The sequence below is a fragment of the Oncorhynchus gorbuscha genome, linkage group LG02 (genome assembly GCF_021184085.1).
Source record: "Oncorhynchus gorbuscha isolate QuinsamMale2020 ecotype Even-year linkage group LG02, OgorEven_v1.0, whole genome shotgun sequence".
Classification (NCBI taxonomy): Eukaryota; Metazoa; Chordata; class Actinopteri; order Salmoniformes; family Salmonidae; genus Oncorhynchus; species Oncorhynchus gorbuscha.
In genome coordinates, this window is record NC_060174.1 from 77,220,524 (window position 1) to 77,330,574 (window position 110,051).

A 110,051-nucleotide genomic window follows, 5' to 3' on the forward strand; every position below is an offset into this window, starting at 1 on the left:
TTGTAGAATAATAGTGAAGACATCAAAGCTTTGAAATAACACATATGGAATCATGTCGTAGCCATGAAGGTGTTAAACAAATCTAAATAAGTCGCCACCTTGATGACAGCTTTGCACACTTTTAGCAGTCTCTCACCCAGCTTCAGATGGAATGCTTTTGAAGGAGTTGAAGGAGTTTTCACATATGCTGCCGCACCATCACACCTCCTCCATGCTTCACGGTGGGAACCACACATGTGGATATCATCTGTTCACCTACTCTGCGTCTCACAAAGACACAGTGGTTGGAACCAAAATTCTCAAATTTGGACTCACCAGACCAAAGGACAGATCTCCACCCGTCCATTGCTCGTGTTTCTTGGCCCAAGCAAGTCTTTTCTTCTTATTGATGTTGTTTAGTAGTGGTTTATTTGCAGCAATTTGATCGTGAAGGCCTGATTCATGCAGTCTCCTCTGAACAGTTGATGTGTGATGCATTTATTTGGGCTGCAATCTGAGGTGCATTTAACTCTAATGAACTTATCCTCCGCAGCAGAGGTAACTCTGGGTAACTCATGAAAGCCAGTTTCGTCATAGCGCTTGATAGTTTTGCATCTTCACTTGAAGAAACTTTCAAGGTTCTTGAAATGTTCTGGATTGACTTACCTTCATGTCTTAAAGTAATGATGAACTGTCATATTTGAACTGTCATATTTGCTTATTTGAGCTCTTCTTGCCATAATATGCACTTGGTCTTTTACCAAATAGGGCTATCTTCTGTATACCACTCCTACCTTGTTACAACACAACTGATTGGTGCAAATGCATTAATTTGTGGAATTGTTTTTCTTACTTCACTTTTAACAAGGTACACTTGTTAATTGAAATCCATTCCAGGTGACTACCTCATGAATTTGGTTGAGAGAATGCCAAGAGTGTGCAAAGCTGTCATCAAGGCAAAGGGTGGCTACGTTGAAGAATCTCAAATATAAAATATATTTAGATTTGTTTGCCACTTTCTGGGATACTACATGATACCATATGTGTTATTTCATAGTTTTGATGTTTTCAAATCAAATCAAATCAAATGTATTTATATAGCCCTTCGTACATCAGCTGATATCTCAAAGTGCTGTACAGAAACCCAGCCTAAAACCCCAAACAGCAAGCAATGCAGGTGTAGAAGCACGGTGGCTAGGAAAAACTCCCTAGAAAGGCCAAAACCTAGGAAGAAACCTAGAGAGGAACCAGGCTATGTGGGGTGGCCAGTCCTCTCCTGGCTGTGCCGGGTGGAGATTATAACAGAACATGGCCAAGATGTTCAAATGTTCATAAATGACCAGCATGGTCAAATAATAATAATCACAGGCAGAACAGTTGAAACTGGAGCAGCAGCACGGCCAGGTGGACTGGGGACAGCAAGGAGTCATCATGTTAGGTAGTCGTGATGCATGGTCCTAGGGCTCAGGTCCTTGGAGAGAGAGAAAGAACGAGAGAAAGAGAGAATTAGAGAGAGCATACTTAAATTCACACAGGACACCGGATAGGACAGGCAAAGTACTCCAGATATAACAAACTGACGCTAGCCCCCCGACACATAAACTACTGCAGCATAAATACTGGAGGCTGAGACAGGAGGGGTCAGGAGACACTGTGGCCCCATCCGATGACACCCCCCGGACAGGGCCAAACAGGAAGGATATAACCCCACCCACTTTGCCAAAGCACAGCCCCCACACCACTAGAGGGATATCTTCAACCACCAACTTACCATCCTGAGACAAGGCCGAGTATAGCCCACAAAGATCTCGCCACGGCACAACCCAAGGGGGGGGGGGGGGGGGGCTCATCCAGACGGGAAGATCACATCAGTGACTCAACCCACTCAAGTGACGCACCCCTCCTAGGGACGGTATGAGAGAGCCCTAGTAAGCTAGTGACTCAGTCCCTGTAATAGGGTTAGAGGCAGAGAATCCCAGTGGAAAGAGGGGAACCGGCCAGACAGAGACAGCAAGGGTGGTTCGTTGCTCCAGAGCCTTTCCGTTCACCTTCACACTCCTGGGCCAGACTACACTCAATCATATGACCCACTGAAGAGATGAGTCTTCAGTAAAGGCTAAAAGGTTGAGACCGAGTTTGCGTCTCACATGGGTAGGCAGACCATTCCATAAAAATTGAGCTCTATAGGAGAAAGCCCTGCCTCCAGCTGTTTGCTTCGAAATTATAGGGACAATTAGGAGGCCTGCGTCTTGTGACCGTAGCGTACGTGTAGGTATGTACGGCAGGACCAAATCAGAGAGATAGGTAGGAGCAAGCCCATGTAATGCTTTGTAGGTTCGCAGTAAAACTTTGAAATCAGCCCTAGCCTGAAACAGGAAACTAGTGTAGGAAGGCTAGCACTGGAGTAATATGATAAAAAAATAGTTTCTAGTCAGGATTTTAGCAGCCGTATTTAGCACTAACTGAAGTTTATTTAGTGCTTTATCCGGGTAGCCGGAAAGTAGAGCATTGCAGTAGTCCAAACTAGAAGTGACAAAAGCTTGGATAAATTTTTCTGCATAATTTTTGGACAGAAAGTTTCTGATTTTTGCAATGTTATGAAGATGGAAAAAAGCTGTCTTTGAAACAGTCTTGATATGTTCTTCAAAAGAGAGATCAGGGAGTAACGCCGAGGTCCTTCACAGTTTTATTTGAGACAATTATTATACAATATAGAAAATAGTAAAAAAAAAAATAATAATAATATTTAAATGAGTAGATGTGTCCAAACTTTTGACTGGTAGTGTAAGTATAGCTCTATAGAGGCTACCTGAAGTAATGTAATTAAGATATTGCATTATTAGCCTTTCACAACAGGACCAGAGCAGACATTGTGCTTTTGAAAACTGTTCTGAATCTTCTTTTCCCCTTCAATTTATGACGGTAGTCTCCTATCTGAGGAATTCTATGTACATCCATGTACGTCTTATATCTCCTTTGCCATTTCAAAGCTGTATTTGTATCCTGTTTTCCTGGCTATTCCTGTTTGCAGGAGTTATAGCTATCATGGATAAAGGTCAGGGTTAGAAAAAGAAACGTCCACTGTGTCAATGGGGCCTGGCCGGGGGAAGGTAGGGGGGTGGGGCTGCAAGCCAGTCATTTATTCTGAGATAAAGTCTTGTGGTGTCAATCCCCAATTACTGGAAATCTGTCTGGAAATTTGACCATTATCCGGGCCTGTGCAAATACTAAGTATCAATAGTGAAGGTTATTGGTAGGGATGGGTGGAGATGTAACATAGATCTCTGTACATTTCACTTTTATGAGTTCTGTCCATCTATTCAGCATGTTCTGTCCTGTAATTTCCTCAAACATGTCTTGTATGTGTGGATCGTTTTGATTCATTTAAAATGTCTCTTTAGTGCAGGGGGGCACTTTTGGCATTTCTTATTTTCCCCCAAAAAGGTTTCTTGAAAAAACCATTATCAACAGAAATACATTTCTAATTTTGTCAGGAACCATGCACTGGTATTTGCTGTGACTATTTATTCAACAATACATGGATTTAACTCAGTTCTCCCAAAACACCTTCTGCAAATGTCATTACCATCATATCATAGAACATAACATTTTTGTTTAAGACTGAATAAAAAATACTGTTTTTATTGTATTATTGGGTTTATCGGTTTATAGGATGTGATAAGACCACATTAAGAAATAATACAATAAAGCTAAAGTACCATCAACAATGCAATTTCTTGTTTAAATTGTTATACATTTATACATTTTACAGTAGTTATGTTGGGAACATGTAAGTGCTTTACACTTGAAGCAGACAGAAGTGTGCTTCCGGCACACTTCCGGCGCCGACAGAGATGGCCGCTTCGCTTCGCGTTCCTAGGAACTTTTATTTTTTTACGTGTTATTTCTTACATTAGTACCCCAGGTCATCTTAGGTTTCATTACATACAGTCGAGAAGAACTACTGAACATAAGAGCAGTGTCAACTCACCATCAGTACGACCAAGAATATGACTTTCGCGAAGCGGATCCTGTGTTCTGCCTTTCACCCAGGACAACGGAATGGATCCCAGCTGGCGACCCAAAAAAACGACTTTGTAAAAGGGGGAAACGGAGCGGTCTTCTGGTCAGACTCCGGAGACGGGCAGATCGTGCACCACTCCCTAGCATTCTTCTCGCCAATGTCCAGTCTCTTGACAACAAGGTTGATGAAATCCGAGCAAGAGTAGCATTCCAGAGGGACATCAGAGACTGTAACGTTCTTTGCTTCACGGAAACATGGCTCACTGGAGAGACGCTATCGGAATCGGTGCAGCCAGCTGGTTTCTCCACGCATCGTGCCGACAGAAACAAACATCTTTCTGGTAAGAAGAGGGGCGGGGGCGTATGCTTCATGGTTAACGTGACGTGGTGTGATCATAACAACATACAGGTACTCAAGTCCTTCTGTTCACCTGATTTAGAATTCCTCACAATCAAATGTTGACCGCATTATCTACCAAGAGAATTCTCTTTGATTATAATCACAACCATATATATTCCCCCCCAAGCAGACACATCGATGGCTCTAAACAAACTTTATTTGACTCTTTGCAAACTGGAATCCATTTATCCGGAGGCTGCATTCATTGTAGCTGAGGATTTTAACGAGGCTAATCTGAAAACAAGACTCCCTAAATTTTATCAGCATATCGATTGCGCAACCAGGGCTGGAAAAACCTTGGATCATTGCTATTCTAACTTCCGCGACGCATATAAGGCCCTGCCCCGCCCTCCTTTCGGAAAAGCTGACCACGACTCCATTTTGTTGATCCCTGCCTACAGACAGAAGCTAAAACAAGAAGCTCCCGCGCTGAGGTCTGTTCAATGCTGGTCCGACCAATCTGATTCCACACTCCAAGACTGCTTCCATCACGTGGACTGGGATATGTTTCCACCAGTTAAAGTGGCTAGTGATACATGTATTACATAAAGATGCAGTAGATGATATAGAGTACAGTATATACATATACATATGAGATGAATAATGTAGGGTATGTAAACATTATATTAGGTAGCATTGTTTAAAGTGGCTAGTGATATATTTTACATCATTTCCCATCAATTCCCATTATTAAAGTGGCTGGAGTTGAGTCAGTGTGTTGGCAGCAGCAACTCAATGTTAGTGGTGGCTGTTTAACAGTCTGATGGCCTTGAGATAGAAGCTGTTTTTCAGTCTCTCGGTCCCAGCTTTGATGCACCTGTACTGACCTCGCCTTCTGGATGATAGCGGGGTGAACAGGCAGTGGTTCGGGTGGTTGATGTCCTTGATGATCTTTATGGCCTTCCTGTAACATCGGGTGGTGTAGGTGTCCTGGAGGGCAGGTAGTTTGCCCCCGGTGATGCGTTGTGCAGACCTCACTACCCTCTGGAGAGCCTTACGGTTGAGGGCGGAGCAGTTGCCGTACCAGGCGGTGATACAGCCCGCCAGGATGCTCTCGATTGTGCATCTGTAGAAGTTTGTGAGTGCTTTTGGTGACAAGCCGAATTTCTTCAGCCTCCTGAGGTTGAAGAGGTGCTGCTGCGCCTTCTTCACGACGCTGTCAGTGTGAGTGGACCAATTCAGTTTGTCTGTGATGTGTATGCCGAGGAACTTAAAACTTGCTACCCTCTCCACTACTGTTCCATCGATGTGGATAGGGGGGTGTTCCCTCTGCTGTTTCCTGAAGTCCACAATCATCTCCTTAGTTTTGTTGACGTTGAGTGTGAGGTTATTTTCCTGACACCACACTCCGAGGGCCCTCACCTCCTCCCTGTAGGCCGTCTCGTCGTTGTTGGTAATCAAGCCTACCACTGTTGTGTCATCCGCAAACTTGATGATTGAGTTGGAGGCGTGCGTGGCCACGCAGTCGTGGGTGAACAGGGAGTACAGGAGAGGGCTCAGAACGCACCCTTGTGGGGCCCCCGTGTTGAGGATCAGCGGGGAGGAGATGTTGTTGCCTACCCTCACCACCTGGGGGCGGCCCGTCAGGAAGTCCAGTACCCAGTTGCACAGGGTGGGGTCGAGACCCAGGGTCTCGAGCTTGATGACGAGCTTGGAGGGTACTATGGTGTTGAATGCCGAGCTGTAGTCGATGAACAGCATTCTCACATAGGTATTCCTCTTGTCCGGGTGGGTTAGGGCAGTGTGCAGTGTGGCTTTACTTATAAGCTTTACTTGGTTAATATGGTCAGCTAACATTTGATATATTCCAACCAAAACATAATGAGATGTATTATTTAAAATAGAGGACAATCTAGATTAGTTATAGCCATTGCGGTAATGATACAGAATATTATCTTATCTTGATATATTCAAAGTGACTTTTCTTGAAGGTGGAGATATAATATCATACAATGTCATATCCTTTCTTTTCAGTGTCACTTTCCAGTTCTTGTGTGACTTGATGTGTGAAATGTTGAAAAAAATATAATTTGTACAATTTTTCAGAGAAATTTTAATGGCACAATAATGTGAGACAACTGTATTTTGTGTAAAGAAAAGTAATAAATGGCTTATGCACATCAAATAGTTCTATAGTTTTTAAAAATGCACTCTTTTTCTAACATGTGCGTTTAATATTTGTAAGTTATCAACACAAAAAATTATAAGTGTTATACATAGCAGAATATCAAGTCTGGGTGTGAAACAAGGCAAAAAAAACTGCAAAACAGTGAAATCCAGACATTAAATGCTTTAGGAAATAAACAACAACAAAAAAATTAAAGCTGAAAAAAACGTTTCATGTTATTTTGGTGTCTACTTAATATATGTAAAAGAACAAATATAAATAAAACATGTTCTTAAAAATCCACCCATGGTACACAAAAAATGGTATTGTATTTATTCTATATTTATGGGATTTCATACGGTATATATAGATTTTTTTTTATCTTCCGTATATAACATTCTATAGTAATCCTCTCTCTACAGTAGGTGTTGTAATATTCTAGAGAGCTTAACCATGTGACTTGTTTACCCCGGTTAACCACTGACGCTTTAACAAATCCTCTCATACTGTATAGAACATTATGTTTGTCAATCTTGTTGTGTTTTCCTCTGCTCTTATTCAATCACTGGTACTATTGATTAAACAGTAGGAGCTACAGCGGTATGGTAGGTTAGATTAGTAGGGGCGGACAATGCTGTCCAGGTGGTAGTAGAGGTGAATCACAGGACAATGGTAGCTGCCTGGCCGGTGTTGTTCTACCCTTGAACAAGGAGATCCCAGCAGTTGGTTAGCAGCACAGGGTAAGACCAACACACAACACACTGTCCTGAGAGGTGACTTACAGTATGTTAAAGCAAATTCCAAACACCTCGTCAGTGGTGATTTAGCAGGACATGTTTTCCCATAAACAGAAATATGTCAGTTTGAAATCTCATCCCCATGGAATTGACATTCACACACACACACACACACACACACACACACACACACACACACACACACACACACACACACACACACACACACACACACACACACACACACACACACACACACACACACACACACACACACACACACACACACACACACACACACACACACACACACACACACACACACACACACACACACACACACACACACACACACACACACACACACACACAGTGAGTATTGGACTGGCAATGCACCTCTGCAATTAGACATTGCATAACTGACACCAGGAACTTGCTGACACTCTTGTAATTTTCAGCGAATGCAGCAACATTTGAGGCATCCTATACATCAAGGGTCTTGTGCTGCTCACCTGGCAAGGCACCACTCCTTTAGCTGCTTCCTTCTTTAGCGTCAGACATTTCAAAACTCAAAGATTCGGGGAAGCGTTTAATGTGACTGTAATGTCTGCTCTGTATCTCTAGTGTTCACTGGGCTTTGAACACGCTGGGGTATCAGACACATCAGTGCCATCCCTGTGTTGTCATGAGGAACGCAAGCAGGCAGCAATGCAGCTTTAAATTATACTAGCAGACTAGCGTGTGCAAGGAGCCTGACATGAAAGGAAGACAGAGGTATCAAAATAGCTGTTGAATAAATGTTACTCCAATGTTATTTTCTGTAGTGCCACATGTAGACACCGGCTGTTTTGCATAGAGAGAAAATGGGGGGAATGGCAGAAAAATAGGTATTGTAGGTGGAGAAATTGAGAGAAGAGGAATGCAGATGGACAGATACTAAGGGAGACAAAGGCTGTAGAGAAGGGACAGACAATAGAGAAGGGAAAGAGAAGGAGGGAGAGGCAGTACAAGGCTTGGATAAAGAAGCAGTGAGAGATAGGCAGGGAGAGGGGGAAGAGAAGGAGGGAGAGGCAGTACAAGGCTTGGATAAAGAAGCAGTGAGAGATAGGCAGGGAGAGGGGGATGAGAAGGAAGGAGAGGCAGTACAAGGCTTGGATAAAGAAGCAGTGAGAGATAGGCAGGGAGAAGGGGAAGAGAAGGAGGGAGAGGCAGTACAAGGCTTCGATAAAGAAGCAGTGAGAGATAGGCAGGGAGAGGGGGAAGATAAGGAGGGAGAGGCAGTACAAGGCTTGGATAAAGAAGCAGTGAGAGATAGGCAGGGAGAGGGGGATGAGAAGGAGGGAGAGGCAGTACAAGGCTTCGATAAAGAAGCAGTGAGAGATAGGCAGGGAGAGGGGGATGAGAAGGAGGGAGAGGCAGTACAAGGCTTCGATAAAGAAGCAGTGAGAGATAGGCAGGGAGAGGGGGAAGAGAAGGAAGGAGAGGCAGTACAAGGCTTGGATAAAGAAGCAGTGAGAGATAGGCAGGGAGAGGGGGGTGAGAAGGAAGGAGAGGCAGTACAAGGCTTGGATAAAGAAGCAGTGAGAGATAGGCAGGGAGAGGAGGATGAGAAGGAAGGAGAGGCAGTACAAGACTTGGATAAAGAAGCAGTGAGAGATAGGCAGGGAGAGGGGGAAGAGAAGGAGGGAGAGGCAGTACAAGACTTGGATAAAGAAGCAGTGAGAGATAGGCAGGGAGAGGGGGATGAGAAGGAGGGAGAGGCAGTACAAGACTTGGATAAAGAAGCAGTGAGAGATAGGCAGGGAGAGGGGGATGAGAAGTACTTTAACTGTCTGAAGGACGAAGCTAGTGACCCGCGGATCATTGAGGATTGCCTTTCAGTTTCACAGCAAGGTCAGGCTGCTTATTTTACCTCGGTGTTTTCACTAATCTGCTTTTTGTCTGACACACACAAACACACACACACACACACTGTATACAAACACACGCACACTCGCTGAAAAGAAGCCTGTCTCCTACTGTTTTAAAATAATAACAGCCTTGGTAATATGTATTGTATCTATAAACATTAGAATTGCACACAGAGTCTGTGCACCTACATGAGAATTACAGTGCAGTTCATGGCACCTGCCATGAATTTCAATTGATTACCACACATAATACATTCCTCTGTCTGAATTAGAATGGGTTTGATAGCATTTTCAGTGTTTCTTTTCACATTATTACATGATTGTTACACATTTGACCTGAATTGTTAAATCATTTGTTAAAATCTTAGTATCATAATAGAATGATTAAAAAAAGTGTGCCACATCCAGTATAATATAATATAATATTGACAGTCAGTCCTTTATTAGATGGATGATAGTGGATCCTGGCTAGCAGCTCATTAGGAGACATTTCTGTCAACACGTTTAGTAATGATGATCAAGGGGGGTGCTGCTAAGCACTGGCATTCCCTCAGGGCCTGAAGATGGTGCTGCTGAAGGAGACTGTCTGTGGAGGAGACACAAGCTAGAGGTATGGCATTTAGGCTTTCTCTCTCTCTCTCTCTCTCTCTCTCTCTCTCTCTCTCTCTCTCTCTCTCTCTCTCTCTCTCTCTCTCTCTCTCTCTCTCTCTCTCTCTCTATCTTTCTTCTCTCACTCACTATGTCTCTCTGTCTGTTTTGTCTGTCTCTCCCTGTCTCAGTTTCTGTTTCTCTCTCTGAATCGCACAGCCTCGAATGAAAACCCTACAGAGAGAGATTAGCATGTCCGTCCTACAGTCATTACAGTACGAGCACGTATTATTATTTTACAATGAGGCCAAATCAGTCCCGGAGCACAGTTAGTTATCTGGACCCAGTGGGTGTATACACTGCACTGTGATGTGTTGTTTAAGTTCCATTGGGGGGGGGGGACTGCACTGCATGTTGTTAAAGTGCCCCAGTGTGTGTGTGTGTCCAATGCTGATCTGATAATGACTGAGCAGGGTCAATAGTTAACGGCCCCGTGGGAACTGCTGCTGGTGGATGATTGGAGGGTGTGTGGAGGAGAGATGGGTGGAGAAGTGGATGGATTGGAGGGTGGGTGGAGAAGTAGATGGATTGGAGGGTGGGTGGAGGAGAGATGGGTGGAGAAGTGGATGGATTGGAGGGTGGGTGGAGGAGAGATGGGTGGAGAAGTGGATGGATTGGAGGGTGGGTGGAGAAGTGGATGGATTGGAGGGTGGGTGGAGGAGACATGGGTGGAGAAGTGGATGGATTGGAGGGTGGGTGGAGGAGACATGGGTGGAGAAGTGGATGGATTGGAGGGTGGGTGGAGGAGAGATGGGTGGAGAAGTGGATGGATTGGAGGGTGGGTGCAGGAGAGATGAGGCCCCAGCTAGTCCGCCAGGGCTGGTGAAGTTTAGTCACTGGGTGCTCACTCTACTGTGTCTGTGGGAGGGAGGGAGGTGCCTCTTTCCCTAAAATTTGACTAAAACCCCTCTCCTTCACCACTTCCTCTCATTAAACATCCCTCGACGCTTATAACCCTTCACGCTGACATTTAGAAAAGTTAAATAACATAGTGTTGTTGAAAATATGTTGAAGTAAAAAAATGATGTTGGCAAATCTAATAGTTCAATAAAACATTATTTGAAAACAGCTACAAGGATGTTTTCAAAGTTTTCTTTCACTCATTGTTGCTAACCTACAGTAGGCGTCATCCAATTGACTTTAATATAGATTTGGCAATGTATCAGTTAATAGTATATCTATAGCTCATTATACTTGCAAATGGTCTCTGGTGAGTGAGTAGGTTGAAGGCCATAAAGCACAAGGTGAAAGAGTAATTGAATCACCCAAACATAAGTAATTAAACCTCACACACACACAACTCCCATTACACATGCAAGGTGATATGATAGCATTTGTAGCTGGGTTATCTGTGTTGGAGGGTTAGGTAGACGCTGGTGCTACACGACCAGGTTCATGTGGGATATAATATGTACAATACATACCGCTCTCACAGTGGCCAACCTACACACACATGCAACACGTTAACACACACACATAGCACCCAAGAGGAGAGAGGGCCATGTGACCTTTGATAAACAAGGCCAGGGAAAAAGGGAGGGAAAAAACACAGTAGGAAACATGCCATGGTGTTAGTTATATTGTTGCTGTGGTGTCAGTATCAGACCTAATACAGCGAATAATATGGCTGCAATTCAAGCCTAACAAATAGGTGGAAAAGAAGTATAGGTGTTGAGATCACGAGACAAGGGCTGGCTGCCACAAAGGAGCGAGAGAGAGTGGGAGGGAAAAAGAGAGAGGAAAGAGGTAGAGAGAGGGAAAGAGAGATTGCTAGAGAAAGAGACAGTGAAGGGGCACTGAAAAAACATTACCTGTTGTGTTGGCAGGAGTTCCAGTCAAATCCCTTGGCAGTTCAGAGATTTTTTCTGTGAGGTCCCGCCTTTTCGATCTGATATTCAAATGCATAGGAACCCGGAGCAGAGCTCCTCTCCATACCACCTGCTGAACCACCAGGGATTAGTCAAAGAGCACCAAGTAGGTCAACAAGATGCAAGGCCACTGCACTACCTACATGGAGGGCACTTTTCGGCATTTGCTGTATGATCGATGAGAATCTCCATATTGCAAATGAACGGTCCCTTACTGGACGTCCGCGAATGTTTGTAAAATTCGCCGATGGCGGCGGGCCGTGCACCGGGGCAAGAGCTTCCCAGAAGTCATCGAACGAAGTCTCTCGGACATTCGGTTTCCATTTCATAAAATGTTCAAATGTGGGTCATTTTTCCGCTGTCCCTGTAAATTCTACCAGATGGCGAATGGGATCTTATTGCAAATGTACAAAACATCACCAATCACGACATGGCCATTTCTCCTAAACGGAAAAGACTTCGAAGACGAAACTTGGTGAGCATAGGTTTGGGCTAATGGGCTGTTTGCCCAGAAACAAGATGGCTTCGAGGCCTCAACGCTTTTTGAGTTAAGGCCATTTTTCTGGGATTAAAGGTCAAAAACAAAAATAGAGCACTAATTTGACCGCTTCATGTCAAAGTACAGGAACCTACGGTGTCAGGAAAAATGAACCAGCCATTTATCTATCGTAATTTAATAGAAATCGTACAATGTACAATTAGTGATGGTCAAATAAAAAAAATTTTCTCCAAAAAAGTTACAGGTCCAGTTTCGGCGTATTTAGATGAATCCGTTAAGGCGGGTTTCGGAGCTCTGCGATATTTCTGTGATCTTCTGCGATTTTCTGAAATCACAAACACTCATTCAACCCTCTGTAAATCAGTCAGTTCTTAACGTAAAGACTTAAAATTCAAGATTCTGTAAGAGCCTACCCCGAGGAGGATATGTGTTCACTTCCAGCTTCCTGTGTCAACCAAAAGTGCCTTAAATTGGGGTCATATGAGCTTTTTTGAAGGGCTAAAAGGTCACATCTTTCCAAAGCTTCATATGTGTGATTTGGCAATCCTCATGAACTATAAATCAGTCATTTCTCCCATCATATTTCCAGGAAAAACTCTCTCACACACACACACACACACACACACACACACACACACACACACACACACACACACACACACACACACACACACACACACACACACACACACACACACACACACACACACACACACACACACACACACACACACACACACACAGCAAGGATGGAGTGACACAGTGTGGGGCTTCGAGACACACAGAGTGTCTCTTTGTTCGAACTATCAAAGAATCGTCAGTCCTAGAGCTCTGAAACTTTAGAACCCTCTTCTAGAGCTCAAGTTGATAGTGCACGGTGTTATGTGGCTCTAGAAGGTTCTCAGACTGAGGAACAGCCTCGTACCTTTGCAATAACTTCTATTCATTTTGACCATCACAAAAAGGATGACATTTAGAAAAGTCCCAGAGTCGCAAGACTATGTGGATTGAAACCTCCTTGGCCCATAGAGAAGGACCCCAACGTTTCTGTCCGATAGCTCATTCAAGGACCCCTTAGCAATGCCCGGAAAATGTGGATTTTCAGCACCAATTAAGATCGCTGCTCGGGCTCAAAATAACCCATCGAGCTAAAACTTGGGTTTCGGGGTCGCCTCAGCTAGGCCTACACATAATGTCAGAACTGGACCCACAGCTAGAACGTAACTACGTGTTTTATGTTTTTATTATGGTTTAACCAGAAGGGGACTAGGGTTCCAATTTTGGAAGACCCCCCCCCCACGTTCAGCTGGAAGGTGGCGCATGGAACGCAAAAATATTCCTATAAATATTTAACCTCCACACATTAACAAGTCCAATGGCTCAAATGAAAGATAAACACCTTGTTTATCTACCCAGCAAGTCAGATTTCTAAAATGTTTTACGGCGAAAACATAGCACATATTTATGTCAAACCAACACCGAAGACACGGCTAATTTGCATAGCCAAGTTGAAAAAAATATGCAATCAACAAACGCAGGATTAAAAGAAAAATAATGCACTAACCTTTTGAAATCTTCATCAGATGACAGTAATATAACATGTTACACAGTACATTTATGTTTTTTCAATAATATGCTATATATATCCATAAATCTCTGTTTACAATGATGCATCGTTCAAAAAATGCTACTCAAATATCCTGAGAAATGACGATAGCTCCGGCAGATAATGTCAGCTAACAAGGAATACACATCATAAACTTTGACTAAATATGCATGTTCTACATATATATAGTTAGATACACTTCTTCTGAATGCAATCGCTGTGTTACATTTATGTTTAACGTTACAGGTTTCGTTCACTAGGCTATACTATGAGTCGGCGCTCAAAAAGTAGCATTATGGCTCCTCTATCTTGGAGTCCACATAAACCCAAATTTACCACATAAATATTCCCTTACCTTTGCTGTTCTTCCATCAGAAGACCTGGAAGGAATTATACTTACCAAAAACAGCGTTTAGTTTTGCAGTCTGTGTCTTTCGGTTCTCAAACACGACACATTTCGATTGAAATGTAGCCAAAAGTCAAGTGGATGCGCACCAAAACGTCGAACTTACATATTATATGTCGATTAAACTTGTCAAACTAACTTCATAATCAAGCTTTAAAATGTTATAAAGGTGTACAGCAATCGTGAGGGCGAACAGAAACGCATGCATTGTATAATCGATCTTGGAAAAAAGACAGGACCTGAGCAGAGCGCGCATAAAAGTGACCTGTTTTTTCGCGTGACCGAAAGGTTTCGGCCCGCCAAAACTCTCGTGAGCGCGTGCTTCTCACAATGAGAAGCCCCATTGAAAGCTGAGATCGCGCTGAAGACAGAGAGACTGTTCCCAGACCTGTAACTGCTTGGGAAAGGGTGGGGGCGATGACGTCAAAGTTGGGCCAAGTTTTCTGATGACAAGAGAGAGTTTGGGAGAATGACTGCGCTGAGAGTTCTGCTTTACATACAGACATAATTTAAACGGTTTTAGAAGCTTTAGAGTGTTTTCTATTCAATAATAATAATTTTTTATTTGCATATATTAGCAACTTTTGACAAAAAAAATTATGTTTACTATGGGCACGCAATTACTCCAGCGGGGGCAGTAGACAGCCCTATCCCCAAGAGGTTAAACTGAAGGTGCTGTGAATTATGGGCCTGCTCTGAAATATTCGATAGTTGCCTTCTAAACGAGTTGGAAAAAGTGGGTTTAGTGTCAGATGATATCAGTTTGGTGTCAGAATGATATCTAATTGACTGATGGACAGTGACTTGCTGGCTGACTTTTGTCCATTTGCAATATGTTTAAACAGTGATAGACCACCACCAAATTGACATTCTGAAATCAACACCAACGAGCGATGGAGAGGAACCAGAATCACTGCCCGGCCATCCTGAGTTCATCGGGACTGTCAATTTTGCATTTCTGCAGTATTTTTGAGCATGTCAAATTCGTGATGATAAATGCCCATTGAAACATATTGCAAATGGACAGTACATTTGCAATAAGATTCAACAGTTGAAAAACATCACCAAATGGACATGATGAAATCAACACATCGAGCGATGGAGATTTTTGACTTGGACTTTTGACTTCCTATGAAATCATATTGGAAATGGACAAAACATATGCCTTATGGACAAGTAAAACAAATATGACAATACCATATGACAAAAGTATGTTCATACAGTTCTTATACACGGTCCAGAAAGCAGTTTTTAAGGGGGTGATAAGTTTTATATTTTTTTTCACATTTTCAAAATTTGACCCTTGGGTCTTGACTTGATGTGCATTTGCAATATGAAAATTTACTGTGGAGTGCCCTCACCATCTATTTGATTTTTGCTGTGTGACACTTGGCATTTGCCATATGTCATTTTCCATAAGCTTTGAATGAAATGCCATTCATTTGAGTGGTATTGGATATCATGTATATGTTTCGTACGGTGCCAATAAGTTCCCATTCATTTTTGACGATTTCAGGGGGGTATTCCCTTACAGGGGGAGAGACAGGCAGGGCAACTCACCCACAAACAAAACTTGTCTAGGCCTGCTTGAGTCACTCCTCACTTCTTTCACACACACGTATGCACATGCATTCATGCACACACACACATGCATGCATAAGCATTTAGACAAATAGTGAACTGTTTTTCAAAGTTTGACAGTGATCCAGAAATGTGCATGTGCATCAGGCAAGAATTTCAAATAACATTTCTTCACAGGCAAGTCTTTATTTCAGGGACAACCATAAAATGGTTTCATGCCAGATGGCCTTGTTTTATTCAAACCAGAGCGCTTTGTGTTGCCTTTCCATGCCAATACCACAGGGCAAGTAGAAGTGTACAAAAATAAATGACACACCAACCCAATTGTGACCCAGACATCATAATATCGCTCACTGAGCAGCGGGTGGAGAAATACAACACACAAAAACACCCATCACACAGAGAATGGAGTCTTGAGCCTTGACATACCATCCCACTGGGTACAGACGTCAATTGAGCTTCTATTCTACTTTGGTTCAACGTAATTTAATTTAAGTGATGTGGAAACAACGTTGATTCAACCAGTGTCTGCTCAGTGGGATTCATTTAGAAAATAGCGAGACATTTCATATTTTGAAGTATAAAGCTATGGTGATTAACTCCATATCAATGTGTTGAAAAGATACTTGAAAACAGATATAATTGTTTTAAAATCACACAGACTCGTATGCTCCAAAGGTATTTTGATGTATTTGACATGTTGTCGTAGCAAACTTGGATTTCAAGACGTGTGTTATTACATTCCAGAAACAACTGATAGGGATTATTGTGCAAAGTCAAGGCTTTGTTTTGCTTCCTACCATCTTAGATAATCAAATCAAGTTTATTTGTCACGTGCGCCGAATACAACCTTACAGTGAAATGCTTACTTACTAACCAACAGTGCAATTTTTAAGTGAAAAATAGGTATTAGGTGATCAATAGATAAGGAAATAAAAAACAACAGTAAAAAGACAGTGAATAATAACAGTAGCCAGGCTGTATACAGTAGCGAGGCTATAACAGTAGCAAGGCTATAACAGTAGCGAGGCTATATACATAGGTTATACAGTCGTGCTAGTTGAGGTAGTACGTACATGTAGGTATGGTTAAAGTGACTATGCATATATGATAAACAGAGAGTAGCAGTAGCGTTAAAGAGGGGTTGGCGGGACACAATGCGGGACACAATGCAAATAGTCCGGGTAGCCAATGTTCCTGTAGTCCACAATCATCTCCTTAGTCTAGCATACAGTGCATTCGGAAAGTATTCAGACCCCTTCACTTTTTTCACATTTTGTTACGTTACAGCCATATTCTAAAATTGATTACATTGTTTCTTTTACCGCATCAATCTCCACACAAAACCACATAATTACAAAGCAAAACAGGTTAAGAAAAATATTCTAATGTATTAAAAATAAAAAACTGAAACATAGTATTTGCATAAGTATTCAGACCCTGTACTCGGTACAATGTTGAAGCACCTTCGGCAGCGATTACAGCCTTTAGTCTTCTTGGGTATGACGCTACAAGCTTGGCACACCTGTTTTTGGGGAGTTTCTCCTGTTGATCTCTGCAGATCCTGTCAAGCTCTGTCAGGTTGGATGGGGAGCGTCGCTTCACAGTTATTCCCAGGTCTCTCCAGAGATGTTCGATCAGGTTTAAGACCAGGCTCTGGCTGTGCCACACAAGGACATTCAGCGACTTGTCCCGAAGCCACTCCTGCCCTGTGTGTTTGATTTCGTTTTCCACTTGGAAGGCAAACCCTGTTGGAAGGTTACACAAGTGTAAAATAGCTGTACAGCAACTAGGATTACCTTGTCCAAACTGGAAAATACAGCATGTTTGCATGAGTGCCCATAGTCCATTAGTTCCACAAAGAATTAATAAACAATGAGTTACGATAACTTGGCCATATACTAGGGTACCAGTACAGAGTCCATGTGCAGGGGTACAAAGGAATTGAGGTAGATATGGCCATATACATTGAGTGTACAAAACATTAGGACATAGACATGTCATAGACTGACCAGGTGAGTCTAGATGAAAGCTGCAGTGTCTTCGGAAAGTATTCAGACCCCTTGACTTTTTCCACATTTTGTTATGTTACAGCCTTATTCGAAAATGTATGAAATAAAACAATATCCTCAGCAATATGCACACCTTACCTCATAACGAAAAACTGAAAACAGGTTTTTAGAAATGTTTGCAAATGTATTAAAAATAAAAACAGAAATACCTTATTTACATAAGTATTCAGACCCTTTGCTATGAGACTCGAAATTGAGCTAAGATGCATCCTGTTTCCATTGATCATCCTTGAGATGTTTCTACAACTTGATTGGAGTCCACCTGTGGTAAATTCAATTGATTGGACATAATTTAGAAAGGCACACATCTGTCTATATAAGGTCTCACAGTTGACAGAGCAAAAACCAAGCCATGAGGTCGAAATAATTGTTCGTAGAGCTCTTATACAGGATTGTGTCAAGGCACAGATCTGGGGAAGGGTTCCAAAACATTTCTGCAGCATTGAAGATCCCCAAGAACACAGTGGCCTCCATCATTCTTAAATGGAAGAGGTTTGGAACCTCCAAGACTCTTCCTAGAGCTGGCCCGCTTGGCCAAACTGAGTAATCGGGGGAGAAGGACCTTGGTCAGGGAGGTGACCAAGAACCCGATGGTCATTCTGACAGAGCTCTAGAGTTCCTCTGTTGAGATGGGAGAACCTTACAAAGGGCAACCATCTCTGCAGCACTTCACCAATCAGGCCTTTATGGTAGAGTGGCCAGAAGGAAGACACTCCTCAGTAGAAGGCACATGACAGGCCGCTTGGAGTTTGCCAAAAGGCACCTAAATACTCTCAGACCATGATAAACAAGATTCTCTGGTCTGATGAAACAAAAATTGACCTGAATGCCTTTGGCCTCTTTGGCGTGAATGCCAAGCGTCACATCTGGAGGAAACCTGGCACCAACCCTACGGTGAAGCATGGTGGTGGGAGCATAATGCTGTGGAGTTGTTTTTCAGCGGCAGGGACTGGGAAACTAGTCAGGATCAAGGCATAGATGAACGGGACTGTGACAGAGAAGTCCGTCACTGGCCGCGGGCAGCGTTTGGTACACGAACACACACACATTCATAGCGCCTCCCTGCTCCGTTATCAGCAACCTTAACTTGTGTGTCGACCCACATTGTTAACTTCCCTATCTTGGTGCATACATTTCACACTTTATTCTTACCTCCCGTCAGTAACAGTTCATGGTATAAAGAATATACAGACAAGACTTCCTGTTTAATTTCAGCAACGTTTATTGTACTTATCAATGTTATGGATGAGCGCGTTGTTTGTTTGTTTCTGTTCTTCTCTCTCCATCTCTGTAGCTTCTGGGTATGCTGGGATAAGGACCAGAGCTACGGTAATCGGGCTGGCTTTGTAGTGCCTGTCCTGAATGGCTCATTCGTGTGAATTCAAATCAAATCAAATGTATTTATATAGCCCTTACATCAGCTGACATCTCAAAGTGCTGTACAGAAACCCAGCCTAAAACGCCAAACAGCAAGCAATGCAGGTGTAGAAGCACTGTGGCTAGGAAAAAATATCCCTAGAAAGGCCAAAACCTAGGAAGAAACCTAGAGAGGAACCAGGCTATGAGGGGTGGCCAGTCCTCTTCTGGCTGTAATAATCACAGTAGTTGTCAAGGGTGCAACAAGTCAGCACCTCAGGAGTAAATGTCAGTTAGTTTTTCATAGCCAATCATTAAGAGTATCTCTACTGCTCCTGCGGTCTCTAGAGAGTTGAAAACAGCAGGTCTGGGACAGGTAGCACGTCCGGTGAACAGGTCAGGGTTAGGGTTAGAACAGAACAGTTGAAACTGGATCAGCAGTATGGCCAGGTGGACTGGGGACAGCAAGGAGTCATCATGCCAGGTATGAGGCATGGTCCTGGGGCTCAGGTCCTCCAAGAGAGAGAAAGAGAGAATTAGAGATCGCATACTTAAATTCACACAGGACACCGGATAAGACTGGAGAAGTACTCCAGATATAACAGACTGACCCTAGCCCCCCGACACATGAACTACTGCAGCATAAATACTGGAGGCTGAGACAGGAGGGGTTAGGAGACACTGTGGCCCCATCTGAAGATACCCCCGGACAGGGCCAAACAGACAGGATATAACCCCACCCAAAGCACAGCCCCCACACCACTAGAGGGATATCTTCAACCACCAACTTACCAACCTGAGACAAGGCCGACTGTAGCTCACAAAGATCTCCGCCACGGCACAACCGGGGGGGTATCACGTCAGTGACTCAACCCACTCAAGTGACGCACCCCTCCTAGGGATGGCATGGAAGAGCACCAGTAAGCCAGTGACTCAGCCCCTGTAATAGGGTTTGAGGCAGAGAATCCCAGTGGAGAGAGGGGAACCAGCCAGGCAGAGACAGCAAGGGCGGTTCGTTGCTCCAGAGGCTTTCCGTTCACCTTCACACTCCTGGGCCAGACTACACTCAATCATATGACCCACTGAAGAGATGAGTCTTCAGTAAAGACTTAAAGGTTGAGACCGAGTCTTCGTCTCTCACATGGGTAGGCAGACCATTCCATAAAAATGGAGCTCTATAGGAGAAAGCCCTGCCTCCAGCTGTTTGCTTAGAAAGTTTAGGGACAATTAGGATTGGGCATATTGGAAGACTCCATGTCAGTTGGAATGGGATTTTGTAAATATTATATTGGTATATTGTATCATGAGAAACGTATTGTAATGTATATATTTCATTATGTTTAGCTGAGTGGAAAATGTAGGCTTTGATGAAGGTAATTGGTAAATTAATTAGTGCTGGGTATCTTCTGATGGGAGGGGCTTCCACTACAAAAGGAGCCTCTCTTTCAGTTCAAGGGGGGGACCATTTTGGATTGATCTGTTGATGGGGCAGCATTGTTTTAAAGCTGTCCCCATAATGTATACTTTGGATGACAGTACTGTTGTTTTTCTTCCGGATTTACTATGTAAATAAACACCCCTGCACAGAAGTACTTTTGTGCCTCCGCCCTCTTTTTATTTGATAGAGGTTAGGTATTTCAGTTAAGCCTTCTGGTCTACTCTATGTGACAGGGACAAAGTACAGAGAGATCCTTGATGAAAACCTGCTTCAGAGTGCTCAATACCTCAGACTGGGGCAAAGGTTCACCTTCCAACAGGACAACGACCCTAAGCACACAGCCAAGACTGTAACGGGTGTCGTCGGATGAAGGATGAGACCAAGGCGCAGCGTACTTTGAGTTCCACATAATTTATTAACGAAGTGAAACTTTAGAAAAGACAAAACAATAAAGAATACAACGACCGAACAGCTTCGTTGTGCAAACTAGCTGTACACAAACAAAGACAATATCCCACACAGAAGGAGGGAAAGGGCTGCCGAAGTATGATCCCCAATCAGAGACAACGATAGACAGCCGCCTCTGATTGGGTACCACACTCGGCCAGAAACAAATAAAGAACATAGAATGCCCACCAAAATCACACCCTGACCAAAACAAAATAGAGACATAAAAAGGCTCTATAAGGTCAGGGCATGACAAAGACAATGCAGGAGTGGCTTCGGAACAAGTCTCTGAATGTCCGTGAGTGGCCCAGCCACCTGATCTAACAGCTCTGGAGAGACCTGGAAATAGCTGTACAGCAACCCTCCCTATCCAACCGGAGAGAGCTTGAGAGGATCTGCAGTGAAGAGAAGAGGATTTTTAACATTTGAGACATGGATTGTGTTTGTGTGCCATTCCGAAGGTGAATGGGCAAGACAAAAGTTTTAAGTGCCTTTGAACGGGGTATGGTAGTAGGTGCCAGGTGCACTGGTTTGTGTGTGTCAAGAACGGCAACGCTGCTGGGTTTATACGCTCAGCAGTTTCGCATGTGTGTCAAGAACTGTGGGAAGCATTGTGGTCAACATGGGTCAGTATCCCTGTGGAATGCTTTCATCACCTTGTAGTCCATGCCTCAACGAATTGAAAGCAAAAACGGGTGCAATCCATATTAGGAAGGTGTTCCTAATGTTTTGTACACTCAGTGTAGGTAGGGGTAACGTGACTAGGCAACAGGATAGATAATAAATAGTAGCAGCAGCTGATGTGATGAGTCTAAAGAGTTAGCGTAAAAAGGGTCAATGCAAATAGTCTGGATAGCTATTTGGTTAACTTTTTAACCGTCTTATGGTTTGGGGCTAGAAGCTGCTCAGGGTCTTGTTGGTTCCAGACTTGTTGCATCGGTACCGCTTACCGTGCGGTAGCAGAGAGAACAGTCTATCACTTGGGTGGCTGAAGTCTTTGACCATTTTTAGGGCCTTCCTGTGACATCACCTGGAATAGATTATATGGAGGACAGAGAGTGCAGCCCCAGTGATGTACTGTGCCATACTCAATACCATCTCTAGTGCCTTGTGGTCGGATGCCAAGCAGTTGCCATATCAAGCGGTGATGTAGCCAGTCAAGATGCTCTCAATGGTGCAGCTGTATAACTTTTTGAGGATCTAAGGGCCCATGCTGAATCTTTTCAGCTTCCTGAGGGGGAAGAGGCATTGTAATGCCTTGTTGGTGTGTGTGGACCATGTTAATTCCTTAATGATGTGGACGCTGAGGAACATGAAGCTTTCGACCTGCTCCACTACAGCGACGCGATGTGGATGGGAGCGTGATCGGCCCTCCATTTCCTGTAGTCCACAATCAACTCCTTTGTGTTGCTGATGTTGAAAGATAGGTTGTTGTCCTGGCACCACACTGCCAGGTCACTGACCTCCTCCCTATAAACTTTCTCATCGTCATCAGTGATCACGCCTTACACCGTTAGGTCGTCAGCAAACTTTATGATGGTGCTGGAGACGTGCACGTCCATGCAGTTGTAGTTGAACAGGGAGTACTGGTGGGGACTAAGAACGTACCCCTGAGGGGCCCCCCTGTTGAGGGTCAGCGTGGCGGATGTGTTGTTGCCTACCCTCACCAACTGGGGGCTGCCCATCAGGAAGTCCAGGATCCAGTTTCAGAGGGAGGAGTTCTGTCCCAGGGTCCTGAGCTTAGTGATGAGCTTGGAGGGAACTATGGTGTTGAATGCTGAGCTGTAGTCAATGAACAGCATTCTAACATAGGTGTTCCTCTTGTCCAGGTAGGAGTGGGCAGTGTGGAGTGCAATAGAGATTGCGCCATATGTGGATCTGTTGGGGCGGTATACGAATTGGAGTGGGTCCAGGATGTTTGGGATGATGGTGTTGATGTTTGCCATGACCACCCTTTCAAAGCATTTCATGGCTACAGATGTGAGTGCTACTGGGCGATAGGACTGGGCAATATGGCCTAAAAATCATATCTAGATTTTTTCAAAATGATGGGCGATTCCCCAATATATACTCTATCTTTATATGTTTATGTTGTCACGGATCCCCCCGGTACTGCTGCTCATCCTGTTCACCAGTTCCGGAGGTTTACGTCACCGGCTTTCTAGGCTTCACTGAACGGGATTCATTATCATCAACCCCGGACGGTCTTGTCTGATTACACACACCTGGTTCCCATTTCCTCTGATTAGTATGTTATATATAACACTATACTATATATATATATATACTATATATAGACGCCGCAGCCCGTCTAGTGTTCAACCTTCCCAAGTTCTCTCACGTCACCCCGCTCCTCCGCTCTCTCCACTGGCTTCCAGTTGAAGCTCGCATCCGCTACAAGACCATGGTGCTTGCCTACGGAGCTGTGAGGGGAACGGCACCTCAGTACCTCCAGGCTCTGATCAGGCCCTACACCCAAATAAGGGCACTGCGTTCATCCACCTCTGGCCTGCTCGCCTCCCTACCACTGAGGAAGTACAGTTCCTGCTCAGCCCAGTCAAAACTGTTCGCTGCTCTGGCTCCCCAATGGTGGAACAAACTCCCTCACGACGCCAGGACAGCGGAGTCAATCACCACCTTCCGGAGACACCTGAAACCCCACCTCTTTAAGGAATACCTAGGATAGGATAAAGTAATCCTTCTCACCCCCTCCCCCCTTAAAATATTTAGATGCACTATTGTAAAGTGGCTGTTCCACTGGATGTCATAAGGTGAATGCACCAATTTGTAAGTCGCTCTGGATAAGAGCGTCTGCTAAATGACTTAAATGTAAATGTAAAATATATGTGCCCTCTGTTCCCTCTGTCTTTGTCGGTTATTGTTCCCATGTCCGTTGGTGGCGTGAGTACCTATGCGTTGGTGCAGCTGTTATGCTGCGTGCTTTATATATTGTGTATTATGGGTATTGTCCCTTGTCGTTCAACGAGGTTTCCCCTCGCACTTTTGTTTGGGTACAGCCCAGTGTTCTTGTATACGTTTGTTTTGGGTGTATTAAAAACCCATATTGTGTATTTCTGCGCCTGTCTCCAAATCCTTTATACCAGCGTGACATATGTTTTCTTTAAATAAAAAGTCAAATTAAAGGTCAAATACACTGAATTTCAAACATCAGAAATAATCGAATGAATTCAGGGCTTGAAATTATACCTAGGCTAAATATAAGCCTTCCACAACCATAAGACCCACTAATAATGTAGTTATTTTATCAAAATAGTTTAACCTGCTTATTTTGCAATAATCACTGATCTGGCTTTCAAGTCTGTCGATTAAAATGTGTTTTTCGTGACAAATTTAACTAGAGCCATGCATAATGCACATTCAATAATAATGACTCACTTCTTGTAGCAGCGTTATAGAAAATGAACACCAGTCACATAAACAATTTCTCAAGCACAAGCCCATGTGCTAGTGAGTAGCCAGCTTATCTTTACATTTCAAGTATCCAACTTGGATATTTTTATTAGCTAACAAGGTAGCACAGTTTAATTGTTATTAACACACCCTTCTGTCTGTCGCTAACTGTTGGAACACTATGCTAGCCTGTCCACTTTGTTCAGATGTTGAAATCAAGTGGCCTACCTTATTTCTCAAAATGAGAACAAATTTCCAATTCCTTATATTATTGTGTTTTATGCATATTTCACATTTATAAAACACAGACTAGACAGCTGGTATATCAGTCTTTGGCTAAAATGCTGTGAGCGGTACGTGGTCCCACACACGACAAACTGAGAATTAATTTTCCAGAATCAATGTTCATTGATACTCCTGTTTTAGTAGTGTCTGCTCTGCTCACAATTTGAGTAGTTGAGACAAAAAAACGGTATCGTTAGAAAGGTTCTCCTCTATTACAGTAAAATAACGTCTCAATGTGTTTCGGTGTCCGTATGACCAATTATGTTGGACCAAACCTCAAATGCAAATAGCGGGTTGAAACCGCTTGTCAGAGCTCTCATCTTTGTAGTTGTGAGTGGCAGGGAGAGGGGATTGGTGTGTGTGAGTAAATGGCAAGGTACATACAGCACAGAAGGAGTGAATCAGACGAGACCAAAAAGACAACATGAGAACAAGTGGACAAAAACAGTCATAAAAACTAAAAATAAATATTGTGCTAAAACATACAGTACATTACAATAAATCAAATTAATTTGATATATCGTTACTTTGGTGTTCTTGGGCACAGGAACTATGGTTGTCTGATTGAAATATGTAGGTATTGCAGACTGGGTCAGGGAGAGGTTGAAAATATCAGTGAAGGCACTTCACAGCGCATACTCTGAGTACGCGTCCTGGTAATCTGTTTGGCCCCAGGGCCTTGTGAATGTTAACCTGTTTAAAGGTCTTACTCACATCGGCTATGAAGAGAAAAGTCACACCGTCGTCCAGAACAGCTGGTGCTCTCATGCATGGTTCAGTATTGAGTTTGAGTTTATTTTATTTTTACAGGGACAGTGCACATTAATCAACGTTTCAGTAAAAGTACCAGTTTTACCCAGCCGGCAAATGTTAAACTGCAGTCCCTGGGCAGGTTATTAAAAACAATTACAATATAGACAATCATTGAGCAGTGAGCACACGCAGAGCAACATAGGGCAAGACATAGCATACAGACAGAGCAACATAGGACAAGCAAGACATAGCATAGAGACAGAGAAACATAGAACAAAAAGCAGCAAGACAAAATTCACAAAAGCAACAAAGTGTTTCCACACCTCACAAGCTACAGACAACAGACAACATGGAAAGCGGCAATACACAGCTAGGGATTATGATCACAAATCTGATTGACCTTTAGCCATGTATTCATACATTTTGTGAAAGTATGATAGGTGGTGCAGTTATGTGTGTCTGATGGCAGTGTATTCCAGACATGGGAAGCTCTCACAGAGAAAGCGGATTTACTAAAGGTGCTTTTCCTTAAGGAAACTATACAGTCACATCTCATGGCAGACCTTGTGGATCTGCTGCCATATGTTTGGGTTTTCTGTTTAACAAAAATACAGAGTTGAGGGGGAGCCAGGCCATTTAGGATCTTGAATACAAGACATGCGTCGATGTGTTTCCCTTTGTAATTGCTTGCCTCGAAGCGAGCCTAGAAGGCATTTGGCTCGTTTGGTAGGCTCGAGTCGGAGGGCAACTCGCGGCTGGGTTTCCCTTTGTAATCTGTGATAGTTTGCAAGCCCTGCCACATCTAACGAGCGTAAGAGCCGACGTAGTAGGATTTGATCTTAGTCCTGTATTGACGCTTTGCCTGTTTGATGGCTCTTTGGAGGTCGTAGCGGGATTTCTTATAAACGTCTGGATTAGTGTCCCGCTCCTTGAAAGCAGCAGCTCTGGCCTTTAGCTCAGTGTGGGTGTTGTCTGTAATCCATGGCTTCTGGTTGGGAATTGTATGTAAAGTATGGTCACTGTGGGACAACGTCGTTGATACACTTATTCATGAACAGTGACTGATGTGGTAAACTTCTCAATTTTATCGGATGAATCCCGGAACATATTCCAGTCTGTGCTAGTGAAACAGTCCTGTAGCGTAACATTTGCTTCATCAGACGCCGGTCAGTGTATCTATGAAAACATTTTTCTTCAATGAGTGAGAAGTCAAAAATTCAGAACATATAAATTCTAGATGAATGTGAAGCATCTCTGCTAGTCAGTGTTATATCATCTTTGTGTGTTTACTCTGAACAGAGGTTAGCCTTTCTCCTTCCTGTTCTTTGTTTGTTGCACCAATAAAGTCAGTTTAACTTTTTAATGAGTAATCCTCTCCTTGTTGGATCTAGAACTGTAAAAATAGGGTGACAAAAAAATTCAAATGGTTTGAAATTGATACAGTCAGTCACTCAGTAAGATTGAATTCCAGCCAAATTTAAATAGGTTCTGTTAAAAAAAAAAAAAAACAGTACCTCAATATATTATATTTCCATACCCAGGCTTTTGCTATCTCCGGTACAAAGGTCAAAGTACAGCTCTATCCATTCTATTTCTATACATGAGACCCTAACAACCATTATTTACTCATTTGAGTCCAAAGGTTACAGTATAGTGTGACTTCCAACAGTCCTGCTCCTATCCCAGTTCGCACCTGCCTGCCCTTCCAACCTCCCTCCACTCCAAACCTTAGGAGACGTTCTGGATGAAATTGGGGAGTAGAGGTTAAAGGTCATGGGTTAATGTCTGCTGACACTCTGGCTCTCTCCCTCAGAGACAATCAGGCGTCTGGATCTAAACTCTCTTCTATTTGCACTACTGGGTCCAGGAGAACAGCCGTGGAGCACCATAGAACTTTGCACTGGGATTCATATCATTCTATGTCTCATTTTGTCTTTTCATTGAAATGTTCAGCTGGAATGAAATTGCATAAAACATATTTGAGGGACTGGGGGGTTGATTGGATTATTTAATTCCTGGATGAAAGAAAATAAAATTCTGATAATAATCTGCCCCAGTAACTACTCACTGAACCATTGCTCATGTATAAGGTGAATCACAGTTGAATGGCTATTTTCAAGTATTTTATGGATGAGAAATTCCACAGTTTAGACTTGGAAAATAACCAGGCTAGTTCATTTTCTTTAGCAATATTTCTTTTTGACATTGGTAGGTTGGCTACTTTCTTCAAGTTTGAATTAATTGATGAGCAGGCAGTTTGTTAATTAGAGAAAGACTGATACAATTCTACATGAGGATACCAATTATCTTTATGTGATTTTCACATTTCAATTTGTTTAAATTAAATTTTGTATTAATCTTTTATTGTTCAGCATCACACCGACTATTCAGCATTCTTGTATTGCTTTCTTTGGTACCACGGTTATTTTGGTAATGTCTCATGATACAACATCCAAACCTACTACTTTTGGTTATTCTGCATGGCAGAGTAAGTCATCTTGGGTGTTAACAACATTTTAACTAGTGTGTCCAGTAAAACATCAGAGTGCATTTACAAAAGTCCCTTAAACGCCTTGTTAACCAGCCCTCTTAAATGCGCCATGCGTTCTCCTCTTTTCTGTCTTTTGTTGTTCGTCAAAATCGCCACACTTCTACTAACTTCGCAGTTATCCTCATGGCTGCCCTGACAGACTTTACCCTTACCACTTCCACTGTAGAATGTAACACACAAAGCATCGTGTCTGTTACCAGAGGCTTTGTTTTGTGTGTGTGTGATCCTTTTCAGGATTACTGTGTTACATGCAGACTTCTTCATACAGCCACAAAAACAGCCACAGGCTGTCCTTCCCTTAGGGTCAAAGGTGGAAGTTCTGTGAACCACATTTCTGTGAAAAGCTTGGGGGCAGAGGTCAGGGGAGTTCTGGTGGGGGAAGGAATAAAGGGAGGATATTGTATCTCCATTCATGTGGCATTTGAAGTCAAAGTTCAAAGATGAAAGGTCATTTAAGTTCAGAGGTTACGAGGGTAGATAACGTAAATTGCTGAGGCCGTTTGCTCCCCCGAACCTAAAGGCTGACATCTCAGTGGTCAAGAAGAACATTCTAGATGTATGGTGCACATTTCGTTAGACAAAATAAATAGCACAAAAGGATATCAAAGTTAAGCCTGTTTTCATGTGTAGTATCTAGTCAGACAGTGACAATAGAAAGCCATCAATTTAGACAATACAAGGTTGATATGAGTGCCAATTTGGATTGAACTTTCGTCTCTGAGTCCTACATTAACCTCCGTTACACTGTAAAATGCTAATTAAAGGTAAGACATGCCGTGAACAATGACCTTGTAAAGTGTTATACAATTTATCTCAGTGACAAGTTGAGTGTCAGTTCTGTTTATTAAACTGACATTGAATTGAATGACTGTTTAACCATTATGGCGAGGTTACATTCAGTTATAAGGCACATTATCCATTGGTTAACCTAAATGCTGTGTGTGTGTGTGTGTGTGTGTGTGTGTGTGTGTGTGTGTGTGTGTGTGTGTGTGTGTGTGTGTGTGTGTGTGTGTGTGTGTGTGTGTGTGTGTGTGTGTGTGTGTGTGTGTGTGTGTGTGTGTGTGTGTGTGTGTGTGTGTGTGTGTGTGTGTGTGTGTGTGTGTGTGTGTGTGTGTGTGTGTGTGTGTGTGTGTGTGTGTGTGTGTGTGTGTGTGTGTGTGTGTGTGTGTGTGTGTGTGTGTGTGTGTGTGTGTGTGTGTGTGTGTGTGTGCACCTGTGTGTGTGCACCTGTGTGCGTGCGCACCTGTGTGCGTGCGCACCTGTGTGCGTGTATGTATGTGTCCTGTTGAAAATCTGTCTAACCAATAACATGGAATTAAACCAATAGTGAAAATCAGTGTGGTGGGAGAACTGCATTGTCCCCCTACACACCCACACTCACACCCTCCAGGCCCCCAGTCTAAAAATAAAAAGAGTTTCTCTGGAAGAAGGGCTGTGCAGAAGAGAAGTAGGTTATGTTGTGTTTTTATTCATGACAGAAAACAGAGATGTTCCCCAGGTCCTCTGAGACATTTTGTTCAAGGCCAAATAAGATAGAAGACTGTCTGTGGGCCATCATATTAGATACCACAGAGATTATGTCACAGAAAAAAGAGCTACGCCTAAGTAATCGTGGAAATTTACAACATACTGTACTAAACTCCCCAGACTATCAGTATAATGTAATACAACCATTAATATAAAAACCTGATTGTGCTATTTTTTTGTTGTTGCTGATTGTTACATTTTCATTCTATGTCACTTTATCTCATCCTTGCTGTCTTTCAGAGGTTGCAAAGAGTTTGTAAGTAGGCCCAATTTATAGACAGTTAATTATTTGATAATTATGTATACGACATTAATAAACACATTATTTAAGTGTCTATAAACCATAGGCTATAAAACTGATTGTATACTACTTTTAAACACAATAAACCGCAAACGTTTTCACGAAGTCTAACGATACATTTGGAGAGGGGCAGGGATAGGTTGATAATGCCACTGCTCCTTTAAACGGCTCCTTTAAGGGGGGTGTCAGTGGCAGAGAGGAGGAGTGTCGACTCTGCTGAGTGCTCGAGCGCAAGGGGATTCCGAGAATAAGCAATTCCGTCAGATTCGACTACAGGTCGCAGAGCCTGATCACTTCGATCAAAACCCGAGGCATTTTGGAATAAATCATCATTTTTTCATAATTAACCCGCGTTCGAGAAATCTGACCTTTTCACCGAGACTATCCGAAGGATTTCCTCCTTTCGAATGATAATGCACCTTTTCGCTTGAGTGGGGTCCACTGTCAACTAGAGGGGTAGACAAACCCAAGCAGGTACGTGCCGAGCTAAATGTACAGAATAGGCTGTGAAATTAACGACTCTGTAAAAATCCGTGAGGACACAAACGGGGTGTGTGTCGTGGATTTAACATGTTTACAGCATGTTTTTGAGGATTGAATGATGTTTGTGTCTCGAGCCTTAGTCTCTGGGCTCATAGCGGTGTGAAAACGCTGCGTAAAGAAGTCGTAATAAACCAGCCAGTGCTGTGGTAATGTCGTTTCCATTTTGTTAAATGGCATCGGGGTTACATTATAGCCAGTTTGAGATTATTTCCTTGTCGACCTTATAAAAACGCATTACCGCACGTAGACATGTAATAGCTATTTGCCATAGAAAGCGCCAATGTTATGTCGCCTAAATCTAATGACTCAATACGAATCATGTATCTTGTTCGTGCTAGCTACTTTGTAATTCCGTATTTTTCTCACATTGTTACATTGTCCATTCATTGTTGTGACACTGTGGATTTGTTGTTATAGTGTTTGTTGTTACAATTGTTGCACTGTCCTCGCTGTAGTCTAGCCTACGTGTAAAAATTATAGCCTACAAAATGATAGGCCACAAATACATATGTTCAGTTTAACCTGCATTAAAATGCTGCATAGGACTAGTACTAAGTAAAAGGCGCATAGCCACTGCCTACTAAGACAGATAATGAATATTATTTCTATGAGCATTAGTAAATAGGCCCTGTATTGATATTATGACTGTCAACATCAATTTGGCTCTTTCGTAGGCTGCTCCATTGTAGACAAATGAGTCATAATTTCAGAGTTTTGTTTGGTGTAGTTTAACATTATAAATGCATTATAATGCTTCATAGTTAAAACTGGATGCTGATGATTTTCAATTAATCTGTTGTGCTTCCTTGTTCCTTGTCAAAGGTGACAAAATGTCTGGCATTGCATGCCTCAAATGTTCATTCATCATTGGCACAGTGTCTGGGATAATGTAGGCCTACGTAGCTAAGTTTATTCACTTAATTATTTGAGTTTTCAATATTCAGTTCATTAAAACAGATTGTAAATTAGCCTTGTGGATTTCTACACAGAACGTACTGGTGACATTGTATTACAACTGCATTATTATTGTTATTGTTATTATTATTATTGAGTTATCTACATCTTATATATTCTTTAGTTTGCTATGGTTTAATTCAATATCTCAGCAGTAGGCTAGTGACAATTGACAGGCAGAATGGATTTGAACTATTCCACTGTTTGGAGTAGTCATCACCAGATGTCCTCTAGCTGCATTTGACCATTAACCTAATGTAGCAGGCATGAAAGAAATGCCTTAAACTAGATCCCCCACATACTTGTCTTGATTAGAAAAAAAATGTCAGGGAACATTCTCTTCTGCACTCTTCAGCCAATCCAGTAAATGTGGAGGAGGAGTTAATATGGAGTGCCGCCTTGTTAACTCCCAAATGCGGAAGTCCTGTCACAGGCTCTCTTTCCATTTCCCCTGAAAACCGGAACATTCCATTTTTGGGGACTCTGCAGAGGCTATTTGACCATGGGATCGGTGGAGAGGCAAAAAGTCAGGGGTTGAAGGTTGGCCAGCGGAGTCACAGGGGAGAGAGAGAGCATGACCTCACTGTTATTTCAGGTGTGCTTAGCCACCCTGGCAAAACTTCCCTCCCAACAGCAAACCTGTTTACTTTTCATCATTTGGAATCATCAACACGTTCAATTGTGTACTAGGTCTACTTTTACAGCAGACTTGGGTGGATTAGTCAAATATAGGCCTGAGTGTTGTTGAAGTTAACTTGGCTGACTTTTGAAAAGTTTAAATACTCAGCCTGTCTGGGGGTCTGGCTTTTAGCCCTCCCTTTGTGGATTGTTTCAGCTACTTAATTATTTGACCTGATCTTGTACAGGATGTTCAACGGTAGCTGCGTAGAGTCCTCTGTACTGGAGCCATAGATAACTAAAACCTCCACATTTAACATGTTCTTGCTCTTGAATAGGCTAATCCGGTGCACATGCCAGCCATATTCCTCCGACACTGAGCTAGTGTACCGTACTCTACACAATTTGTTTTGCTGTAACCGTGGGTTGTTGTCTATGATGATGATTGATGTGCAGTATCCCACCACAGAATCATAGGATATTTAAATTAGAACTATGCAAATTATGTTACGTCTGCTGAATGCTCACAAGACTGGACTCTGGACCCTGGTCTAGTAGATCAAGGTTCTGTCTTCCCCGAAAATGGATGTTACAGTGTTGTTCCAGTTTTTGCAATTAATGCACTATCTTTGCTGTAGTGTATGTATTAAAATTAGGGCTAACCCAATTTTGTCGACTGGTTGATTGTTTGGTCGATAGGCTGTTGGTTGACCGAGATTTCTTAAGTCGAGCAGTCGCAAATTTGTTTTTTCATGGTGCACGAGACACCTGTTTGATTCATCCCTGTCTCAGTGGACTAATCCATTGCAGAGGCCACAGGGATGGCACATTCCATCACTCTAAGACGTGATACTGAAATTGTATATGGTTATAATATGTAAAAATAATGGTGCAACACAAATAAATCTCGTATTTTATAACAAATGCGTGGAAAATTGGCGCCTATCCCTATGTTGCTATGTGCATAATAGGAAAGTTAACCAGCATATTGGGGTTGAGAACAATGCGGTGGCTGCAGCAGCAACCGAGAAGAGGAAACAGCCCTTGCCTTATTGTCTAAGAAAATTGAGGAGAGAGAAAATCCCAACTTAATTAGGTCTATAATTAATAGCCTAACTCTTAAATGTGCCTGGCTTTATAAATCATCCATAAAAATCTACAGAAATAAGACATGTCTTGCTTATGTTGCCCGTTTGAGTGATTGTTTAATAGCCTACTGATTCCGTGAGCACCAAGCATCATGCAACGGCAAAATGTCAGATAAAGCTATTTCCCAGATTCGCCTGTTTATAATCTTTGCTATGCTGAAATAAAGGTTTTACAATTGTATTTCATTAAAACAGACTGGTATTGCTTATAATTTATTTAGTGTTGTTTTCACTGTTCCAATCAGGCAGAAAAATAATATTGTAATCTAACAGCATCTGTTTGTCACACATAATATGCACGTAGCTCATGCTCTTATACCCTCCTTTTTCTTGATCTGCTTCTTATTGTCATTATAAAAATGATTATTATGATCGTCATCAATAAGTGTAATTTTCATTGCTTAGCCCTTTATTTCAATACTGCTATAGGCTAATGTATCAATCATTCATATATGTCATCACACAGCATTATGAGTCATGATTTCAATTCAATCAATCATTTTAGATTTAAAATTAAATTACAAAGGGAGCTTTGGATAATTATCCTAAACAATAAATCAATCGCAATTCAAAAGCATGCAACAGTTTTTAGTCTTATGTAATAAAGGCTTTATACAGTACCAGTCAAAGGTTTGGACACACCGACTCATTCAAGGGTTTTTCTTTTTACTATTTTCTACATTGTAGAATAAAAGTGAAGACATCAACATGAAATAACACATATAGAATCATGTAGTAACCAAAAACGTGTTAAACAAATAAAAATATATTTTAGATTTTGATTCTTCAAAGTAGCTTCACACATGCTTGTCATTCTCTCAACCAGCTTCACCTGGAATGCTTTCCCAACAGTCTTGAAATAGTTACCACATATGCTGAGCCCTTGTTGACTGCTTTTCCTTCACTCTGTGGTCCAACTTATCCCAAACCATCTCAGTTGGGTTGAGGTCGGGTGATTGTGGAGGCCAGGTCTACTGATGCAGCACTCCATCACTCTCCTTATGGTCAAATAGCCCGTATACAGCCTGGAGGTGTGTTGGGTCATGGTCCTGTTGAAAAACAAATGGCATTCCCACAAAGTGCCAACCAGATGGGAGGGCATAACGCTGTAGAATGCTATGGTAGCCATGCTGTTAAAGTGTGCCTTGAATTCTAAATAAATAACAGACAGTGTCACCAGCAAAGCACCTTCACACCATCACACCTCCTCCTCCATGTTTCACGGTGGGAACCACACATGTGGAGATCAGCTGTTCACCTACTCTGTGTCTCACAAAGACATGACAAGTCTCTTCTTATTATTGGTGTCCTCTAGTAGTGGTTTAATTGCAGCAATTAGAATATGAAGGCCTGATTCATGCAGTCTCCTATGAACAGTTAATGTTGAGATGTGTCTGTTACTTGAACTCTGTGAATAATTTATTTGGGTTGCAATTTCTGACATTTTCCGGATGGACTGACCTTCATGTCTTAAAGTAATGATGGCCTGTCGTTTCTCTTTGCTTATTTGAGCTGTTCTTGCCATAATATGGACTTGGTATTTTACCAAATAGGGCTGTATAACAACCCTACCTTGTCACAACACAACTTATTGGCTCAAATACATTAAGAAGGAAAGAAATTCCACAACTTATATTTAAATAAGGCACACCTGTTAAATGAAATCATTCCAGGTGACTACCTCATGAAGCTGGTTGAGAGAATGCCAAGAGTGTGTAAAGCTGTCATCAAGGCAAAGGTTGGCTACTTTTAAGAATCTCAAATATAAAATATATTTTGATTAGTTTAACACTTTTTTGGTTATTACATGATTTCATATGTGTTATTTAAAAGTTTTGATGTCTTCACTACTATTCTACAATGTAGAAAATAGTAAATATTAAGAAATACCCTTGAATGAGTAGGTGTGTCCAAACTTTTGACTGGTACTCTGTATATCTTTTGTTTTTCGTTAGGACAGACTCTCTGGTACACTTATTTATTTAGTGTTGTTTACACTGTTCCAAATGGTCAGAAAAATATATAATATTGTAATCTAACAGCAACTGTTTGGCACACATAATTCTCACGCAAAGCTTGCTCCTATACTCTCCATTTTCTTGAGCTCCAGTAGTTTCTACAACTAAGTCAAATGTCTTCCACAGATCTGACTTCCCCTTTCCCTCCTGAGCAGCCAGTGTATATAAAGTGTAATATTGGGATGCAAACTCAAAATGTAATACATTTCATCTCTATATCTGATGTGATACAGGTGTATTCTTTGTGTATTCTTTTTTTAAAGCCCATAACCATGTGTGTGAGGTTATAGGGACATTTTGTGGGTGGAAGAGAAGGTGGAGGAGGAGGCTTGGTTTGAAGCGCTGGGCATCTTGTTATGACATGCATTATCTGAATTAGGCCATCAGAATTATACCTACGTACGAAGGAACAACCTCTATGGAGGAACCTTCGATGCCTTTGAACTTCTGAGAGTTGGCTTAACGTTGGCCCAGAGCTAGCTAACTGGCTAACAAGCTTGTGTATGAAGAGTGACACCAGATTTAAAAACACGTCTTACTTTTTTGTAGTTAATAAATCCAATGTGAAACATGATAACTATAGTATCCTTAAATAGCATTGAAAAAGTTAATCCATTCTTCTCTCCCAAGTGGCACAGCGGTCTAAGGCACTGCATCTCAGTGCTAGAGGTGTCACTACAGACCCTGGTGTGATCCCGGGCTGTATCACAACCGCCCATGATCAGGAGTTCCATAGGGCGGCACACAATTGGCCCAGCGCCGTCCGGGTTAGGGGAGGGTTTGGCCAGGGTAGGCTGACATTGCAAATAAGAATTTGTTCTTAACTGACTTGCCTATTTGAATAAAGGTTTTAAAAATGTAAAATCTCTCTTCCTAATTTCTGGATCACGCTTGTAACGTCAATAGGCTAGAGTAGCCTATGCTTCGGAGGGGGAGGGGCAGGTAGCCTACACACGCACAGGCAAAGATTTTAATCTGGCAGGCAGCAGACACTGGAATACGTTTCTGAGTGACAGAGTGAGGGCTTTGCATAGGCGCTTTGTTGCGTTTTTGTGTGGGACTGGAAGTCTGGAATGTAAAATAACATTATTAACCGGTCCCCATGCTTTTAAAATGATGGCTCTGTTCCGGAATAGTATAGATCACGTTCACTTCTGGTTCTGATTCTGTTCCTCTAAAAATGTTGTTATTTTCCGGGTTTTGGTTCTGTTCCCAGAACCGGTTCCAATCGCTGCTAACAATAGGCCTAGATGTTGAATTAGTGATGTAGAAATACAATGTCATGTCGGTCATGCTTTCAACTCATCACACCAACTCTCCTAGGCTATCTACTCCAATCCGGGAGCGGTGTGGAAGGGAGGGATGGAACCAAAGTCAATGGGACTCATTTTGATGATATGGCAGGAGCAGCTAAATGATTTTTTTTATTGCTGTGGCTCCTGGAGGCAGGCAGGGTGGAATGACGAAATGGAGGGATGAAAGTTGGAGGGAGGCTGGATCAGGCAGGCAGCCCTCTGAGATACTGACTGGCGCTGGCTGTCTGGCTCATCTGTTGGATAACTCTTCCTCTCCGACCTCACCTCCCCATCCCCCCTCCCACCTTACTCCCCTCCCCACCTCAACCGTCCTGCACCTTGGCCTTGGAGCACTGACAGGGCCGCTCAATTATCCACACACATTGATTCTTACCATTTGCAATTGCTGTAAATGGTTTATACTTTGCTGAAATTACTCCCAAAGTGATCCACGGAGACAGGGGAGAGATGCAGGTCAGATAAATTAAGCATGTCACCCACATGAAAACATGGCACCCAATTTCAGAAACAACAGCTGTGGAACCTAACTGTGACGATCAAAAGCAGGGGCAACAAGAGAGAAGAACACAGTTACCTTGTACTGTTACATACACAGGCCAAACATAATGTGCGTGGCCATAGGTCTGTCTTTCCTTACTACTGATGATATTTGGATATAAAGGCCATGTTTTGTTGTAGTCTGAAGAAGCCCAAACCTACAGGGTGATGTGAGTAGACCTGACTGTCTCCTTGGGTTGGTTGGGGTGGTCACAGCAGAGGAGCAGAGCAGAGTTGACTTTCCCTCCCTGCTCCTGATGTTGAGATGGTGGCCTCAGGCTGTGGAGGTGCTGCAGATGGCTTCTCCTACTGTGTGTGTGGCTATTGCAGCACTGCCAGTTGGGCAGGCTAATGCCACTGGCATGGTAGTGTGTGGGTGCACTGTAGATGAAAGAGGAAAATACACTCACGAATACAGTAGAATACATTGTTTCTAACTGAAGTAGTTATAGGCTACGATACATCAAAACATGACTCACATTGCTTTACAAAGTAGATACAACAAATAGGCTACTGGTGTGTGTACAATCAGTTTGAAATCACAATAAGAGGATGAAAATAGGAGACCAATAAATGGCCTTCAGAAAGGAAAGATAATGTTATTGTAAGCAAAGCCACACTGTTCAACAACTTACAGTATGACCTACAATATAACACCATTTGATAACTACAGAGTCTTCTAGTTAGCTACTTAGTCTTGTGTAGTTACTAGTTAGTTAGCTGCTAATGCATTGGGCTACCTGTTTTTGTCTGTCCTGGTCATCAGGGTCAGTCCTGAAGAGCACAGCTAGGAGTTAAAGGTTAAAGTCCGATTATGATGTCAGAAACACCAGAGGATATTTGCGGACTGGGGAGTGTTACTTAACTGTGTCTTATTTTAACCAGGTTATGTGGAGGGACTGAGAGCAGAGCAGAGCTTAGATCTGGGGGAGAAAGAAGCCGTCCAGGCTAAGTGAAAATGCCACTCATTCCTGATGAGTCCCCGGCCTGGTGAAGGTTAGTGGTTTGTCTTTGTAAGCTGAGGGATTGATGCATGAGCCTGTCTATCGGAGAATTCAAATTCCAAGGCAGGCGCAGTCTCATCACAGCGCTCCCTCTCAGCCATCATATTACAGGGGCCCTGTCCTTCCCAACTTCTTAACAGCCTGTCCTTATGGGAACCTTGAAGCAGCCCAAGCAAGGACACAGCGTCTGCTGCAAAAAGCCTGTGCAGAGAGAGGCTTGACGTAACGCTGCCTGCCTGCCTACCCAGCTCACCTCTACTTTAAACATGGGTGTATGTGACTCCCTGACACTACATAGAGTAGCACAGAGTAGCACACGTCCCCCAGGCCCCCAGACTGGCCCCCTGGACAAGGAGGGGACAGAGAGATCCCGGCAACTTAATTATATCTTTCTCTTTTAAAAGCTTTTGTTTGAAAGAAACTTTTCCAGTCAATTAGCTAAAGAGGAAATTTTAGAATGTATTAATAAATGATGGATATATTGCACAGGTAGACAGTAGAGGGAAGGAGGGGGGAGGGCAGGTGAAGGGGTGCATATGCTATATAGTAGGTGCTGTGGGATTGTGACTGGGATATTTATTTACCTCAAGAAGGGGCATGTTCGGGAAAATGTTTATTGTGTAAAACATTGGCCTTAGAGTAGATAGCTGTAATGCTCCAAGACCAGGAGCACCGACCAGAGAGTTCATAGTGCACAGTGTGGTGGTCAATATTTTGATTATCGTTCATGTTAACACACGCTCACACGTACACAGACTCACACCCTGTTGTCTTAATCTATGGGCAGACTGAAATCTGAGTCATATGGCTTTCCAAAGGAGTGGAAAAACAGAGCTTGGGCCAAATACAAATGGGGCAGGATCCTGATGACATCACAGTGACTGTGTGTCTGTTTGTGGTAGTAGGATCTGCTAGCTGGGATTTCCCCATTCAGTCAGTCAGTCACTCACTCACTGCTTGTTTTAGACACACATCCTTTATCATTTTAGTGCTGTAGAAACAATAACCCGATCCCTATTATGTACTGTACTCCCCAACACCTCCACACCACCAACTGTAATTGTATAAGTTTTGGGAGATTTGGGGATTTTAGTGATGAGGCGAGCTGTTGCCAGGCAACAGGGCACCTTGTGTGGGGTATGGCTGTGCTGTGGAGAGTGCACCAAAAAAATGCTGGGTTAAAAACATCCCAATTTGGGTTATTTGGTCACCTAGCGCTGGGTAAATATTGGACAGAACACACGCTTGGTTATTTTGAGCCAGCCATTTGGGTTGAGTGAATAACCCAACATGTTGGGTTATGTGGATTACTTAAACGCGGGTTATTTAACCATCAGTTGTTGTTTTTTTCACTTTCATGCTGGGTTGACTTTTCATGCTTGCTCTTATTTAATGTAATCCATAGGTTATTTTTAGGAGGCGTGGCTTTCACATTACATATGTAATATACAATGAATGACATTATTATGTATATATTGTAACAAATGGTAACTCTCCCAACATTGGGATATGCATAGGCTCTTTTAGATCTCATATACTTGTGTAAGACTCATTCATTCTTAAATGTCTATGTCGTTGGGGGCACGGGGGGTTCTAAACTGACATACAGTGTGGAATTGTTTTAAGATGGCCATGGATAATTACAATTATAATAATTACAATGGATAATTTAGCTATTTCATTTTGAATTTTAGGACTCCATTAGGTATAAAACATTATATTTTGATAAAATATTGAATTTGACCTTTACTAATAGACCAGAGAAATGCATTGAATAACAATGGCAAAAAATGGCAAATGGCAAAAAAGACAGTCAAAAAATAAATAAGAAGAAACCAGGTTTTGCAGTGGTTGTCCTATATCTAGGAGATATAAGAAAGCTTAGGAAATATATACTGTATATATTTTGTTACACATATTGAACCGTTTTTGGGGTAGGTACAAAACTACCTTCATACTTCCATTCATTATTTTAAACTGGTACTGGTTACCTTCAGACGAGTCCCGTGATACTTGTGGGGGACGTAGAGCAAAACGGAGAACACCATCGTGTTCGTGAGAGTCTCCCCTTTTGATGCTACAGATGTTTTCGTAAGTAGACCAATTTTCGGAATGTCTCATGGTCTGACAAACACCGGTCTAGCTCTGCCACCTTTCACCACAAATGCGTAAGTGCGACTTCGGTGGATGCAATGCAAAACTGGGGATTTTTTTTATTGTGTTACTTAGTGCTTCGGTCAACTGTAAGTGGGGTTAAAGCTACAAAAGTGTCAGTGTTTAACCTTAATATATGATAACAATACAACAGAACAGATCAACCGGAATGACATTTACTCTCATGGATGGTCAAAAATTACTATCTGAACGCCACACCCCTACTAAGCCACTCCTACAGTTTTCTTATCTGACCCGCTGCATCATATTGCAAGAACACATCATCAAGAACCCAACCTAGATTTTTTTAAAGAAAAAACCCCAACTAAGTGGCGGGCTATGACTGCAATCCAGCACTTGGGCCATTCAAACAACGCAACATTTTTTGGAGTGTGGTGACTGGAGAGGGGTTTAGGAGAAGAGCTACAGTATAGCCTACCGCACAGATATGCTACTGAGAGATACATGTACGATGATATAAAAACAGGGAGAATTTCAGTTTATATAACGTTGCCCACTGCTTTTCAGACAAGAGTTCATATGAGTTCATATGACATTACAATATTTGGACTGCATAGGCTCTCACACACTGATGAATAGCATTCTTTAGTTTCACTGGCGTGCCCCCCCATCCAGAGCTTTACCTCTGATCTGGGCTTTTACATTTATTAGTAAAGTAGTGATAATAATGTTAAAATACTAATGTCATTGTGGGCATCCTGGTGAGGGGGCTGCCTTGGTAAACAGACAGTGAGAGAGGTGTGGTACACACCCAGGGCTAAGCCTTTCTGCCTGCCCTGTGCAGCGTGAGAGAAAGAGAGGCCATTTGAGAGAGTAGAAAAGATGTCTGTAGGGAGCGCTATGACCTATTACTTAGGGAGAATGGACTGGTGACTAGAAGATTGCTGGCTCATACTCTGCTGTTCTCTGCCCTTGAGTAAAGGCAATTAACCTGGATTTGGCCAGTAAATATCCAGCAGCCATAGAAATTTAAAAAAGATGTGTGAGACTGATAACCATGGAACTGACTTTGAATAAAAGTGTCCACTAAGCAGAGAGATTAATATTGTTAATAGAACCACTGCTGCCTGTGTATTAGTGATCTTCCTTCCCTCTTCAGGAGCTGTGAATGCAGAGGAGTAGTGTACTGTAGTGCTCCTCCTCTTCTCTCTCCTCTCTTTCTCTCCCCCTTCCCCCCCTCTCTCTCTCTTTTTCTCCCTCTGGCATTAAGACCTTGACCTGATTGCCGAAGAGGCTTTTTAAGTAACTCTCCAGAAGGAGATCCAATCATGTGACATCCTTCACCGAACCTCACCCCAACCTCCCCTCCCAACGTTAACAGTCCTTATGTGACTAAGAGGGGGCAGGGGGTGACTGACTGTAGCATGCAAGCAGAGCATGCAGCTGCAGGGGTTGTCATATTGGCTAATCACGCCAGTCCAAGGTCAAACAGGTTGGAGGTCAATGTGTCAGAGCCAGGCAGATACATGGTTCCCCTAGTTTCTACCCCTCGGATGACTCCTGTCATGATCTGAGCTGGAGCAAACAAACAGCAGCCCCACTAGTCCCCCTGAGCCCAGGGGCCTGCATGCTTCATTGTAATGGCAGCCAATGGCAGGTCAGGCAGGATTAGTCATCGTCTCGACTCTCGATCACCGATCCCAGGATGTGTCAGTTTGAAGGTCAGTCTGTGACTAAAGTGATTCATGTCCTCAATGAGCTGGCTGGGGGGGATTCATGTTATTGCAGTTGCCTTGAGTCAGTCCTCTTCTCGGCTACAGCAGCAGCTGTCCCACTCATAAAAATGTACCTGCTCCTGCCATACTCTGTCTTTCTTTAATAGAGCTGACTGCTTGTCAGAGTATTTTTAATCGTCATTATAGCCCCCCCCCCCCCCCCCCCCCGATGTATTTAATATCTGTTCTGCCTAGTGAATGGATCAACCTTATCGCTGTGTTAACACCACATTAACACATCCCAATGAAACTCCATGATTCCCATGAAGTGTGTAATGATACATTAGGCAGGAATCTCTCAGTATTTTGTCTCTCTTTCTCTCTCTCTCTGCCTCCTTTCTCCTCTTCCCTTTTCTTTACCTCCACATATGCAGGCGATGGTTTGAGGTTATTGGACTTTGGATCAAGGGTTGGATTGTTATGTAGAAGTCTTTTTTATGGAATAAGGGAAGCTTTATGAAGAGTTCAAAACAAAACAGAGTTGGCGGAACGTCTGTGTTTCCTAAGGTAATGCTTGAGTTATAACAGATGTGTGTAACATATAGGGTTATTTTCAGAATGTAACCTAAGTATTTTTCAGACAGACAGAAAGACATTTTAATAGAAGTGTTTACATGTAGGGTTCGCAGGCCATAAGTAACCCTTAGCTTGTATAACCTTGTTTCCCGTCAAGGTTTAGCATTAGCGTTGCACAAACACACAGCAGCTTGTGTAACTGTATTTACATGTCTGGGAATGGGGCTAGCGCTAGAGTAGCTAACAAACTGATGCCAATGTACAGCTTGTGTAACATGCTTTGTATACACGTACACAGACAGGCATGTGCACGCACGCACACACACACACACACACACACACACACACACACACACACACACACACACACACACACACACACACACACACACACACACACACACACACACACACACACACACACACACACACACACACACACACACACACACACACACACACACACACACACACACACACACACACACACACACACCTGTGGTTGTTAGCTAGCACAAGAGAGCTGTAGCGGCCTAACAGTCCTTGTGTCACTGTGTTTACATGTATAGAGATGGAACAGAATGAGTCATTCCATTTAATTTCAACAAGCCATGACACTCACCATCTCAGATTGTTAGAAACAGATAAGATAAGCATTCCAGTAACATTATCTTGTTGAAAGACAATTTGAACTCTGATAAATGAAACAATTTATAGGATTCATATATTATTCAATAAATAAAGTAGCCAACATCCGATTTGGACCAAACCTCTTCTTGACAATGATTAAGACGTGAGAAATCCAAATAAATGGTCAAATGCCACGCACGGACCCTCCCAAACCCCAAATCAATTCCACCCCAATGGCCAGTATACAATATCAGTTCTCTATGTTTGTGTGCGCATTCATCTCTTTATTCAGACTCTTTCATGTCTTTTTTGTGAATTTGGTGATATTTGTTTCCCTGTCCAGAGAAAACTGTTGTGATCCATTCAATAAACACAACAGACCAGCATATACGTGTGTGGCAATAGAGGGAACAGTGCATCTAGTGGGCAAAACCTGGTACTTTCACATTCATTTATGGGGGACAATGCAAGCGACTCCAATGGTTCATTTCTCAGAAAAACCTTTGATCATTTTATTTGGATCTTAAACATTGTTAAGAAGAGATTTAGTTCAAATTTGGACGTTGGGTATTATATTTATTTAATATTATACAAATCTAATAAATGAAAATGGTCCATTTGGGTGCAATCAATGAGTTACATTTTTCACAGTTGAAATGATCTTTCAACAAAATAATGTTGCAGGAATGCTTATCTTATCTGTTTCTAACTACAGAAACCATTTCAGAACAATCTGAGGTGGTGGGTGTCGAAATCCTCTTTCTTGTGCTTTTTAGGTGGAACGACTTGGTAAAGGGAGAGAGAGATGTGGTTTATCCCAGCCAGGTCTGTCCATCTCCCTCTCTCTCCCTCTTGCTCTCTTGTCTCGCTCTGTGTAAGACACCTGTCGTTCCATTTAGCAGCGTTGACCTTGGTGGTTATGAGGAGACCAGGCCTGACCTACATACACCCCAAAAAGGTTTAGACTGTTCCACTTACTGGCCTTTCCTATGAAACCTCACCTCCCCTCAACCCTCACAGGCCCCATGAACACATCTGACACACATTCAACCCACAAGAGGATAAGGCCATGTTCCTCAGTTCTCACCTGCTGATGTTGCACATTCACATTAGTGATACATTTCATGTTTTTTCTTCTGGAGAGGAAGTGTCTTATGTTGTGTTTTTGGCTAGGCCAAGCATAGGGAAAAGTGGAACAGCAGCAGACATGCTGATGACTGTGCTCTGAGGCTACCCAACAGGTCTGTGCAGCAGCACAGTAGGTAACCATTAGCATGCAGAGGCTTAGCACTTCTGCTGAAAGTTAAGCACCAGGTCAACCTCCTCTCTCTGCTTTTAAAGGAGGATGTCAGGTAAAGGCTAATGCTATTCAGTATGTATGCAACCACATGGCGTAGCAACCGCGCTGCTGCATCCACCGGTATCACTCTTGTCTCTATATACAGTATGCTTGCATACTCACTGCATGACACATGGGGCGAGACATAGGCAAAGAGATGCTAACATATAGCTAGCTATCCCATCTCTGAGTGGAAACAATATGTTTGGCAATGTATTGATTAGTGCTTTGTGAAAACAAATTATCACGTTAGCAGAGATAAAACTGAGGGTCCCAATAAGGGACAAGGGGAGTCTGTTGCTGTTGTCACTACTGCTAACTGAGGAACATGGCTAATGCAGGGGAATATTAAAGAACCCAGCTGAATGCAGCTTAATGAAGATTGAAGAATTACAGTGCCTTCAGAAAGTATTCACACCCCCTTGACTTCTTCCAGATTTTGTTGTGTTAAAGCCTGATTTTAAAATGTATTGAATTTACATTTTGTGTCACTAGCATACACACATTATCATATAATGTGAAATGTCTTGAGTCAGTAAGTATTCACTCCCTTTGTTATGGCACGCCTAAATAAGTTCAGGAGGTAACATTTGCTTAACAAGTCACATAATGCGTTGCATGGACTCACTCTGTGTGCAGTAATAGTGTTTAACATGATTTTTGAATGACAACCTCATCTATGTAAACCACACATACAATTATCTGTAAGGTCCCTCAGTCGAGCAGTGAATTGAAAACACAGATTCAACCACAAAGACCAGGGACGTTTTCCAATGCCTCGCAAAGAAGGTCACCTATTGGTAGATGGGTAATAAAAAAACAGACATTGAATATCCCTTTGAGCATGGTGAAGTTATTAATGACACTTTGGATAGTGTATCAATACACCTAGTCACTACACCGATACAGACGTCCTCCCTAACTCAGTTGTCAGAGAGGAAGGAAAATGCTCAGAGATGTCTCTATGAGGCCAATGGGGACTTTAAAACAGTTACAGAGTTCATTAAGGGCTGTGATAGGAGAAAACTGAAGATCGATTTTTTTATTTCACTAGGCAAGTCAGTTAACCTCTTGCTCCTACCTGACACGCAGGCGTCCCATCTAGACATCTGGAAATGCAAATGCACTACGCTAAATGCTAATAGCACTCGTTAAAACTCAAACGTTCATTAAAATACACATGCAGGGTATTGAATTAAAGCTACACTCGTTGTGAATCCAGGCAACAAGTCAGTTTTTTTAATGCTTTTCGGCGAAAGCATGAGAAGCTATTTTCTGATAGCATGTAACACCCCAAAAGACCCGCAGGGGACGTAAACAAAATAATTAGCATAGTCGGTGCTACACAAAACGCACAAATAAAATATAAAACATTCATTACCTTTGACCATCTTCTTTGTTGGCACTCCTAGATGTCCCATAAACACTATTGGGTCTTTTTTTCGATTAAATCGGTCCATATATAGCCTAGATATCGATCTATGAAGACTGTGTGATCAACGAAAGAAATAGCGTTTTATAACGTAACGTCATTTTTTAAAATTAAAAAAGTCGACGATAAACTTTCACAAAACACTTCGAAATACTTTTGTAATGCAACTTTAGCTATTAGTAAACGTTAATAAGCGATCAAATTGATCACGAGGCGATATATATTCTATAGTTGTACGTCTGGAAATAATATCCGGGTAAATCTCAACCAAAATATCCGGTCGGAGACCGGAAGAACTGCGCTGCCTTGTTTCTGTTTGACCAAGAAACAAATAGTAGGCAAATGACAAGACTGTTGACATTGTGTGGAAGCTGTAGGTATTGCAACCTCGGCCCCATTTAATTTGGTTCACGTTTAACAATTGGTTGAAGTGGCGCATGGATATATTTTCCCATTTTCCGTGATTTTCGATTTTCACTTTTCGATGAAACACACGTTCTGTTATAGTCACAGCCGTGATTTAACCAGTTTTATAAACGTCTGAGTGTTTTCTATCCACACATACTAATCATATGCATATACTATATTCCTGGCATGAGTAGCAGGGTGCTGAAATGTTGCCCGATTTTTAACAGAATGTTCGAAAAAGTAGGGGGTAGGAGTAACAGGTTAACCTCTCTGGGATCGTTCGGTCCTCTCTGGGACCACCTCGCCAACAGCCAGTGAAATTGCAGGGCGCCAAATTCAAAACAACAGAAATCTCATAATTAAAATTCCTCAACCATACAAGTATTTTACACCATTTTAAAGACACTTCTCGTTAATCCAACCACAGTGTCCGATTTCAAAAATGCTTTTTGGCGAAGCAGAACATATCATTATGTTAGGTCAACAACTAGTCACAGAAAGCATTCAGCCATTTTCTAACCAAAGGGAGGTGTCACAAAAAGCAGAAATATAGATCAAATTAATCACTAACCTTTGACAATCGTCATCAGATGACACTCCCAGGACTCAATGTTACACAATACATGTTGTGTAACAATGTTGTGTACATGTTTTGTTCGATCAAGTTCATATTTATATCGAAAAACCTCAGTTTACATTGGTGCCATGTTCAGAAATGCCTCCAAAACATCCGGAGAATTTGCAGAGAGCCAAATAACATAAATACTCATCATAAACTTTGATGAAAGATACATGTTTTACATAGAATTAAAGATAAACTTGTTCTTAATGCAACTGCTGTGTCAGATTTCAGATTTTATGGCAAAAGCACAATATTAAATAATCTGAGAACAGCGTTCAGCCACAAAAGCAAGCCATACAGTTACCCGCCAAATTGTGGAGTCAACAAAAGTCATAAATAGCATTATAAATCTTCACTTACCTTTGCTGATCTTCATCAGAATGCACTCCCAGGACTCCACAATAAATGTTTTTTTTTGTTCGATTACGTCCATATTTATGTCCAAATACCTCCATTTTGTTCGCACGTTTAGTTCACTATTCCAAAGGCACAATTGGCGAGCGCAAAATCCAGACAAAAAGTCAAAAGAGTTCCATTACAGTTTGTAGAAACATGTCAAATTATGTTTAAAATCAATCATTTGGGTCTTTTTATAATAAGTCTTCAATAATATTCCAACCGGACAATAGCGTATTCATTACAGAGGAAAAAGAAGGAACGCCGCGCCCGCGTGACCGTAAACAACTGATTGGCCTCAGCCTAGTCCACTTGGTGAAACAGCTCTTATTCGACACCCTTCCACAATAGAAGCCTCAAACAACTTTGTAAAGACTGTTGACATCTGCTGGAAGCCTTGGGAAGTGCAATCTGGCCCAATAGACAGCATATTGGATAGGCAATCACTTAAATGAAATTTCAAACCTCAGATTTCCCACTTCCTGGTTTGATTTGTCTCAGGTTTTTGCCTGCCATATGAGTTCTGTTATACACACAGACATCATTCAAACAGTTTTAGAAACGTCAGAGTCTTTTCTATCCAATACTAATAATAATATGTATATATTAGCATCTGGGACAGAGTAGCAGGCAGTTTACTCTGGGCACCTTATTCATCCAAGCTACTCAATACTGCCCCCCTGTCACCAAGAAGTTAAGAACAATTTCTTATTTACAATGACAGCCTACAGGGGAACAGTGGGTTAACTGCCTTGTTCAGGGGTAGAATGACAGATTTTTATCTTGTCAGCTCAGATCCAGTAACCTTTCGGATTAACAACATTGTTATTACTCCACAATACTAACCTAACTGACAGCATGAAAAGAAGAAAGCCTGTACAGAATACAAATATTCCAAAGCATGCATCCTGTTTGCAAAAGGCACTAATGTAAAATTTGACAAAGAAATTAACTTTATGTCCTGAATACAAAGCATTATGTTTGAGTTAAATCCAACACAACACATCACAGAGTACCACTCTTCATATTTTTAAGCGTGGTGATGGCTGCATCATGTTATGGGTATGCTTGTCATAGGCAAGGACTAGGGAGTTTTTTTAACCTAAAGCACAAGGCCATATATACATTGAAGTTGCTTAATAAGATGACATTGAATGCTCCTGAATGGCCTAGTTACAGTTTATCACGTTCACTGTCTTCAAACTCCCTGTCATAGATGAGCCAAGGCGCAGCATGCATGTAATTCCACATTTTTTTAATAAAGTGAAACCTTCACAAAAAAAACAGCTAAACAGAAACCAAACGTGATGCAACCGTGGCGCACACAAACAGACACAGAAAATAAATAATTACCCACACCATTAGGTGGGAAAAAGGCTGCCTAAGTATGATTCCCTGTAACACAACAACATGTGGAATAAGTCAAGGGGTATGAATACTTTCTTAAGGGCATTGAATGTGTGTTTGCGTGTGTGCGTGGGTGGAGATATCATGAGCTGTCACGACCCACAGTGACATTGGTGTGACAGTGTCAGGCAGGAATGTGACAAATATAAATATGTTCTTGGTATTTGAATCAGGCATAAAATACCACTTGAAATCCTATTGCGTGGAATGACCGTTAGGGGACAATAAAGTTATACCACAGTCATAGAGTAGGCTTAGGCATCTGGAATCTGCTTTGTAGCAGGTTACATTCTGTGCCTAAAACAACTGTTAATTCCTGTTGACTCTAGTGTTCCTTCCATTTGTTATTTGTTATATTATCAACTCACAACAAAAAAGAAACCTAGTCAAGTCATTACAGTTCTTCTCCCTACATTCTTTTCCCTCCATTACATGTCTCTCACTCAATTTCTATCCGACCGCTCCCGCTACAGACACGTGCTGCGCACCAAAGCTTCCATTAGGCCTACAAAAATGACTGCCTATAAAAACATATCTAACTGATGGGATACACAAACAAAACTGTAGACAAGCTACATTCCTTGCCAAATCACGACCACTTTATCACAACTTCAAAATGGACTGGTTTGATTAAATGGAAATATGTGTTCTAACCACAAGCTCAGGCTTTGGAATAGATGCTTTTCATCTATTTATTTTATTTTTTTGCAAACTGCTATATAGGTGTACTTAAGTACTATTTGAGAAGGTCCGATCACACAAATTTCCTAGGTGGCAAAAGTCTGGATGGGTAATGTAACTAATCGGCATAGTAACAAACCCCCACCTCGCAATCCATGTAACCCCAACCAAACTGGTCACACCCCTCTTGTTGGCGAAGAGAAAATGTTGCAGTTTTAAAGCGAATTTCCCCGAATTCTACACATTTGCATGGCGGTTGCAGTCCTCCATTTAGCAAATTACCTCGCAACTCAAGTAGGCCAAGTAGGCTGCATATCAACTGCAATAATTTCTGTAATCAGCGCTTTCTTTCTCAACTGTTAACAATGATGATGTGTGGAGATCTTTATATCCTCGATATATAATGTTAATGATTAAATTTAGTTTCAATGTTTTAACGTTGATCCTTTACACCCGTACCCGTACAGTTTGAAAATGGCAGATTTGGCCACTGTTATATGCCTAAATTTGAATGCAGTGACTGTACAGTAACATGCTATACATGATGTCAGACCTCTGCCTCTGCGTTTCACAGCTCTGTATGGGTTTTGACTGACAGCTGTTCTGAACTTGAGCACCGCGCATGACAAGAAGTTGCCCCCATCTCTCCTGCTAATTGGGCAACTTTTGCAAATGCTTTGTTGTCTGAGTAAGGGGAATGCTCTAAATTAAGATGACTCGATGTATTTTGAAGATGAGACATTGAGGATTATAATAAATACTGCTTTGATGTCATACAAGCAAGCCAAACACCTGTGAGTTCATGTGCACATTTCCATATCATAAAACTTACATCATATACAGTGTCAGCATTTATGATCACTATGTAGTTACAAGATGGCATTGTGCTATTTTTTCTTATTTATTTATTTTTGAACCTTTATTTAACGAGGCAAGTCAGTTAAGAACAAATTCTTATTTTACAATGACAGCAATGGCCAAACCCTCCCCTAACCCGGACGGCGCTGGGCCAATTGTGCGCCGCCCTATGGGACTCCTGATCACAGCCGGTTGTGATACAACCGGGAATTGAACCAGGGTCTGTAGTGACACCTCTAGCACTGAGATGCAGTGCCTTAGACCACTGCAGCACTCAGGAGCCATACCCTGGGATATGATTTCTTAATCTGACCTTGGCACTCATGCACACCAAAATGATGATATTGTTCCCTGAATTGCATTGTGAAAGCCCAACACTGCAATATCGTATTTTCTAATTAGCTAGTCATGTTGACAATAGAACAAGCTTTCAAATTATGCCCACCTGACCCAGATTCTGATTTATAATGGACCATGTTTGGATTGTGTAAACAACAACATTAATTGTGTGATGGCAGGGATGCAGGGTTGTGTCCCAAACAAAATAACTGCAAGTGCTTGCTCTAGTTCCTCAACGGCACAGCTAGGAGAGCTCAAAAAATCGCCTTACAGTTAGGACTGGGCGGTATACCGTACTTTACGATGTGCTGGTATTGATGCACGGACCGGTTTGGGCTTTAAACATTACCTTCTATAACGGTATTTGAATGTTTGGTTTGTTAAATGTGATACGCAGTGTGTAAAGTCCATTTTTATAGTTTACTCATCTCTCTCCGCTCTCACTCTCTCTCTCATGCCGCTTTCCACACAGACCTAGCCCCGTCCACTCAAGGAGCACATTTGTTGTTCTTTGACATTTTGAGCCTGTACTTGAACCCACAAATGCTGATGCTCCAGATACTCAACTAGTCTAAAGAAGGCCTGTTTTAATGCTTCTTTAATCAGGACAACAGTTTTCAGCTCTGCTAACATAATTGCAAAAGGGTTTTCTAATCATCAATTAGCCTTTTAAAATTATAAACTTGGATTAGCTAACACAACGGGGAGGCAGCGTAGCCTAGTGGTTAGAGCGTTGGACTAGTAACCTGGAAGGTTATGAGTTCAAACCCCCGAGCTGACAAGGTACAAATCTGTCGTTCTGCCCCTGAACAGGCAGTTAACCCACTGTTCCCAGGCCGTCATTGAAAATAAGAATATGTTCTTAACTGACTTGCCTGGGTAAATAGGTAAAATAAAAATATATATTTTTTTTAAACGTGCCATTGGAACACAGGAGTGATGGTTGCTGATAATGGGCCTCTGTACACCTATGTAGATATTCCGTAACAATAGTCATTGTAGTCAGCTACAATAGTCATTTACAATATTAACAATGTCTACACTGTGTTTTCTGATCAATTTGTTGTTATTTTAATGTACAAAAAAAATTGCTTTTCTTTCAAAAACAAGGACATTTCTAAGTGACCCCAAACTTTTGAACGGTAGTGTATGTGTTGCCACCCCAGTTTTTTTATATAGTGTGATATTATATTTGGGACATATCGCCCAGCCCTACTTGGTTGAAGACTCTTCTTTGAGTCATTAAAGTGCATTAAAATTACTTAGGAAATGTGCACACTTTGTAGAGGTGTGTGGCCACTTGGAGGCACAAGTTAGTCCTACCACTCAAACCCTTGTCATTTTTTTGTCTTATGTTGCACCTACAACACATTTTCCATAGCTACCTTAATAATGGCTGTTGATAAATAAGTAAAACAACGGTGTGTGTTTAAATAAGGCAAAGGATCCCATTTAACATTCTGAGTAATAGATGAGCTAATGTTCACCTCTTAGCTGAGGAGGGGTGGGATGGGTGAGTATGTGAGTGTGTGTGTCTGCGTGCGTGTGTGCGTGCGTGTGTGTGTGTGTGTGTGTGCGTGTGCGTCTGCTTGTATGTTTGTGATTGTGTGTGTTGGTGAACACTGTAGATTGGCTAATGTTTGTGCCTTGGGAGCAGTAGCTAGTTGTTTAATGAAGGTGTGGGAGGATTGCTCTGCCTACTGTACATACAGTAAGGGTCTCACCAAGCTGATAAGGGTCAACTCTGTTTCAAAGGCCACATAAGTGGGATCTCACAACCACTGGGGCTCAGGAGGGTAGTCTGTTTCTTTGTTTCTCTTTCTTTCTCTCTCTCCCAGTCTGTCCTTCCTAGGGCTGTTACGGTGACCGTATTACCGCCAGACCGGCGGTCACGAGTCATGAGGGCAGTCAAATTCCATGTGACTGTTTAGTCACGGTAATTAGGCTTCCCCAAGCTCTGATGCTGCTGATGGTCATTAGTAGCCTACCAAACTTGCTAACTGCCTGATACATAGCACTCTATTGTCCTTCTAATCACTCTGCCATCAATGCAAATGTGATTTGAAAATGTAATCAAACTTCATGAGAGCCCATGAGCTCATGTTGCGCAACATTTTTATAGGCTATACAATTGCATGATAAAACAGAGTGATGGCCTATATTAAAAATAGGAGGATCCCATCAGCTTTCCATAGGCTAATAAATGTATTTCTCTACTTTCCTAGTATTAAGCACATTGCTTATCTTTACAACAGGAGTATAGTCTACCTGGATGGCATGAAAATTAAACACGGGAAAAGCGTCCTCCATTCTCTATTTAAGTGTATTTTTCCCTCTGCCCCTGTTTCGAGACGGGTGCATGATAATGGTCCATTCTAAATCAAAACTAATTTCACACATATATTATTTAGTATATTATTTAGTATATGTAAAGACAATATTAAATCAAGAATAGTGTGATGGGTGACAATGTTAGCCTATCATTTGTGAATGATATATTATCACTTGTGAATGATGCCCAGCTTAAGGCAAGAAACAGCTCATGCTTTTCTTTGCAACTTTTCAAATCATAATTACACATCTCATGTAGCCTAGCCCATAGGCCTATATGTTTTGATATGGTTTGTATCTAAAGTGGCCAAATAACGTCTTAAAATGAAGCACATTAATCCACGTTACAACGGGTGTAGAGCTTAACTGTTAAACATAAACTGCATGTGAATTTCAAGTTTGGGGAAGATACTTTTCACCATAAAAATTAAAAATGCACCTTTTATAATAAAAGCATTACATTCATTTGTGGTCTCTTTTGAGAATGTTTTTTTCCTGCTAATGGAACATTTGTGGTCTCTTTTGAGAATGGTGTTTTCCTGCTAATGGAACATTTGTGGTCTCTTTTGAGAATGGTGTTTTCCTGCTAATGGAACATTTGTGGTCTCTTTTGAGAATGGTGTTTTCCTGCTAATGGAACATTTGTGGTCTCTTTTGAGAATGGTGTTTTCCTGCTAATGGAACATTTTCTCTTACTGCCGTGTGAGCATTGCTGAGCTTATAAAGTGAAGAAATAGCTGAATAGTTTAACAACATTTTAAGCTAAACCTTCTCATCAATTGTGTCAGGCTCATTGCTTAAAACAGGTTTTTTGATGCTAATGGTTGTATTAATTTGGGATCTATCGCATCCCACAACTGTCCCAGACTATGTTTGGAATATTTTTTTCTTTCACAGAATAGAAAAGGTAAACACGTGTAGATTGATATAGGCTAGTACTCTTGTTGTTCGTTAGGCCTACTCGTCTTGTTGGCTGACGAAAAGTAAATGTGGACAGTCCTTCCAATATTTTCAATATGCGCCTCCGAATTGGAGAAGGAACGCGTGCAGTTGCATCCCCAATGTGTCACTTGTCAAAAGACCCGATCACGTGACTGAGAGCCATGTGAGTGAGAGATGCTTCAGCACGCAACCGGAAGAAGGGAATTATAATGATTATATTCAGCCCAAGGGCACAACGGCCACTGGCCGCAAAAGGCATGGATTTTTTAGTGGGCATTATGGCCACACAAAGGGGATGCAGCCGGGAAATTTGAGGCATTATTAAGTGCTTGTCAAATTGTTAGTGAGAGACTGATAAAGTGTGTACAGCCTGTGCAAAAAAAAAACAAAGCAGAGCTCATGCCTTTCATGCAACCTGTTTTCAAATCACCATTAGAGTGGCATCTCATGCAGCCTTAAAATATATTAAAAATCAAAACATATAGCCCAACATTTGTATCACAACTAAAGTTACATAAATAACTCTAAATGAAGCATATAGTAGTACCTGTTTCTTTGTTAACCACTCAACACAGAATAGCCACATGTGCATTCCCTCAAATCGTTTGGAGAAAATATACCTTCTATTTTATTCAGCTATGTTCAATTGTATTCTTCATACTATAAAATAATGTCAAATAATGCCACGGAATTCTAATAAAATCTTGTCCACTAAAATGAACTAATGTAGCCCACAGCCATGTGGCATAGCCAGATCAGGACCTAACATAAGGACAACTCAGAGTATGCTATTCTGTTCTTCTGAAATAGACTACATTTTCTTCATATCATGTTTCTTTTGACCTATCTAAAATAAATAAATAATGGATTTATTGTGATAGTCACATGGATTTATTAGACTTTTAAAAATGTAGATGTTCCAAAGGTCTGCATCAGTGGCTTGTAGGCTATGCGTGGAAGCCAGGAGATGGAAAATGTGTTTATGTTCATTAACGGTCAATTACCGTGAGACCGGCAGTTATTTGCTTGACAATCACCGGCTGACAAAATGTTTATGACCACCACAGCCCTAGTCCCCCCTCTTTTTCTCTGTCTCCCTTGATCATATGCTGCAGAACTCCTAGCACGGTCTCAGGGAGAGAAGAAAAAAAGGAAGAAAAGTGGGTCAGGGCGACCTATTTTTTCCCACAGTTCATGAAGGCAGAGGGTGGCGGATTGATCGTCATTTAGACTGTAGAAGAGGGAGCAGAGCAGAGCAAGGCATGATGGGGAGGCAGGGCCCTGGCTGTTGCGAGATGCAGGCAGAGGCAGCCACTCAGAACTGGGTCAGCGGCAGAGGCTCCGTTTTGTAAACGGCTTGTCAAACTGAGGAGAAAAGCTGCAAATGAACCATAGATTATACGCCCCAAGCTGAGTGCTGAGAAACTCTCTTCACCACTCCTTAGCCCTACATCACACAGAGAGAAAAATACACACACACACAGAGGGAGGGCCTACAGTAGTGGGAGTCTGTGAAGTACTACCACCTATACGCGCCTCTGTTCCCACCTCCGTCTCCAGTTATAGCGTTTGATTACTGTAATCACAACTGACAAGATCAAAAGTAACAGTCAGTATCTAGTGTGGCCACCAGCTGCATTAAGTACTGCAGTGCATCTCCTCCTCATGGACTGCACCAGATTTGCCAGTTCTTGCTGTGAAATGTTATCCCACTCTTCCACCAAGGCACCTGCAAGTTCCCAGACATTTCTGGGGGGAATGGCCCTAGCCCTCACCCTCCGATCCAACAGATCCCAGACATGCTCAATGGGATTGGGATCCGGGCTCTTCGCTGGCTATGGCAGAACACTGACATTCCTGACTTGCAGGAAAGCACGCACAGAACTAGCAGTATGGCTGGTGGCATTGTCATGCTGGAGGGTAATGTCAGGATGAGCCTGCAGGAAGGGTACCACATGAGGGAGGAGGATGTCTTCCCTGTAACACACAGCGTTGAGATTGCCTGGAATGACAAGCTCAGTCCGATGATGCTGTGACACACCGCCCCAGACCATGACGGACCCTCCTCCTCAAAACCAATCCCGCCCCCCTGTAGTCTTTGTAATTGTATTTTTTTAAAGCATCACTGTTTGTCTAATAAATCACTGTGTGTGTTAATGAATGAAAATGAAATGATGAAAATAATGAAAATAACACCAAAATATGTTTTTATCATATATTTCCCTGAGCCTCCTTTGGCTCAGTCTGATCATGTGTGCATTTAAAAACAAATGTAAATATATTTACATGCACAACCCTGATTGTCTGATAGGATGGTCTAGCTCTAGCAACAAGATCTCATAAGCTGTATTCGAATACCCATACTAACTTACTGTATACCACATACAAAAGTCAAAAGTTTTAGAACACCAGGGGTTTTCTTTATTTTTACTATTTTCTACATTTTCTATTTTCTAAATTTCTACATTGTAGAAAATAGTAGTCTAGGCAGCACGTAGTCTAAGCAGCACGCTTTGGCTCAGATTCTCATGGGTTCGTGCTGGGTGATTGTTTTTCTTTTTTTGTGAGCCCCAAGGAAGGCATATGTCAATGTTCTCAAGACCTTGTCAAATGTCCTAAATCACGTCTATTTCTCGTGACCAGCCTGGGTCCAGCCTGAGTCTAGAGCCCACCCAGATGACCAGTCATTGGTCTATTGTAATCAGATCACATTGTGACATCATATTGTGAGCCAAAAGTTCCATCTCACCAGAACAGGCTGAAATACCAGGCTTTAAAACATAATAATTACAGCTCTTACACAAAAATAATTACAGCTCTTACAAAATTTCAGAGTGTTATTTCAACCTCATAGTGTGGAAATATTATTAAGACAAAAGGAAAATCTAGTTTTTAACTGTACTGTTCATTTTTTAAATAATTGCTAGATGTTTTGCAAATAGCATGCCGCCCAGTGTGGAAATCAACTTTTAGTTGATGTTTGATTGAACAATATAAAACCATCAGAATGGAGAAAGCCCTATTCAAATCACTTAAAATGTATGTACTAGGGTCACGCACAACTCATAAAGCCAATGTATAACTTTTATTATTTAAAAACATCAAATACCGTCATACTGTCCAAAATTTGGAAAATATTGTGAAATTATATTTTGACCATTTCGTCCAGCCCTAGTCTGTGTGTGTTTCTATATTTGTGTGTGTGTATATGTGTGTGAAGGTGAGACATGCTGAGCAGTAAACCAGTTAGATCCAGAACAGGGCCAGACCCGGTCTCTCCGGCCAGTACCAGAGCAGTATTTTAGTGAAGGGGCCTGGCTGCCATGGCGCTGCTAGCAGATGGTTTCCAGCAGCCCTGCCTGCATAGGACATGTGATAACATTACAGTCATGAAAGGTCAGGCATGAAGGGAGCTGCAGGGGAAGAGGCTGGGCCAGTGGTGAGGAGAAGGGCTAGGCCTCGTTCTGCTGCTCTTCAACACAAACACTGACACACACTGATACACACTGACACACACACAGTCACTACCATGATTCCTGGAAGTCGTATTTGCATTAAAGGCAAAAAGAACACTGCATTTCCTTTCAGTTCATATATTGAACCAGCAGTCTCTTGGTGCAGTGTAAATATTAGCTGGTTGACCTGCTCTTGCATCATGTTGAAAGGGAGCGATGCTCTGCACTATTTATTTGCATGTTGATAAAAGCATCTGTGTGCTTTACTGTGGCTTATGTTGAGTTCCAAGCTCAGGTGAAAGTAGAAGTAATGATTGGCTAGTATGACAGTACAGAATGAGAGAAGGACTTTGTACAGTGAACCATGGTGTTGTTTACCCATGTAAATGTCACATATTTTCACCATGACCTAGCATTCCTTTCAGTCACCATGAGCAGCCTGTTAAAACCTACTCCTATTGGTTAAAATGACAAATGTTAAGAGGCTCCTCCCCTTTCTAAGTGAGTTAGAGAGGCCACCTCTTCAGGTGATGATTCAACACAAGGCTGTCAGATCTCTTAAATAAAGACAAATGGCATGTTTGGAGCTCCAGTACAGAGCCCTTTGTGCCAAAAGCCTGGAAGAGAAGGGGGGAAAACAAGATGTGATTTCCTGGTATGTAAATAACACCTCAAGTGGACTGCTGCTTTGTTGTGGGTCAGCTAGCCAGCCAGCCAGCCAGCTAGCTATCTCACTACACACACATACACACACACACGCACACGCACACGCACACACACACACACACACACACACACACACACACACACACACACACACACACACACACACACACACACACACACACACACACACACACACACACACACACACACACACACACACACACACACACACACAGGTGTTTTCTAAAAACACCTCTTCTGAAATTACATGGGTGCTCAAGCCAGAAGAATGAGGAGGAGGTGGAGGGAGGATTAAAAATACATCCACATGACCAAGCCAGTCAGACATTTTGAAATTCTGTCTCTATCTTGGTCCGATAGGGAGGTTAAAGATACAGCATCCTGATAACTATCTTCCCCTCGGGGGGACAGATAAGAGCAGCACAGATTGAATAAAAAAGAGCTGGGTAGAGAGGGAGGAAAGAGAGAGGGACGGAGGAGATCTGAGATGTTTATCAGGCTGCAGTGAGAAGTTTTTTTGGTCTTGCAGATCCAGTTCAAGGACGCCCTCAGGCGAGGCCGTGGCAGATCTCTCGCCGTGCCAACAATGCCTCTCAAGGTCATATGAGCCAGCCCTGTGACATTAAACAGAAAGGGGGAGGTGTGACAGCAAATGGGGGGGGGCACAGAAAATCATCACTTACCCAGCCACCCACACAATGAAAAACAACCTTAAACTCCTAACAAGGGAAATCCATGAACTAATAGTACAGGTAGATAGCAATGAAAACAATACTACAGAGATACAAAATAAGAGGAAAAACAAAAAGAACTTGAGGAACTTATTCAAGAACGATCTAATGTAATCTATTACAAAAATAAAACAATCTGGATGGAATATAGAGAAAAATGCACAAAATTCTTCCTGAATCTCACTCAGGAACGCTAACAAAAATGAGTTGCAGAAACTCGTCAGAGAGTCATCTATGATTCTCCGAATGATATTAGAGGAAACTAAATATTTTAAGCAGATGTTCTTTTTTCCATCTCATCTTCACCCACTGAATGATGATTACTGTAAGGTATTCTTCCCAAATAATTAAAAAAATATTGAAAATTAACAAATTTACAGCAAGATCCGTGCTAAGGACAAATTACAGAGGAATAACTTTTTGAGGCTATTAAAAATCCTTTCAGTCTGGGAAAACCCCAGGGCTTGATGGCATACCAGTAGAGGAATATCAAGCCTTTTTTGCTATACACAAAGCTCTATTGTTAACTTGTTTTAACGACTCCCATAGAAATGGTAGTCTGTCAGGTACTCAGCGGTAAGGTCTGATTTCACTATTATTAAAACAAGACCCAGATGGCAAATATAAAGATCCAGTCTATCTTAAAAACTGGAGGCCTCTTACACTTCAATGTTGTGATGCAAAAATACTAGCGAAATGCATAGCACTCAGAATTAAAAAGGTTTTACCAGGTATTGTTCATCCTGATTAGACAGGTTTTTTACATGGACGATACATTGGAGATAATATACGACAACTACTATAAATAATAGAACATCATGAAACATTGAAAATAAATGCTTAGATATTTTTCAATTTTAGTGTTTTTCTTATAAAATGGGTAAAAGTAATGTGTAGCAATCCCAGGTGTAAAATGGTAAATAGCTGCTACTTCTCAGAGAGTTTTGAATTGTCAAGAGGAGTAAAACAAGGCTGTCTGCTGTCACCATATCTATTCGTTATGGCCATTGAAATGCTAGCTATTAAAATCAGATCAAATAACAACATTAGAGGATTAGAAATACAAAGTGTCCATGTTCGCCGATGACTCAAGTTTCATATTAAGTCCGCAAGCTACATCCCTGCAATGTCTCATTGAAGATCTAGATAACTTTTCTGGACTCTGGACTAAAACCTAATTCTGATAGTGTACAATATTACGTATTGGCTCTTTAAAAAATACAACTTTTACATTACCCTGAATATTTGTTTTTCAAATCATATGAGCAAAACATATTTCACTTTATCTGTGATGCTAAACCAGACAAGATAAAGCGTGCCTGTCTACAGTATATAATGAATATGAATTGGGTGGATTGAGATGATTAAATATAAAAGCACTAAACCTCTCTCTAAAAGCTTCACTTATTCAAAAGTTGTACATGTACCCTAAATGGTTCTCAAGTAGATTGCTAAGAAAAGCCCATCCATTGTTTACATTTTTTATTTTTGCCTTTACGGAGATTGCCATGTCTCATTTTCGATTAATTGAAAATGAAACTATTTTTAAACAAGCTGACAGCAATTTCACATTCACCCCCCTGAAAAGATAGAACACATATTATGGCTGAACTCAAATGTGCTGGTTGATAAAATACCTGTATTTATGGGAGAGTTTGTTTGAAAATGGTATTTTGATTTTAAATTATATTGTAAATTGGAATGGTAGAGTTATGTATTTCATGGAGTTATCAGAATTGTACAGGAAGGTCTGCTCAATCCAAAATGACAACCAACTGATTACAGCATTACCCCAAAAATGGAGGAGGCAGGTGGCAGCGGGAGGAGGTAGGGAACTAGTCTATCCGCACAATCAATATAAAGGATCAAAACTGGCAGAGGAATAAAAATAACATGAATAGGAAAGTATACCAGTTTCATTTGAGGACCAGGATGTTGACAGCTGTGCCGTAGTTGGGAAGAGATGTTTGATGTACCAAGTCCATGGTACAGGGTGTATGAGTTGATGTAAACAACGACGCAAGATTTAAGACTTTTCAGCTCAAATTATTATATAGAATTCTTGCCACCAAACAAATGTTGAATATTTGGGGCATACAATCAACGCAGCTCTACAGATTTTGTTGTGAGGATACAGAATCAATGGACCATTTATTTTGGTATAGCCCTCAGGTAGCCTGTTTCTGTTCTCAGGTTCAGGAATGGCTGAAAATGTCATTGATCTAAAATGGACCCTAGAAATAGTACTGTTGGGAGATCGGGAGAGCCCGCGTCAGTCAATTACTAATATACCTATACTCTTAGTAAATGCATTTGTCTTCAACGCGCAATCTGTGGATTCTATTCAATTAGATACATTGAAAATGTATGTTAAACATCACAGCATAGTTGATATATGGTGAGTAGAAATCTGAAGAGTTTGGCCAGCAGAGATAGGTGGGATGAGCTGAGTGAAGCTGAGGGTTGGGATGTGGAATTAGAGACAAGTTGGAGTTGAGTTGCTGGGTAAAATGATGGTCAAAGATTCAAGTTTTAAAAAATATTGTAAAAATATTCATAACAAAAAGTATGTTTGAATGACACTGAGCGGCGTGCAGTTGTGTGTACACATGCATATACACCCACTCTCATTCAAATGCAGACATGTGCACATACACAGACACACACGCATGTAAATAGTGCCATACATGCACTCAAACATATTCAGTTGGCCTTGCTGTTATGATTTTTGCTGTCATTGATCTCTTTTGTTTTTTGCATGATTGTTTTTTGTTATTGTCTTTCTCTTTTTTCTCTTTTGTTACTTGTGTTGGTTGTTGGTGCATTGGGGATGAGGGGTTGGGGGTGGGGAATGGAATTATTATTATTTTTTGGGCAGGGGGGGTCTCAGATGTTTAAGGGGCAGCTCTTGGGTAACCATGGGGGGGATCTTGGGGGGCTCGTGGCCTGGGGGTTGGAAGCTTGGGCCGGTGGCTGATGGATCGCTGGTTCCGGTCCCTGTTTTTGACCTTGTGGGAGATCTGCCGACGTGCCCTTGAGCAGGGCATTGACCCTGGTTGCTGCTGTGTGTCGCTCTGGATGGGAGTCTGTTAGATGACTAATGTGATGTAGTTGTTGAGCAGCTTTACTTCTAGTATATATATATATATATATTAGTATTTTTTTGGGTGGATCAGCTTAATATTGCGGAAAGAATGTTGCTTCCAATGTAATTGTCTGCATCATTTCCAATCCACCATATTTTTTGGTAAATATATATATCCATACACGCATGCATATATATAAACATATATACAGTGCCTTGCGAAAGTATTCGGCCCCCTTGAACTTTGCGACCTTTTGCCACATTTCAGGCTTCAAACATAAAGATATAAAACTGTATTTGTTTATGAAGAATCAACAACAAGTGGGACACAATCATGAAGTGGAACGACATTAATTGGATATTTCAAACATTTTTAACAAATCAAAAACTGAAAAATTATTCAGCCCCTTTACTTTCAGTGCAGCAAACTCTCTCCAGAAGTTCAGTGAGGATCTCTGAATGATCCAATGTTGACCTAAATGACTAATGATGATAAATACAATCCACCTGTGTGTAATCAAGTCTCCGTATAAATGCACCTGCACTGTGATAGTCTCAGAGGTCCGTTAAAAGCGCAGAGAGCATCATGAAGAACAAGGAACACACCAGGCAGGTCCGAGATACTGTTGTGAAGAAGTTTAAAGCCGGATTTGGATACAAAAAGATGTCTCAAGCTTTAAACATCCCAAGGAGACACACCAAAAATGTGGAAGAAGGTGCTCTGGTCAGATGAAACCAAAATTGAACTTTTTGGCAACAATGCAAAATGTTATGTTTGGCGTAAAAGCAACACAGAGCTCATCACCCTGAACACACCACCCCACTGTCAAACATGGTGGTGGCAGCATCATGGTTTGGGCCTGCTTTTCTTCAGCAGGGCCAGGGAAGATGGTTAAAATTGATGGGAAGATGGATGGAGCCAAATACAGGACCATTCTGGAGGAAAACCTGATGGATTCTGCAAAAGACCTGAGACTGGGATGGAGATTTGTCTTCCAACAAGACAATGATCCAAAACATAAAGCAAAATCTACAATGGAATGGTTCAAAAATAAACATATCCAGGTGTTAGAATGGCCCAGTCAAAGTCCAGACCTGAATCCAATCGAGAATCTGTGGAAAGAACTGAAAACTGCTGTTCACAAATGCTCTCCATCCAACCTCACTGAGCTCGAGCTGTTTTGCAAGGAGGAATGGGAAAAAATTTCAGTCTCTCGAAGTGCAAAACTGATAGAGACATACCCCAAGCGACTTACAGCTGTAATCACAGCAAAAGGTGGCACTACAAAGTATTAACTTGAAACCTGTTAAGCCTACCCCCTACTTTTTCGAACATTCTGTTAAAAATCGCGCAACATTTCAGCGTCCTGCTACTCATGCCAGGAATATAGTATATGCATATGATTAGTATGTGTGGATAGAAAACACTCTGACGTTTCTAAAACTTGTTAAATCACGGCTGTGACTATAACATAACGTGTGTTTCATCGAAAAGCGGAAAAAAAACTGATCACCAAAATCTGGAAAAAATATCAATCCGCCACTTGCATGTATTGTCTATTGGAAAGCAAATGACATGGGACTGAGATTGCAAGTCCTAAAGGCTTCCACACGATGTCTCCAGTCTTGTCAATTGCCTAGGCTTTGTTTCTTGGTCAAACGCGTAAGAGAGAGCCCATTCCTTCCGGTCTCCGACAGGATGTTTTGGCAGAGAAAATTCCGACCATGATTTTAAGACGTGGAGCTATTGAATACACATCGCCCCGTGATCAATTTGATAGATTATTAACGTTTACTAATACCTAAAGTTGGATTACAAAAGTATTTCGAAGTGTTTTGTGAAAGTTTATCGTCAACTTTTTTAATTTTAAAAAATGCCGTTGCGTTTTAAAACGGTCTTTTTTCCTGTATCACACACTTTTCATAGATCGATATTTAGGGTATATATGGACCGATTTAATCGAAAAAAAGACCCAATAGTGATGTTTTGGGACATCTAGGAGTGCCAACAAAGAAGATTGTCAAAGGTAATGACTGTTTTATATTTTATTTCTGCGTTTTGTGTAGCGCCGGCTATGCTAATTATTTTGTTTATGTCCCCTTCAGGTATTTCGGGGGGGGTGCATGCTATCAGATAATAGCTTCTCATGCTTTTGCCGAAAAGCATTTTAAAAATCTGACTTGTTGGCTGGATTCACAATGAGTGTAGCTTTAATTCAGTACCCCGCATGTGTGTTTTAATGAACGTTTGAGTTTTAACGAGTGCTATTAGCATTTAGCGTAGCGCATTTGCATTTCCAGATGGCTAGATGGCACGCCTGCGTGTCGGGTGCGCTTAAGAGGTTAAGGGGGCTGAATAATTTTGCACGCCCAATTTTGCAGTTTTTGATTTATTAAAAAAGTTTGAAATATCCAATAAATGTCGTTCCACTTCATGATTGTGTCCCACTTGTTGTTGATTCTTCACAAAAAAATACAGTTTTATATCTTTATGTTTTGAAGCCTGAAATGTGGCAAAAGGTCGCAAAGTTCAAGGGGGCCGAATACTTTCGCAAGGCACTGTATATATAAAATTCTATTAGTTGCAAGAATTTTGTAATGTGATTTATATTGAAAAACTTGAAGTTTTGAATCCGGCGTTGTTTTGCGTATCAATTCATAAACCATGTGCCATGGAATGGGTACATGGAAAATCTCTTCCCAAATATTTTGCAATTTATATGGCACAGCTGTCAGTTTTTGGTCCTTAAATGAAATTGGTATATGTTTTTATTTACCACACTTTTCTTTAACCATTTATGTTCTTTAATACAGGGCCGACATACAAGTTCCTTACTTTTTCCCCCTTCTACTTGCCTCTTCCATTTTTGTGGTAATGCTGCAATTAATTGGTTGTCATTTTGGGTAGAGCAGACATTTCCATATGTCTGTGTTAGCTGCATGTGTGATATAACTCCACCAGTCCTATTTATGATATCATTCACTAAATGTATACCTTTTTTAAACATTTCTTCGATAGTATATTTGAATTTAACCACAATATTTGTTGTACTATTTGTTCCGTCCTTTCAGGTGGATTAAACTGTAATTGCAACCAACTTTCTAAGGCTTGTTTAAAAAATAAAGATATTTTGGAGATGATTTCCTTTTCAAACAACTGAAAGTGAGCAGGTGTAATCTGAATAAAGGGGAAAAGGCCCTTACTGAATATAGCATGAGACATTCTTATCAATTGACTAGAGAACCAGTTTGGATTTAAGTATAACATTTGTATGACTGATGGCTTTAGTGAGAGGTCTAATGCTTTAATATTTAATAATTTCTGCCCATATTTGTTATATAAATAGGCCCTTTTAATTTTATCTGGTTTGCTGTTCCAAATAAAATGGAATATTTTTTGTTCACATCATTTAAAAAGCAGGTCACTAGGTGTAGGCAAAACCATAAGCAAATAGGTCAACTGTGATATAACACTGCTAGTATATTGTATGTTTTAAATATTCCTTCAAATAAAGTAAATAAACTCCCTCCATCTTTCAATTGAGTTAACATCCCAGCATTTGGGTCTAGAGTGGATTTGGTTGGGGTGTGACTGAGGTGGTTTGGTCACCATGAGTAGCCTTGCCTGAGACCTGAACAGTTGCATTGGCACCCTGAGTCATTAACCAAGGTGTTGACTTGGCGGCCTAATACACTCTTCTGGCATACACTACAGGAGACCCAGGTGTGAACCTTGTTGGTCACGGGGCATTTTAAGGGTTGTAATTAGTGTCTTTTTCTCTCGGAGCCCAGAGATTCTTGGATGACTACTTATCCAACTGTTGTTGTTGCCAGCCACACACACAGACAGAGCCATGTTAGTGTGATAAATCAGGTGAGGGAGGGATAGGAAAGTAAGTTATTTAATGAGACGTGTCCAGCAGTGGTGGCCTCAAATCCTCATCTGTTAACTTTTTATGGCTTGTAGGAGTCAGATTGTTGAAGAGAACCCATCCATTGCACTCTGTACAGACTGAAGCTGCTGACAAGACAGGGTGCCTATCCCTGCTTCAACAGGGTTCCTATTCTTTCTTCAAAAAACCTTGATGTTTTTCTGAAGTAAGACTAGGCTCTTTCTCTTTTAAGCAGCTCCATTATTAAGAAGCATTATACCAAAACAGAGTAAATTAACCTTGCCTACCCGGACAGAATCAACTCTTACATGTACAACAATCTACCTTGTGGGGAGTGTATAGGATGAGCTCTGTGGAGCCCAATAGGGAAATTAAAAGGTTCCCCAACCACTTCTGTCAATCAGCAGGACTTGATTTTTCTCACCTTAACTTTAATCTCAGACAGGATTTATTGGATAAATGTCCCTAGATCTTGTGATGCAACCCGTTTGAACACTAACCCCTCAAAGCTGGATTTAAAGTTCAACTGAGCCTTAGCGACCTTTGACACATTGTGCAGGGCTTTATGCAAAAATAACCATCTCAGTGGCTTTATGGTTAAAATCCGCCCTGAGATTGGAAGGTTTGATCCCCGGTTGAGTCATACCGAAGACATAAAATGGGACTCGATGCCTCTCTACTTGGCACTCAGCATTAAGGAGATTGGGGTTAAGGCCCTGCGATAGACTAGCGTTCCCTATGGGCTGTTCTGGCTCGAACAAGGCTACTTACTTCGACAAGAAGCGGGCAAAAAGGTATTTGGTAACATTGGAATAGTCGCCAACAGGTTTATAGATGTTCAACTAAAGGTCAACAAACGTAGCTACTTTTCATGCTAGAAAACCGGTTGTCAGACTCACCTGTTCCCCATCCAACTGGCATAGAACCACTAACTATTTCTTCTAATTAAGCGGAAAAACATTTAGACTCAACAATCAATAAGGAGCAGTGGTGAGAGGTGATTGGCCGGGGAATAAATCTTGCTGCTTCCTGTCTGGCAGGCAGTCCTCTGTGTCATTTCTGCTGATTACTTTTCCCATTACTCAAAACAGATGTGTTGGGAGGATGATAAATTATCCATTAGGGGCTGTTTGTCAGCAATTTGATATCTGGCGTACTTCAAAACACACAGAAAAGTCCTATGTCAGTCTGTCTGTTGGGTCTTCCTCAGACTTTCTTTCCTCACTCCATGGGCGTATACACACTAGCATGGCTTGTTAGGAAGATGGTTTAGTGGGGATACATTATGGGATAGCTACCATTAAATTGTGTTTTTGGGGATATAAAGAACAACCTACGATCAACTTACAACCAAGGGAGAAAGCCTGAGGTAACTTGCTCTTCTTTCAAGACTAGTCTCCTTCTACCTCTCCTTTATCATGTCATCACATCTGCAGGCTATTGATAGAGAGGAGACATTGTCATTGACACATCTCCTGGGGGGAGAGAGAAACAGAGAGGAGGAACTGGTTGAAATGTCAAACTCAATCCCAGTGGAAAGGCTGTCAGTGAGCTCTGAGAATGTCCAGTGTTTGTAAGAGGGAATGGGATAGGTGGTGATTTGATAGTAAATGCCATTAAACACAAATAGTTGTTCAGAACCCTCCCTGCCCCATGCCTCCCTCTTCTCACATTACATGTAGACAAACAGACATGGCTGTCCTGTAGTTGCCCCCTACCCTACCAAACTCAAATCCCCATGTTTGTGGACCTTGCTCTGATCCTGCAGCCTCCCTTCAGCCCTATCTCTCTCCCCTGCTCTCCCCCGCTCTGCTCTGCTGTGCTGTCTGTCTGTCTGTCTGTCTGTGCATGTGTGCCTAATTGGGAATTCTCCACTCGTCGGAGCGGCTGCCTCTCTTCTCTCCTCCAGCCTGGGCTGCTGACGAATGGCAGTGGATTACAGATGAGGACACGGTGACCTGCCCGACCTTGCTGCGGGGGAGGGCCGAGCAAACGGGGAGGGCCGAGCGAACGGGGAGGGCCGAGAGAACGGCGTCGGGTCACCGGAGGATGAGGTCGGGGGAAGGTGGGGACTCTGCCAGGTGGCCGCGCTGCGGATGACAGAGTGTCACATGACAGTGGCCCCATGTCACTATGTCAAGGGCACGAGCCCCGCTGGCACGACCACTGCAGCATTTTCCCCTTCTTTTATTTATTTATTTATTTACCTACTCCCTCTCTCTCGCTCTCTCTCTCTCTCTCTCGTTCATTTCCTTTATATATTTATCTATTCCCCTCTCTTTCACTATGGGTGTGCTTGGCTTCCGGCTCTGTTCAGCTGGGGTATTAGTCGGTTAGGCGACAGCAGCACAGGAGATGCCAGAACCCTGAGTGTGTTGAATTTTAATTTCTACGCCTGTCCCCTCCCTCCTGCCCCCTCCCCCGTCCACCCATTCCCTTCCACCCATCCCCTGCTGCTGTGCGTGTGAGACTGTCAAGGTGAGGTTGCGTCCTCTTGTTAAGAGCGATTAATGGCACTCGTTATGTACATAATGAAATATCCCTGCTGATGCATTGGGTGGCGTTCTCTCTCCTATCTGTGCTCTACAGATGGCCTGTCTCTGTGTGCACACAGGACACACTGCTCCTGCCTCCAGGCAGACAGACAGACAGACTAAAGGAACTTTGATACTGTGAAGTCAGACAGAGACAGACACACTAGACTAGACAGAGAGACACACTAGACTAGACAGAGAGACACACTAGACTAGACAGAGTGACACACTAGACTAGACAGACACACTAGACTAGACAGAGACACTAGACAGAGAGACACTAGACTAGACAGAGAGACACTAGACTAGACAGAGAGACACTAGACTAGACAGAGAGACACACTAGACTAGACAGAGAGACAGACAGTGGAGGAACGTTGATACTGTGGAGTCAGATAGAGAGACAGACAGTGAAGTAATGTTGATACTGTGGAGTCAGATAGAGAGACAGACAGTGAAGGAACATTGATACTGTGGAGTCAGATAGAGAGACAGACAGTGAAGTAATGTTGATACTGTGGAGTCAGATAGAGAGACAGACAGTGAAGGAACGTTGATACTGTGGAGTCAGATAGAGAGACAGACAGTGAAGGAACGTTGATACTGTGGAGTCAGATAGAGAGACAGACAGTGGAGGAACGTTGATACTGTGGAGTCAGATAGAGAGACAGACAGTGAAGTAATGTTGATACTGTGGAGTCAGATAGAGAGACAGACAGTGGAGGAACGTTGATACTGTTAAGTCAGATAGAGAAAATGAGTGAGACCCCTTCATAAACTGGTTTAAAGGTGTAAATGTAATGTGGTTGGACGGTGAGTGAGTTCTTTTGTAAGGAGAGAGTGTTCTCCTGCTGCAGCTTTTTAATTTGACCTCCTTGTGTGTTTACGTGTCTGTGGTTGTGTGTGTTTGAAGCGTGAGACACTTCTGGGTTGCTACAGGTTTTATTTTCACCTCATTGTGTGAGTGGGTGAGTGGGTGTTTCTGTGTGTGTGTGCCTTGTGTGTGTGGCTCAGCTATTTAGTCCCTGAGTCAAGCTGTGTGAGAGCTCTTTAATCCCACGGCCCGGTGCACGTAGGCTTGATTAATGGCAGCAGCTATCTGTGCAGAAGACACCCTTCTTTAGCATTTGGTCAGATCTGGGGCGCAGGGGGGTGTCATGTTATGAGAAAGGTGAGTGAGGAAGGGGAAGGAGAGAGGGCGAACAGAGGGAGGGAGGGAGGGAGGGGAGGAGGTAGAGGGTCTGATTATTATTCTGCAGGAGTACTCCTGCCAGTAGAGCAAATGGATTACTGCACTTTACCTGTATCAGCCTCCACAGCTAAGGATGACAAGGTAGGGGAGCATGATGCATGTCTGTTCACGTCGCAATCAGAGAAGACTTGTGTTAGCTAGTGTAGAGCACTGCTTAGTGTAGCATTCACTACAGACTGCTACTGAATGAATCGTCCTGTTGGTATTTCTACTGTAGGCCTATTTAATACCTCATAGCCTTGTCTGCTGTTTCTCCTCCCTCATCCTCTTCTATTAATACAAAGTAATAGGACTCATGGTGGGTGGGTTGCAGTATTTGGTGTTCAGTTCTTTCCCTTCTGTCTATCCTAATGGTCGGGAAACGACAACAGTCCTGCTACTTACACATCCCTAGTGACTTCCCGATCTCAAAGGCTCAGAACAAACAAACAAGCCTCCACATTTTTAATTGTGCTGTCCTGCAACTGCAGTGCTTCAATGGTTGCTTACTCGTTGCTAGTTACTGGACTGTGTGTGTGGGTGCATGCGGGCGTGTGTATGTGTGTGTCGGTGTGTGAGCCAATTAAGACACTGCGGCCATTGTTGGGGGGGGGGACTTGTTCTTATGGTGTTCTGGCCTACAGCCCTTCACCCTGGCCCGTGTAATCCAGATCTAGTTAGATGAAGGACTCAGCAGGAGGACGAGGACATTTCAAGGTGATCCTGGTTAACATGGAGGACTGACAGTTACTGGCATTATTAGGACTGATTCAGGACCAGGGTTGGGATCAATCCCATTTCAATTCAGGAGATTCTGTGAAATTCCCAATTCAACAGCTGAATTGTGCTATTCATTTTCAATTAGGATTTTTCACATTCTTGAACTGTAATTTCTCATCTACTTCCCGAATTGAAATAGAATTTATCCTTAACCCTGGTCAGGACAGTATGAAAGGATGTGAAGCTACTAGCTAGCAGACGCACTGTAGTATAATAACAGTAAAGAGTCTGTGGTTCAGCTCGAGTTGGAGCACACGGAGTACTGGGTCATGCTTGGAGCTCTAGGGGAGGGTGTAGTCCTAATCGTGATGAGGTGTCCTGGGATGTTTATTGGCATATGCTGGCTTCTGGCCTGCCAACAGGATTGGTGCTGTTACTGTGCTGCCTGCCTGAGATTTTCTCCCAAAAGGTTACACTTAATCGTTTTATCCTTTAGTGGGTTAAGTGCACTTCATTGATTAAAGAGATTCATTTAATTGTGTGACTTTGAATGAGATGGTATTCTTAGTTATGTCAAGAAACAGAACAGGGAGAAGAGCAGAAAGAGAGGGAAAAAACAGAACCTTTTCTGATGAGTGAGTCTAAAGAAAAATGTCCTGGTATAGCACATTGTACCCAAATCGTTCCCCGCCCATGCCTTTTTCAGAGCTCACTGTGGGCAGAAGCATTAGAATGATTTAAAAACTCCTGATGAAGTAGGTCAATGGAGGCATTATGAATGGTAAAATGATTGGCGAGTAGGCAGAGATGTCCCCTTTTTTTCTGTCACTTAGTCCTCTGTCCCAAGTTGGCCATCTTATTCACAAAGCATCCCAGCATTACTCATCCTATAATCAGCAGACTACTCCTTTAACCCAATAAAGATCCATCCTGCTGACTCACACACACAGAGAGAGAGAGAGTGAAGCTGTTTAGGATAGAAGCCAAGGATATTATGGAAATAGTTCATTAAAGGACAGGGTTTTTTAACATGGTTTAGTAGCCAATGATCTGGGCAGCAGCAGCCTGTCAGAGGGAGGGACAGATGATTTCAATAGGAAAGTGGCCTATTTCCCTCAGCCATCATCATGATCGCCAGCCCAGAGTGGTCTGGTTCAAATACCTTCAAAGGGCTTCTAGATGACTAGATGTGTCCTTTGGCTTCATGGCCCTGGACTAATCAGCTGTTATGGCTTCCAGTTCCTCCAACCTCATGCTGAGGCTGCTTCACATGAAAAATGGCTTGTTCCTTTGGGGGGACGATAAAAAAAGAGTATGTATGTTGAATAGACAATGTTAGCATAAGATTAGCATGAAGTCCCAATAGGAATTAATTAGTCTAGATTGATAGTGGCCACAGCTCATTAAGATAAAGGAATGTATTGTGTGTGTGTTTTAATCAACACACTAATTCTCCAGCTCCCTTTCTCTCTCAGGAAATAGCCCTTGGGTGGGTCTTCTACCGTCGCACAAATATTTACTATGGACACAAACATTCTGAAAGCTTAGCTGTTCTGTTGTAGACTCGGGGCCCGGGGCGGCCACTCCATTTCAGGTCTGGCTCCCATGCAGGCCAGGGCACAGGGGGGAAAAGTGATATCATCCAGGGTCATCTGGGTTCGGCTGTGTCCTCCCCTTTCCTCTCCCCTCCTCTCTTCATCCCGCCTCTCTTCATCCCTTTGCTAGGCTCTGAATCGCTTAGATGACTCATCAATGTGCATGAATTATTTTCTGTTCTCCCCCCGAGAACTCTTTGTACTGATGAGTACAGAAGTTAAACCTCCCTTTCCCCTCCTCCCGTGAAGGCCTGATACAGGCCACGAACTGTAACTGGGGAACTCTGTTCTGTTCACGTTGGTTTGTCAGAGCCAGTGATGTTAGTGTTAGGTCACCACGCAATGTTCATGTTCATGTGTCAGACTGACTGGGGAGTATGACTGCTCCAGCAGGATGGTGCGTGTAGAGTGTGGATGAGGTACAGCTTTGTGGTATTTTAATATCCATTTTTTGTGTGTGTGAGCACATGCGTGTGTGCGCATGTGTGAGAGAGAGCGAGCGGGCATGGGGGAGTCTGTGCACTATGCATGAGTTGTTTGGTCAATGCATCCTTAGAATTGGGTCAGAGTGCCCTAGTTTGTGTGTGCTTGTGCGTTTTCAATGTAACTTGGTCCTGAATGACTAACAGTATCTCTAACCCTCTTCTTTGGTTGTGATCTCACACTGTTCAGTGGCCTTTTATGCTCTTGTTTACCTCTGCCAAGGTGAGACAGAGCTTTTATTTTGGCTTTCCTACCGCGTGTAAGTTCACTTGTATTCTCAGTTTGAACGATTGCATTTGGTCAGGTTCGTAGCTTGTTTTTTTGTCTTATTTAATCATGTAAGGCCTGGCCATATTGAATTTACAAATGACGGTCACACTGTATGTGTAAGTGAGGTACCCTGTTGAGTATGTGCAGCAGGCTAGCCTGCAGATTACATGATATAATGGTGTTTAGGCACTGCCTCTCCTTTTCAATTCCTTTAACCTTGACTCCACTTTAATGCAGGGAGAACACATCTGCCAGGCTGGTGTCAGACGTTAGTGATACACACCGCTCGGGCTGCATTGTCACTTTTTATTAACGCCCAGAGCTTTGCATGGACACCAGCTGTTGCGTCAAGTGGAAAGCCTTGGCGATATGAATGACCTTGACTTTAACTGCCTGCTCCTGTGGCTCTTCCCCTTGTTCATTATTTTGTTTTGACTCTAACATTTTAAATGGGTTAAATGGATTACCATTCCTGACAATGAAGGTCATTTAGGAAGGGGGGGGGGTTAGGGGATGTTGCGATTAATCTGACGCCCTACGTGAATGAGGGGGATTGAAGGTCAGTCTTAGATATCTAATCCCTGACATCTGCACTGGGTTGTATTCACAACAGTTTTCTGGTAATTTCACAGAGGAAATGGCTGAAAGGTCACTAACCTTCCTGTTCCTAGTGCCTCTGGAGAGGAGGAGAGGAGAGGGGGAGGGGAGGGGAGGGGAGGGAGGGAGGGAGGAAGGAGAAGGAGGAGAGTAGAGGGGAAGGGGAGGGGAGGGAGGGAGGGAGGAGAAAGGAGAGGGAGGTGAGGGGAGGGAGGAGAAGAAGAGAGCAGAAAGAGAGGAAGGAGGAGAGGAAATAAGAAAGGAGGAGAGAAACCGGTCGGGGAATGATAAAGCTCTCATCTCTACAGCTGGCCTGCCTTTTGCCCATGGCTACTGTAGAAAAAATCTCTTTAAAATACGTTTGGATGTCATTGCGTGACATTGTCAAAGATAATGGATAATCAATCACCGTGGTAACTGGAGTCGATGGAGAGCGGCTCATTGGCCCTTTGGTGTCTCACCATGGAGATGGGGGAGGGGTCAGGTTTTTGGGGGCCAGGAATGAGATGACATGTTAACAGATGTGTAAGATAATTTTCAATATGTACAACAGGCGAGATAATGTAATAGTCATACACACGCCTGTTTCGCCTGTGCTGCTCCTGAAAGCAGAGAGGAGGGTCTGGGCTTTAAGGATTAGACTTAAAGGACAGGCTCCATTTATTAAGGTCATTTATTTGTTCACAGTGCAACATGCACGCTCATTTACAGCACACTAGGGCTGCGTGATAGGGCCAGAGGATTTTAGGCTTGACTCTGACCTTGACTTTAACCCATTAAATTATTATAATCAACTGGAAATTACAAAGTAATACAGGGTTATAAGGCCCATGAAGTGGAACATATAACAAATTGAAATCTAAAATAATAGGAGGACAAACCTGGACAAAACTGACAGTGAAGTAGTTATATTTGTAGAACATTGCATAGGAATATAAATCCTCTTTTGTAGACTCTACTCTTGTGCTTGATCAATGATTTCCATTTGCATAGTTATTTGCTGAATTCCAGCATTCACTTCCAGCATTTTAATTAATTTCTTAATTTCTTGCACTAACATATCATTTACATACTGTCAAATCAAATCAAATTGTATTAGTCACATGCAACTTACAGTGAGATGCTTACTTACGAGCCCCTATCCTACAATGCAGTTTTTAAAAAATACGGATAAGAATAAGAAATAAAAGTAACAAGTAATTAAAGAGCAGCAGTAAAATAACAATAGCGAGACTATATACAGGGGGGTACCGGTACAGAGTCAATGTGCAGGGGCACAGGTTAGTTGAGGTAATATGTACATGTAGGTAGATTTATTAAAGTGACTATGCATAGATGATAAAACAGAGAGTAGCACCGGTGTAAAAGAGGGGGGCAATGCAAATAGTCTGGGTAGCCATTTGATGAGGTGTTCAGGAGTCTTATGGCTTGGGAGTAGAAACTTTTTAAAAGCCTCTTGGACCTAGACTTGGCGGTCAGGTACTGCTTGCCGTGAGGTAGCAGAGAGAACAGTCTGTGACTAGGGTGGCTGGAATATTTGACAATGGCACCACATGGCCAGGTCTATGACCACCTCCCTATAGGCAAACTTAATGATGGTGTTGGAGTCGTGCCTGGCCGTGCAGTCATGAGTGAGCAGGGAGAACAGGAGGGGACTGAGCACGCACCCCTGAGGGGCCCCTGTGTTGAGGATCAGCATGGCGGATGTGTTGTTACCTACCCTTACCACCTGGGGTGACCTGTCATGAATTCCAGGATCTAGTTGCGGAGAGAGGGGTTTAGTCCCAGGGTCCTTAGCTTATTGATGAGCTTCGAGGGCACTCTGGTGTTGAACGCTGAGCTATAGTCAATGAATAGCATTCTCACATAGGTGTTCCTTTTGTCCAGGTGGGAAAGGGCAGTGTGGAGTGCAGTAGAGATTGCATCGTCTGTGGATCTGTTTGGGCGGTATGCAAATTGGAGTTGGGTCTAGGGTTTCTGGAGTAATGATGTTGATGTGAGCTATGACCAGCCTCTCAAAGCACTTCGTGGCTACAGAGATGAGTGCTATGGGTTGGTAGTCTTTTAGGCAGGTTACCTTAGTGTTCTTAGGCACAGGCACTATGGTGGTCTGCGTATAACATGTTGGTATTACAGACTCGGACATGGAGAAATTGAAAATGTCAGTGAAAACACTTGCCAGTTGGTCAGCGCATGCTCGCAATACACCTTGTGAATGTTGACCTGTTTAAAAATCTTACTCACATCGGCTGCGGAGAGCGTGATTACACAGTCTTCTGGAACAGCTGGTGCTCTCATGCATGTATCAGTGTTATTTGCCTCGAAGCGAGCAAATAAGTAGTTTAGCTCGTTTGGTAGGGTCGTGTCACTGGGCAGCTTGCGGCTGTGCCTCCCTTGTAGTCTGTAATGGTTTGCAAGCCCTGCCACATCGAATGAGCATCAGAGCCAGAGTAGTACGATTCGATCTTAGTCCTGTATTGACACTTTGCTTGTTTGATGGTTCGTCGGTGGGATTTTTTATAAGCTTCCTGGTTAGAATCCCTCTCGTTGAAAGCGGCAGCTCTAGCCTTTAGCTCAGTGCGGATGCTGCCTGTAATCCATGGCTTCTGGTTGGGGTATATACAGTGCCTTGCGAAAGTATTCGGCCCCCTTGAACTTTGCGACCTTTTGCCACATTTCAGGCTTCAAACATAAAGATATAAAACTGTATTTTTTTTGTGAAGAATCAACAACAAGTGGGACACAATCATGAAGTGGAACAACATTTATTGGATATTTCAAACTTTTTTAACAAATCAAAAACTGAAAAATTGGGCGTGCAAAATTATTCAGCCCCCTTAAGTTAATACTTTGTCGTGCCACCTTTTGCTGCGATTACAGCTGTAAGTCGCTTGGGGTATGTCTCTATCAGTTTTGCATATCGAGAGACTGACATTTTTTCCCATTCCTCCTTGCAAAACAGCTCGAGCTCAGTGAGGTTGGATGGAGAGCATTTGTGAACAGCAGTTTTCAGTTCTTTCCACAGATTCTCGATTGGATTCAGGTCTGGACTTTGACTTGGCCATTCTAACACCTAGATATGTTTATTTTTGAACCATTCCATTGTAGATTTTGTTTTATGTTTTGGATCATTGTCTTGTTGGAAGACAAATCTCCGTCCCAGTCTCAGGTCTTTTGCAGACTCCATCAGGGTTTCTTCCAGAATGGTCCTGTATTTGGCTCCATCCATCTTCCCATCAATTTTAACCATCTTCCCTGTCCCTGCTGAAGAAAATCAGGCCCAAACCATGATGCTGCCACCACCATGTTTGACAGTGGGGATGAGGTGTTCAGGGTGATGAGCTGTGTTGCTTTTACGCCAAACATAACGTTTTGCATTGTTGCCAAAAAGTTCAATTTTGGTTTCATCTGACCAGAACACCTTCTTCCACATGTTTGGTGTGTCTCCCAGGTGGCTTTTGGCAAACTTTAAACGACACTTTTTATGGATATCTTTAAGAAATGGCTTTCTTCTTGCCACTCTTCCATAAAGGCCAGATTTGTGCAATATACGACTGATTGTTGTCCTGTGGACAGAGTCTCCCACCTCAGCTGTAGATCTCTGCAGTTCATCCAGAGTGATCATGGGCCTCTTGGCTGCATCTCTGATCAGTCTTCTCCTTGTATGAGCTGAAAGTTTAGAGGGACGGTCAGGTCTTGGTAGATTTGCAGTGGTCTGATACTCCTTCCATTTCAATATTATCGCTTGCACAGTGCTCCTTGGGATGTTTAAAGCTTGGGAAATGTTTTTGTATCCAAATCTGGCTTGAAACTTCTTCACAACAGTATCTCGGACCTGCCTGGTGTGTTCCTTGTTCTTCATGATGCTCTCTGCGCTTTTAATGGACCTCTGAGACTATCACAGTGCAGGTGCATTTATACGGAGACTTGATTACACACAGGTGGATTGTATTTATCATCATTAGTCATTTAGGTCAACATTGGATCATTCAGAGATCCTCACTGAACTTCTGGAGAGAGTTTGCTGCACTGAAAGTAAAGGGGCTGAATAATTTTGCACGCCCAATTTTTCAGTTTTTGATTTGTTAAAAAAGTTTGAAATATCCAATAAATGTCGTTCCACTTCATGATTGTGTCCCACTTGTTGTTGATTCTTCACAAAAAAAGAAGGTTTTATATCTTTATGTTTGAAGCCTGAAATGTGGCAAAAGGTCGCAAAGTTCAAGGGGGCCGAATACTTTCGCAAGGCACTGTACGTACGGTCACTGTAGGAACGACGTCATTGATGCTCATATTGATGAAGCCAATGACTGTTGTGGTATACTCCTCAATGCCATCGGAGGAATCCCGGAACATATTCCAGTCTGTGCTAGCAAAACAGTCCTGTAGCTTAGCATCTGCTTCATCTGACCACTTTTTTATTGATCTAGTCATTGGTGTTTTCTGCTTAAATTTTTGCTTGTAAGCAGGAATGAAGAGGATAGAATTATGGTCAGATTTGCCAAATGGAGGACAAGGGAGAGCTTTGTATGCGTCTCTGTGTGTGAAGTAAAGGTGGTCCAGAGTTTTTTTTTCTCTCTGGTTGCACATTTAACATGCTGATAGAAATTTGGTAAAACAGATTTAAGTTTCCCTGCATTAAAGTCCCCGGCTACTCGGAGCGCCACCTCTGGGTAAGCCTTTTCTTATGGGGGAATACAGCTCATTCAATGCTGTCTTAGTGCCAGCCTCTGACTGTAGTGGTATGTAAACAGCTATGAAAAATACAGATGAAAACTCTCTAGGTAGATAGTGTGGTCTACAGCTTATCATGAGATACAATAGCTAGAGACATCCTTAGATATCGTGCACCAGCTCTTATTTACAAAAATACATAGTACGCTGCCCCTTGTCTTACCAGACGCCACTGTTCTATCCTGCCGGTACAGCGTATAACCAGCCAGCTGTATGTTGATAGTCACGACTCCGTGAAGCATAAGATATTACAGTTTTGAATGTCATGATCGCAGTTTAATCATGCGCGTAGGTCATCGATTTTATTCTCCAAAGAGTGCACGTTTGCTAGCAGAATGGAAGGCAGTGGGGGTTTATTCGATTGCCTACGAATTCTCAGAAGGCAGCCCACCCTCCGGACCCTTTTTCTCTTCCTCCTCTTCACGCAATTCACGGGGATCTGGGCCTGTTCCTGAGAAGGCAGTATATTGTTTGCATCAGGCTTGTCAGACTCGTTAAAGGAAAAAAAAGGATTCTGCCTGTCCGTGGTGAGTAATCGCAGTCCTGATGTTATTTTCGCAGTCCTGATGTTAAGTTATTTTCGGTCACACTTTTCTTTTGTCTTAATGTGCCTCTATTTTGTCAAAAAAATGTTTCCTTGACAGAATAATTATTGTCCTATTTGACTGTGCATTTTTTACTTCAATTGCAGTTCTCTATTTGGCAAGGTTTCCCTACCGAAGTTGTTGACTTGCACTGGCAAGTTAGCCAAGGAGCCAGGGCTGTGGTATAGAAGCGCGGTTTCGACTGCTCCTACACTCTTGCTTCGTTACTGCAGTTTTAACTGACGCCCTCCCCAGAAAGACAATTTCCATAGACGGCCACATACAGAAGTCAGATTAGAAAATTCCTAATAACACACTTTAGTTATCACCTTCGTGCACAAAACATCTATTGAATTATTCAAATAATTGTTGCTGAAGACCATTTTTCTCCCATCACTCACAGCCGAAGATATTAAAATGATATATTCATCCCATGTCTGGCATGTTGGGTGGTAGTGTTTGGGTGGTAGTGTGCATGTGAAGTTGGGCCATGTAAACTGAATGCAACCCGGATATAGACGTCCATGAATCAGCATATGCGAACGGGAGTATATGCTGTTGAAAACAATGGTCAAACATCTTGGACACAGTCTCTAGTTCTTATTATACCGCAGTGAAGTTAGCTAGCAGTTCTCAGTTGTTAGCAGTATCTTACTAGAGATACAAATGGATGATTGACATCATTTTTTCAGTCTTTACTGAATTATTTAATGTAACAAATCAAACCTTAAAACACCATTATAGAAAGTAAAGTAAAATTCCAAACCAGTCCGTGAATGAATACCGGTATATCGTTTTTTATAGTTTACTGCCCAGCCCTACAGCACACTCTTTCTCTTGCTGCTGCCATTCCAGGGCTTTTTGACCTCAGCTCTGTCATGGCTGCAGTCAAGGGCCCTGTCCTTCATAACGTCCCAGCTAAACCTGCCTATCCACAGACAGGACAGGACCACTACCTACACCTCGATTTACATTTTTTATACTTTCCACTTAGTGGGCCTTATAACCCTATATTACATCTTTCTAGTTGATTAAAATATTTTGGTGGTTTAAAGCTAAGGTCAGAGTCAAGCCTAAAATACAGTGTCACCAGCCGAGACTAGGTTCTGTTTTGAGTAAATTACAGTTAATTTTCATGTACTTTTTTCCATGGTCTCGTTCTTGAACCCAATGTTATGACACACACAGGTCACTAGCTAAGTGACTAAACAATATTGATGGTAAACATTTGTTTACATGTTTACTGCCCCTTCCAAACACTACGTTCCTTTTTTAATTGGGTTAAGCCCTTGGGTCGGCCAGCACGGCGGGAAAATAGCCCTAATCCTGCCATCTAAGATTAGCAGGACAGCAGACGTCAGCTTGTCCGTCGCTCCAGTCCAGACTGAGGTGACCAGGTTGGCTTTTGTTGTTGTCAGATTTGGGTCAGCTTAAATCTGGCCTTGAACTGTATTCTACGCTGATGAGCCACCCTCAATTAAGTCATTTCTTATCTTGGCCAGATGCGGTCCTTCTAAACCTTGAGTTAAGGGCTAGGGGTGGGATGGCTCATCAAGAAGGCTTTGACTCAGACAACTTGAAATGACACACTTCTTATTCCTTTTCCTATTCCATCCCAGTATTTCATCGAAGGCTCTCAGTTTGGCTAGCTGATCAACTGTAATGCCACAACTAATCCTTGCTCATTTTTAAGGTGCCATTAAAGGTACCATTTTGGTGGCCTTTACGGCCGTGCCAACCTGTGGGGCCATCCCAGGAGATACATTTACATTTAAGTCATTTAGCAGACGCTCTTATCCAGAGCGACTTACAAATTGGTAGAGATGGATTCCACTCAGATTATATACAGCCTACTGTATTGTGGTTGTCAGCCCTGGCTGTTTCATTCCACATATTATTATATAGGTTAGACTGACTGCATCATCACTGACCTCCAGTCATTATAATGGGCTATACTGTCCTGTATCAATGTTAGTCTGTATCATCACTGACCTCCATAATTAAGGGATAAGGCTAAATCCTATCTGTCCATTCGTTGCGACCCTACTCTGTCCCACATATTTTAGGTTAGACTGCATCATCACTGACCTCCAGTCATCATAATGAAGGGCTGTCCTGTCACGTTGGCCCTGTAGGTCCACTCATGCCAAAGGTGGAACAGGCAGGCCGCTTTAGGGAGAGACTTTGGGGGTCAATCAGGCAGCTGAGGTGAGGTGGCGTTGGGAAATCTCTGTATTAATTAACCTTTATCGGCTGAGCCCTGACTATGGGACGTGCCCCGTAACCACAGAGACCAGCATGACAGGGTTCATACCGCTGTTCTCTCAGGGCCACTGTCATGGCAACTGGCAACGGCGGTTAGTTGCCTGAGTGTCAGTGTCTTGCCCTCCTGACCATGGCACAGCCACAATGTGACAGGTGCACCGGATACACATACACACACTTACACACAGACACACACACACATTTGGCAGATCAACCGAGCCATATCCTGTCTCTTCTCTGTGGAGGCCAATGTCAGTACTGAGGGAACCTGTGCTGCCGTTGTACATAATAACCAGGCTCATGTCAAGTCAATGCAGTTCTGGTTTTTAGAATACCTTCAGGGCTTTTTTTAAAATGACACTGACACTTAGAATGGAAGTGCTGGGTCTATATATGGTCCAGACAGGGATCAACTGGGGCAAGAGAGGGATCTAGCTGGGCAGGTGGTGATAATGCCAGAGCTCTCTATAGGCACCAGGGCAGCCAGGACTGTACCCAGGTGGGAGAGCATTCAGTCATTATACCCTCTGTGGCACTTGTGTGTGTGTGTGGGTGTGGGTGTGGGTGTGGGTGTTTGTGTGTGGGTGTGTGCACTGAGTACCCAGGTGCTGTGTGAGAACGGAGACATGGTAGTGTGAGATGCTCAAGAACAGGAGGAGTGGTAGTAGGGAGGGAGGGGGATAATCCACTGAAATGACAAGCTGCATAAGAAATGATGCACAACTCTCACAGGCCCTTCACTCTTGAACGACAGTGCAGACACATTTCCATGAGGGGTTTACGGCTTGAAGACCTGAATGTTTTCGAGGTGGTGGGCTTGAATTTCCCATTTGAATAAAATCAGACCCTAATCTACATTTGTCGTCGTCGGTTCGGTTGAAAGAAAAAAGAAATGTCTGCAGTCAAACTGAAATGTTGCTAAGTAACAGGGATGGTGGACAAGGTGTTGAAATGAATGTGATGTAGTGCTGCCGTGCTGCAAATCCCTGCTTCTCACGCTGTTTCTCCTCTCCCCCTCACCCCCCATAGGTCCCCGTTTGAGATCAAGAGAGCGGAAAGGCGCCACAGAGAGAACCTCCCCCAGGCCTGCCGACAGACACACATCCCAAACATCCACAGCCACGGAATGCGTCAACATCACTGTGGTGGTGAAATCTCGCTGACTCCTCACTCCTCGCCGCTCACTGAATAAGCCTATACCGGGCATTCTGGGAGCATCCAGTGTTCACAGGCACACAGGAATGGCAGCGAGGGCCGGGTGAGAGCCCCCAAATGGCTCCCGTCATGGCCACAGTTTCTGTGTATTAGTGACTTTTTACACTGTGGATAAGGGATGACTTTACATTGGGCCCATGGATTCCAGTATCAGTAAAGACTAGAACCTGCCCATGTGCATACTTACCTCTTATCAATATCTGAAAGTACAGTACCTGATGACCTAGTGGACCTTGTTATTCCCAGTAGCAGTGCTGAACCATACGAGGGGATCCTAGTATTGAACATGACTCATGGGGAGGAGCCTGGCCCTGAGACACACACGGATTCAGCTGTTCTAACTTATCTGGAAGGTTTACTGATGCATCCCGTGACGTCTGGGCCCGGGGCCACGGCAACCCGGAGATCAGAGGCTGCCAGAGGGCACGGCAACCAGGTGGAGCAAGTCAACAAGATGGCCCGACCCTTCCAGATGCCCAGCCACGGCCCCTCCATCGTCACTGTTCAGAAGGCCGGGAACGGCCCTGCCCTGCACCATGGGGTCTCCCAGAACCTGAAGAAGGCCCGGCTGCTCCGCTCAGGGGCCTGGAATGAGCCTGGAGCCCAGAGGCTGAGCTCCCCCCCTGTGGAGCTGCCCAGCCAGGGGGGTGGAGGAGACCTGCAAAACGGGGCCTTGGAGGGCTCTCCTCATGCTGGGGAGAGCACCCTGCTGGCCTCCCTGCTCCAGTCCTTCAGCTCCAGACTGCAGAATGTAGCCATGTCGCAGCAGTCCACCAAACCCCCCAGCGAGCACTCCCCGCCCACTGTGCCCCCTCCTGCTGCAGACAAGGAGCGGCTCGCCTGCTATGGCATGGCCTCCAGCCGCCTCAAGGGCCTGATGAGGAAGAGCAAGATGCAGAACCACAGTAGCACGCCTTACAGCCGGCGAGGCCACGGCCATAGCCAGGACAGGCCCTCTGAGTCCCCCTGCTCAGTACAGAGCAGCACCCCTCCTTCTACCCCTACCGCTTCTACTGCTTCCACTGATGCTCAGTCCTGTGCAGAACGGCTCAAGGCTGTGGCCAACCTGGTAAAGATCCGTTCCAGCCCTGCCCCCTCACCCAAGCCCAGTGTGGCCTGCAGTCAGCTGGCCCTGCTGCTGTCCAGTGAGGCCCACCTGCAGCAGTACAGTAGGGAGCATGCACTCAAGGTCCAGCACTCGGGACACTCGGCCAGCTCCAGACTGGCCGCCATGGCAACGCAGCAGACCCAGGACAAGAGGCCGCCCAGTGTGGGAGAGGCTCCGCCCACCAGCACCACCACCGTTGCCCTAGACGCACAAAGCTCCTTAACTGCCCAAAACAGAATAGCGACAACAACACTCCCCCGCCTGGCACTAAACTCTAGCTCAAGGCAGCGAAGCCCCTCCTCCATGCTGCCAGCCCACAGCTCACCCTGCCCCACCCCTCTTCCTCTGCCCCTCAACCCCCAAACCCACACCGACACCCAGACCCAACCCCGAACCCCCACAAATGAGAAACGTGGCTTTGACTCACGCCACGCCAGGCCGCCCCAGACCTGTAGCAGCCTGCTCCTGCTGCTCCTCAACAACCACAACAACCAGAAGCAGCTGACTAAGAACGGGCACCTGGAGGACGACTGTGGGGTCCTGCCCCCTAGCCGTGGCTCCTCAGTCACCTCCGACAGCGAGTGCTCTGTCCAGGAGAAGAGCCTGGCCAAGAGAGAAGAGAGCTGCAGCGATGCAGAGAGCTCCTACTCCAGCTGTTCTCCCATTGACCTCTCTATAAGGAGCAGGGCCAGCACCAGAGCCCCAGAGACCAGGCCTAAAGCCACCTCCCCCTCCACCTCTGTTTCTTACTCTTCCTCTTCTGCAGCTTTCTCCTCCAGCTCTTCTTCTGCTATCTTCTCCTCTGCCCCTACTGTTTTCTCTTCCTCCACTGCTTTCTCTTCCTCCTCTACCGTTCTCTCCCCTTCCTCCACTGCTTTCTCTACCTCCTCTACCGTTCTCTCCTCTTCCTCCACTGCTTTCTCTTCCTCCTCTTCCTCCTCCTTAGACAAACTCACTGAGTCATTGCTAAACAAGTGGAAGCCAGATCCCTCCGGTTCGAAGGTCCCCCAGGTTAAGAAGGAGATTGAAATGAGCCCAGACCTTAAGTCCCACCCCAGGGTCACTCTCATGCAGCTCCTTCTGGAGCGCAAGAATAACGACAAGGTAAACAAAATTGTGGTTAATCCAGATTTGCAGCATGACGCAACCCTGTCCAGTCTGTCACGGGGCCCACTTAAATCACTGGTCCCCTGGGAGGAAGTAAGGACACAGAGCCCTCTGGACAGATCAGGCCTTCCATTGTACTCTCTCAGCCGAGACCCCAGCAGCACCCCATCCCCCTACCCCTCTCCCCATGTCCAGTCCAGCCCTCTGGATCTGTGTAAGTCTAAACCCTTCCCTGCTGAGAAAGCTGCAGATGAGCCGGCGTTCAGCGCCAGCAAACTGTTACAGAACCTGGCCCAGTGCGGCACCGCCTCGCCCTCCCCACCCATGGTTCCCAGCAAAGTACCCAGACGGGAGCTGGAGGTGGGTGGTGGCAGGCCTCTGGCTCTGCTGGAGAGGCTCAATGCTCCCATCCAGAGGAACACAACAATTACCCCCCTCTCAGACAGGCCCTCGGGCAGCGGCACACCGTCGTTCGGTCGCCGGGGGGAGGTGTCGCCCACCTCATCCCAGATCGAGAACCTTTTGGAGCGTCGCACAGTACTGCAGCTCCTGCTGGGAGCAAACTCCTCCTCTGCCTCCTCCGTGGCCCCAGCCACCCACAGAGACAGAGACAGGTCCGGTGGGAGGTGCAGTATGGAGACGGCAGCGGGGAGCTGCTATGAGAAGCCCCCTGGCACCTCTGTCATCTGTGACAGATCCAAGGGGCCCTCGGCAACAGAATTCAAGGTTAAAACTGAACCGGGGGAAGAGATTCTAGGCCTGTTGTCCTCTACAGTATGTCAGGATGTGACGAGCAGAAAGAGAAGGGGAGGAGGAGGAGGGTATGACGACAGGCACAGCCCACTCTCTGAACCCCAGCAGGACCTAAAAAAAGAGCCCAGGCCCACAGAGGTCATTGCTAAATATGGCCTCCTTAGCCAGCTCCTAAAACAGCAGAGCGCCACCTACTACACCAGCGCTAAACAGCCACACACAGATCGCCGGCCAAGCCCTGTCCCTGTAAAGGAGGAGCAGAGAGACTACCACCACCAGGGACCCTGCCCTAAAAAGAGACGGCTCTGCTCAGAGCTGGCTATGAGTCTGAACAATGGCAGTCCTCAGAGGGCCGTGGTGGACATTGGAAGCAGCCACAGCCACAATAGCCTCGTCCAAAGCCTGGTCCATAGCCAGATACAGGAGGAGCCTGATTACCACAGGGGCCTCAGGAGCCCTAATGAGGAGGAGGCCCCAGCCAGGAGCCCCAGCAGTGAAGCTCTCCTCCCCAGGGAGAGCCGGGGCTTCAACGTGCTCAAGCAACTGCTCCTGTCTGACAATTGTCTGAAGGAGCTGTCCCAGCAGCCCCGGGGAGTCCCCAGCCCCTCTGTCCCCTCTGTGCTGCAGACCAACGGCAAAGCCAACGGGAGCATCCTCAACCCCAATCAGTCAGGCTACAATCAGCACGACCTCCTCCTGCCTACCCTGCCCTGGCACCACCCCCATAGCTCCCTCAACTCAGGGCCAGTCAGCCACCTCAGACCCCTGCCCACCCCCCAGACAGGGGACATCAGTCAACGCTCCCCCTGGGGGCGTCACACAGCCCCCCCACCCCGTCAGGACTCGCCCAAACGGTACCCCACCCCGGTGAAACGGGAGCCGGAGAGCCCGGTGCAGTGGGCAGGTCGAGACCAGGAGGAGGAGGGCCGTGACTTGAGCCCAGACTCCCCCCGGCTCACCCGCTCCAACCCCATCCTGTACTACATGCTGCAAAAGGGTAGCGCTCAGCTGAGGAGGGAGGGGAGGGACCAGGCGGAGGGGACCCAGGGGTCAGGGCCAGGAGTGAAGGTGAAGGAGGAGCCAGGTAATGATGGCCATGATGCCTATGAACACAAACTGAGCTCTGCCACCACCACCCAGCACTCCTCCCTGTCCCCTCCCTACAATAACGACAAGCACAGCCACAAAAACGACAGGCTGAGCGACTCATCTGACAATTGGTAGTTTTAATGACTTTCATTAACTAAAAATAAAAAATTGCCAAATAAATTTGTAGGTAGATGAGAAGAAATAACAACATGGAATGCAAGAGTGAGGATTTTGAATGAAAAGTACCGAGCAAATGAATTCAAGGTATTCTTTTCATTACTGTATCATAATTATCGATGACTCGGTTTACGGAATGGGTGGTACGATATATCTCTACTTCAACAGAATGTCAAATCACTTGCACCAAAATTAGGTCATTGTCAAATTTGAACATGCCCACTGGTGATTTCCATACAGTATGTATTTCACATTCTTAAATGAATGAAAGAAAGCACCTTTCAAAGAAGTTGTCTGGTTTTACTCCAATGATCTGTGTCTGTATTGCACACATATCACTATTCTGTGTCCTCTTTGTTGGCACCTGTAAAACATTGATCAAGAACATTTCCAGCTACCTTTTATTATTGATGACTCCAAAAATCACTGCATCTTTATTTATTTTCCCAACAGGAAGTTTTCAGATAGACAGAGAGCATACATTTCTGATCAAACCCTAAATATAGTCATACCAGGGTAAGCACAGCAGTACATTAAAACATACACGATAGAGACACGTTTAAAGGAAGACCCTGTGAACAATGTTCATAATCAAATCTACTAAAGGTACCTACAGTTCTATTCTGTTAGAGGTGTTGGTTGCTCCTGCATCTTCTCCTCAAGACTGATTGAATTATATGATCATCAGTGAGTCGACTATGTCGACTGACAGACAGGGCTCATGTGGTCACAACGCATTGCATTTTGCTTTGATATGTAATGAACTTGTTGGGGCTACGTTTTGACAGTGCAGATTGGGGGTGACGTCTTAATAGATGGTAATACAACTGGTAATACAGCTATTACTGAATAGTAGTAGTAGAGGTTATTTAAAAAACCTTTGACGAGCCTACCTGTGGGACAGTGAGTTGTGGGTGGTTGTAGTAGTTGTATACCAGTGGAGGCTGCTGATGGGAGGACCGCTCATAATAATGGCTGGAACTGCGCAAATGGAATGGGATCAAACACATGGAAACCATGTGTTTGATGTTGTTGATGCCTTTCCACATATTCCTCTCCAGCCATTACCACATGCCCGTCCTCCCCAATTAAGGTGCCACCAACCTCCTGTGTTGTATACAGGTTCTGGGCAACAGTTAAACTACTGCAGCATCTGCATAACTATTAGTTCCCAATGAATTCAAAACGAATGGTTTTGAAATATAAATGCATATTCTGAAATGTAAAAAATGCAGTCTAATTTGATATTGTACCCCTGAGTTTGCACTGTCAAAGTTGAGCTGTTGGTGTCCTTAAAAATCATATGTTTATGGCATGTAATGAAAAACTGTCAGTGTTGTTATCCATTGAGAATTTGACCGTTTGTAAAGCTTATCTTGTGTTTCTTGATTCTCGTGCTTTTATAGACACCTTTTACTTTCTAGGCGGTTTCTTAGCTCATATTAAAATGTAAAAAATAATTGCATGGAAATAAAGAGGAAACCACAGGTACATTTTAAAGCAGCTGGATATGACGTGAACCTGTCACCCAATAATCATTGAGACATTGTTGGTGTTTTGAGGGCTTATCTGATCTCTAGCTCGTTATTTGGATTGTACTGTATTTGATCCGTTTCTGGTTTCAGTTTCCCACACTGCTGTCATCCTTTAGTCTTACATGTGATCTTTTTTAATACACATACATATGAAGTACATATTCAGTACGTTTCTTCTATTATTAATAGATTTTCACAATGGTTAAATATATTTGTGTAAATAGTACTTTCATTATGAAAGATAACTATTTTGTATTGGTGAAGAAAAATATATTACCCTAGTTTTTAATGCCCGGAAAAATGTAAATATGAATTCTATGCGTAATAGTGTACATACATACAAATGACAGAGGTTGCTATGCCCATTTTTTGGTTGGTTTGTTCTTTGCATGTGTCTCTATGTGGTAAAATGATAATCTATCCTGCGCTGTGTTGTGTAAAACTGTCTGACTCTCCTCACTGCTGCCTGTTGCATGCAGACGCATGGGAACTACCTGTGTATCCCTACTGGTGATGGGGCAAAATGTCAAGTCTTAAAATAGGTCTTTTTATCACAGAGAGAGAGACGGTCATATAGAACATGAACAGTCCCTAAATAACCACAGACTGTTGAGCAAGTGGAGAAAATGTGTGAAAATAAACGTGCATTGAATATTTTTGTGATTTTATTTTCTGTTACTGGTTGATGACAGAGCAGTGGTATGAAGTACAATCATAGACCTACTGGCATTGAGCATCTGAAACATACATTTGTAGCAAAAATAAAGTTTTTGTTTCATTTTTCCATGTGACAACCTGAAACATTATTTCATTTTTTATGTTTGCATTTTTTTGGGTGTTCATTTGCACTGATATCTCCAAAATAAAGTACTAAAATGCTTGACTGAGTTATGCTCCTGTGTCATTTACGATATTCACCTTACCTAACTATAATATAACTATAATAACTTGTTATATTACTATTTGATTATTTGATATGATTGATTTAATTGTTTATTCCCTAAATTGGTCTATATTCCCATACACATATTGTCAGTGTGAGTCAGTTGCTGTTCAGCTTCCTCATTCATGGTGCATTCTAAGCCCTGAGGACGTCATCTAGTTCCGATAACTTTGATTCTGAGTTCTCTGTTGGTCACTTCTCTGCCAGATCTTCACAAGGCAGGAAAGGCATTAAAAGGAAGGAGGACAGGAGTGGAGGTCAGTAGATGTGCCCTGGATACATGCACCATGGTATACCCTTTGAAGCTGAATCCACATCACATCTCTCCCTCAGACTAAAATAGATCACATTATATTATCGCCATAAAACACCTGAAGTCCTGTTCCCAGACATCCTGATGATCCCTTTCATGAAGCAACAGCTCTGCTCAGGGACAGAAAACAGCCTGTACTCAGAGAGGAAGAGAAAGAGGAGAGGGGCTTTTTAAAGGTGAAAGGAAGTTCAACCCCAACTTTCTGAATGTTGAAGTCCTGTGGGTGAACAGTCGAGTTTTTGTCCGTCTGCAGACAGTGCACTTTTGAAATCCTGCTCGGTTCCGTAGCAGTCCAAGCCTGACTAGCTTCCCCTTTATTTAATCCTCCCATGACTGGCTGCACTCTCTTTAAACTCTCAGTAGCCTTTCCCCTGGGTGAACTTCTACTTCCCAAGATCCTTATCAAGCCCTGAATGGCCAACAACCCCTCAATTTCATCCCACTGCCAAAACAGCAGTGAGCATAAAGGAGGCACAAGTTTAAACCGAGGTCAAGGTGTAGAACTTGACAATCAGCTGTTTGTCTGTGCTTCACCCTTTGATTCACTGACCTCAACATGGGGCCAGAAGGATGCATGCAGCACAGCAGGTCATCAGTGATTCAAATTGAGTCAAACAACTTGGCATTTCTCATAGGCTAGTCAGAAGCCTCAAAAACAAGTTCCAGGCATTGGTTGTTTCAGTAGTGTTTATTTGGTCAAAACTCGGTCCAGAGCATTGTCATCATGAAATTCTAAACTTTGTCAAAGATCTGCACAGCTTCCCACTACAAGAGGGTACTTCATCTGTACAAAAGTTCACAAATGGTTTCAAACCAACACTTTTGTATTGGGATGATGCTCATTAAAACTGTTGTTTTTATATTCTGTATTATTTTGATTTATCAAATGGTTTTGTTTACTCACATGGGGACCATGCAGGGCCAACATTTGTCTTTAGTTGTCATGGTGATTGTTCTGATGAACCTCCCCTCAGATGTTCAGTCACCCCGTTCATGCAAGTGTTTAGGGTTGCAAAGGGAGGGTATATTACTGGAAACTTTCGAAGTCTACCAGTAAACTACCAGAATTTTTGTAACTTTCAAGGACGTCTAGTGTCACCTTTGGGTACATCAGATTATCACAGGTGTCTGTTTTTATCTCTCACCATGTGTGTGACCTTATCACGTGAAATATATCAAATAATCAAATAAGATGATTAAAACAAAAATTTGAATGACGAAGCTGTAAAACATTATCCTAAACATAAACCCCATCAACTTAGTGAATACCACTTGTCTTTATTATAAGGGTTTCAGCATGAAATATGCTCTTTTACTTTTATTTATTTTATTATGTCCATATGTCTATGCTGTAAATGTTTTGGGGACAAACTGGTGGTAGTTGTAAAAAAATGTCAATAGTTGAAGAGTTGCAGAGTTAACTGAAAATAATGCAATTGTTGATTAGATGCTTTTTTCATTAATTAGGTGATTTCCTCTTGAACCATATGGTCTATTCACTAGAAACTCGTGGACAATATTTACACGGATATAAAAAATGTATACTATATGAATACATTTTTTTTTAAATATTCAAGTATAAATGACCAACGTTACCATAGCTCAGTGGTTCCCAATGTCAGGACCCGGTTACGAACCCAGGTCTCCGGAGTGAGAAACAGTCACTTAAACAACTTAGCCACGAATAGTCGGCAGAACCCAGAAGATGAGGCAGACACAGCAGTACTTGAGACGGTGTATTTAATGAAGTAAAAAGTGAAGTTCTTCAGGAAAACATGTAACTCCACAACCTCAAAATGAATCCTACAAGAACAAAGGTAATCCTCCAAGACAGGAAAAGGTAAATCCACAAGGTGGAAGGTAAAGCACAAAAAGCCTCAAAAGATACTCAAAAAACAAACAAACAAGAACAAAAAACAGAATTCCACAAGAGAGTCCACCGGGATCAACAAGAGTTCTCAGAGTACTAGGGCTGGGTGCTAACATACAAACACAGAGCAAAGAACAGAGGAAAACAAAGGGTTTAAATACAATCAGGGGAAACGAGGCACAGGTGCAAATAATAATGGGGATCAAGGGAAAACAAAAGGTCAAAAGGCACAATGGGGGCATCTAATGACCAAAAACCGGAACAACCCTGGCCAAATCCTGACAGAATCCCCCCCCCCTAGGAACGGCTCCTGACGTTCCTACCAGCTCTCTCAGGGTGGAGGGCCCTGAACTGACGAATGAGGTCAGGGTCCAGTATGTCTTTGGCAGGAACCCAGGAGCGCTCCTCGGGACCGTAGCCTTCCCAGTCCACCAGATACTGCCAGGACCGCTGCACCCGGCGGGAATCCAGTATCCGATGGACGGTATAAGCCGGCTGGCCTCCAATGACACGAGGCGGAGGGGGAGGTCTGTCTGCCGGGACAAGGGGAGAAAAAACAACAGGTTTTAATAAGGAAATGTGAAACGTGGGATTAATCTTAAGGGATCTGGGTAAGTGTAGGCGATAAGAAACTGGGTTAACTTTCCTGGCAACCTTAAAGGGACCGATGTATTTTTGGGACAGCTTGCGAGACTCCACCCGTAGTGGTAAGTCTCTTGTGGAGAGCCAGACTCTCTGGCCGGGGGCGCAGGGTAGGCCCGGGACGGCGACGTCTGTTGGCCAGTAATGAAGTCCAACGAGATATGGGACCAGGGTCTGTGGGGAACAGGTAAAGGGTGAAGGAGTCCTTGTGGGCAGAGGTGAGAAGATTTGCCCTGGCAGCACACGGGGAAGGCATTGACGAAAGTGGCAACGTCTTCTCTTATGGTAGGCCACCAGAACGTACGCTGGATGAACTCCAAGGTGCGACCTACGCCCGGGTGACAGGTGAGGCGAGAGGAGTGCCCCCACAGAAGGACCTGAGTCCTCACTGCCTTGGGGACAAACAACCGATTGGCAGGACCTCCTTTCGGGTCCGGTTCAATAGCTTGAGCTCGTCTCACGGTATCCTCAACTTGCCATGAGATCGGAGCCACGATCTTAGCAGCAGGAAGGACAGGCATGTCCGTGTCATCTCGAATGGCAGGAGCGTAGACTCGGGACAGGGCATCCGGTTTGAGATTCTTAGACCCGGGCCGATAGGTGAGGATAAACTGGAATCGATTGAAGAAAAGAGACCATCTAGCTTGTCTAGAGTTCAACCGCTTCGCTTGCTGGATATACTCCAGATTTTTGTGGTCCGTAAGCACTTGAAACGGGTGAGAAGCCCCCTCGAGCCAGTGTCTCCATTCCTTCAATGCCATCTTAACCACTAGGAGTTCACGATCCCCCACATCGTAGTTCCTCTCAGCCGGGGTAAGCCGGTGTGAGAAGAAAGCGCACGGATGAAGCTTCTTGTCTTCACCCCTCTGAGACAGGACAGCTCCAACACCAACCTCTGAGGCGTCTACCTCCACCACAAACGGTTCATCCGTAGTCGATAGTATCAGGATGGGAGCAGAGAGGACGCGCTGCTTGAGTCCTTGGAAGGCCGTCTCAGCTTCTCTTCCCCACAAAAACCTTGCATTGCCACCCTTGGTTAAAGCTGAGAGAGGGGCTGCCACCAAGCTGAAGTTCTTGATGAACTTGCGGTAAAAGTTAGTGAAGCCCAGGAAACGCTGAACTTCCTTAACGGATTTGGGGGTGGGCCAATCTGCTACAGCCCCTACCTTCCTGGGGTCCATTTGGACTCGACCGGGTTCCACTACAAATCCCAGGAATTATACTCGGGATGAATGGAATTCACATTTTTCCGGCTTAACGTACAGATGGCTGTCTAGGAGGCGTTTGAGTACTTGTCTGACATGCTTAGTGTGTTCTTGAAGAGAGCTCGAAAAGATGAGGATGTCATCCAAGTAAACGAACACAAATATGTTAAGAATATCCCTAAGCACATCGTTTATGAGCGCTTGGAACACCGCTGGGGCGTTGGTCAGGCCGAAGGGCATCACCAAGTATTCATAGTGACCAGTAGGCGTGTTGAAAGCGGTCTTCCACTCGTCACCAGGTCTGATCCGCACAAGATGGTATGCGTTCCGCAGGTCAAGCTTAGTGAAAACAACTGCTTCCTGGAGCAGCTCGAAGGCTGTGGCCATAAGGGGTAGCGGGTAACGGTTACGGACGGTTATGGCATTGAGTCCCTGGTAGTCGATGCAAGGACGTAATCCACCGTCTTTCTTGGCCACAAAGAAAAACCCTGCTCCCGCCGGGGAGGTGGATGGACGCATGAGGCCTGCTTCCAGAGCGTCCTTGATGTAGGTATCCATAGCAGCTCGTTCGGGTGGAGATAGGGAAAAGATCCGACCCCTGGGAGGGCAAGTGCCCGGAAATGTTCGATGGGGCAATCATAAGGTCTATGGGGTGGTAGCATGGTGGCCCTCTGTTTGCTAAATACCAGTTTGAGGTCATGGTAACACTCGGGAACTCGGGTCAGGTCGATGGATTCTAAAGACTCGGGAGTAGAACTCGGGGAATTCGGGAAAATACAAGTAGCTTGGCACGTAGGACCCCACTGCTTGATAGTGCCCACAGACCAGTCGATGTGAGGGTTATGGCTGTGAAGCCAGGGGTATCCAGGGACGAGAGGGAACTCGGAACAGGAGATCAAATGAAAGTTCATCAATTCCTGGTGTTGTGAAACTGAAAGTCTCAAGGAGGTAGTGACATGAGTGACAAGTCCAGATCCCAAAGGGCTTCCATCCAATGTAGTAACCCTCATGGGGTCACTTAGAGGTTCAGAGGGAATGCCATTCTCCTTTGCCCAGACACCATCCATGAAGTCCTCTCTGCACAGACCATACAAACGCTCCACACCGCGTGGCCGCTGCCACCCTAATCTGGTGGTCCCAGCGCGCACGACCCACGTGGAGTTCCAGGTCTCCGGTAGCCTCTGGAACTGCCGATCTGCAGCCAACAAGGCAGAGTTCATCTCAGCCTATGCCTCCCTCCAGTCCCTCGACTTCGTGGCACTGACAGAAACATGGATCACCACAGATAACACTGCTACTCCTACTGCTCTCTCTTCGTCCGCCCACGTGTTCTCGCACACCCCGAGAGCTTCTGGTCAGCGGGGTGGTGGCATAGGGATCCTTATCTCTCCCATGTGGTCATTCTCTCTTTCTCCCCTTACCCATCTGTCTATCGCCTCCTTTGAATTTCATGCTGTCACAGTTACCAGCCCTTTCAAGCTTAACATCCTTATCATTTATCGCCCTCCAGGTCCCCTCGGAGAGTTCATCACTGAGCTTGATGCCTTGATAAGCTCCTTTCCTGAGGACGGCTCACCTCTCACAGTTCTGGGCGACTTTAACCTCCCCACGTCTACCTTTGACTCATTCCTCTCTGCCTCCTTCTTTCCACTCCTCTCCTCTTTTGACCTCACCCTCTCACCTTCCCCCTACTCACAAGGCAGGCAATACGCTCGACCTCATCTTTACTAGATGCTGTTCTTCCACTAACCTCATTGCAACTCCCCTCCAAGTCTCCGACCACTACCTTGTATCCTTTTCCCTCTCGCTCTCATCCAACACTTCCCACACTGCCCCTACTCGGATGGTATCGCGCCGTCCCAACCTTCGCTCTCTCTCCCCGCTACTCTCTCCTCTTCCATCCTATCATCTCTTCCCTCTGCTCAAACCTTCTCCAACCTATCTCCTGATTCTGCCTCCTCAACCCTCCTCTCCTCCCTTTCTGCATCCTTTGACTCTCTATGTCCCCTATCTTCCAGGCCGGCTCGGTCCTCCCTCCCGCTCCGTGGCTTGACGACTCAATGCGAGCTCACAGAACAGGGCTCCGGAAGGCCGAGCGGAAATGGAGGAAAACTCGCCTCCCTGCGGACCTGGCATCCTTTCACTCCCTCCTCTCTACATTTTCCTCCTCTGTCTCTGCTGCTAAAGCCACTTTCTACCACTCTAAATTCCAAGCATCTGCCTCTAACCCTAGGAAGCTCTTTGCCACATTCTCCTCCCTCCTGAATCCTCCTCCCCCCTCCTCCCTCTCTGCAGATGACTTCGTCAACCATTTTGAAAAGAAGATCGACGACATCCGATCCTCGTTTGCTAAGTCAAACAACACCGCTGGTTCTGCTCACACTGCCCTACCCTGTGCTCTGACCTCTTTCTCCCCTCTCTCTCCAGATGAAATCTCGCGTCTTGTGACGGCCGGCCGCCCAACAACCTGCCCGCTCGACCCTATCCCCTCCTCTCTTCTCCAGACCATTTCCGGAGACCTTCTCCCTTACCTCACCTCGCTCATCAACTTATCCCTGACCGCTGGCTACGTCCCTTCCGTCTTCAAGAGAGCGAGAGTTGCACCCCTTCTGAAAAAACCTACACTCGATCCCTCCGATGTCAACAACTACAGACCAGTATCCCTTCTTTCTTTTCTCTCCAAAACTCTTGAACGTGCCGTCCTTGGTCAGCTCTCCCGCTATCTCTTTCAGAATGACCTTCTTGATCCAAATCAGTCAGGTTTCAAGACTAGTCATTCAACTGAGACTGCTCTTCTCTGTATCACGGAGGCGCTCCGCACCGCTAAAGCTAACTCTCTCTCCTCTGCTCTCATCCTTCTAGACCTATCGGCTGCCTTCGATACAGTGAACCATCAGATCCTCCTCTCCACCCTCTCCGAGTTGGGCATCTCCGGCGCGGCCCACGCTTGGATTGCGTCCTACCTGACAGGTCGCTCCTACCAGGTGGTGTGGCGAGAATCTGTCTCCTCACCACGCGCTCTCACCACTGGTGTCCCCCAGGGCTCTGTTCTAGGCCCTCTCCTATTCTCGCTATACACCAAGTCACTTGGCTCTGTCATAACCTCACATGGTCTCTCCTATCATTGCTATGCAGACGACACACAATTAATCTTCTCCTTTCCCCTTCTGATGACCAGGTGGCGAATCGCATCTCTGCATGTCTGGCAGACATATCAGTGTGGATGACGGATCACCACCTCAAGCTGAACTTCGGCAAGACGGAGCTGCTCTTCCTCCCGGGGAAGGACTGCCTGTTCCATGATCTCGCCATCACGGTTGACAACTCCATTGTGTCCTCCTCCCAGAGCGCTAAGAACCTTGGCGTGATCCTGGACAACAAACTGTCGTTCTCAACTAACATCAAGGCGGTGGCCCGTTCCTGTAGGTTCATGCTCTACAACATCCGCAGAGTACGACACTGCCTCACACAGGAAGCGGCGCAGGTCCTAATCCAGGCACTTGTCATCTCCCGTCTGGATTACTGCAACTCGCTGTTGGCTGGGCTCCCTGCCTGTGCCATTAAACCCCTACAACTCATCCAGAACGCCGCAGCCCGTCTAGTGTTCAACCTTCCCAAGTTCTCTCACGTCACCCCGCTCCTCCGCTCTCTCCACTGGCTTCCAGTTGAAGCTCGCATCCGCTACAAGACCATGGTGCTTGCCTACGGAGCTGTGAGGGGAATGGCACCTCAGTACCTCCAGGCTCTGATCAGGCCCTACACCCAAATAAGGGCACTGCGTTCATCCACCTCTGGCCTGCTCGCCTCCCTACCACTGAGGAAGTACAGTTCCCGCTCAGCTCAGTCAAAACTGTTCGCTGCTCTGGCTCCCCAATGGTGGAATAAACTCCCTCACGACGCCAGGACAGCGGAGTCAATCACCACCTTCCGGAGACACCTGAAACCCCACCTCTTTAAAGAATACCTAGGATAGGATAAAGTAATCCTTCTCACCCCCCCCTCCCCCCCTTAAAATATTTAGATGCACTATTGTAAAGTGGTTGTTCCACTGGATGTCATAAGGTGAATGCACCAATTTGTAAGTCGCTCTGGATAAGAGCGTCTGCTAAATGACTTAAATGTAAATGTAAATGTAAGTTACCTGCGGCTCCAGAGTCTACCAAGGCTTGAAGGTGAAGCTTGTGGTTGTCCCAGGAAAGGGTGACTGGAATGAGCAGACGGGAGTTGGACGGATGGGAGGAGGTTATGTTTCCCGTTACAGTTCCCCCCCGGTCTGTACGGGACAGAGCGTTTCCCTGGAGCCCGGGACACGTGGAACGGAAATGGCCCGGTTTGCTGCAATATAGACAGCGTCGCTCCCTCATCCGGCAGTCTCTCTCAGCCTGGGAGATGCGTCCAATCTGCATGGGTTCCGGTGGAGCCAGCGAGGATAAAGGTGGGGACTCGGAGCTGGGACTGATAGGGGCTAGAGGCAACGAGTTCTACTCTCTCTCTCTCAGACGTTGGGTCAATGTGTGAGGCCAACTTGATCAGGGACTCGAGATTGTCCGGTGGTTCCCGAGTGGCCAGTTCATCTTGGATAGTGTCGGAAAGGCCTTTCAGAAAGCACACCGTGAGCGCCTCGTTGTTCCAGCCACCGTGCGGAACTGGATGGCATAGTCCGTCACGCTGCGCCGACCTTGGTGGAGAGTCAGGAGCTGTTTGGCACAGTCAGGACCACTGCTTGGGCCTTGAAACACTCGTTTGAATTCCTCAGCAAAGTCAGAGTAGCTGGCACAGCAGGAACTATGGGCACCCCACACAGCAGTAGCCCAGGCCAGGGCTTTTTCCGACAGCAGGGTGATGATATATGCAATCTTAGACCGGTCGGTGGGGAACGACGAGGGTTGCAGCTCGAAGGAGAGAGAACATTGGGTGAGAAACCCTTTACAAGCACTTGGATCACCTGAGAACCGTTGGGGAGGTGGAAGACGAGGTTCAGCCAGAGGGTTAACTGCCATGGGTATGTGAATCTGAGGTACTGGGACGGGAACTGTTGCCGGGGTAAGTCAATCAGATATCTGCTTTATGGAAGTCAGCATCTCCGACAGAAGATCAGAATGTCTAGCCATTAAGGCCTCTTGCTGAACCAGGGCGGCTTCGTGGCGTTGGACAGTCTCCTGGTGGTGGGACAGCATGGCAACAAGGTCCTGGGAACTGGCTGCCTCTGGGTTCATTTTTGGCTCTGTGTTTCTGTCAGGACCCGGTTACGAACCCAGGTCTCCGGAGTGAGAAACAGTCACTTAACCAACTGAGCCACGAATAGTCAGCAGAACCCAGAAGATGAGGCAGACACAGCAGTACTTGAGACGGTGTATTTAATGAAGTCAAAAGTGAAGTTCTTCAGGAAAACATGTAACTCCACAACCACAAAAGGAATCCTACAAGAACAAAGGTAATCCTCCAAGACAGAAAAAGGTAAATCCACAAGGTGGAAGGTAAAGCACAAAAAGCCTCAAAAGATACTCAAAAAACAAACAAACAAGAACAAAAAACAGAATTCCACAAGAGAGTCCACCGGGATCAACAAGAGTTCTCAGAGTACTAGGGCTGGGTGCTAACATACAAACACAGAGCAAAGAACAGAGGAAAACAAAGGGTTTAAATACAATCAGGGGAAACGAGGCACAGGTGCAAATAATAATGGGGATCAAGGGAAAACAAAAGGTCAAAAGGCACAATGGGGGCATCTAGTGACCAAAAACCGGAACAACCCTGGCCAAATCCTGACACCCAAACTGTGTGTTGGGACCCATTTATGTTAATTTGGTCGCAGGATGACATTGATATTTATTTTTTGGGATAGGAAAACACTCTCAGTGTAAATGTAAACTTCTAAAGTCAAATATTAAGTAAGTAGAAAAAATAATAAACCTATACTTGCCTTTGGAAAGTATTCAGCCACCTTCACTTTTTTCCACATTTTGTTACATTACAGTCTTATTCTAAAATGTATTTTTTTAAATCCTCAGTAATCTACACATAATACCCCATAATGACAAAGTGAAAACAGGTTTTTAGGAATTTTTGCAAATTTATTAAAAATAAAATACAGAAACAACTTATTTACATAAGTATTCAGACCCTTTGCTACGAGACTCGAAATTGAGCTCAGGTGCATCCTGTTTCCATTGATCATCCTTGAGATGTTTCAACAACTTTGAGTCCACATGTGGTAAATTCAATTGATTGGACATGATTTGGAAAAGCACACACCTGTCTATATAAGGTCCTACAGTTGACAGTGCATGTCAGAGCAAAAATCAAGCCATGAGGTTGAAGGAATTGTCCGTAGAGCTCTGAGACAGGATTGTGTCGAGGCACAATTCTGGGGAAGGTTGCCAAAAAATGTCTGAAGCATTGAAGGTCCCCAAAAACCAAGTGGCCTCCATATTCTTAAATGGAGGAAGTTTGGAACCACTAAGACTCTTCCTAGAGCTGGCCGCCCAATCGGGCTTTTATGGTAGAGTGGCCAGACGGAAGACATTCCTCAGTAATAGGCACATGCCAGCCCGCTTGGAGTTTGCCAAAAGGCACCTGAAGACTCTCACAACAAGAGAAACAAGATTCTCTGGTCTGATGAAACCAAGATTGAACTCTTTGGCCTGAATGCCAAGTGTCACGTCTGGAGGAAACCTGGCACCATCCCTATGGTGAAGCATGGTGGTGGCAGTTGTTTAGCGGCAAGGACTGGGAGACGAGTCAGGATCGAGGCAAAGATGAACGGAGCAAAGTACAGAGATATCCTTGGTGAAAACCTGCTCCAGAGCGCTCAGGACCTCACACTGGGGAGAAGGTTCACCTTCCAACAAGACAACGACCCTATGCACACAGACAACCCAGGAGTGGCTTCGGGACAAGTCTCTGCCAGAGCCCAGACTTGAACCCAATCTCTGGAGAGACCTGAAAATAGCTGTGCAGCAACGCTCCCCATCCAACCTGACAGAGCTTGAGAGGATCTGCAGAGAAGAATGGGAGAAACTCCCCAAATGCATGTGTGCCAAGCTTGAAGCGTCATACCCAAGAAGACTCAAGGCTGTAATCGCTGGCAAAGGTGCTTCAAAAACCCCGTTTTTGTTTTGTCATTATGAGGTATTGTGTATAGATTAATGAGGGGGGGAAACTATTCAATGCATTTTAGAATAAGGCTGCAACGCAACAAAATGTGGAAAAAGTCAGGAGGTCTGAATACTTTCCAAATGCACTGTATTTTAATATAATAATAGCATACAATCTTTGGGAATTTACAAGCAACAAAGTAAAAGCTAGACAATCAGGCCCCATTTTGTTATCATGTTTGATCATAGGAACACAGCATTAGCCATGCATAAATGCATAGAATTATGGGAAATTAGTTTTAATAACTTCTCTCAGATCCATGGCAACATTTAAAGAATTTCAGGAAATTGGCTTTAAAACTGCTAAATGTTCTTTCAGCTTCATGGCAGGACGTGTGGAATTGCACAAGATTAGCTTTAAAACTGCAAAATGTTCTTTCAGCTTCATGGCAGGACGTGTGGAATTGCACGAGATTAGCTTTAAAACTGCAAAATGTTCTTTCAGCTTCATGGCAGGACGTGTGGAATTGCACGAGATTAGCTTTGAAACGGCAACATTTTCTTTCAGCTTCATGGCAGGACGTGTGGAATTGCACGAGATTAGCTTTGAAACGGCAACATTTTCGCTACGCTGCAAACATAAAAAAATATATATTATTTGGTCTGTGTATGTTTTTTTAGAGCCCTACACAGGCATTCATTTTCAGCCTGAGCCCCACCCATGCCGGCAACGTTCAGGCCCTACCCTACCCAGGCCCGATTGCGTCTGCCAAATTTAAGGCCCGGCATTGCCCAAAATAATTTCTTCAGTTAGTAGATCCATTGGCTGCTCTCTGTCTGTCAGTCGCTCCCTGGGTGAAGCTCGCTGTGCATGTGCTCTGCTCATGTCATCTCTTATTCTGTTAGTATCCATAGAAACAGCTCCGCCTGAGCTACACGGCTCAATGAAGAGACATGGAGAGAGCAGTTAGCTGTCAGCTACTTTTCTTCACTCACCTCCGATAAAACTCAAGGAACATTATTTTCTGTGAGATTTACATTTACATTTACATTTAAGTCATTTAGCAGACGCTCTTATCCAGAGCGACTTACAAATTGGTGCATTCACCTTATGACATCCAGTGGAACAGTCACTTTACAATAGTGCATCTAAATCTTAAAGGGGGGGGGGGGGGTGAGAGGGATTACTTATCCTATCCTAGGTATTCCTTAAAGAGGTGGGGTTTCAGGTGTCTCCGGAAGGTGGTGATTGACTCCGCTGTCCTGGCGTCGTGAGGGAGTTTGTTCCACCATTGGGGGGGCCAGAGCAGCGAACAGTTTTATAATAATAATATAATATACGCCATTTAGCAGACGCTTTTATCCAAAGCGACTTACAGTCATGTGTGCATACATTCTACGTATGGGTGGTCCCGGGGATTGAACCCACTAACCTGGCGTTACAAGCGCCATGCTCTACCAACTGAGCTACAGAAGGACAACTGGGCTGAGCGGGAGCTGTATTTCCTCAGTGGTAGGGAGGCGAGCAGGCCAGAGGTGGATGAACGCAGTGCCCTTGTTTGGGTGTAGGGCCTGATCAGAGCCTGGAGGTACTGAGGTGCCGTTCCCCTCACAGCTCCGTAGGCAAGCACCATGGTCTTGTAGCGGATGCGAGCTTCAACTGGAAGCCAGTGGAGAGAACGGAGGAGCGGGGTGACGTGAGAGAACTTGGGAAGGTTGAACACCAGACGGGCTGCGGCGTTCTGGATGAGTTGAAGGGGTTTAATGGCACAGGCAGGGAGCCCAGCCAACAGCGAGTTGCAGTAATCCAGACGGGAGATGACAAGTGCCTGGATTAGGACCTGCGCCGCTTCCTGTGTGAGGCAGTGTCGTACTCTGCGGATGTTGTAGAGCATGAACCTACAGGAACGGGCCACCGCCTTGATGTTGGTTGAGAATGACAGGGTGTTGTCCAGGATCACGCCAAGGTTCTTAGCGCTCTGGGAGGAGGACACAATGGAGTTGTCAACCGTGATGGCAAGATCATGGAACGGGCAGTCCTTCCCCGGGAGGAAGAGCAGCTCCGTCTTGCCGAGGTTCAGCTTGAGGTGGTGATCCGTCATCCACACTGATATGTCTGCCAGACATGCAGAGATGCGATTCGCCACCTGGTCATCAGAAGGGGGAAAGGAGAAGATTAGTTGTGTGTCGTCTGCATAGCAATGATAGGAGAGACCATGTGAGGTTATGACAGAGCCAAGTGACTTGGTGTATAGCGAGAATAGGAGAGGGCCTAGAACAGAGCCCTGGGGGACACCAGTGGTGAGAGCGCGTGGTGAGGAGACAGATTCTCGCCACGCCACCTGGTAGGAGCGACCTGTCAGGTAGGACGCAATCCAAGCGTGGGCCGCGCCGGAGATGCCCAACTCGGAGAGGGTGGAGAGGAGGATCTGATGGTTCACAGTATCGAAGGCAGCCGATAGATCTAGAAGGATGAGAGCAGAGGAGAGAGAGTTAGCTTTAGCAGTGCGGAGCGCCTCCGTGATACAGAGGAGAGCAGTCTCAGTTGAATGACTAGTCTTGAAACCTGACTGATTTGGATCAAGAAGGTCATTCAGAGAGAGATAGCGGGAGAGCTGGCCAAGGACGGCACGTTCAAGAGTTTTGGAGAGAAAATAAAGAAGGGATACTGGTCTGTAATTGTTGACATCGGAGGGATCGAGTGTAGGTTTTTTCAGAAGGGGTGCAACTCTCGCTCTCTTGAAGACGGAAGGGACGTAGCCAGCGGTCAGGGATGAGTTGATGAGCGAGGTGAGGTAAGGGAGAAGGTCTCCGGAAATGGTCTGGAGAAGAGAGGAGGGGATAGGGTCAAGCGGGCAGGTTGTTGGGCGGCCGGCCGTCACAAGACGCGAGATTTCATCTGGAGAGAGAGGGGAGAAAGAGGTCAGAGCACAGGGTAGGGCAGTGTGAGCAGAACCAGCGGTGTCGTTTGACTTAGCAAACGAGGATCGGATGTCGTCGACCTTCTTTTCAAAATGGTTGACGAAGTCATCTGCAGAGAGGGGAGGAGGGGGTGGAGGGGGAGGAGGATTCAGGAGGGAGGGGAAGGTGGCAAAGAGCTTCCTAGGGTTAGAGGCAGATGCTTGGAATTTAGCGTGGTAGAAAGTGGCTTTAGCAGCAGAGACAGAGGAGGAAAATGTAGAGAGGGAGGGAGTGAAAGGATGCCAGGTCCGCAGGGAGGCGAGTTTTCCTCCATTTCCGCTCGGCTGCCCGGAGCCCTGTTCTGTGAGCTCGCAATGAGTCATCGAGCCACGGAGCGGGAGGGAGGACCGAGCCGGCCTGGAGGATAGGGGACATAGAGAGTCAAAGGATGCAGAGAGGGAGGAGAGGAGGGTTGAGGAGGCAGAATCAGGAGATAGGTTGGAGAAGGTTTGAGCGGAGGGAAGAGATGATAGGATGGAAGAGGAGAGAGTAGCGGGGAGAGAGAGCGAAGGTTGGGACGGCGCGATACCATCTGAGTAGGGGCAGTGTGGGAGGTGTTGGATGAGAGCGAGAGGGAAAAGGATACAAGGTAGTGGTCGGAGACTTGGAGGGGAGTTGCAATGAGGTTAGTGGAAGAACAGCATCTAGTAAAGATGAGGTCGAGCGTATTGCCTGCCTTGTGAGTAGGGGGGGAAGGTGAGAGGGTGAGGTCAAAAGAGGAGAGGAGTGGAAAGAAGGAGGCAGAGAGGAATGAGTCAAAGGTAGACGTGGGGAGGTTAAAGTCGCCCAGAACTGTGAGAGGTGAGCCATCCTCAGGAAAGGAGCTTATCAAGGCATCGAGCTCATTGATGAACTCTCCGAGGGAACCTGGAGGGCGATAAATGATAAGGATGTTAAGCTTGAAAGGGCTGGTAACTGTGACAGCATGGAATTCAAAGGAGGCGATAGACAGATGGGTAAGGGGAGAAAGAGAGAATGACCACTTGGGAGAGATGAGGATCCCGGTGCCACCACCCCGCTGACCAGAAGCTCTCGGGGTGTGCGAGAACACGTGGGCGGACGAAGAGAGCAGTAGGAGTAGCAGTGTTGTCTGTGGTGATCCATGTTTCCGTCAGTGCCAAGAAGTCGAGGGACTGGAGGGAGGCATAGGCTGAGATGAACTCTGCCTTGTTGACCGCAGATTGGCAGTTCCAGAGGCTACCGGAGACCTGGAACTCCACGTGGGTCGTGCGCGCTGGGACCACCAGATTAGGGTGGCCGCGGCTACGCGGTGTGGAGCGTTTGTATGGTCTGTGCAGAGAGGAGAGAACAGGGATAAACAGACACATAGTTGACAGGCTACAGAAGAGGCTACGCTAATGCAAAGGAGATTGGAATGACAAGTGGACTACACGTCTCGAATGTTCCGAAAGTTAAGCTACGTAGCAAGAATCTTATTGACTAAAATGATTAAAATGATACAGTACTGCTGAAGTAGGCTAGCTGGCAGTGGGTGCGTTGTTGACACTACACTAATCAAGTCGTTCCGTTGAGTGTAATAGTTTCTGCAGTGCTGCTATTCGGGGGCTAGCTGGCTAGCTAGTAGTGTTGTTTACGTTACGTTGCGTTAGAAGAACGACAATAGTTGGCTAGCTAACCTAGAAAATCGCTCTAGACTACACAGTTATCTTTGATACAAAGACGGCTATGTAGCTAGCTATGTAGCTAGCTACGATCAAACAAATCAAACCGTTGTACTGTAATGAAATGAAATTAAAATGTGATACTACCTGTGAATGCGACCGGGTTGTGAGTCTATTCGGTAGACGTTGGCTAGCTGTTGGCTAGCTAGCAGAGTCTCCTACGTTAAGGACGACAAATAGCTGGCTAGCTAACCTCGGTAAATTAAGATAATCACTCTAAGACTACACACTCTAAACCTAAACAACACAATTATCTTGGATACGAAGATACGAAGACAGCAAAGACAGCTATGTAGCTAGCTAACACTACACTAATCAAGTCGTTCAGTTGAGTGTAATAGTTTCTCCAGTGCAGCTAATCAGTGGACGTTAGCTAGCTGGCTAGTGAAGACTACGTTAGGACGGCGAAATACGATAATTACGCAATTATCTTTGATACAAAGACGGCTATGTAGCTAGCTGAGAAGAAATTGCTAAGATTAGACAAATCAAACCGTTGTGCTATAATGAAATATAATGAAATGTAATGAAAAAGTTATACTACCTGCGGGAGCGAAGTGCCAATGCGACCACTCGCTCCAACCCGGAAGTTGATGTCCTTGATGATCTTTTTGGCCTTCCTATGTCATCGGGTGCTGTAGGTGTCCAGGAGGGCGGGAAGATAATCTCTCCTGTTTTATATTTGATGAGGATGAAGCACTTCTGACACCATGTTGTGATCTTAGTCAGATATGACTGTACTGTGCAGCAGAGCACAAGTAACTGGCTCAGCTTCAAAATGTTATTGATCAATTTAGTGATACCCGAGCCCTGCCCGTACACTAGTTATTTATTTATTTTTTAAACAGGCCCTACCCGGCCCTAACCCGATGTATAGTGTCTGGCCCGTTGGGCTCGTGTCGGGTAACAGAGCTCTGTTGTTTCAGACATCTCAATTGGTGGGTCACGAAGCCAAAAGGTTTGTGAACTCCGGCCATAGATTACCTGTTTTATTACCAAAATTAGAGAAGATTCCTGTGACTTCGGTAAATTACTGTTAGTTTTGCAGCTCTATTAGTGTTTGAACTTTGAGCACATGGTTTGACCTCCCATGTTATGTAAACACACACAGCAATTAACATTTTGTGTCATGTGACATCATTTAGACCAAGGGTGTCAGGTGCTCCTCCTGATGAGAAGTTTACAATTAGAAGTAAATAAGTAAATAAAGAGTAGACCTAACAAGATACCTTAATATATATATATATATATTTTTTAAACATTTTCTCTTTTATTAACAATACAAAACATACACATACAAACAACATCATACGAACATCAACTACATCACAGCTGCCCAGACCCACTAGCGCACAACCCCCATCTCCAGCGTCCGGATCACTTTCCGCCACATGGCCTGAAACTGCACCATTTTGTTTGTCTCCGTAGCCCACACACTTTCAATACTTCAATAATAAATCTTTCGATTTTTCCATTGTGTTAATGATGGCGGATTGATTGGTTTCTATGTTTTTAGTATACTTTTCTTTCAAGATGAGTGACAAGAGAATTGTCCAACCCATCGGGTATCTCACTACACCCCCATATGTCATGTCTTGAAATACGCAGACAGGTGGATTAAAAGAGCATTTACAATGTAATACCTCTGACAGCAAACTTCTGGAGTTAATAGCATTCCCAGAAAGCATGTATTATTGAGTAATTACTCGTTTTACGCTTAAGACATTACTCTGCCATTTGTGAATTTTGTCTCTTGTATAATAAATAAAAAGTAGTTAATTTGATATAATAGATCATCTCTTTTAAATTATATGATTTTAATACTTCAATGAATGGACGTAGTTGGAAAGTAAAACTTGAAGTGAACCAACATAAATAATAATACAAAAAGTAGAATCAAACAACTGGGGGAGGAAAATCCTGTTCATTTTCCATCGCTAACCAGTTTCCCCAACGGGGCCTTGGCTTTTGAAGATGTACCTCTTGTGAAGTCTGGAGCCTTAAATGCCAAAGGTCATGACCTCTGAACCTCCCCTCGGCCTGACAGCCTTCTGTTTTCTCGGCAGCCAAGGATCATGTGTTGCCCTGCAGCTGTGAGCCGCCCCCCTCCCTCCGCTTTATGACCCCGTTTTTCAAAGGGCCTCTGTAAATATGACAACTGGCAGCATGATTTCAGTTCTTTGTTTTAATCACACCTGATAGCCTTTTGACCCTTTGACCTTCTCTGCTCCCCAGGCCTCTCTGTGGGGGCGCATACACGTTTGGGTAATTATTTCATGTCATAAATGAGTAATTATCTTGATGAGTGGAGTTGTAAGATGAGGTCCAGGATTATTGTGATAGTGGAGCGGACTGAACATCTAATGGTCTATTAGTACTACTGGATAAATACTCTCCTGTCTGTTAATGTCTTCCTCACAGGAAAGTACTCAAATCTAATTATTTCCACAACCAAACCTTGTACTGCTATTTATGCTCTCCAGAGTGAGTATATTCCTAGAAAAAGCACTCAATAACATCTAAAGATTGTTTATGCTAGCTAATCCACAATTATCTTAAACAAATTGTAAAGTTCAAAATTGTCCAGAACGGAAACTGCACAGTGCTTGATTGTGGCTATGTGTCCCCACTATTCTAATGAAACACTTATAAAAAGGTAAGATTACATTGATTTGACCTATTCAATCTTCCCTTTCAATTCTCAAAGCATTTTCAAGGAAATGGTTTTCTTGTGACTGGCTGTGTAGTTCAACCACATATGACAACAGTGTGCCGATCGATGGGCTCATGAACTTCACAAATACACATTTCTCAAAAACCCCAGACGAATGAGTTAGGGCGGTTCAGTGTCAGCCAGTCTTGCTGAGACCAGATTGAGATGTGAATTTTGTGCAGGTGGAATCCAAGGGCCATTTAGGGGAAACATGCCAAATGTAACTCTGTTGTTAGGGTTGAGGGGAGGGACAGAGACTCAACTTTATTTACTGCATCTGGTATTTTGATTAAACTCCACCACACATAGTTCACATATTTATAGGTTATTGTTGAACTGTAAAGATGTGCTGTCAGAGACAACTGTGTGGGACATTGGAGGATAGGAGAACACACTGCTTGTCATGCAGGTGATAGAGGACCCAAAAGCGACTTAACAGAAACAGAGTTTATTCAAGTCCAAACAGGGAATAACAGAAATCCTCTAGTCTGTAGAGGGGAATAACAAGAGAAGCGGCCACAGACTGCAGGTCGCTTCGGGTAGGCGCAGGCCGTAGTAGACAGAGACACCTGCTCACACGCAGCATCTGATGAAGGCAAAAAACACGACAGGACAGGGCGAAACACAATCACAGCATGGTGAATACTAAACAAGGAACCGACGGGACAGGAACGGAACACAAAGGAATAAATAGGGACTCCAATCAGGGGAAAGGATCGGGAACAGGTGTGGGAAGACTAAATGATGATTAGGGAATAGGAACAGCTGGGAGCAGGAACGGAGCGGTAGAGAGAAGAGAGAGCGAGAGAGTGAGAGGGGAGGGGGAGAGAGAGGACAGAAAGAGGGAAAGAACCTAATAAGACCAGCAGAGGAAACGAATAGAATGGGAGCACAGGGACAAGACATGATAATAAATGACAAACATGACAGTACCCCCACTCACCGAGCGCCTCCTGGCGCACTCCCCGAGGGAGGAATCCTGGCGGCAGGAGGAAATCATCGATGAGTGAGCGGTCCAGCACGTCCGAGACGGAACCCAACTCCTCTCCTCAGGACCGTAACCCTCCCAATCCACTAAGTATTGGTGACCCCGTCCCCGAAGCATGTCCATGATCTTATGTACCTTGTAAATAGGTGCGCTCTCGACAGCAGGACGGGGGAGGGGGAAGATGGAAGACGAACGGGGGGTGCGAAGAAAGGGCTTAACACAGGAGACATGGAAGACAGGATGGACGCGGCGAAGATGTCGCGGAAGAGCGCAGTCGCACAGCGACAGGATTGACGACCTGGGAGACACGGAACGGACCAATGAACCGCGGAGTCAACTTACGAGAAGCTGTCGTAGAGGAAGGTTGCGAGTGGAAAGCCACACTCTCTGGCCGCAACAATACCTTGGACTCTTAATCCTGCGTTTATTGGCGGCTCTCACCGTCTGTGCCCTGTAACGGCAAAAGTGCAGACCTCACCCTCCTCCAGGTGCGCTCACAACGTTGGACAAACGCTTGGCGGAGGAACTGGACTCGGCAAGCTGGGATGAGAACAGAGGAGGCTGGTAACCCAGACTACTCTGAAACGGAGATAACCCGGTAGCAGACGAAGGAAGCGGTGTGAAGGCGTATTCTGCCCAGGGGAGCTGTTCTGCCCAGACGCAGGGTTTCTGAAAGAAGGCTGCGTGGTATGCGACCAATCGTCTGATTGGCCCTCTCTGCTTGACCGTTAGACTGGGGATGAAACCCGGAAGAGAGACTGACGGACGCACCAATCAAACGACAGAACTCCCTCCAAAACTGTGAGCGTGAATTGCGGGCCTCTGTCTGAAACGGCGTCTAACGGAAGGCCATGAATTCTGAATACATTCTCAATAATGATTTGTGCCGTCTCCTTAGCGGAAGGAAGTTTAAGCGAGGAATGAAATGTGCCGCCTTAGAGAACCTATCGACAACATTAAGAATCACAGTCTTCCCCGCAGACAAAGGCAGACCGGTAATGAAGTCTAAGCGATGTGAGACCATGGTCGAGAAGGAATGGGGAGCGGTCTGAGACGACCGGCAGGAGAGAGTTACCCGACTTAGTCTGCGCGCAGTCCGAACAAGCAGCCACGAAGCGGCGCGTGTCACGCTCCTGAGTCGGCCACCAAAGCGCTGGCGAATAGACGCAAAAGAGTGCCTCGAACACCGGGATGACCAGCTAACCCAGCAGAGTGAGCCCACTGAAGAACAGCCAGGCAGTGGAAACAGGAACGAAAAGGAGGTTACTAGGACAGCGGCGGCCTGGTGTGCGTGGTACTTGCTTAACCTGTCTTTCAATTCCCCAGACTGTTAACCGACAACACGCCCGCAGAAGATCCCCTCGGGATCAGTAGAAGCCACAGAAGAACTAAACAGACGGGATAAGGCATCAGGCTTGGTGTTTTGCTACCCAGTTGTTAAGAAATCTCTAAACTTCAAACGAGCGAAAAACAACGCCCAACGAGCTTCACGGGCATTAGGTCGTTTGGCACGGATGTACTCAAGGTTCTTATGGTCTGTCCAAACGACAAAAGGAACAGTCGCCCCCTCAACCACTGTCGCCATTCGCCTAGGGCTAAGCGGATGGCGAGCAGTTCACGGTTACCCACATCATAGTTGCGCTCAGATGGCGACAGGCGATGAGAAAAATAAGCGCAAGGATGAACCTTATCGTCAGACTGGAAGCGCTGGGATAGAATGGCTCCCACGCCTACCTCTGAAGCGTCAACCTCGACAATGAATTGTCTAGTGACGTCAGGAGTAACGAGGATAGGAGCGGACGTAAAACGTTCTTTTAGAAGATCAAAAGCTCCCTGGGCGGAACCGGACCACTTAAAACACGTCTTGACAGAAGTAAGAGCTGTGAGAGGGGCAGCAACTTGACCGAAATTACGAATGAAACGCCGATAGAAATTAGCGAAACCTAAAAAGCGCT

At 44.1% G+C, this 110,051-nt stretch overlaps 1 protein-coding gene across 3 annotated transcripts; it reads left to right on the forward strand.

The window, feature by feature from the left end:
* Positions 1–30,124: 30,124 nt before the first annotated feature.
* On the forward strand, positions 30,125–88,562 carry LOC124010276 (nuclear receptor-interacting protein 1-like). 3 transcript variants are annotated; one of them, XM_046322706.1, is made up of 3 exons: positions 30,125–30,379; positions 37,925–38,035; positions 81,728–88,562. In XM_046322706.1, the coding sequence occupies exon 3, from the start codon at positions 82,200–82,202 to the stop codon at positions 86,103–86,105; it is 3,906 nt and encodes a 1,301-aa protein (XP_046178662.1). In that variant the 5' UTR covers positions 30,125–30,379; positions 37,925–38,035; positions 81,728–82,199; the 3' UTR covers positions 86,106–88,562. The 3 variants fall into 3 exon arrangements, with proteins under 3 accessions (XP_046178662.1, XP_046178663.1, XP_046178664.1); XM_046322707.1 differs by lacking the exon at positions 37,925–38,035; XM_046322708.1 differs by lacking the exons at positions 30,125–30,379; positions 37,925–38,035 and adding an exon at positions 78,047–78,376.
* The last annotated feature ends 21,489 nt before the right edge of the window (positions 88,563–110,051 follow it).

Coding starts and splice junctions, on each gene's coding strand:
- LOC124010276 (XM_046322706.1), top strand. CDS start 82,200: ATGACTCATGGGGAGGAGCCTGGCCCTGAGACACACACGGATTCAGCT.